A 144,179-nucleotide genomic window follows, 5' to 3' on the forward strand; every position below is an offset into this window, starting at 1 on the left:
AAAGAATTGTCGCCTGGCATGGTAGAAGACACGGAGGAGTTTGCACCGGAGTTGTTGTGCAAGTTAGAGAAGATATTTCCACCGGGCTTCTTTAATCCAACGCAGCATTTGATTTTACATCTACCGACCGAGGCAAGATTGGGTGGGCCCGTGCAAGATCGTTGGTGCTATGCAACTGAGAGGATGCAGAAGACCCTTCGAGCTAAATGTAAAAGTAAGCGTAGAATTGAATCATCGATGGCTGAGGCATTCATTACTGAGGAGGTGGCAAACTTTGTGAGAGCACACTACGAAGCCAACAATCATCATTTACATAATCCGAAGCCTCGGCACAATGATGCAGACCCTAAAAAAGGTGGGTCCAACCTCAGCCTATTCAAAGGGAAGCTCGCACCAACCGGTGCTTCGAAACCAATAATGTTGGATGTCGAAGAATGGCGGAACATTTCGTTGTATATCTTCAACAACCTAACAGAAGTGCGGCCGTACATCGAGTGAGTTCTCGGCACATTTTCCCGTAACTTCTAATTCATTTGAACTTCTCTTATTCTCGGATATTTCAAACAGCCGTTACGTCGCCAAATTCTCGGATCGAGCGGTGATCGAAAATGATTCCGTTGAAGAGTATGAGCTTCTGTCAAAGACAGGAGGCGGCTATCCCGGTTTCATCTCTTGGTTCAAACAAACGGTAATTATCAATAATGGACCATTTCATTCTTGGTCTAACTTGCGGCTAATGCAACAACCGTTTCGTATTAAACTTGTAGGCTAATTCAGTGTCTATGGACGCCGAATTGAGACAAGTCGCTAATGGTTTTGACTATAAGGTCCGTTCATTTGAGAAATACAACATCAACGGGTATCTCTTTCGTACCTTTGGCATAGAGCTATCTATGCCCGACCGGAAATCTACAAATTGTGGTGTCTCTGCTATCGGCAAAGGTGTTATCGAGTATTATGGAGGAGTTGAAGCAATTTATGAACTTCAATTCTATGGTGAAAAACCACCGAACGTCGTAGTCTTCAAATGTTATTAGTTATAGTCGAAAAAGACTAGAAGGACTCATGAACATATAGGACTAGTCAAAATCAATCCAAACACCCATTTAGATGTTCCCGATGTCTATATTACGGCTTAACAGGCGACCCAAGTTTTCTATCTACCATGGGCATGCCAAACGGATAAGAATCTGGAAGGTTGGTATGTTGTTTATGAAGTGCCGCCACATGTCAGACCACCTCTCCCAAATGAATAGGATTATGAACCTCACGTTAACCCAGAAACATATGATGGAGAATTCTTCCAAGAAACATGTCTTTCCAAGAAACGTTTCAAGAACCGCCGTGTTTCACCCAAGAACATGGAAGTAGACAGCGACAATGAATCCGACTCCAGCCCTGAGCCAGAACCAGAAGACCTGGAACTCGTAGAGGTTACTGATGCGGATGACCTGTCAATGCTTCAACGATTAAAGGTAGGCCTTTCACAACTTCACACCGTTGAACCCGACGAGCATGTCATTCATGAAGACATGCATGATAGTGATGATGATGATGCATTTATTGATGATGATTATTAGTTTGTAAGATTCACAACTTAAATTATATATATTTTCATCTTTATTATTCATGTACATATTATTATTCATGTCAGTTATTCAATTTTTTATGTTGTACTAATTTCTTTTAATCTTTATCATGGCTGGTCACCAGGTGTGGAAAGATGGTGGGCGCTGGTCTAGATCGCTCGACGGGTTCTTCCCAGGCGCCCCGCACAAGGGGTGGTACTTCCCTTCCACCCCTATCTCTCCGTAGAGCCTTGGCAGACAGTCTGTCGACACCACCCGTGGGTTCTTCTTCGTCGGTGGCATTGCCCACTGGGAGAGGTGCTGGTCGGGTAGGGAAGAAGGGGAAGGGTACAGGGAGAGGTGGTGGCCGCGGAAGATCCAGGAGGACTGTTGAGCCGTCCTCGCCACCACCACCAGCTCATTCACCCGAGCATAGGACTAATATGGTCGACCCGTTTGCAGAGGAGGCTACGGGGACTCTGTTCCAGGAGCCTGTTGTTGACGGGCATTCGTCCCATGAGACTCCGGTCCAGGAGCAGCCTCGGGTCGAGGTGCATTCGGCCCAGGAGCATCCGGAGGAGACTACGGTTCCGGAGGCTTCACCCGACGTGGAGAGGCCCGGATGGGAGACCTGGCCGGATCGTACCGAGTTGCCGGATTGGACTGAGGGTCCGGGTGGCTCAGGGGGCGGGGATGGCGGGGATGAGCTTACGGATAGTGAGGGCGATGTGCAGGTCGACGGGGCCACCGTGTACAAGCGTGGTAGTACACGTCTCCCGGTCGCACCGGCTACCCCCGAGCAGAAGTCGTTGATTAAACCTGAAGGAGATAGGTAAGTACATTTACTCTTTTTTAGCTTTTGCCTTCAATTTTGTTCAAATATCTAATGCGTTGACCTTATCATACTGCAGGGGATGGGTACACCCTCTTGGTGTCCGCAGGCCGAACTCCGTCCTTGGTGTGCTTTGCCGGACAAATTTTCCAGGGTTTGTCACGTTGCCTGCTGAGGGTCAGGTTCCTACACTAGGATTTTCCTGGGAGCACTACCAGGCTGCGCAGGCCCTGCCGGAGGAGATTATAGATGGTGTCTTGTGCCACACGAGGGCCGAGACGGTGATCAAGAACTTTGGGTAAATTATCCTTTTACAGAATCTAAAATTACCAATATAGCTAATTATTGTACTAATCGGTGTTTTCACGTTTGATTGCACACCTTCTATAGGTGTGAGGATGGATATGAGGAGGAGGCGGCCAGGGTTATCGAGGCCGAGTGTAGGCGGTTACTACAGAACTTGCGCCACGAGGCTCGGCCGCAGGCTATTCAAGATTACTACGCCACGCGTGGTATTAAGAAGCAGAAGAAGGATTGCCGCGGAAAGTTTCTGAAGAAAGAGCAATACATGAAGGTAATTACCTATTCTTAAGTCCTTCTACGTAGTTTTCTTGATTTCATTCATAGGCGTAGCGCTGAAAATTCTTTCTAATAACTTACAGGTGCCCCCGAGATGGTGTGCGGATAAGATGGATTGTTGGGATCGTTGGTTCATGTGTGGTGCACAGGCAGCTGGCGAGCCGTCCACGAGAATGCGAAGGATCGGCGTAGCCAAATGGTTGGTGTGCCACACCATCAAGGCAGCACCAACTTACTTCAGTTTGGACGAAACTGGGTATGTGATTTGCTTCATGATTCATGCAATTCATTCTTGATGCTAATATTTTGTTCCTCTCTTTTAGGCGCATCACAATAAGACGGAGATGACACACTTGTACGACCTTTATGGCATGGCCCATACTGCCTCATACAAGAAGGCGAAGGCATTCTCTGACTCTGACCTGGATGATCCCAGTAACTTCACCAACATATCATCCAACCAGAAGCTCGTGGCATACAGGGACGCGGGGAAGGCTATGAAAGGGCATGACTTTAACCCTAGCCAGGAACCTTTGGATCCAGAGCTGGTGATGATATCTGGTGGCGGGAGGCCCCACGGCTCGATAGCCATTGGAGATGGGATAGTACGTTCTCCACTCACTCTTCCGGAGATCAAGGCGCGCCAGTCGAGCAGCTGTCCTGAGATAATGCGTCGTCCACGACAGTCGAACTTGCCATCGAGGTTAGTTGTACGGACTAAGAACACTTTCATCCATTTCATTATGTGTGTCACCATAGATCATTACTGTGGTAACGAGGAATGGTGTTTTAGGCTGCTCTTCAGAAAGAGAGATTGGCAAACCAGGCTGCTCTTGAGAAAGAGAGATTGGCAAGCCAGGCTGCTCTTGAGGCTGCTCTTGAGAAAGAAAGATTGGCAAGTCAGGCTGCTCTTGATGAGAGGGACCAGACCACGGCACGATTGATTGAGGAGGAGAGGTCCCGGAATGAGGCAGGTCAACGGGCCCTTTACGATCTTTTTGTGGTAAGTTTTTTTTCACATTAGCCAAATCATGTGTGTAATGTCTGTTTCATTACTAACTAATACGACCCACTCTTCAGGGTTTGTGCGAGAAGAGCGGTCAAGTCCCTCCGCCGATGCCCGTCTTCTCTTCTATTGGCACGGTGAGTTTCATTATAAACTAGTATTAATAATTGAGTGTCATCATGCTAACTGAGATATTGCAAAATATCTATTCTCCAGAATAACTCCCGAGTAGCATCGCACGACCCTACTCCAGGTGTTTCTCCTCCTTGATGACCACTACGGTAAGTTTCTCTTCTCCTCTTTCATATTCTCCTTGCCTTAATTTCCCCAACAATGACATAGTTAGCCCATTTAGCTCCAAAAAGACATAATTAGCCCATTCAGCCCCAAAATGCCATAATAAACTCAAAATGTCATAAGAACCTTGGTTAGCTCATTAATATTATATACTTAGCTTGTTTTCCTCTAAAATGAGATAATTAGCCCTTTTAGCTCCAAAAAGACATAGTTAGCTAATTTAGCTCCAAGAAGAGGAGAAGAGGAGAAGAAATAGGAAAAACGAAAAGAAAGAAGAAGAAGAAGAAGAAGAGAGGAAGGAGGAGGAGGAGGAGGAGGAGGAGGAGGAGAAGGAGGAGGAGAAGGCCAAGGACCTTCTAGTCCTTCTACTCCTCCTCCTTCTCCTCCTTCTTCTTGATTTCTTCTTATTCTCCTCCTCCTCCTATTTCTTCTCCTCTTTTGTATTATCCTTTCTTTAATTTACCCAAAAAGACATAATTAGCCCATTTAGCTCCAAAATGCCATCATAACCTCAAAATGGCATAAGAACCTTGGTTAGCTCATGAATATTACATACTTAGCTTATTTTCCTCTAAAATGAGATAATTAGCCCATTTAGCTCCAAAAATACATAGTTAGCTAATTTAGCTCCAAGAAGAGAAGAATAAATAGGAAAAATGAAAAGAAAGAAGAAGAAGAAGAAAAGAAGAAGGAGAGTGAGGAGCAGGAGGAGGAGAAGGAGGAGAAGGACAAAGACCTTCTAGTCCTTCTCCTCCTCCTCCTTCCGCTCCTTCTCCTCCTTCTTATTGATTTCTTCTTCTTCTCCTCCTCCTCCTCTTTCTTATTATCTTTCATATTATCCTTGCTTTAATTTACCCAAAAAACATAATTAGCCCATTTAGCTCCAAAATGCCATAATAACCTCAAAATGGCATAAGAACCTTGGTTAGCTCACGAATATTATATACTTAGCTTGTTTTCCTCTAAAATGAGATAATTAGCCCATTTAGCTCCAAAAAGACATAGTTAGATAATATAGCTCCAAGAAGAGGAGAAGAAATAGGAAAAATGAAAAGAAAGAAGAAGAAGAAGAAGAGAAGAAGGAGAAGGAGGAGGAGGAGGAGAAGGAGGAGAAGGCCAAGGACCTTCTAATCCTTCTCCTCCTCCTCCTTCTCCTCCTTCTCCTCCTTCTTATTGATTTATTCTTCTTCTCCTCCTCCTCCTCTTTCTTCTCCCCTTTCATATTATCCTTTCTTTAATTGCCCCAACAACGACATAATTAGCCCATTTAGCTCCAAAATGCTATAATAACCTCAAAATGGCATAAGAACCTTGGTTAGCTCATGAATATTATATACTTAGCTTGTTTTCCTCTAAAATGGGATAATTAGCCAATTTACCTACGAAAATACATAATTAGGTAATTTAGCTCCAACAAAAGGAGAAGAAATAGGAAAAATGAAAATAAAGAAGAAGAAGAAGAAGAGAAGAATGAGAAGGAGGAGGAGGAGAAGGAGGAGAAGGCCAAGGACCTTCTAGTCCTTCTCCTCCTCCTCCTTCTCCTCCTTCTCCTCCTTCTTGATTTCTTAATATTCTCCTCATCCTCCTCTTTCTTCTCCTCTTTCATATTATCCTTGTTTTAATTTCCCCAACAAGGACATAATTAGCCAATTTAGCTCCAAAATGCCATAATAACCTCAAAATGGCATAAGAACCTTGGTTAGCTCATGAATATTACATACTTAGCTTGTTTTCCTCTAAAATGGGATAATTAGCCCATTTAGCTCTAAAAAGACATAATTAGGTAATTTAGCTCCAACAGAAGGAGAAGAAATAGGAAAAATGAAAATAAATAAGAAGAAGAAGAAGAGAAGAAGCAGAAGGAGAAGGAGGAGGAGGAGGAGGAGGAGAAGGCCAAGGACCTTCTAGTCCTTCTCCTCCTCCTCCTTATCCTCCTTCTTCTTGATTTCTTGTTCTTCTCATCCTCCTCCTCTTTCTTCTCCTATTTCATATTATCCTTCCTTTAATTTCCCCAAGAATGACATAATTATCCCATATAGCTCCAAAATGCCATAATAACCTCAAAATGGCATAAGAACCTTGGTTAGCTCATGAATATTATATACTTAGCTTGTTTTCCTCTAAAATGGGATAATTAGCCCATTTAGGTCCAAAAAGATATAATTAGGTAATTTAGCTCGAACAAAAGGAGAAGAAATAGGAAAAATGAAAAGAAAGACCAAGAAGAAGAAGAGAAGAAGGACAAGGAGGAGGAGGAGGAGGAGGAGGAGAAGGAGGCGAAGGCCAAGGACCTTCTAGTCATTCTCCTCCTCCTCCTTCTCCTCCTTCTCCTCCTTCTTTTTGATTTCTTCTTCTCCTCCTCCTCCTCCTCTTTTTTCTCCTCTTTAATATTATCCTTGCTTTAATTTCCCCAACAATGACATAATTAGCTCATTTAGCTCCAAAATGCCATAATAACCTGAAAATGGCATAAGAACCTTGGTTAGCTCATGAATATTATACACTTAGCTTGTTTTCCTCTAAAATGGGATAATTAGCCCATTTAGCTCCAAAAAGACATAATTAGGTAATTTAGCTCCAACAAAAGGAGAAGAGGAGAAGAAATAGGAAAAGTGAAAAGAAAGTAGAAGAAGAAGAAGAAGAAGAGAAGAAGGAGAAGGAGGAGGAGGAGGTGGAGAAGGCCAAGGACCTTCTAGTCCTTCTCCTCCTCCTCCTTCTCCTCCTTCTCATCCTTCTTATTGATTTCTTCTTCTTCTCCTCCTCCTCCTCTTTCTTCTCCTCTTTCATATTATCCTTGCTTTAATTTCCCCAACAATGACATAATTAGCCCATTTAGCTCCAAAATGCCATAATAAGCTCAAAATGGCATAAGAACCTTCGTTAGCTCATGAATATTATATTCTTAGCTTGTTTTCCTCTAAAATGGGATAATTAGCCCATATATCTCCAAAAAGACATAATTAGGTAATTTAGCTCCAACAAGAGGAGAAGAGGAGAATAAATAGGAAAAATGAAAAGAAAGAAAGAAGAAGAAGAAGCGAAGAAGGCCAAGGACCTTTTAGGCCTTCTCCTCCTCCTCCTCCTTCTCCTCCTTCTTCTTGATTTCTTATTCTCCTCCTCCTCCTCCTCTTTCTTATCCTCTTTCATATTATCCTTGCTTTAATTTCCCCAACAATTACATAATTAACCCATTTAGCTCGAAAATGCCATAATAAGCTAAAAATGGCATAAGAACCTTGGTTAGCTCATGAATATTATATTCTTAGCTTGTTTTCTGCTAAAAATGACATAATTAGCTCAAAAACATCATATTTTGTTCTTCTTCTAACTTTCTTATTCACATTTTTGCAGATTGGATATACTACATGCATGGAAGCTGGCATTCATGGAGTTGAACAATGTCGATGGATGAACTTTATATGTACATCATCTAGTTTTCATCTGAGTTGATGAACAATGTCGAACTATATGTATATGTATATATGGATAAACAGTGCAATAATTTGTATGTTGGTTCTTTCGATATATGGGGATGTACATTGATTTATATGTATATCATATATGTGTGGTAAATTATATATATGTGTTGGCAAGTATATGTGTGGTGAACTATATATCATATATGTGTGGTGAATTATATAAATGTGCTGTCAGATATATATATATATATATGTGTGTGTGTGTGTGTGTGTGTGTGTGTGTGTGTGTGTGCTGTGAAATAATATAAAACAAAAAAAAAACAGGTAGTATATGGGCTCTTTGCCGTCTGCCAGGTGATGGCAAAGACCTGTGCCATCAGCTGGCAGATGGCAAAGGTGCCACATGGCACCCAGCTGTGCATCCTGGTGTGTCTATGTAGGCTCTTTGTCGTCTGCCTCCAGGGTGGGCAGACGGCAAAGAAGAGGGCACAGAGGAGTGGGGAGGAGGAGGCAGACGGCAAAGAGTGGAGGGGGGGAGGAGGAGGAGGCACACGGGAAAGAATAAGGGGGAGGCAGACGGCAAAGAATAAGGGGGAGGCAAATGGCAAAGAATAATGGGGAGGCAGACGGCAACGCCTCCGTTAACCCCTAACGGAGGCAATGCCTGTCGGCTGTCGTCTCGAGCACTTTGCCGACTGCTCCTATGGAAAGCTAACGACAAAGAGCTTTGCTGTCCGCTTTGTGGGGACAGACGGCAAAGAAGGTATGATGCCGTCGTAGGCTGACGCGGAAATTTTGCCGGCCTTGAGATTCTTTGTCATCTGTGGTATTCTCTTTGCTGTCCGGGATTTAGTCTTTGCCGTCTGTGATGGCAGACGGCAAAGAAGCTGATTGCTGTAGTGTTGCCCGACATTCGATCGTTGGTATCTCCATACCAAGTTCAATCCCATTACCGAAAAGTCTCTTTACTCGTTCTGTAATACAAGATCCCATGACTAACTTCTTAGTCACATTGCTTGCAAGGCTTATTGTGATGTTGTATTACCGAGTGGTCCCCAACATACCTCTCCATCAAACGGAGTGACAAATCCCAGTCATGATCCATGCCAACCCAACAGACACCTTCGAAGATACTTGTAGAGCACCTTTATAGTCACCCAGTTACGTTGCGACATTTGATACACACAAGGTATTCCTCCGGTGTCCTGAGTTGCATGATCTCATGGTCATAGGAACAGATACATTAACATGCAGGAAACAGTAGGAATAAACTGACACGATCATATGCTACGTTTATAGTTTGGCTCTTGTCCATCACATCATTCTCCTAATGATTTGATCCCGTTATCAAGTGACAACACTTGTCCATGGCCAAGAAACCTTGACCATGTTTGATCAACGAGCTAGTCAACTAGAGGCTCACTAGGGACAGTGTGTTGTCTATGTATCCACACATGTATTTGAGTTTCCAATCAATACAATTCCAGCATGGATAATAAACGATTATGATGAATAAGGAAATATAATAATAACAAATTTATTATTGCCACTAGGGCACATTTCCAACATGAGCACCAACGACCTGCTGGATTGGTACAGCCCCTCCAAGTGCCCGAATGGAAGTGGGACAAAGTCGGCATGGACTTCATCACCGGTCCGCCCTAGTCAAGCAAAGGGCACAACTCCATATGGGTCATTGTCGACCACCTAACCAAGGTGGCCAATTTTATTCCGGTCAACACCACTTACGATGGTAGCCAATTGGCCAGTGATGGGGTCATATTCCTAGGGTAGGGTCATAGGCCTGCCCTACATGTCTTACACAAGGACTACCCCACACAAGGGACAAGACCTTAAGTCTGCCCCGACTGAATTAAGGTGTCCCCATCATCCAGTCGGTAACAAGCCCAGAATCATCCAGTCGGAGACTAACATTCGGAGAGCACCAGGCCAACCGACTGGATACAGTCGGTACGTCGTAACCTCTCCGGAGGTAAACTGCCGTACGTTTCCGGGTGAGTTTATTAGCATTTAGAGCATACGTTACCTGTAACGTATGCATTCAATCGCCAATACTCCACCCCGGCCTGAGTCAGAACCGTTGTGGAGGGCAGCGCACTCTATATAAGCCGCCCTCCCCCACTGGTCAAGGGGTTAGCAAAACATTGTACTCCATATTACACTCGGTAACAAGCTCCGAGAGCACTGAGACGTCGGGTTGTTACCTCCACCGCAGAGGGGCCTGAACTCATACAACCTCGCCGTAGCTAGGACTCTGCCCATCTCATTCGTACCCTACACATCTATTGTCAGGCCTATACCCACGAGAGTTGGCGCCCACTGTGGGGCAGCCGTCTAAGCGACTTCCGGCGAGTTTGCGACTACTTCCTTTCGTCATGTCGTCTAGTGGAGATTCGAGCATGGGTCGCCAGATCCTCTTCAGCGTTCTCTCCTTCACCATCGATGACTCGGCGTGGCTTCGGGAGGGGCCTCTCGGCGTCGAGACGCTTCCCCGTCGCGGGGCCACGCACTTCCGTGATGGCGCTCGAGGCGTTCTCCTTGTCCAACAATCGACTCCATTATCGACTTGCACCTCCGTCATGCGCCGCAGCAAGCAGTCTCGCAGTCCACGTCTCCAACGATGGGTACAGCATGCCCGAGCGCGTCAGTTCGCGTCCTCCCAGGTGGCAGTTCTGGAGTCTCTTGTGGTTGCCCGCGTTCCCAGTGCTCGGGCTCGGTTCCGACTGAGCTCCCTTCCGAGTACGCGGGTCGTGGGCCTGCAGCAGAAGTACACATGGCCAACTCCCACGAAGATTCCCGTCAAGCCGGCCGGGACGAAATCGGCGAAGCATCCGGTGCACGCCGTCCACCTCGCGTTCCGCCAGTCGGCACACTCGGCGGAGCAACGTGGAGTTGTTCCGCACACCTCTCCTCAACTTGGCTGCGGCTGCCCAGATTGCCGATTCCCTCCAGCAGACTGATTAAGAGACAGGAAGGGGAATCGAGCAGCTCCGAGCCCTATTGCGCATGGCGCAGCAGCAGAATTCGGCAGTCTCCCAGTCACACAATCGGATCCACAATAGTTCCGTCCATACAAATACGCATCGGTCGGTTCACAGCCCTGGTTCTCATCAGCATCGCCGCCTCTCACGCACTCCTCCGCGGGGTGGGTCATATGGGTCCCGACATCATGATGATCGGCGTTCGGTCGATGAAACTTACGACCCGAGACCCGACGCGAGAGGGCGAATCGCCTAGCGAAGAGTCGACAGGGGTCGAGCCGCGATGGTCGCGATATGGATCGTCCGAGTGGAAGCAGGACCATCGTGTCCGGCCCCGAGTGTTTTAGTCGAGCCATCCGCTCGACTGACATCCCGCCCAACTTCCGATTGGCAGCGGGAATCGGTAAATTTACGGGGGAGTCCAAGCCTGAAACATGGCTAGACGATTACCGAGTGGCAGTCCAGATCAGAGGAGGGGACGACCATGTCGCTATGAAGCACCTCCCGCTGATGCTCGACGGCTCGGCACGAGCCTGGTTGAACCAGTTGGCTCTCTCCAGCATTTACAGTTAGGCAGATCTGTCCCGAGTGTTCATCAGGACCTTCGAAGGGACGTGCAAACGCCCTGCAGGCCTTGTGGAGCTTCAGCACTGCGTCCAGAAGCCGAATGAACCCCTGCGCGACTTCATCCAGCGATGGACAACTCTTTACCACACGGTAGAGAACGTCACCGAGCATCAAGTTGTCTGCGCATTCAAGGCAGGCGTACGGTACAGGGAGCTGTACCTAAAGTTCGGCCGGACAGGCGACATCTCCATGAGCAAGATGATGGAGATAGCAACTCGCTATGCAAATGGCGAGTAAAAAGACCGCATTCGGAGTGGCAAACACAAGACAGTCGGCGATGCCGACGGAGGTAACACTCGGAAGCAGAAACAGAAAGTTCCGCCCACACCGCAGGCAGAAGCTGCAGCTGTGACCATCGCCAAGTTCAAGGGCAAAGGGAAAGCGCAGTCTGCCCCCAAGAAGAAGCCATTCAACAATCCCATCCTAGACCAGCCTTGTCCGGTTCATACGAAGATGGACGAAGAAGGCAACCCTATATACGCGAAACACACCACTCGGCAGTGTCGCCTCCTGATCCAGGGATTCAGCGAAGGACGACCGAGTGAGAAGAATCCCGAGCAGAACGAGGAGGACAAGGAGGATCCGTTCCCCCAAGTCCATGCAACCCTCATGATTTTTGCTGACGTCGAAAGCAAGAGTCGTCTGAAGTTGGTGAACAGAGAGGTCAACATGGCCGTTCCGACTGCTCCCAAGTTTCTGAAATGGTCTCAGACTGCGATCACCTTTGATCAGTCGGATCATCCAACGCATGTCCCCACCCCAGGAAGACAGGCTCTGGTCGTTGACCCGGTGGTGGAAGGAGTCCCACTGCGCAAAGTCCTCATGGACGGCGGTAGCGGACTGAACATCATGTACGCTGACACTCTCAAGGGAATGGGCATTCCGATGTCCCGACTCAGCGAGAGCAGTATGCAGTTTCACGGAGTCGTCCCTGGACGGAAGGCCAGGTCCCTCGGCCAGATCGCGTTGGACGTCACCTTCGGCTCCGACAAAAACTTTCGCAAGGAGAAGCTCATGTTTGAGGTGGTAGATTTCCAGAGCGCTTACCATGCAATTCTGGGTCACCCGGCATATGTGAGCTTCATGGCACGTCCATGCTATGTATACTTGAAGTTGAAGGTGCCGGGCCCAAAAGGTGTTATCACCATCACTGGCAACCGCTAGCGAGCCGAGGAGTGTCTGCAAGTGGGATCAAGAATCGCCGACCATCAGATGGCGTTACTCGAGCTCGACGAATACAAGAAGGCAGTCGACCCTGCCGACCTCATGCGCTCGAGGAAACCAGCTTCTGAGTCCGCGTTCCAGTCGGCGGGAGAGACGAAGAAAGTCAGCATCCACCCGACGGATCACTAAGCCGCCCCGCCGAACATCTCCACCACCCTTGATCCTAAATAGGAAGCCGAGCTCACCCAATTCCTCCATGAGAACTGGGACATCTTCGCATGGAAACCATCTGACATGCCGGGTGTACCCAGGGAGTTGGCTGAGCACCGACTGCATGTGGATCCCGCCGCTCGGCCTGTCCGAGAGCGCCTGCGCCGGTCCGCCGCGCACAAGAGGAAAGCAATCGGAGAAGAGGTGGCCAAGCTACTGGCGGCCAATTTCATTCGCGAGGTTCACCACTCCAAGTGGCTCGCAAATGTCGTCATGGTGCCCAAGAAGGACAAGTCACTCCGAATGTGCATTGACTTCAAGCACCTCAATAAGGTCTGCCCGAAAGACCATTTTCTGCTCCCCCGCGTAGATCAAATTGTCGACTCGACTGCGGGATGCGAGCGTTTGTCATTTCTTGATGCCTATTCGGGCTATCATCAGATCCGTCTGTATGGTCCCGATGAGTTGAAAACAGCCTTCATCACCCCGTTTGGGTGCTTCTGCTACATCACTATGCCTTTCGGTCTGAAGAATGCAGGAGCTACCTTTATGCGCATGATTCAAAAATGTCTCCTTGACCAAATCGGTCGCAATGTGGAGGCATGCATGGATGATATCGTAGTCAAGTCACGCAAAGGTTCCGACCTGCTGACTGACTTGGCAGAAACATTCGCCAACCTCCATAGGTACGATATCAAGCTCAACCCAGCCAAATGTTCATTCGGGGTTCCCAACGGAAAGATACTCGGTTTCTTCGTTTCCGAACGAGGAATCGACGTTAACCCCGAAAAGATCGGGACCATCGTTCGAATGGAGAGGCCGGTCAGAATACACGATGTTCAACGGCTCACAGGTTGCCTAGCGGCTTTGAGCAGGTTCATCAGTCGACTCAGTGAAAAAGCACTTCCTCTGTACCGACTCATGAAGAAGTCAGATACCTTCGAGTGGATAGACGAAGCCCAAGTCGCATTCGACGACCTCAAAGTCCTACTTTCCACCCAGCCGGTTCTTACTGCTCCGCTCAGTAAAGAGCCCCTTCTTCTGTACATCGCGGCTACAAATCAAGTCGTCAGTACTGTTCTTACAGTCGAGCGAGAAGAAGAAGGCAAAGCGTATAAAGTTCAGCGGCCAGTGTACTACGTCTCCGAAGTCCTGACCCCTTCTAAGCAGAGGTATCCCCATTATCAGAAACTTATCTATGGGATTTATATGACTGCGAAGAAGGTGGCTCATTATTTCCAAGACCAGTCGGTATTTGTCGTGTCGGATGCTCCGTTGTTGGAAATTCTCCACAATCGTGATGCATCAGGCCGAGTGGCGAAGTGGGCAATGGAGATGCTGTACTGAGACATCAAGTTCGAGGCCAAGAAAGCTATTAAGTCTCAAGCCTTGGCTGACTTCATAGCAGAATGGATAGAACAACAGCAACCGACCCACATCTACTCGGCTCATTGGACAATGTTCTTTGATGGGTCTAAGATGTTGAATGGCTCCGGCGCTGGCGTTGTGATCATATCACCCAAAGGCGACAAGCTCAAATACGTGCTTCAGATACACTTCGATTCCTCCAACAACGAGGCGGAGTATGAAGCTCTTCTCTACGGACTTCGCATGGCCATCTCACTCGGCGTCCGTCGCCTGATGGTCTACGGCGATTCAGATTTGGTAGTCAACCAAGTGATGAAAGAGTGGGACGTAAGGAACCCCACCATGACAATGTACTGCAATGCAGTGAGGAAGCTGGAGAAGAAGTTTGAAGGTCTGGAGCTCCATCACGTTCCGAGACTGAAGAACCAAGCGGCTGATGAGTTGGCGAAACTCGGATCCACTCGGAGACCAGTCCCGAGTGATGTCTGCCTCGAGCACCTCCATCTTCCCTCAATCAAAGAAGATCCCTTCATAGAAGAACCGATACAACCCAAGAGCGCAACAGATCCGACTGAAGTCGATATACCTGCTGTGGTTGATTTGGTCACGGAGATTCTGGTTGTCACTCCCGATTGGACTGTGCCGATTATCGCATATATCCTAAGGCAAGAACTTCCAGAAGATGAAGTCCAAGCCAAACAAATAGTTCGCAGGTCGAAGGCATTCACTGTCATTGACGGTCAATTATACAAGGAGAGTGTTTCGGGCGTTCTTCAACGCTGCATTTCCCCTGAGGAAGGGTAGTTGATCTTAGAAGATATTCACTCGGGAACCTGCGGCCATCACGCTTCTTCAAGACCGATTGTCGCCAAGGCATTCAGAGCCGGTTTCTTTTGGCTGCAGGCCAACGAGATAGCTAAAATTATGGTTGACCGATGTGGAGGCTGTCAGTTCTACTCCAACAAATCCCACAAGCCAACATCTGCGTTAAAGACAATCCCACTTGTATGGCCATTTGCAGTTTGGGGTTTAGACACGGTCAGACCATTCAAGACAGGCCAAGGAGGCTACACACATCTGTTGGTGGCAGTCGACAAGTTTACAAAATGGATAGAAGCTAAGCCCATCAAGAAACTCGATGCCTCAACAGCTGTCAAGTTTGTCACGGACATCATTTCCAAATTCGGGGTGCCACACAGCATAATCACAGACAATGGGACAAACTTCGACTCGGATAGATTCAAAGGCTTCTGTGCGAGTCAGGGTATCCGAGTGGATTTTGCTTCCGTAGCACATCCTGAATCCAATGGGCAAGCTGAGAGGGCGAATGGGCTTATTCTTCAAGGTTTGAAGCCCCGACTCCTGCGAGAGGTAGGACACGCTGCTGGCGCTTGGGTTACCGAGTTACCTTCGGTGCTTTGGGGCCTCCGCACCACTCCGAATAGATCAACGGGGCGATCACCGTTCTTCCTCGTTTATGGAGCAGAAGCAGTCCTTCCGAGTGACCTGCTTCACAACGTCCCGAGAGTTGAACTCTTCTCCGAAGCCGAAGCAGAACAAGCAAGGCAAGATGGAGTCGATCTTCTAGAGGAGGAGCGCAAGATGGCACTCACTCGCTCAACAATTTACCAGCAAGATCTGCGACGCTTTCACGCACGTCACATCAGGAGTCGCACATTCCAAACTGGCGATTTGGTGCTCCGAGTGGATCAGCAAAGACCACACAAGTTGCCTCCGGCCTGGGAAGGGCCTTTCATCATTTCCAAGGTGCTGAACAACGGAGCATACATACTCTACAATATTCAGAGGGAGACATACGAGCCGCGCGCATGGAACGGAGATCTCCTCAAGCGTTTTTATACGTGATCGTCGACTGAAGCAGTGTAACGAACAAGTTTGAAGAGATAATATGTTCAGCAGATTCAGTTTTGTGCAGATTCAGAGTTCTCCCCCCCCCCCCACACACACAAAAAAAACTTAGCGGCGATCCTGAATCGCCTAAGTACGCACTTCCTTCGAGTGTGCACTATACATCACACTCAGGGACTTAGCTTTGATCAAGAATCACCTAAGTACGCACTTCCTCCGAGTGTGCACTATACGTCACACTCGGGGACTTAGCTGCGATCCTGAATCGCCTAAGTATTAACCTCCTTCGAGTGTGCACTATACGTCGCACTCGGGGACTTAGTTGCGATCCTGAATCGCCTAAGTATTAACCTCCTTCGGGTGTGCACTATACGTCGCACTCGGGGACTTAGATGTGATCAAGAATCACCTAAGTACGCACTTCCTTCGAGTGTGCACTATACGTCGCACTCGGGGACTTAGCTGCGATCCTGAATCGCCTAAGTATTAACCTCCTTCGAGTGTGCACTATACGTCGCACTCGGAGACTTAGCTGCGATCCTGAATCGCCTAAGTATTAACCTCCTTCGAGTGTGCACTATACGTCGCACTCGGGGACTTAGCTGCGATCCTGAATCGCCTAAGTATAAACCTCCTTCGAGTGTGCACTATACGTCGCACTCGGGGACTTAGCTGCGATCCTGAATCGCCTAAGAATTAACCTCCTTCGAGTGTGCACTATAAGTCGCACTCGGGGACTTAGATGTGATCAAGAATCACCTAAGTATTAACCTCCTTCGAGTGTGCACTATACGTCACACTCGGAGACTTAGCTGCGATCCTGAATCGCCTAAGTATTAACCTCCTTCGAGTGTGCACTATACGTCTCACTCGGGGACTTAGCTGCGATCCTGAATCGCCTAAGTATTAACCTCCTTCGAGTGTGCACTATACGTCGCACTCGGGGACTTAGCTGTGATCAAGAATCACCTAAGTTTTGACCTCCTTCGAGTGTGCACTATACGTCGCACTCGGGGACTTAGCCGCGATCCTGGATCGCCTAAGTACTAACTTCCTCCGAGTGTGCACTATACGTCGCACTCGGGGACTTAGTTGTGATCATGAATCACCTAGGTAACAACCTCCTCCGAGTGTGCACTATACGTCGCACTCGGGGACTTAGCTGTGATCAAGAATCACCTAAGTAATAACTTCCTCCGAGTGTGAACTATACGTCACACTCAGGGACTTAGCTGCGATCCTGAATCGCCTAAGTCTTAATCGCCTCCGAGTGTGCAGTACAAGTCGCACTCGGGGACTTAGACGTGACCAAGAATCACCTAAGTCTTAATCTTCTCCGAGTACGCAGTAAGTGCTGCACTCGAAACAGCATTCAAACAAAAGACTAAATTTTTCATTCCGACAACATAAGTCAAAAAACGATAGCTGACTCAGTGCGGATCAAGATTACCCGCACCGATTTAAAAGTATGACGGCCAACAGAAGTGGCCAGAGTATCTTATAGGTAAACACTCGGCATACCGAGGATAAAGTTTGATCACGCGTCAGCTGGGCCGGCGTCAGGACTGGAGGGCTCCACAAAAGTGTCCAAGTCGATTCCATCAGCGATGCGGGTAGCAGTCTCAAGGAACGTCTCCATGAAGTCTTCGAATCGAAGCTTCTTCGTGTTGGCGACCTTCAATGCTTTCAGCTTATCTTCCCGCACCTCCTTGCAATGGACTCGGACCAAGGACAGCGCAACATCAGCACCGCAACGCGCTGCCGATTTCTTCCAGGATTGCACTCGGCTCGAAACCTCCTCCAGTCGCCCCGTCAGGGTCTCCATCTCCTGCCGCGACTCGTCTTCCGACCAAAGTTCCTTGTTAATTCGGCCGACTATTTCTCTCAGTCGACCGATGAAAGGACTTACTTTGCCTACGCGGATATGTGCTCGGAGCAGATCCCGGTTGGCGTCATCGCCGAGTGGCACCGTGTCTTTCATGGACCGCTCCACAGCTGCTGCTTCAGCTTCAGCGTCTCCGCAAAAGTCTACACCAAACGAGCAAGCAGACAGTAAAAACCGAGTGTTCGTCACACGGTCCAACCACTCGACAAAGCATAAGACTTACCAGCCAGACGAGTCATCATCTGCGCAGCCCAGTCGGCGACATACTTCTCTTGGGCTATGCATTGTTTGTTCAAGATGCCCATCTGTTTGTGCAGCTCAGTCCTCTGTTTCCCCGTCCTCTCCACCTCCGCCGTCAACACCCTGTTTGCCTCCAGCGCCTCCCCCAAGGACTTCTCTCAAACTTCCAGTGCTTCCTTCATGCCGGCCATGGTGAGCATTGCAGCTTCCAGTTCACCAGCATACTGGTTCCTCTCCGCTCTCAAGGCTTCATAAGTCGTTCCCATTTCACAAGTTTTCTGCACCAACAAAGAAAGGGTAAACGGCAAGTTTATCAGTTCACAGACTAAGTTCTTCAGACCCCTGCCGACGCAAGCAGTCGACAGCGGTCTCGGGGACTACACCCAGTGGGTTCACTAAGAGTGACCCCACTGGAATGCACCTCAAACAGGCCCGCCCTATTGAGGTGCACTCGGAAATACTACTCCTCCGAGACCAATACTACTCGACCCGCGTGCAACTTACTCTCGGAGATTCTTACCGCAAGAGCGCTCCGACTGCAATAAGTACTCGCACTCGGAAATCCTGTCTACGGACACAACCAAACTAGAGAAAAAATGTATAAAGACAACTGTCGGTGCAAGCACTCGACACAAGTCTCGGGGACTATACCCACTGGGTTCACTCGGAGTGAACCCATTGCAAAAACAATACCACTCAGTGGGTTACAGGAGAAAAAGTAAATACTTACTAGACTACTTACTCGGATGTCATCGCGCAGCACCAAGCTCCGCTGGTACAAGGCCGCGACGGAGTCATAAGCCCTCTTAGCTTCTCCAGCCATGAGCTCCGCCTGCACCATGGCCCCCTTGGCCGCTCCCACCTGCTCCTCTGGGACACGCCGGATGCTGAATTCAGCATTCGACGAACTGGGAATCGTGGGAAGTTCCTGGGGCATCCCAAGGTTCACCCCAGTCGGTTCCTCCCTCACTGGCACCGGTTCAGTCGGTGGTGGCACTTCGGTCGATGGAGCGTCGGCGACGAGGGCAGCAGCAGGAGGAGCAGCCTCAGGAACTGGCTCCAGGACGGGCTCCACAGCCGGGTCAGCTCTCCCCTGGTCGTCCTCGTCCAGGTGAATCGCCCCTGACAATGACAAGCCGCATGACATGACGTCTCAGAAAAAGAAAGAATGGCGCAGTCCGTAGTAATAAAATACCCAACACTCCTACAACATACCTGGCTGGGACGAAACGACGTTGTCCGTGTCCATGGGGTCGTCCCCTTGGCGGGCCGGAGAGGTTGCAGAAGTGGCAACCCTGTCGAGTGAAGTCCATTCGACTTATAAAGTAGGAGTTCACTCGGTCAACAGAAAGAGCCGAAAGTTAGATTCACTTACGTAGAGGTGACGGGGATGGCAATCCTCATCCACGGCAGAGCCTTCCGAGGTTTGGGCCCACTCGTCTTGGGAGCCCTGGAGGACTGGCCTGCGGGCTCAGCGGCTGCGTCCCTGGCCCTCTTAGTGCCTTGAACACTCGGTACCACCGGGGCAGCAGGCGGAGCACTCGACGACGCAGGAGGAGCTAAAGGGACGGCGGGCTCATGCTGACGCTTACTCCGATGCTCTAGCCGCGGAGGTGGCGAGTCTGGCTCTTCATCCTCTTCCTCTTCCTCGCTGTCCTCCTCCTCCGACTCCCCGCTGTCGGAGACGTATTCGGCGCTCTCCACGCTCCCCTCCTGGCTGCCTTCTTCCTCCTCCTCCTCTGGATTGCCGTTCGAGACGGGGGAGAACCAGTTGGTCCACGCATACATGAATTTCAGTCGGAAACATTAAGCATCCCACGGGGATATAAGTAAACGACTAGAATAAAGATGATTCAATGCACTCGGCTGATGCCACTCACCTGATTCGGTGGAGGGTTGTTCGCGCTGTAAGGCGTCACTCGGCGGGCTCCTTTAGGGTTCTCACAAGGACCCGTGATTTGGAGCACCAACGAGGTCACCTTCTCCTCGAGTATGCCCACCACATTGGTCCGAGTGGAATCCTCAGGCCCTGTGTAGTGCCACATAGCATGGTCCCGAGCCTGCAGAGGCGGGATCCGCCGACCGAGGAAGACTTCCAGCAAGTCTATACCGGTGACCCCTCTCCTGACAACATCCACGAGTGCCTCAACCAAAGGCTGGATATCGTTCTTCTCGGCCTTAGAGAGCGCGAGTTGTTTGGGCGGAGCGGGACGGTCTAGACTAAACGGAGGCAGCCCAATCGACGCATTCGGACAGGCTACGTCCTGGCAGTAGAACCATGTCGAATGCCAGTTCCTGACCGACTTGCTCAACTGGAGAGCGGGATAGCTGCTCCGACTCTTCTTCTGGAACCCTAAACCCCCGCAGAGCTGGAGGAGAAGCGTCTTGTCGTCCGCCTGACTAAGACGTTTGATGGTTTGAGAGCGGGTAGAGAAGATATTTTTGAATAAACCCCAATGGGGGGGGGCAACCGATAAAGCACTCTCACAAAACAATGAAGGCAGAAAGATGGGCGATGGCATTCGGAGGGAAGTGATGGAGTTGAGCACCAAAGTGATTCACGATGCCTTTGAAGAAGGGATGCGGGGGTAGAGAAAAACCTCTGTGAACATGGCTCAGGAGCAAGACACGCTCCCCCTCCCGTGGCGCCGGCTCGACCTCGTCGTCCGCCGGCAGCCTCCAGGACTTATGCACGAGCAGGCCGTGCTCCACCAGGTCCAGCAGGTCCCCGTCCGTCACCGTGGAGGGGAGGAAATCTCCTTGGATCCACCCCGCCGGTAGCGGCCGCTGCCGCCGTTGAGCAGCCGCCGCCTTTCTCTTCTTCTTCCTCGCCTCCATCTTGCTGGTCTAACCCTTGGTCATGGAGGTGACCGTGAGTCCTCGAGGAGGAGGAGGAAGAAGATGGGTAGGTGCACAGGGGGTGGCGTGGAAGACGGAGCAGGCGGGAGCGAAAGATTCGGCGAGCGTAACCGAGGAGTCTCGCCGCCCAGAGTTAAATAGAGCACCGACTGGGTCGCTGACGGGCGGGCCCGAAATCTTATCCGCCCAACCGGCCACAGCGATATCAGTGGAGGAGTTGAAGGCGCGGGGATCGAGGAGTCAGGCACTACTCGAGCGCGCTGACGTCGTCCCCGCTGAGTGTGCGGAACCCGAAATTTGAGATCCCGGAAAATCCGCCGGTGTCAGTTGACTAGTCGCGTCAAAAGATGCCGCGAAAGCACTCGGTTTTCGACAGTCCGTTTCGCAAGCACTTCCACTCGGAACGCTGGTCAGGAGAGATAAAATGGATAGGGGCAAGCAACGCCCAAGCCGAACCTAGTCCAGTCGGATACCTCAAGAACCGCTTCGACGTTTCAACCCCAATCCATTCGGGGACTAATGATGGGGTCATAGTCCTAGGGTAGGGGCATAGGCGTGCCCTACATGTCTTACCCAAGGACTACCCCACACAAGGGACAGGACCTTAAGTCTGCCCCGACGGAATTAAGGTGTCCCCATCATCCAGTCGGTAACAAGCCCAGAATCATCCAGTCGGAGACTAATATTTGGAGAGCACCAGGCCAACCGACTGGATACACTCCGTACGTCGTAACCTCTCCGGAGGTAAACTGCCGTACGTTTCCGGGTGCGTTATTAGCATTTAGAGCATACGTTACGTGTAACGTATGCATTCAATCGCCACTACTCCACCCCTGAGTCGGAACCGTTGTGGAGGGCAGCGCACTCTATATAAGCCGCCCTCCCCCACTGGTCAAGGGGTTAGCAAAACATTGTACTCCATATTACACTCGGTAACAAGCTCCGAGAGCACTGAGACGTAGGGTTGTTACCTCCACCGCAGAGGGGCCTGAACTCATACAACCTCGTCGTAGCTAGGACTCTGCCCATCTCATTCGTACCCTACACATCTATTGTCAGGCTTATACCCACAACAGCCAGCCTGTATATCCATCGTATTGTGAGTCTCCATGGAGTTCCCTGGGAAATCGTATCTGACCAAGGCACGTAGTTCACCGCAAGATTCTGGAAGAAGTTCCAAGAAGCTCTTGGAACCAAGCTCTCTTTCATCACCGCCTTCCACCCACAGATGGGCGGACAGATGGAGAGAGTGAATCAGATACTTGAGGATATGCTCCACGCTTGTGTCTTAGCATATGGGACCAAACGGGACGATTCTCTATCGTTCGCTAAGTTCTCATGCAACAACAGCTACCAGTCCAGTCTCCAGATGGCCCCATTTGAAGTGCTATACGGACCGAAATGCGGCATCCCGCTGAAGGATTGATTTTCAGGCTAGAAGTTCTTCGTGAAGCATAAGACAAGGTGCAACTTGTGTGGGAAAATCTGAAGGCAGCCAAGTCGTGACAAAAGAGCTATGCGGATTCTCACCGCACATAAGTGGATTTCAAGCCCGGAGACCAGGTGTAGCTCCGTGTCACACCTCTCTAGGGAACCAAACGTTTCCACGTCAAGGGAAACTTGCTCCAAGGTTCATTGGACCTTTTAAGATCACGGCAAGGCATGGAGAAGTTTCTTACCAACTGGAGCTACCTCCAGAACTTTCAGGTGTGCACAATGTCTTCCACGTGTCACAGCTTCGGAAGTGCGTGCAAGCAACAAACCGTCCAGATCTTTATAAGGACATTGACCATCAAGCCATCGACCTTCAACCATACCTCACTTATCGTGAGAGGCCGATCCGCATCCTGGATGAAATAGAGTGTTGCACCACAAGACGCAATATCAAGCATTTTAAGGTTCAGTGGAGCAACCACACCGAAGCATAAGCAACGTAGGAGCGTGAAGACTATCTCCGATCCGAATTTCCATACCTTTTTAGCACCTAGCTTAGGAATCTTAGGGAATAGGTCTGTCACACCCTATTTTTACCTCACTTCAATTGTAGTTTCAAAATCTGAAATTATTAAAACTTCTTAAACAAATTCCATGAGTGCCACTCTGTGTCCAGAATCAAGTTGAAGCAACTAATCCAAAAACCCTGTGTGTCTAGAGTCAAGTTGAAGCAACTCTACGTAGCAAAGTTTGTTCAAATGGCTTGAAACTTTTTAGGAGTGCTCACCAACCCAAATGAGGAGTCTTTGCCAAAAATGGAATTTGTAGGGATTACTTTGCCTACAGTCCCCTTGGAATGGACAAAACTATCCATTTGGGGGTGATTTCAAGTTTGCATTGCCAAACTTGTCCAATGAAGCTCAATTTTGGTGGAGCATCATATTTTTGCATCAAACTTAATCTTGTTAACTTGCATCACTAGTGGTAAAGTGTAGCTACCCCAAACAACTGTCGAACACCTTCTGCTAGCTTCGTAAAACAACACTTACCCCACTCTACACCCATGCACTTTCCTCCAAACCCATATCCCAAGCAGCCAGCACCACTCCTCAACTGCACATGAGTGGCCCCTCTCTAGTTCCAAGCAGAAGAGCCAAAATATCCATTTTAGCTTCTGGCTCAAGTATGGAATCATCTCTTTAGTCACTCCCTTTGACCAACAGTGAGTCTGTCGGCTCTCAAACGGCTACGGATAATCTAAACTAACCTGAGGACACACGAGACACGACCAACTCACCCCAAAGCGCGCCAACATGCCGTGGCATGCCAAAATTGCACTCTGGGCATAATACAGGGTGCACTCGAGACAAAGGTGGCTAGCCCCGGTGGGTTCAAGCCTCCCCTCGATGACTCTCCACGTCCCCGACAATCCTTATCTATGAGGGCAGCCTCAGGGCCCCTCCTCCCCTGCTCTATTGACCGGAGTGACGTGTGCCCGCGCGCGCCAGTTTTGGCCAGAAGAACGCGGCCATGCATGCACGCACGCTGCTCGCTCTCTCCCCCTCTTAGTGAGTAATAGGGGTCCTAAACCACGTCCGCAATACCATGGTTTCGACCCCGAGCTCTCCCTACCTCTCGTGCGAGCCACGGTGAAACCACCGGCGCTTCCTGCTTGGTGCACCATCGAGGGCCTATAAATAGGCCTTCCCCTCGCTCCAGCACCCTCACGCCACTCCTCCAAAGCATTAATCGAGCCACTAGCCACCGCATTCAAGCACAATGAGCTACAGTGCTCGAGATCAAGAGAGGCCCCTCCGCTTCGAAGCTCCGTCGATCTCGAGCTACGGGCCAGCTCCCGCGCTCCTCTCACCTCCTGTGTAACCGTAGTGAGCTGAGGGAGCTTCCCCACTTCTTCCCCGAGCTAATCCTTGCCCGTAGCACCCTCTTCATCCACCTACCGAATCGGCTCCGCCGCTGCCACCTCGTCGCCGTTGACCCAGGGTCTTCCCGTCGTCCCTTTGACCATCAGCACGTAGGCGGCGACGTGCTGGTTCCATTCCTGCCGTCGTTGGGGCACGATGGCATCGGTGTCGCCGTAGGAGTGCCTCCCCTCCCCTCTATCCATAGGAGGAAGACTACTCCGATAGGTGTGCTTCACGTGTCGGTGGCTCATCTCTCTCCCTCTCTCCTCTCTGAGTCGTTGACCGCAAGGGCTCGCGCGTCAGGTTTGAACGGGACGGCGAGCCCACCTGAGCTGGCTGGCTGGTTGGCCGGCTGGCCGGCCTAGCCACAGGTCGAGATAGGCCATGGCTGAGCCCTTTTTCATTTTTGCTTCATTTTTGTTTTAAATAATTTTTGTAGAGTTTGTTGTTTAATTAAATTTAATTATTTTTCCACCACAATTCTTCTAAAAAATAGTAGAATTTAATAGAGCTATTTAACAAATTTTTATGACAACTTTTCTTTATAGTTATAATTAAAAGGCTTGTTTTTAATACTTTAGCTCATATTAAATTGATTTCAAAAATAATATTTTCGCGAAAACGAGAGACAAATACTTTTAAAACAATAAAAGACATTTATCATAATAGGTTAAGATTTTTAAAGTGAGTTTGTGTTCTGTTTTTTAGTGAGCTACTTATTTTATTATTATTACAACGATAGATTCCACATTTGACGAAGGAATTGGAATCGAAGACCCCGAAGACCCCGGATACTTAGATGATCAAGGAAATGAGCCCTTTGACCATGTTTGAGAAAAATATTATTTGCATGCCAAGTAGAGCAATTATTCCCGTTGCATACGATCATAAGTATTCGCTAAATCATCGATATGATGTTTCCGATGGCTCGTGTGGAGCACTTGCATTTGAGCATGATCCTACAACCTATGAGGGTCACGCTAATATTATGTTGTAATGTAGACAGTAGTGCTACACATAGTAGAAGCATGATCATGATGATGGTAAATATCAAAGGTTTTATGAAAACCCCGTCGGGTGCAACTAATGCCCGAGGGTGATGATGAGTTAGGTGGCCACTTGTGAAGAAGTGATGCACGAGTTATATTTTGGTGTGAGTGGTTTCGGAAACAGGATTTGATTTATAATGTGTCGACCGTCCCAACCTTACATGTGCGACCATGATACCTCTTTATGGGACGGGCCTTTGGTGATTACTTTGGTCGGTGCTAGCAAAGAGACACATTACTACTGGCGGGAGTGATATGTGGTCACTCTCGTGACGGGGTCGTACCAGGTAGATCGACTATGCCGTTGGTCCCCGCATGGATGATATTGTCCAGAGTTGGTGCTCGTAAGACGTACATCATGTGGGTTGGGTACCAAACGAGTGGAACTCTTTGTCTTGTATCGTCAGGGGAAAGGCATTAGTCAGGTACTTACCTCGGGTATGATATTCACAGCGAGTGGATGACACGAAAGTTTCCCGGATCTCGTGGGTACAGAGTACAACCTCTGTAGAGTGTAAAACTATTCAAATAGTCGTGTCCACGGTCAAGGACAGTTGGATGGTGCTACTTAAACAACATCTAGTCGTTTCTGCAGTAACCAAGTGTGTGTGTTTTCAAGGAGTCATCTGAGTAAGAGATGATATGACCAAGTTTGGAGACTTGGCATACTGGGTGAACCACAAGTGTTCAGCCCATATCAGATATGTTGATATTTGTAACATAATCTTCTAAATACCATCTAGCTTATGTTGCACATCCATCTATGATCATGTTTATTACAATCAAGTTGCTTTCCACCAATGTTCAATATTACTTTTACTATACCAACTGTGTTATCCATATCATGGGTTGTTTGCGAGTACATTCAAAGTAGTCACTAGCTTGCCCCCCATTATGTCATGGACCAGACATGGAAGGACCGGAGGATGGAGAATAATACGTCATCGGAGACGGACTTGCGAACTAGGATGCTTCTTAGTTAGAATGCCTATTGGTGTAGGCTGATGCCTTGGGCACCCGCTTAGCCCCAAGATTTCCACTAGTAGATGTATCGGTGTGATTTGGCCTTATAGGCCCTACCTATGTGAACTTGACCATGATGTTCATTTGATGTATTAATCGGTATGTTGGATGTAAGACTCTTAATATTCCGTATTTGTGTGTTCGGTGAGCATTGATCTTTGGTATCACTAAGGATGTTCATTCAGCAATCTGGACTAGTAAGTCGGGGTCCCCACATTTCAACATTTATGGGAGTACCTGAGATATAATGTTTGATTCTATGCCCATTTACCACCTTCAGATTTGTGCCTTCGGCGTTGTTGATCTTGATGGCACCAGAATGATATACTTCCTTGATAATGTAAGGACCTTCCCATTTAGAAAGAAGTTTTCTTCCAAAAAATCTTAAATGAGAGTTCTATAGCAAGACATGATCACCTACATTGAATTCACGCTTTTGTATCCTTCTGTAATGCCATCTCTTAACCTTTTCTTTGAACAACTTGGCATTCTCATAGGCCTCGGTTCTCCATTCATCAAGTGAGGTAATGTTAAATAACCTCTTTTCACCAGCAAGTTTGAAATCATAGTTAAGCTCTTTAATTGCCCAATAAGCTTTATGTTCTAGCTCTAGAGGTAAGTGACATGCTTTACCATTGACCATTTTATATGGAGACATACCCATAGGGTTTTGTAAGCGGTTCTATAAGCCCATAATGCATCATCAAGTTTCTTAGACCAATTCTTTCTAGATCTATTAATGGTCTTTTGCAAGATCAATTTAATTTCTCTCTTGCTCAATTTGAGTTGCCCACTAGACTAAGGATGATAAGGAGATGCAATTATATGATTAACATCATACCTAGCAAGCAATTTACGGAAAGCACCATGAATAAAGTTTGAACCACCATCAGTCGTTAAATATCAAGTGACTCCAAATCTAGGGAAAATAACTTCTTTCAGCATTTTAGTAGAAGTGTTATGATTAGCACTACTAGTTGGAATAGCGTCTACCCACTTAGTGACATAATAAACAACAACTAGAATATGAGTATACCCGTTGGACTTTGGAACAGGTCCCATATAATCAAAACCCCAAACCTCAAATGGTTCAATAACTAGAGAGTAATTCATAGGCACTTCCTGACGTCGAGTAATATTACCAATTCTTTGACATTCATAACAAGTCAAGACAAACTTACGATTGTCCTTGAAGAAAGTAGGCCAATAAAAATGAGATTGTAATACCTTCTGTGCAGTTCTATCTCCAGCGTGGTGTCCTCCGTAGGCCTCAGAGTGACACTTCTGAAGGATATGTCCCTGTTCACGCTCAGGTACACAACATCTAATAAAACCGTCTACTCCTTCTTTATGAAGTTTTGGATGGTCCCAAAAGTAATGTCTTAAATCATAGAAGAACTTTTTCTTTTGTTCGGATGTGAAACTAAGTGGTATAAATTTAGCAACGATGTACTTAGCATAATCAGCATACCAAATAGCATTGTGTGAAGCATTTATGACAACTAATTGTTCATCACGAAAGTTCTCATCAATATTTAGTGGGTCATCAGAAACATTCTCTAATCTAGACAAGTTATCTGCTACGGGGTTATCATCACCCTTTCTATCAATAATATGCAAATCAAATTCTTCTAGCAGAAGAACCCATCTAATAAGTCTAGGTTTAGCATCTTTATTTTCCTTAAGGTACTTAATAGCAGCGTGATCAGTGTGAATAGTTACTTTGTAATGAACAATATAAAGTATAAACTTATCGCAAGCAAACACAACTGCAAAAAAATCCTTTTCATTGGTAGTGTAGTTTCTTTGAGAACTGTCTAGAGTTTTACTAGTGTAATGGATAACATTTAATTTATTATCATCTCTTTGTCCTAGAACAGCACCAAGAACATAATCACTAGCATCATACATAATTTCAAAGGGTAGGTTCCAATCAGGTGGTTGAACAACAGGTGCGGTGATCAAGGCTTTCTTAAGAATTCCAAATGCTTCTACACAATCATTGTCAAAAACGAATGGAGCATCCTTTTGCAAAAAAATACTGAGAGGCATAATAATTTTAGAGAAGTCTTTAATAAATCTCCTATAGAAACCAGCATGACCAAGGAAACTTCTTATACCATTAATATTTGTTGGACACGACATTTTTTCTATTGCATCAAGTTTAGCTTTATCAACTTCAATACCTCTTTCGGAGATTTTGTATCCCATGAGAATGCCTTCATTAACCATAAAGTGGCACTTCTCCCAATTCAAGACAAGATTAGTTTCTTCACATCTCTGCAAAACTCGATCAAGGTTGCTCAAGCAATCATCAAAAAAAGTTCCGTAAACGGAAAAATCATCCATGAAAACCTGAACAATCTTTTCACAAAAGTCAGAGAATATAGCCATCATGCATATTTGAAAGGTAGCTGGTGCATTGCATAAACCAAAAGGCATGCATCTATAAGCAAAGGTACCGAAAGGGCAAGTAAAAGTGGTCTTCTCTTGATATTCTTTTGATACATGTATTTGAGAGAAGCCAGAATAACCATCTAGAAAGCAAAAATTTGTATGTTTGGATAGCCTTTCTAGCATTTGATCAATAAAAGGTAGCGGGTAATTATCTTTCCTAGTAGCCTTATTTAATTTCCTGAAATAAATTAACATTCTATATCCTCTAACAATTCTTTGCGGGATCAATTCATCTTTATCATTAGGAACAACGGTAATACCTCCCTTTTTAGGGACACAATGGACGGGACTAACCCATCTACTATCAGCAATAGGATAAATTATACCTTCCTCCAGAAGCTTTAATATTTGATTTCTAACCACCTCCTTCATTTTATGATTAATCGTCATTGGTGATCAACAATTGGTTTAGCATCAAGCTCCATATTGATTTTGTGCTGACATAGAGTGGGACTAATTCCCTTAAGATCTCAAGAGTATATGCAATAGCAGCACGATGCTTCCTCAGAGTTTTCAATAATCTCTTTTCTTCATGCTCTGAAAGGTTAGCACTAATAATAACAGGATATACCTCCTTTTCGTCAAGATAAGCATACTCGAGAGTATGAGGTAATTGTTTAAGCTCAAACATGGGATCACCCTTAGGTGGAGGGGAATCCCCAAGTATTTCAACAGGCAGGTTGTGTTTCAAAATAGGTTGCTGATCAAAGAAAATCTTACCTATTTTGTTCCTTACATTCATATGCATATCATTTTCATGGTCTAGCAAATATTGTTCTAAGGGATCGATAGGAGGCACGGCGATAGAAGCGAGACCAATAATTTCATATTTACTAGGCAATTCTTTTTCATTGGGTTGTCTACAAAATTTAGAGAAATTGAACTCATAAGATGCATCCCCAAAACTTAGAGTAAGCGTTTATTTTTCACAATCAGTCTTAGCATTAACAGTATTCACGAAGTGTCTACCGAATATAATGGGGAAAAATCATCTTGTGGGGAACCAAGAACAAGAAAATCTATAGGATACTTTATTTTACCACACGAGACTTCAACATCTCTAACAGTCCCAAGTGGTGAAATAGTATCTCTATTAGCAGGCTTGATGGTAACATCAATTTCCCCTAATTCGGCTGGTGCAATGTCATTCATAATTTCTTGGTATACGGTAAAAGGAATTGCACTCACACTAGCACCCACATCACATAAGCCCTCATAACAATGATCTCCTATTTTAACAGAAACAACAGGCACGACAACAATAGGTCTATGGTTACCCTTAGTATCGGGTCTAGCAATTCTAGCGGGTTCATCACAGAAGTGAATGACATACCCATCAATATTATCAACCCAGAGATCTTTAACCATAGCAATACTAGGTTCAACTTCAATTTGTTCAGGAGGTATAGAGTTGAAGCTTTAGCATGTTCCTTTATCCTAACAGGAAAGGGTGGTTTCTCAATATAAGCAGTAGGAATAACAGGATCGGCATTATAAATAATAGTTTCTTCTTCAACTTTAATAGGTTCTGCCACTTTAACTTCAATGGGAGGATGATATTTAAACCACTTCTCCTTGGGGAGATCAACATGAGTAGCAAAAGATTGACAGAATGAAGCTACTACGTCAGAGTCAAGTCCATATTTAGTGCTAAAATCACGAAAATCATTGGTTTCTATAAAAGATTTAACACAATAAAAGTTAAGGCTTATACCTGACTCATTACCTTCATCGAGTTCCCAATATTTAGAGTTGTGTTTAATTATTTCCAATAAGTTCCATTTGAATTCATTATCTTTCTTCATAAAGGAACCAACACAAGAAGTGTCGAGCATGGATTGATAATTGCGAGAGAGCCGAGCATAAAAATTCTGAATAATAATTTCCCTCGGGACCTCATGATTCGGGCATGAATATAGCATTGACTTAAGCCTCCCCCAATCTTGAGCAATTTTTTCTCCTTCACGATGCCAAAAAATTTAAATATAATTCCGATCACGATGAACCAGATGCATAGGATAAAACTGTTGATGAAATTGCAATTTCAATCGGTTGTAGTTCCATGATCCAATATCATCACATAGCCTATACCATGTCAACGCCTTTTCCTTCAAATATAAATGAAAGATCTTCTTCTTGACATCATCCTCAGGCACACCTGCCACCTTAAATAATCTACAAACTTCATCCACATAGATTAGGTGCAAATCAGGATGTAGTGTTCCATCTCCTGCATAAGGATTAGCTAGCAGTTTTTCTATCATACCCGAAGGAATTTCATAATAAATATTTTCAGTGGGTGTAAAAGGTTGAGGAGCATCTGTTTGTGCTTCCATTCTGGGTGAAGATACCCCGAACAAGCCCCTCAAAGGATTATTTTCCATAGTGACAAGTGATAGTAAATTTCAACACAGTATAAAAAATTGTCCTTACCAAGTTCCAGTTACCGAAGGCGCTTCACTCCTCGGCAACGGCGCCAGAAAAGAGTCCTAATGATCCACAAGTATTGGGGATCTATCGTAGTCCTTTCGATAAGCAAGAGTGTCGAACCCAACGAGGCGCAGAAGGAAATGACAAGCGGTTTTCAGTAAGGTATTCTCTTCAAGCGCTGAAATTATCGGTAATAGATAGTTTGGTGATAAGGTATTTCGTAACGGGTAGCAAGTAAAAACGTAACAATGGTACAGCAAGGTGTCCTAATCCTTTTTGTAGCAAAGGACAAGCCTGGACAAACTCTTATATAAGGAAAAGCGCTCCCGAGGACACATGGGAATTTATGTCAAGCTAGTTTTCATCATGCTCATATGATTCGCGTTCGTTACTTCGATAATTTTATATGTGGGTGGACCGGGGCTTGGGTTCTGCCCTTACTTAGAAAAACATCCCACTTATGATTAACCTCTCTCGCAATCATCCGCAACTATGGAAGAAGAATTATGATAAATCTAAGCATAGCATGAAACAAATGGATCCAAATCAGCCCGTTACGAAGCAACACATAAACTAGGGTTTAAGCTTCTGTCACTCTAGCAACCCGGCATCTACTTATTACTTCCCAATGCCTTCCCTAGGACCGACTAATGGTGACGTGTCATGTGTCAGCCCGAGACCGAAGTTCCAGAAGACTGCCCTTATATTCCGTTTCCGTCGTCTGTTTATTTTTATTTGTCGCATCATCATCGCATCATGTGCATCATCTGCATTGCATCGGCATCCCATTGCCGCCGGTTTTTGAAACTTGCAACCGCTATTAGTTGTCGGGTCTCTCCGTTCTCGTCGTTGTCCGTTCTGAGCCCGACCACACTCGCACGCGCCCGCGACATCGTAAAAACCTTGTTTTTAAAAGTGTGTATAAAACATGCTCTGATTCGGTTGAGACATGACGTGTGGCCTTATTTAGATATAGTAGGCCGCCTGCCAATTTTCGTCGCAATCGGAGTCCGTCTGGTACCCGAACGATCGACGGTAGTGGAACCGTATTCGGTCTACCGTCAAACTTTTTCAGTATTTTAAAATTACGTTGTCGGGTGCCGTTTTCCCTCTCAATCCCCGGCTAACCTAATCTACACGGCCACTTAGCCCGTGCCGCATTCGAAACCGTCCAATTTAGATCGAGCGGTTGAAACCGGGGCGAAATTCTGCTAAACCTAGCCCCCCCCCCATTGTTATAAATAGACCCCATGCCATTTTGGACAGCCAGTCTCTCCCTTTCCTCAAAATCCGTGCCCCCTAACCCTAGCCTCCCACCTCTCTCTCCTTCTCAGCCGCCTGGCCTGCCGGAGCCAATCCGGGACCCGCCCAGGCATGGATCTTGCCGCCCCAAGCCAGGACCGATGCCCTCGTCGCGCCGCCTGCCTCCCGCGCCCCTAGCACCGCGACCCGCTCCTCGCGGGCCAGCCTCTGGACACCGTAGGAACTTGCTGCCCCGGCGAACCGTCGCCCCCATCCGGCCATGGCCTCGTGAGCCCTGCCGTTGCCCAAGCTCGCCGCCACCCGCGCTACCTCTCCACCGCCGCATCCCTCTGGATCCCGGTGTCCCGTCGCAGGCCGAAAGTCGCCGTCGCCGCCCCACACCGGATCCCGCCGCCCCTCGGCCTCCCTCGTCGCCGGTCGTGCCGTCGTCGGCCCGTCACCCTCCTCCCGCGATCTGGATCGCCAGATCCGATCGGGATCCTGGCGGCGTTGACCGTTCGCGCAGGTGCGCTGCCACCAGCGCCGCACCGGCCCAGCTCGCCCTCATCCTCCCCCAAGCCGCGGCCCAGGTCCCGCGTCGGCCCAGAGCTCCAGGCCGCCTCCTCCTCTCCAACCTGGTCCACGGCCCACCAAAGTGAGGCCCCCGCAGCCCTATCCCCCGTCTAGGCGCTTCCTAGCTAACCCGCGATCATGCCCTATTCGGGCCAGACTTTAGTTTCGACCCGTATAGGTTTTTTTTAGATTTTCACGAATTTAGTTATTTCAGAAATATTTGCTAGATATTTCAAAAGCCCGTGGAATTTAACCGAGCATCGGATTGAGATGATTTATATATCAAACTAGTGTAGTTTTACACGTAGATTCATAATTTGCAACTTGCATGCATGTTTGAAATAGTTTGACCCACTGAATGCCTAGTCTTGCGTGTTGTCCTAATATGTTAATTACCCCGTATTTATTTTCGCGCGTGTCCGGATTGCTCAAACTCCCTAGATGAAATCCTCATGTTTTTAGGGACCTGTTGCCATGTATTGTAGAGTAGTTGTTTGCATTTTTGCATGTAGGATCCCGTCGCTAGTTTATTATATCGTGTTTAGGACATATTCTCGCATATTCGTTAGGCGATATTATTATTTTGCAACCCGACATGTTATATATGTTTTCGGGGTAGAAAAATCCATAGAATTTAACTGTGCATTTGGTTTTAGCTTTTTAGCAAATTAGTGCGCATGATATTTTGCCATGATGCCCTCTTGTCTATTTTGTGTGATTTAATCCGTGCAAGATATGAAGGAGTTGTCAACTAGAGTTATGCCCTTGGATGTGTAGGCTAGCCTCCGGTAATTTTGGTTGCAATAGAAATCCATGTTTAGGTGTGGTTTGCTTGCTCTCAACATGCTAGGAAATAGTGTTGTTTTTGGAGATGCTGAAATATTTGTAAGTCGGAAATTTGTTATATTTTGTTGCTGTCTTTCCATGATTTTATCTGATGATCTATAGTTCTTTTGACGTTGGTTCAATGGAGTGAGTTGTAGACCTCAAGATTCTCTAGCATGCTGTAAATGGTCATGCCATTTGGAGTCTTGTAGAATATAGTTTTCCTACTGTCAATATGCCTTCAGATCGAAAACTGCACTATCTAAAACAGATATTTTCACTAAGTCTGAAACTGTGTGTGAGATGCTATTTTGTGAGTTCTTTTCCTAGTAATCCATGCTTCCAAGCTAGTTGTTATTAGTAGTATGTTGTAGTGCACATTTCCCTCTACTGTATCATGCCTTGGTTGAGCATATTGGATTTGTGTAGCTAGTTGTTCGAGGGCGTAGAAAATGCTATGTGGGTGATTATGGCAGATTGTAGTGATTTCCTGTATAGCTCGTAGTTGTTGAACCGTTGCTCCGTTTTGATCATGTCCTATATGAAACTTGCTTAGAATCTTGTGTAGTTTCATAATACGTTGTTGCCTTCTTGGTTTGGGATGCTTGTGACCGTCGTTGCACATATATTGTATTCATGCCATCATATCTTGCGGTGTTCGTATATTTCGAACCGTAACTCCGTTGGAGATGTTCCTTAGGTGTAAAGTAATTGGAACGATGCATAGAATCACGCGAACCTATTTATTTTGCTGTTTAACAAACATTTAAACGTGTTAGTTCAGATCTGGACAAAATTGTAAATTAACATGTGAGGTCGTCTCGGAGATGCTATATATCATTTCCGACCTCATTTAAAATTCCTAGATAGATAGTTTAATTACGCTTCATCTCTTGCCATTATTTAACAACATTTAATATTGTTGTGTACCTAATCGGGATAGAACTAAATAATCCGTATGTGGAGTTTCGTCAATATGCAACTAGTTGCATATTGAGCTTCACTTAATGTGTAGTGTTCTGTGATGTGAAAATTCCATGCCATGTCTTGCATATATTCAACTGATCATGCATCATATGTGGATTGCATCTTGTCATGCATGTGCCGTGGAGAACATCTGTGTTGATGCCTGTTTCCGTTTTCCTTCGTCTTGATAGAGTTCCGCAAGCGTGTCGGATTGTGAGGACCGTTCGACTACATCGGTTCGTCTGCTTCACGGAGTCATTCTTCTTCCAACCGGGATCTCATGCAAGATGAACATTTCCCTAGATACCATTACTATCATTGCCATGCTAGTTTTACGGTTTCTATCGTTATGTCTCGCTGCCTACCACCTGTTAAATACCAGCCTCTCAACATTGCTATGAAAACCTTCAACATGTTCACAACCTAGCAAACCACTGATTGGCTATGTTACTGCTTGGTTAACCATGTGTTAGTGTTGCTAGTTGCAGGTGCAGTTGCTTCCATGTGATAACAAGGGTTCCTATTTATATCACCATATTAAATGCTATTTAAATTAATGCACCTATATACTTGGTAAAAGGTGGAAGGCTCGGCCTTTCTAGCCTTGTGTTTTGTTCCACCTTTGCCCCTTAGTTTCGGCTACCGGTGTTATGTTCCATAATTGAGCGCTCCTAACACGATCGGGGTTGTTATGGGGACCCCCTTGATAATTTGTCTTAGATTAAAGCTGGTCTGGCAAGGACCAACATTGGTACTACATTTTCCCAACATAATAATACTTTTAATACTGAAAAGCATAGAGCGTCATAAACCCGAGGAGTAAATCTACATAATACAAGGAGGGCCAGTGCTGATGGTGTTGGTCCAAAAGAGAGCACTGTGCGGGGCCAACCTAGGGCAACTAGGGGTGATTTCTATCAGGCCACCGTATGCGTAGCTTATCCATCATATCCTGAGAATGAGATACACAACTCCTATCGGGATCGTCGACACGTCGGGCGGCCTTGCTGGATTTGTTTTACCTTTGACGAATGTCTTGTGCATCGGGATTCCGGTGATGCTTTGGGTAATCTCAGAGTTGAGGTTTTCCACTAAGGAGTCCGATGAGATCACAAGCTTTGTGATCGAGGATTTCTATGCGGCTTGTGGTAATTTGTGATGGATTAGTTGGAGAACCCCTATAGGGTTAAATCTTTCGGAAAGCCGTGCCCACGGTAATGTGGCAACGTGGAAACTTTGTTTAACACTAGTTCTAGTTAACTTGAAGTTAACTTAATTAAAATATGCCAACTGAGCGTGTAACTGTGAGTGTCTCTTTCGTGAGCTCCTTCTCCGATCAAGGGCACGGTGGGGTTATGTCTGACGTAAGTAGGTGTTCAGGATCATTTATTTTCTGACCAGTAGTTCACGTGCGTTATGCGTAGATCTTCCCCCTCTTATTTCTTGTACTCGTAAGTTAGCCGCCTCATATAATGCTTAGTCGCTTGTTGCAGCCTCACCACTTAACCATACCTCACCAATTAAGCTTTTCTAGTCCTGATACCTTCGGAAATGAGATTGTTGAGTCCCGTGTGGCTAACAGATTACTACAACACCAGTTGTAGGTACAGGTACAGGTTACTTGATGCGAGCGCGCTGATTGTTCATTTGGAGTTTCTTCTTCTTCATCATCATCGATCTAGGATGGGTTCTAGGCCGACAGCCTGGGATAGCAAGGATGGACGTCGTTTTTTGTTCTCGTTTGTTTTCGTCCATAGTCGGACCCTGCTCTTCATCATGATGTTTATGTATTATACTGATGTGACTCTGATGTAGCTTGTGGCAAGCGTAAGCCAATTCCATATATCTCACCTTTTCAGTACATGTACTTGTAACGATATCCATTCATGCGAAATGACGAGATGTGCTTCTATCCCTGTCGAGGCCCTCGTGCCAAATTAAGGATAGGGTCGCATCTTGGGCGTTACAAGTTGGTATCAGAGCAGTACCGACCTAGGAGCCCCCTTGATTGATTGAACTTGGCCGAGTAGAGTCTAGTGAAAAACTGCTTTGAGTCTAGTTATATATCGGAGAGTAGGATTATTTTCTGTCCTCTTCTATGCTCTGGTGAGGATTCTAGACGTAATAATTGTAATTCTACTCCTCTTCTCACTCAAAAAAATTTAGGATCATGCGGATATTTCTGGAATCTATATGATGTCGATGTGACGGAGTTCAGTCTTGGTGCCTCCTGTCTGACTTGATTTCTTCCTGGGAGTTGAGCTCGAGGGGATTCTCGAGCACATCGTTATCATTCATATTTCTTAGTATCTCAGGACAAAGGATGTTCGAAATTGCTTCAATACTAGTAGTGGCGAGAGGAGTCCGGCTTCCCTAGTACTGGTGTAGAGAGTTCCCGATGTATCGCCATACTTAGTATCGTTGTGATTGCGAGTGTCTCAGATAGATGAGTTCCGAGATTTTGGTTATGTGTTGACGGATGTGATACAATGGACGGGTTAGTATAGGAGTGGAGTGACACATTACTCCATGTATCCGTGGCCCAAATTGCATGACCATAAATTTCGGGAGTTCTTAGGTGGGAAATCAAGTAGTTACTTATAGGAAATCTTCCAACAAGTGCATGATGTTAGGTTGGGGTTCGACATCTAGTGGATTCATTTGTTCACGGTCGTCTTACAGGGGTTCTCGTTGTGTATTAAAGAGTCCTTGTAGCTCGCTATGACTCGGGGACGCTTCGTATGCCGTGTGCACTGCCTTGCACAGGATGGTTACTGTAAGGATCGAGCCCGTGCGATCCTGTCCCCGAAAATATCGAACGAAATCTCTCTCATGAATTTGTTCTGGCTTGTTTCATAAGCCTCATCCCTTTGTTTTTGTTGGAGTATGGTAATTCAAGTTGCTTCGATGCCAAGTGGGGAATTCATATCTTTCCAAGAGGTGTTCTCATATTCTTATGAGAGTGCATATTCTTTTGCTCAATCAAGTTGTCATATCAATTCCTTTTCAACCGGAGTCATCATGTCAATTCTTTTAAACCGGTGTGCTTCCTTCAAGCGAATTCAATCTTCTCCAATATTTGCAAGATCAATCTCTCATTTCTTTCTGGAGTTTCTCTCATCTGTCCCAAGCTGTCTTTGTTTTTCCCGCCCTCCCACCCTTTTCTTCAGTGATTTACTTTTCATCCAACAATTTTCTTTTCATTGTTGCTTCCGCTATCTTTTTTGTTCTTTTGTTCCCGGTGGATTCAATTCAAGCTCTCAGTGTTCATCGTATCCTTTTTCATCCTCTAATGCTTTCTCATGTGGGAAAGTCTGTCAAATCCTTGTTTTTCATATCTCTTTGTTCTATCCGGAGTGCTGAATTTATCTCAAAAGTTTCTTGTTTTCAATTCTTTCAATTATTTCGAGGTGCTAACCTCATCTAGTTTTTATTTGTACCGGTGCAATATCTCTCTTCTAAGCAATCTTTTCAACGGTGGTTTCTTTTTATTGGGCCCATAACCCACAGGTTATTCCTAGGATCTTATTTGGCTCTTGTAATCTTTCCGGTGCTCTCTAATTCTTTTCAACTATGACGTAAGTATGAATTTCATCAGTCATATTCCTTCTTCAAGATCAATTTGAATTAAATCTCATATTTGGCTCAACGTTTCATTCTAGTTTATTCCGGAGTGTTTTAATTATTCTTGGTGGTGTTATACTCATCATTTCGGCTTGAAAGACCGAAGGAGTGTTTTTCTTATATCTTGCTCCTTCTTGTGAAGATTGTTATATCAGCTTTGTGTTATCTTCTTAATTGTTGACAATCATGAGTATTCCTTCCATATCTATCCGGTGCATTTCAATGTGGTGTTCATTTCTCGATCCTCCGAAGGCCATCATTTCAGAAGATTTCTTCGTTCTCAGCTTTCAGCTTTCATCCTCATTTCTTCTAAATTGTTGTCTCTTCGTTCGTCTCTCAATTATTCCGGTGCCTTGTTCAGTTTTCTGTTAGGTGGCTCATGATCTTTTCGTTCTCATGTATCTCCATTCATTCTTCTTACCCCCATTCAATCCAATTCTTACCCGTGTCTCCTTCAAGACTTCTTCAAGTTTGTGGTCATATATCTCCTCAATCATTTCTAGAAGAATAAGTGGTATGCTAAATCAGTTGTTTGTCATCAATTCAATTTGATGAAGGATAAGTGTAACATAATACTTATTCTTGTTCATAGTGATCTGAATTCTTCTTCCGGAGTGGCTCATGATATCAATTCTTTGTCTCAAGATGTTCTTCAAGATTCTTGTGGTAGTAGTTCTCATTTTTCTTCTTCGTTCTTTCTTGCCAACAGCTAATTTCTATTCTTTCTAACGGAGGCTTTGTGATGTTGCTCTCTTTGATCTATCATCGTGTCCTATCAAGATCATGTTGTTCACTTGTTCAATTTAGTTTTTTGTTGTGAATCATGTCTAGTTCCACTATCTTATCGAAATTTTGTCCCCTTTTCCTACCGAAGTGTTGCCAAAATTTTCCATGAATTCTTTCTTGTTTCTCTTATCATTCTTCATCTCTTTGCAACCTTCATGGATCGTTGGTTTCAGTCATTTGTTAAAGAGGCAACTAAGTTTTACCTCTTGCTTTCTCATCCTCTTCCCGTTTCATTCTTGGATCTCGGGTCAAGATCCTCTTGTAGTGTAGGAAAGTTGTGACAGCCCGAGACCGACATTCGATAAGATTCCCCTTTTATTCCATTTTCGTCGTGTGTTTATTTTTATTTGTCGAATCATCATTGCATCATGCACATCATCTGCATTGCATCAACATCCCGTTGCCGCCGGTTTGTGAAACTTGCATCCGCTATTAGTTGTCGGGTCTCTCGGTTCTCATCGTTGTCCGTTCTGAGCCCAACCACACTCGCACGCTCCCGCAGCATCGTAAAAACCTTGTTTTTGAAAGTGTGTATAAAATTTTCTCTGATTCGATTAAGACTTGACGTGCGGCCTTATTTAGATATAGGTAGGCCGCCTGCCAATTTTCGTCGCAAACGTAGTCCGTCTGGTACCCGAACGGTCGACCGTAGCGGCACCGTATTCGGTCTATCGTCGGACATTTTTCGCTGTTTTAAAATTACGTTGTCGGGTGCCGTTTTCCCTCTCATCTTCGGCTAACCTAATCGACACCGCCACTTAGCCCGTCCCGAGTTCGAAATCGTCCGATTTAGATCTTGCGGTTGAAACCGGGGCGAAATTGTGCTAAACCTAGCCCCCCATTGTTATAAATAGACCCCATGCCATTTTATGCACCCACTCTCTCCCTTCCCTCGAAATTCGTGCCCCCCTAACCCTAGCCTCGCACCTCTCTCTCCTCCCCAGCCGTCGGGCCCGCCGGAGCCCATCTGGGGCCTCCCCAGGCTCGGATCGTGCCGCCCCAGCCGGCTCCCTCCTCCTCCCATTACAGCTCGCCGCCCCCAAGCCAGGCCCGAAGCCCTCATCACGCCGCCTGCCTCCCGCGCCCGTAGCGCTGCGCCCGCTCCTCGCCGGCCAGCCTTCGGCCGCTGCAGGTACTTGCTGCCCTGGCGAGCTGTCGCCCCCAGCCGGCCATGGCCTCGTGAGCCCCGCCGTTGGCCCAAGCTCGCCACCACCCGCGCTGCCTCTCCACCGCTGTGTCCTGTCGGATCCCGGTGTCCCGCCGCCGGTCGCAAGTCGCCGTCGCCGCCCCACGTCGGATCCCGCCGCCCCTTAGCTTCCCTCGCTGCCAGTCGTGCCATCGTCGGCCCGTCACCCTCCTCCCGCAATCTGGATTGCCAGATCCGATCGGGATCCTCGCAGCGTTGACCGCTGGCGCAGGTGGGCCGCCACCAGCACCGCATCGGCCGAGCTCGCCCCCGTCCTCCCCCAGGCCGCGTCCTAGGTCCCACGTCTGCCCAGGGCTCCAGGCGTCCTCCTCCTCTCCAACGTGGGCCACGGCCCACCAAGGTGAGGCCCCAACAGCCCTATCCCCCGCCTAGGCGCTTCCTAGCTAACCCTCGCTCATGCCCTATAGGTTTTTTTTTAGATTTTCGTGAATTTAGTTATTTCAGAAATATTTGCTAGATATTTCAACAGCCCATAGATATTTAAGCGAGCGTCTGATCGAGATAATTTATACATGAAACTTGTGTAGTTTTACGCGTAGATTCATAATTTGCAACTTGCATGTTTGTTTGAAATACTTTGACCCGCCAAATGCCTAGTTTGCGTGATGTCCTAATATGTTAATTACCCCGTATATATTTTCATGCGTGTCGGGATTGCTCAAACTCCGTAGATGAAATGCTCATGTTTTTAGGGACATGTTGCCATGTATTTTCGAGTAGTTGTTTCCATTTTTGCAAGTAAGATCCCGTCGCTAGTTTATTATATCTTGTTTAGGACATATTTTGCATATTCGTGTGGCGATATTATTATTTTGCAACCCCACATGTTATATATGTTTTCGGGGTAGAAAAATCCATATAATTTAATTGTGCATTTAGTTTTAGCTTTTGAGTAAGTTAGTGCCCGTGATATTTTGCCATGTTGCCCTCTTGTCTATTTTGTGTGATTTAATCCGTGCATGATATGGAGTTGTCAACTAGAGTTATGCCCTTGGATGTGTAGGCTAGCCTGTGGTAATTTTGGTTGCAATAGAAATCCATGTTTAGGTGTGGTTTGCTTGCCCTCAACATGCTAGGAAATAGTGTTGTTGTCTTTCCATGATTTTATCTGGTGATCTATAGTTCTTTTGAGGTTGGTTCAATGGAGTTAGTTGTAGACCTCAAGATTCTCTAGCATGCTGTCCATTTTCATGCCATTTGGAGTCCTGTAGAATATAGTTTTGTTGTTGTCAATATGCCTTCAGATCGAAAACTGCACTATCTAAAACAGATATTTTCACGAAGTCTGAAACTGTGTGTGAGATGCTATTTTGTGAGTTATTTTCCTAGTGATCCATGCTTCCATGCTAGGTGTTATTAGTAGTATGTTGTAGTGCATATTTCTCTATATTGTATCATGCCTTGGTTGAGCATATTGGATGTGTGTAGCTAGTTGTTCGAGGGCGTAGAAAATGCTATGTGGCTGATTATGGCAGATTGTAGTGATTTCTTGTTTAGCTCGTAGTTGTTGAACCGTTGCTCCGTTTTGATCGAGTCCTATATTAAACTTGCTTAGAATCTTGTGTAGTTTCATAATATTTTGCTGCCTACTTGGTTTGAGATGCATGTGACCGTCGTTGCACACATATTGCATTCATGCCATCATATCTTGCGGTGTTCGTATCTTTTGAACCGTAACTCCGTTGGAGATGTTCCTTAGGTGTAAAGTAATTGGAACGATGCATAGAATCACGCGAACCTATTTATTTTTCTGTTTAACAAACATTTAAACGTGTTAGTTCAGATCTAGACAGAATGGTAAATTAACATGTGAGGTAGTCTCGGAGATGCTATATGTCATTTCCGACCTCATTTAAAATGCCTAGATCGACAGTTTAATTACACTTCACCTCTTGCCATGTTTAACAACATTTTATATTGTCGTGTACTTAATCGGGATAGAACTAAATAATCCGTATGTGGACTTTTGTCAATATGCAACTAGTTGCATATTGAGATTCACTTAATGTGTAGTGTTGCGTGATGTGAAATGCCATGGCATGTCTTGCATATATTCAACTGATCATGCATCATATGTGGATTGCATCTTGTCGTGCATGTGCCATGGAGAATATCTGTGTTGATGCCTATTTCCGGTTTCCTTCGTCTCGATAGAGTTCCGCAAGCGTGTCGGATTGTGAGGACCCGTTCGACTACATCGGTTCGTCTGCTTCACGGAGTCATTCTTCTTCCAAGCGGGATCTCAGTCAAGATTACCATTTCCCTAGATACCATTACTATCATTGCCATGCTAGTTTTACCGTTTCTATCATTATGTCTCGCTGCCTACCACATGTTAAATATCAGCCTCTCAACATTGCCATGAAAACCTTCAACCTGTTCACAACCTAGCAAACCACATGTGTTTCTTGTTATATCACCACATTAAATGCTATCACCATGTGTTCTTTATTGGCTATGTTACTGCTTGGTTAACCATGTGTTAGCGTTGCTAGTTGCAGTTGCAGTCGCTTCCATGTGATAGCATGGGTTCCTTGTTATATCACCATATTAAATGCTATTTTAATTAATGCACCTATATACTTGTTAAAAGGTGGAAGGCTCGGCCTTTCTAGCCTGTTGGTTTGTTCCACCTTTGCTCCCTTTGTTTCGGCTACCGGTGTTATGTTCCATAATTGAGCGCTCCTAATACGATCAGGGTTGTTATATGGACCCCCTTGATAATTTGTCTTAGATTAAAGCTGGTCTGGCAAGGCCCAACATTGGTACTACATTTGCCCAACATAATAATACCGTTAATACTGAAAAGCATAGGGCATCATCAACCCGAGGAGTAATTCTACATAATACAGGGAGGGCCAACCAGGGCAACTTGGGGTGATTTCTATCAGGCCACCATACGCGTAGCTTATCCGTCTTGTCCTAAGAACGAGATACGCGACTCCTATCGGGATCGTCACATGTCGGGCGGCCTTGCTGGATTAGTTTTACCTTTGACGAATGTCTTGTGCATCGGGATTCCGGTGATTCTTTGGGTAGTCTCAGAGTTGAGGTTTTCCACTAAGGAGTCCGACGAGATCGCGAGCTTCGTGATCAAGGATTTCTATGCGGCTTGTCGTAATTTGTGATGGATTAGTTGGAGCACCCCTGCAGGGTTAAATCTTTGGGAAAACCATGCCCACGGTTATGTGGCAACGTGGAAACTGTGTTTAACACTGGTTCTAGATAACTTGAAGGTAACTTAATTAAAATATGCCAACTGAGTGCGTAACCGTGACTGTCTCTTTTGTGAGCTCCTTCTCCGATCGAGGACACGGTGGGGTTATGTCTGACGTAAGAGGTGTTCACGATCATTCATTTGATCACCAGTAGTTCACGCCCGTTATGCGTAGATCTACCCCCTCTTATTTCTTGTACTCGTAAGTTAGCCACCTCATATAATGCCTAGTCGCTTGCTACAACCTCTCCACTTAACCATACCTCACCCATTAAGCTTTGCTAGTCTTGATACCTTTGGAAATGAGATTGCTGAGTCCCCTGTGGCTCACAGATTACTACAACACCAGTTGCAGGTACACGTACACGTTACTTGACACGAGCGCGTTGATTGTTCATTTGGAGTTTCTTTTGCTTCTTCTTCATCGATCTAGGATGGGTTCCAGGCTGGTAGCCTGGGATAGCAAGGATGGACGTCGTTTTCTTTTCTCGTTTGTTTTTCTCCATAGTCGGACCCTACTCTTCATCATGATGTTTATGCAGTGTACTGATGTGACTCTGATGTAGCTTGTGGCGAGTGTAAGCCAATTCCATATATCTCACCTTTTGAGTACATGTACTTATAACGATATCCATTCTTGCAAAACGACAATATGCGCTTCTATCCCTGACGAGGCCCTCGTGCCAAATTAAGGATAGGGTCGCATCTTGGGCGTTACATGTCATATGACACCACTAGAGGAGAGACAACATATATCTTATCAAAAAATCGAGGGAATACCAAATTCACATGATTACTTATAATAACACTTATCCCATGTCCTTAGGAACAAACATAACTACTTACAAAGCATATTCATGTTCATAATCATTGGAGTAACAATAATCATTAAGGATATGAACATATAATCTCCCACCAAATAAACCAACTAGCATCAACTACAAGGAGTAATCATCACTACTAGCAACCCATAGGTACCAATGTGAGGTTTTGAGACAAAGATCAGATACAAGAGATGAACTAAGGTTTGGAGAGGAGATGGTGCTGATGAAGATGCTGATGGAGATTGACCTCCTCTCGATGAGAGGATCATTGGTGATGACGATGGCTTCGATTTCCCCGTCCGGGAGGGAAGTTTCCCCGGCGAAATAGCTCCGCCGGAGCTCTAGATTGGTTATGTCGAAGTTTCTCCTCGAGACGGCGACGCCTCGTCACGAAAGGTCTGATATGATTTTTTCCAGGTCAAAACCCTTCATATAGCAGAAGATGGGCACCAGAGGCCTGCCAGGGGGCCTACAAGCCTGTAGGGCGCGACCAGGGGGGTAGGTTGCGCCCCTTGGCTTGTGACCTCCTGGTGGGTCCCCTCCAGTATTTCTTTCACCCATTATTTTTTATATATTCCAAAACAATTCTCCATAACTTTTCAGGACTTTTGGATCTGTGCGTAATAGGTCTCTCATATTTGCTTCTTTTCTAGTCCAGAATTCCAACTGCCGGCATTCTCCCTCTTCATGTAAATCTTGTAAAATAAGAGAGAAAATGCATGATGTCTATTAACAGCCCATAATGAAATAAATATTCATATAAAAGCATGATTCAAAAGGGAGGTATCATTGCCTTACGGTAATCAAAGTCAGTTCCCGTTACTGTGGGAACATAAGAAGATTTCTAGACACCAAGAAGAAAAGGTTCAGCGGGATGAAGTGTAACATCTAAGATGCGGCTCTTTCCTTATTTGGGGGAGAGGCCTCTAAAGGGGAAAGGGGAGCATCTAAACGTTTCGCAACAACGGTAAACATTGCTATACATACAAGAGGGATGAGTATAAGATTTGGCTTACACTCGCCACAAATTAAGTTACAAGATCCACACGACATTTATTCAAATCATTCAGAAACGAGGGTCCTAATACGGACAAGATAAATAACAAAATCAATGTGCCCACCTCACTAGGCCGCCCGGCGTGCCGACAGACCCGATAGGAGCACGATCGGATGGGTAGGACGTCGGGTTGGCTGAAACCCCAGGTGACAAGGGGGCGCTGGACATCGCCCGGTTTGGACCAACACTCATGAGGAGCACTGGCCCTGGTTGTTGATTAATCTCCTCGGGGTAGCTATTCCCTATGATTTTTATTAAGTTGATAGAAAATTTAACACCAAAATATTTACACTAAAACAAATTATCAAGGGGGTCCCCATAACAACCCCAAACGTGTTAGGAGCGAACAATTATGGAATAAAACACCGGTAGCCGAAACTAAGGCGGCAAAAGAGGATCAAATCACCTAGAAAAGGCCAGGCCTTCCACCCTTTATCAAGTATATATATACGTGCATTAATTCAATATCATTTAAATTAGATGGTAATCAAATTTCCCATCTTATCACATGGACAAGCTTGCACCTGCAACTAGCAAGGTTGTAAGATGGTTGAGCAAGCACTAACTTAGCCAAACACTATTTGCTAGGAGGGGAAGGGTCACAGGTTTCATGGCAATGTTGGTAGGGTTAATTATCAGGTGGTAGGCAGCTGTGAATAAAGATGGAAACGATTCAGCTAGGCATAACAAAGCTAGAAATAGTGTGAAGGTCACGATCATCTTGCCTATGGGATCTTCACACTTGAACTGCTCTTGATCTTCCTGAACGTACTCAACAGAATCCTCAAACTCGTTCTCTGCACCCGGTGCTACCTAAAAGTAATAAACATCAAATAAAGACAAGCAAGTGACAATGCTACAAGCAATACGATCCATGTGTGGCATGAATGGAAGCATGGCATTTCTATACTAGTCATATTTCATGCATTTCTTGAGTTATTACTATTCTATACAGAACCTCAAGTTAAATTATTTAGACATGCATGATCATGGCAAGAATGGATTCATCACGAGAAGATGGTGCAAAAACATACAAAGAACGTCCCGAACCGAGTTACGTAGCTCTTGGAAACTATAGAACAAGATACGAGGGCTACAAAGACATAACAGCAAAATACCAGTAGCTCTGTGCACCCACTTGGCAGTCCAAGATTTCCACTTGAACAAGCATAAAATTCCAGGTGGAATAAAGCTAAAGATCACGCAAATCCATCAAGCATAGCTCACACAAAGCCCAAAACAAGATAGCACGCAATCTGCCCACTAACAACATCTTACCACTTTACTCAAAAGAATTAAAGTAGCTAGAACCCACCTTAAGGAAAGAAATTTAATAGAGTTGTAGCGGAACACAAACCCAAACAATCACTAATTCATTTCTTGGGCTAAAACCCCACAGAAAACTTACTAGCACCAAATAACACGGCATGAAAATACTAGCAGAATCTCAGACTTAGTGAAAATTTACAGATTTTCACTTGGTGCCATTTTCAAGAGAATAACAATTTTTGACAAAGAATATAACTATGATGTAAATCCAATGAACAATCTTGTGGCCCCAATTTTTAGAGGGTTTCAACCACTACAATTCATGCCATTGATGCAACCACCAAAGATCAACACATTCATGGAAACCATGCTCACAACAGGGGAAGAAAACAATGGTTCCAACACATAGAAATATTTCTAGCTACCTAAAGAACAACATTTCATCCCTTGAAAACAGCAAAGGATACACCTATTCACAAGAGTACCATGCTAAACAAAAACACCAGGCACTAGTAAACATACAAAACTAGAACTTTCATGTCGGCACAAATTCATATCATGCATAGAATTAATCCTCAAAAGATGACAAAATGCCACCTCATCACAAAATGACATTTTTTTTTCAAACTTTCTCAAAAGTGAAATCTAATATCACCATTGGATTCCTTGGGGTTTTCTACCCCAAAAACATATATCACACTTATACATTCCTATGGAGAAAACAGCCACAAAACTGAAAAGAAAAAATGCCCTACAATCCCATTTGTCTTATTTGTCACACCAGCCCCTATTTAGCTAATACAAAATATGGCCATGCCCAAATATGGACATTTTCCTTAAATGGAAATAATACAAAACAGAGAATAAATAATACAAATAATGGGGGGGCACTTGGCATACAGACCAGGGGACCCTAGGAGGGCGACATTTGGGCCTTGGACCCACTGTCATAGGCTAGGAATTAAATGGGAAAAGGTGCTTCGGGAGATTTGAACCTGGCATATCACGGTTGGACCACGTGGGGCTAACCATTGGGCTACAGCGCGGCTTTTGTTCAAGGAGGGGCTCGGTTGGTTTTGACCCTAGCGCGAGGCGGGGCTGGCTTTCTCCTACCTTGCTCAAGGAACAACACGACGACGTCGGCGGCTGCAGCAGCGACCATCGGAGGAGCTAACCTACGGCAAGGGTGCGAGATCCTTGAGGGACTCCATTCCTAGGGCTACCAACTCCTAAGTGCACGGGAGACGAGCAGCTCGAGATCTTGCTTGAGCTCGGGTATGGCGATGTGCGGTGTGAGCGTAGCTAGGCGAGGTGCGGCGGGGCGAGTTGCGGGGCTGCGGTACAGGGCGTGGGCGCGAGCATGGTGGGGGCACGGCTAGCTGCGAATGCTGCCCACTGCACCGTGCATCTACGCAACCGGTAGAAGAGAAAAAAACTGCACCTTGCCGGAGCATGGAGAGCACGAGCTAGACAACGACGGATCTACGAGCACACGCGACTAACAACGAGCGGGAGCGCGGAAAGGGATGGAGGGGTCGTACCTCCTTACCTTGGACGCGAAGATGACGGCTGGGACGTGACAAAGACGACGCTACGAGACCACAAACTTGACGCGCTTCTGATTGGATCTGCGGGAAGAAGACGGCGACGGGGACGAGGCTCCGGTAATGCTGGCGTCGCGTGCGCACTCGCACCACACGGTGGGGCGACCAGGGCTTCGATCCTGAACCGCGGGAGACGCCGAAGGGGGTGACGGCGGCTAACCCGAGTTGGAGCTGCTTATCGCTTGGGTCACGACGGGCATGGCGATGTCGAGGGCGAGGCTACCTTACCTGGCGGTGGCAGGGCGGAGTGAGGGGAGGAATGGAGCGAGGGGAGACCGGGCATGCCAACGTGGAGCTGCTGGATTCGCAGTCGTACACAGGTGCACGATGCCTCTATGGCTGGAGGGCTGCCGAGGCTGCTGGGCTGCTCGCTAGCTGCTACTCCACTCCTGGGCCAGGAGAGGAAGGAGACCCAAGACCAGCCACTCTCTTTGTTAAAACAAAAGCTTTGCTTTTTTTTAAATAGCAGATAAGAAAAAAAAAGTAAAACCCCACTGCTTTGAAAGAGATGAAGGGAAGGGAAAATATTTTTGCACTCACAAAAACGCCCCCTATTTAGAAAACATAGAAGTAGGATTTTTAGGGAAAATAAAGATAAACAACTATAAATACCATAAGGCATTGGTTTTGCAAAACCACCAAAAGAAAAAAAACCCACAAAACACTAAGTGATACACCCAATTCCTATCGGAACATAAGGGGAAAATCCAACATTTTTGTTTGGCCAAAACAGAAACTTCTATGACAGCTCCCTATAAAACAAGAAGAGGGTTTCTCCCTTCGAAAGGGAAGGTTTTTTTAAAAGGAGAAGGAAGAAGGTGATGCCACTCACACAAGCAACCACATAGCACAACAAACCCACATAGCACTTACAAAATAAGATGCAACACATAGATGAGATGATGATGATGCCATGATGCCATGATGCAACAAGATGAAACCAAAGTTTAACTCTTTATTTAAAGTCAACATGCAAAATTGGAAGATGTCATACATGGGAAGGGTACATAAAAGGGAAGGGGTGCACTGGGGCTGTTACGACTCTCCCACACTACAAGAGGATCTCGACCCGTGTTCTAGGACTGGAAAAACTCTGAAATCGGAACGGAGAAGGTCCTCACATTCCCAAGTGGTTTCTTTGTTGGAATGATGTGACCATCGAACTTTGAGGAACTTGATAGACTTATTGCGGGTCTTGCACTCAGTATCTTCAAGAATTGCTACAGGATGCTCATGGTAGGAGAGGTCTAGCTGGAGATCAATATCTTGGAGGTCAACTGTGCGCTCGGGAGTCTTGAAGCATCTCTGGAGCTGAGAGACGTGAAACACATCATGCACATTGGAGAAATTTGATGGAAGCTGTAACTCATAAGCAAGATCACCTCACTTGCCAACAACTTTGAAAGGACCATCAAAGTGAGGAACAAGCTTTGCTTTGATGTCGAACCGGTGAGTGCTCTTCATGGGAGAAACTTTGAGATACACAAAATCATCGAGGTGAAAAGTCAGGACACGATGCTTGCTATCGTAGTAGCTCTTTTGACCGGACTGAGCTGCTTTGAGAGTATCCCGAATGACACAAGACATTTCTCTGCTTCAGCGATCATATCATTCCCAAGAATCCGACGCTCACCAGTCTCAGACCAGTTGAGCGGGGTACAACTCTTCCAGCCATAAAATATCTCGAATGGGCTTGCCTGAGATTGCTTGAGAGTTGGTCTTGTATGAGAACTCGGCAAACGGTAGGCAGTCTTATCACTTCATGCCAAAAGAAATCACACAAGCTCTGAACATATCTTCATGGATCTGATTGCCTCTCTCAACTTGACCACTTGTGTGAGGATGGATTGTTGTACTGAAACGGATCTTAGTACTCATCGCAGTCTGAAAGGAATCCTCGAACTTGGAACTAAAGAGGCTCCCACAATATGAAGAAATGACCATAGGAACACCATGCAAAGAGACTATCCTTGAAGTGTACAACTCTACAAGCTGAGCTGTAGAGATAGATTCTTTCACCGGAAGGAAATGAGCAACTTTGGTCAACTTGTCGACGACGACGAAGACGACATCGTTGCCTCTCTTGGACTTCGGAAACTCAGTCATAAAATCCATCTCCACATGATGGAATTTCCACTCGTGTATGGGCAACGGATGAAGCAGGCCTGCTGGACGTCGATGCTCTGCCATCACTCTCCGACAAACATCACACTCGTTCGCGAACTTTGCAATTTCACGTTTCATGCGAGTCCACCAGAAGGTTTGCTTCAGATCTTGATACATTTTGGAGCTACCTAGATGTATCGAGAGGAGGGAATTATGGCCTTCATCCTGATAACTTTCCTGGGCTCTCCTTTTGTAACGACAAGACGGTCCTCAAAGAACAAGGTATCTCTATCATCAACACGGAAGCACTTATATTTTGGAATGCTCTTTGCCAAGCCAACCTTCATTTTCTTCAACATACCATGAAGAAGTTGAGCTTGGCGGATTTGTTCTTCCAAGGTAGGAGAAATCTGGAGATTAGCAAGAAATCCCTGAGGTACTATCTGATGGTTGAGCTTCCTGAAAGATTCACAAAGATTAGGCTGGCGAGGCTTCAGAATGAGACTGTTGAAGTAAGCCTTTCTTCTCAAAGCATCTGCAACGACATTTGCTTTGCATGGAGTAAAGTCAACACTTGGATTATAATCTTGGATCATTTCTACCCAACGAGTTTTTTGAAGATAGAGATTAGGTTGAATGAAGATGTATTTTAGACTCTTGTGATCGGTGTAGACTTCAACTCGTCTTCCCAACAAGAGGTGTCTGTAAGTCATCAAATCATGGACTACTGCTGCCAAATCAAGATCATGAGTGGGGTAGTTTTTAGCACTTGGCTTAAGCTGCCTCGAGGTATAAGCTATCACTTTTTTCTCTTGTATCAGAACTGCACCAAGACCTTGAAGAGAGGAATCAAAGAACACTTGGAAAGGCTTGGAATCATCATCAGCAGTCAAGACTAGAGTTGAGGTGAGCTTCCCATTGAGTGTATCGAACGCCAATTGACACTCTAGAGACTAGACATACTTCGCACTCTTCTCGAGAAGGTTGGATAGAGGCTTCACAATTTTGGAGAAGTTCTCAACGAACCTTCTGCAATAGCTTGAAAGCTAGAGAAAGCTTTGAAGATGCTTCACATTTTGAGGAGGTTCCCACTGAACAATGGCCTGAACCTTAACGAGATTCACCTTGATGCCCTCGATAGAGATGATGTGCCCAAGGTACACAACTTCCTTTAACCAGAATTGACATTTGGAAAACTTAGCATAGACCTTATGCTCTCTTAGCTTATCAAGCACAGGCCGGAGATGTTCTTCATGCTCTTCCTCAATTTCAGAAAAGATCAGAATGTCATCCGAGGAAGAGCATTTTCATACTCAATTCATAGACAACCGGAACTTGAGAATTGGGTGAGATTTCACGAAGACGGAGGAAGATGGAGGAAGACGGAGGACAAATTGGGTGAGCTCTTTCTCTCGGATGATGAATTGGGTGACATTTTCATACTCATAGACAACCGGAACTTGAGAATTGGGTGAGATTTCACCCTTCTCATTGAGGGAAAAGAGGCGGATCGTGTCATCGCTAGCAGCGAAAATGATCACGTCCTCTGAAGGATGAGTCAACTTGACTTCTTTGGCTTCACAATCAACAAATGCCGTGAGAAAATACATGCCAAGGATCACATCAATATCCGACTTGCCAAGGACAATTGAAGAAATCAGAAAATAATAGCTGCCATCTTGACAGAGAGATCACGAACCACCATGTGTTGCATGCATAAATAAACCTGGAGAAACAACTCACAAAGGTCTAAGCAACTGCTCATGATGGAAATGATGCTTGGATGCAAAAGGCTTGGAAATGAACGCATGCGATGCACCCGTGTCAAATAGAACCTTTGCAGGAATAGAATTAACCAAGAGATTACCCATGATCACATATGAGGAGTTCTTTGCTTCAGCTCCATTGCTGACCTGGGGTTAAATTTCACCATTGCATTGCTTGGAGTCCTGATTGGAGGAGGAGGCGGAAGACATTGCTGGCTGGTACACTTGTTAGAGTAGTGACCCTTTGTTGGGGAAACCGACACCTATGGGAAACTCGAGGAGTCCCTTGATCGTTTGGCGGGGAGAGAGAGGTACGGCGTCAAGAGCGAAACTAGTGATCAACACCGGCAAGGTGTTTTTACCCAGGTTCAGGCCGCTTGGCGCGTAAAACCCTACTCTTGCTTGGTTTGTATTGTGCGATCACTTTAGGGTGGTTTTGCTACAACAACCTAGTACGTGATTAGCGAGTCTATGATCACCAAAAGGTCCAACCCCTAAGAATGAGCTTTGGGCCTCCTTTGATAGGCAAAGGGGTCACCACGATGTGCTCATGGGGTGCACAGTGAACAGTGTTCACCGCTCTACTTCTTCGGTGGTGTAAGTGGAGTTAATGCCTAGTCGGGCCCCTGACCTGCCGCAAGATGGTTGCGACACGTACCTAGGTGAATCGACACCTGTGCCTTGTTCTGACACACGAGGGATGTGCTGTAGCGGTTAGATTGCGGTAGAAACTGGAGGGGACACCAGGCGAGCGAACAGGGTCTTGCTAGCCTGGAGTCCCTGTCGGATGACTTGGTCATCTTCCCGGCAAGGAGGGCTTTCCGGGGGCTTGAATACTTTCCCGGCAAGGAGGGCTTGCCGGGGTCCTCGTCAGTCTTGTGCGAGACTTCCCGGCAAAGGAGACTTGCCGGGGACTTCCTATTTTCTGGGTAGTCTTCCCGGCGAAGTAGGCTTGCCGGGGCCTTGGGAATCTTCCGAGCAAGGAGGGCGTGCCAGGGCCTTGCGTCTGGATCCTTTGTACTTCACGCCCCTGGAGAGGGGGAAGGGCGTGTCCTTGGTCGGTCTTGGACTACCTTCCTGCTGCTTTTCCTGCTACACTGCTGTCGGGGGCATCGCCTATGCCCGTGCACAAGTTTGGGTATCGAGGGACCCGAGTCTCTAGTGCACCAAAAGGAGCCCCGGCCTGGGCCATGCACGTGCGCGGGGCGTTGCTGGGCTAGGTCCAAAGTAGTGCACGGGCTTCCTTAGCAGGGGACTCTGCACCTTCGGAGCCGTTGTAGATGGCCCTTCCCCACGTCACTCATTGAACGCACGAAGTAGGGAGGCGTGCGCACAGTGGCCAAGGAAGCCACGCGAGCGCTGAGCCGTTGGTTGGGTACGCAAGGGTCGTCCGGTGTGCCCACCCTTCTTCTCATAAGAGAGGAAGACGCAGGTGCACATGCCAGTCGTTCCTTCCCAGTTCTTTTGAATCTCGAAAACTCCAACGCCTCCCTCCTCTAGCTGAAGTTCCCTCCCTTTCTCCATCTCTGCTCCCGAGGTCGCGCTCCGGACAGCCGCAACTCCTGTCGTTGCCATGGCGCCTAAGGGAGCAAAAGGCAAGAAGGAAAAAACATGTCGTCGCGGAGAGGGAGTTTATGAAGGTGCAGAAGGAGCTCGCATATTTTCTACCGGGACCCGACGCGCTCTTCCTGAAGGAGCGCTATCATCATATGTGGGCGGCCAAGACGAAGGCGCATCCGGCCACCCTAGTGGCCCTGGGAGAAGCTGGCGGTGCTCCAGACAAGTATCCTTTCTTCGTCGATTACTTTTATTGCGGGCTATGTCCGCCCTTCTCCGAGTTCTTCATCAACATCATTTACACATACGGTTTCTACCTTCTGGATTTCACACCGAATGCAGTGACATGCATGTCTATATTCGCGCATCTCTACAAGAATTTTGTCAGAATTGCCCCCAAGACCGACCTCTTCCACCAATATTTCAATCCCCGCATCCAGGGAGGGTATGCTCTTTCGGGCTCCATCACTTGGATTCCGAGGACCCGATGCAAGGAGATGTAACTGGATGGTGCCCTTCAGGAGAAGTGCGAAGAATGGCGGGGGAGGAAGTGCTTGATCCGTGAAGAGAGGTATCTGCCCTTCTGCGAGCCTAGGACTGCCAAGATCGACTCTCGCGACAAGCATTGGAGCAACCTCGACCCTGACGATAAGAAACTGAATATCGTTGTCAACAATATCAGGCGTCTTAGGGTCATAGGGCTGACGATAGAGATGGTGGGTGCTGACTTCATCCGTAGGCACATCGCCCCCCTCCATAATAGGGGAAGAAGGCCAGCCTCAACCTTTGTAAACGCCTCGGACATCATGCGACTGTGGACCGGCTACAACAACAATCTGACGGTGATGGGGCATGCCTTCATCTGCTAGAAGCTGTTCAAGTCGGATATGAGGCCTCGGCTGCCGTGTGGCGTCGTACCCTTGTGCAACAATTCTTCCTTGAGTTCTCTCGTGGCAATGATACCAGAGTGTAATGCTCATGTCGTGGTTGCAACTTGGATTGAGCCCACAGAGGAGGATGTTTTGTCATTCTTTGACCGCTTGTCAAAGAAGCCCATCACAGAAGAGACCGGCCTCGTCTGTGAGACCACCGACAAGGAGGTGGTGTACATCGCTAGCCGGGCCGAGGAGCGGGCCCTTGCTGAGGCAGCGGGGAGCGCCGGCTTCTATGATGAGGGAGCGCTTGACGAGGAGGTGCTGCAGGAGGAGGATGTCGCCGGAGAGCCCAGCAGCTCGGCGACCGGGGGCCGTTTGGAGGGACGGGCGCCGAAGCAAGAGGAGGAGGACGAAGAGGAGGAGACTCTAGCTCGTCGGAGGTCCAGGTGAGTACTTTGACATGCAAGTCCCAACATCCCCATCAGGCAAACTCCACCTGCCACGCCCGCCAAGCGTCCCAGATCCGCGTCTCCCCCGGAAGGTGCCGAGGAGGACATGGACTTTGATTTCTCGGCCTTCAGCTCGGGAGGGGAGGAGGAGTAACTGTTTGACTTTTACACCCTTCGAACCCCTCACCTTGGTCTCTTACTCATCAGGTGCCGGTTCTTCATCTCACGGACACGGAGATGTTGGCCCAGAGGATGGCGAAGAGGGCCAGGGTGTCGGCAGGTGGCGGTCCTTCGACGAGCGCCTCGGAGGTGCCGTCGGTAGCTTCCACCTCTCCGGTGTCCAGCCCCCGGCAGAGCCCCCAGCAACCGATGTTGTCGGAGAGGGGACAACTGCCTCTCACCAGCTTGACGAGGGTGAGTGGTCAAGTAGACGATGTCTGAAAGATTCTCCACCTGTATTCTTGGATGTCCGCCTCGTTCTAATCCTCTTTTTCTTCATCTTGTACCCCAGGCTTCTCATTGGCGAAGGAGATGAATGTCGACTTCGTCATCGAGGAGACCGTGCGAGACGCGACCTCTCAGGCCTATGAGGTTGTCGTGAGTGAGTCTGCCGCGGAGACGCGGGACAGGGCTACCCAGGAACCAACAGAGGATTTCGCCGAGGGCCCCGGGGCATGCACCGGTGATCCTGCCACCATTGAAGGTTTGGGGGCACCGCTGGATGAGGATCCCCCTCTTGCCGGCGAGGATGCTGGTTGTGACCAGCCTCCCACACCAGGTCCTTTGCCAGCCAGTGAGGATGCTAGCGGCGACCAACCTCGCACATCTGGGCCCCCTCCAGCCAACTAGTATGTTCGCGCCGGCGAGGGTCGGTACATCAATCCGCGGGGGGTGTGCCGTACTAGGATAGCCGTGGAGGGGGAGACCTTTGAGGCCGAAGTCTCCACCAGTGCAGGGCTTGAGATCATGGACGGATCGAGTGAAAGCGGCTGGAAGCTCAGCGAAGAGCGGGTTTTCCAGTCCATGAGGGACAACGTCAGCCAGCTCCAGGCCCTTTACCACGCCCAAAAGGAGAAACTGGACTCCCGGATGGCGTTCGTCGAGGCAGCAGAGGATGCCTTCTAGAAGTGCTTCGAGGAGGCGCGGGTCCACTTCGCCGGGGCTCACCAGGGGTTGAAGGCGGATCACGAAAAGCTAAGGGTCGATCAAGATGAGATCCTCCTGAAGTCGTTTGACATCCAGAAGGAGGAGGAAGAGGACCGGTGCCATATCTCCAACGAAGACGCTCGCCTCAACGTGCTTCGAATCAGCCTCGAGTCCCATGAGGAGGAACTTGCCGATTGCGAGAAAGAGCTCTATGACAGGCTCCACGCCAAGAACGAAGAAGTTGAGAAGCTCGTGGCGCGGCGCACCCAAGAGCTCGTGGACCAACATAAGGGCGCCCTTGCTGCCCAAGCCTTGGAGCATGCCGGCGAGTTGCAGGAGGTTGCCGGCAAGGCTGCCAGTGTCGAGGCTACGACGGAGGATGTTGCCGGCAAATTGAAGAAATTGGAACAGGATCTTGAAGGCCTCGGAAAGAAGTTCTCCGCCCTCATAGTAGAGAGAGAACATGCTCTCTCTAACTTGGTGGGGACCCAAGCTGCCGTTTCCGACAAGAGTGCTCAACTCAGCTCCGCAAACGCCTCCCTTGCCGCCTTGCAAGATAAACTGGCTCCTCTGGAGCGGGCTCTTAAAGAAAGCAAGGCCAGCGAGGAGGTCTTGGATCAAAAGCTCCTCAACATGACGAAGCAGCTCGAGGCCGCCCCTGCCCCCCGCAAGGGTTATATGCACAACGTGGAGCTATGGACTGAGCGTATTGTCATCGACGCGGAAGGAATGACTTTGCAGCAGTCTTCTATGGATCTCCAGGGTTTCGGTTATTCCCTGGACCAGGAGGTGTCTCCAAGGGCCAAGCTGACCTTGTTCTTCTAAAGCGTGATCAACTCTTTGAGGCAGTTTCGGGCTAGCGAGACGGCGCGCCTAGCAAACCAGTCCCGAAGGTTGTGCCGGGGCGTCCTCCTCAAGGTCCTCACCAAGTTGGCGTACAAGAACCACAGCATCGACCTCTCACTGGGGCATCTGCCAAAAGAGGCGAACCTCAAGGAACTCGAGAATCTGGTCATGCCTATTCTCGACAAGGTTGACCAGATCAAGAGGGTGCAGGGCCCGCGCCGAGATTAGTTCTTCTGCTGCTGTGATCTTCAATCGAGAGCCGTCGTACCTTGTTTTATTCTGTTAGTATTGTAATATACATTTTTCAATGAGTGCTACTTTCCTCCCTTACTCTTTTTGCATGGTTCGTTCTTGTGTTCCGCCGAGGGTTCGCCAGCTTAATTTGGCTTTGCCACAAGCGACACCGAGGGGTGGCTTTTGTCGGGGTCGTCACAGCCGGCAATGTGCCTTGCTTCCCTCTGGATGTACCCATAGGTTGTCGAGCACGCTCACTAAGCGGAAAGGGCATGCAAGGTGGGCCGGTCAAGTTATCAGGCGCGCTTCGAGACAATGTTAGGAGGCTTGCGGTGGAGGTCCCTCACGCACAGGTTTTCCATACAAAAATGTGTTGGTAATATGTAAAGGGGCGGGTCGTGTCTGCCCGAAGACTTACTTGAAGTTTTCGCAACTTATCTTTAGGCCATTGTTCTTCTTTCTGTCTTTAGTAGACCATCCTTGTTCTTTCTGTTGCCGTGGGCGTCCCCACTATCTTCCCCCCTCCGGAAAATTTGTGCGCGGGGTTGCATCTAAAACCCTAATCCATGTATATGATCTAACCTGGAAATCTAAATGATGGTGCGGAACGCTATGCTTTATTCAACTGTGCTCAGGTTCTTCACCTGGCTTTGTACAAAGGATCACGTGTAACTTCGGCAACACTTGTACAAAAAGTGGTCGCCGGGAGGCCCGGCAACCTCTCCATACGGGTAGAACTTCCGAAGATGTTCAATGTTCTAGGAGTTGCTCACCGCTGTGCCATCTTCGATCTCCAGGTGGACAGCTCCGGGCCTGGTGACTCGTACTACCCGATATGGGCCTTCCCACTTCAGCGTCAACTTGTTTGAATTCTTGGCCGACTAAACGTGCCGAAGAACAAGGTCGCCTTCCTCAAGACTTGTGGCTCGGACCTTGCGGCTATGATAGCGTCGCAAGGCTTGCTGATAAGAAGTAGCTCGCACAACAGCATGAATCCTGGTTTCCTCGAGGAGCAATGCGTCATCTTTGCGCCATTTCTCTTGCTCAATATCATCATAAGAGTGCACTCGAGGTGACCCATAGATGGGTTATGTGCCAAGAACTGCCTCCGCCCTGCAGACCAGGGAGAAGGGTGTCTGGCAGGTGGCTCAATTTGGCGTCGTTCTAATCGACCAAAGAACCACCGGCGGTTCATCAATTCAGTGCTTTCCATGCCTCCTCAGCTTTTTAAAATTTCTTGTCTTGAGCCCCCGGAGTACCTCGGCATTTGCTCTTTCAGCTTGGCCATTGCTCCTTGGGTGGGCAACAGAAGCGAAGCACATCTTGCTGCCGAGGTCTTGGGCGTAGTTCATGAAAGCGTGACTCGTGAACTAGGTGTCATTGTCCATGATGATCTTGTTCGGGACTCCAAAACAGCACAAAATTCCTTTGAAGAACTTGATGGCTGACTGGGCGGTCACCTTTCTCACTGGCTCCACCCTCTGGCCACTTTGTGAACTTGTCAATTGCGACATACAAGTACTCAAAGCCCCCGACAATGCAGGGAAAGGGGACAAGAATATCGAGCCCCCAGACCGAGAATGGCCAGGAGAGAGGGATTTTCTAGAGAACTTGGGCTAGTTGATGAAGCTTCCTTGAATGAAACTGGCATCCTTCGCACTTCGTTACTAGTGCATTCGCATCCTGGAGGGTTGTGGGCCACAAGAAGCCTTGCCGGAATGCCTTGCCGACAAGGGCTCTCGAACCTACGTGGGAGCCACATATTCCCCCATGTATCTCGGCCAACAGCTCCATCCCTTCCTCTAGGGGAATGCACTTCAGTGTCATGTCGTTCAATCGTCTTCTGTATAGGGCATCATCCACTAATTGGTACATGCTGGACTGACGGGCTACTCCTGCTGATTCTTCCTGTCCTTCGGGCAGGTCCCTAGTCTGGAGGTACTGGACTATGTGTTGCACCCACGCCGGAGCCTGAGGTTCGATGGCAAGGACTAAAGGCATCTCCTCTGTCGGGATGGTGTCTTTCTCGGCAGGCTCTGTATCTCCCCCGGCTGCTTCCTTTCCGGCAAGGTGCTTACCGGGGTCCCTTGGCAGGTCTGCCGGAAAGTACTTGTCAGACTTTAGCCTTCACCTCTTTTCCGGCTTGGTGGATGGTGATACGGAAGGTTGAGTTAGTCGTAGCACGAAAGTTCCTGGTCCCAAGGGTAACTTAAGTGATGCGTGCTTCGAGAGGCCGTCGGCGATGGTGTTTTCGACAAGGGGGATGTGCTGCGCGTGTAGACCATCAAAGCGCTTTTCCAACTTCCTGAGGTCTTTGACGTAAGCTTCCATCAACGGGCTCTGGTAGTCCTTGTTGACCTACCGAACCACTAGTTGAGAGTCTCCCCTGATGATGAGCTTCCTGATCCCCAGGTCTGCTGAGATCCTGAGGCCGGCAAGCAGCGTACTCAGTGGTGTTGTTGGTGGACTTATCTCAGGCAAAGTACATCTGGATTACTTACTTGAGGTGTTCTCGAGAAGGTGCAACTAGTAGCACACCGGCTACAGCTCCTTGAAGTGAGGATGCTCCATGAAAGTACATGATCCATTATTGGTTGGATTCCTTGCCGAGGAGGGTTGATTCTGGTTTTTCCTCGTCTGGCGTCGAGGTCCATTCGGCAATGAACTCTGCCAAAGCCCTGCTTTGGATGGTTGACATGCTTTCGAATTTGAGGCCGAAACTGGACAACTCCAAAGCCCACTCCACGATCCTCCCAGTTGCATCGGGGTTCCGCAAAACCATTTGCAGCGGAGAGCGGGTGACGACGGTGATCTCGTGCGCTTGGAAGTAGTGGCGCAACTTCCTCGAGGCCATGAGAAGGCCGAAAAGTTTTTTTTGCACCCCAGGAGTATCTCGATTTGGCCCCCTCCAGGAGGGAACTGACGAAATAGATTGGGCACTGCACCATCTTCTTCTTCTGGACTAGGTCGCTGGTTGGCAGGGGTTCCTTTTGATTACCCCTGGATTCTGCCAGGGCTCCTTGGTTGCCGTTGTGCGCTTCCTCATCTGTTGGCGTCACCTTAGCTGGAGTACCTTTGTTGTCTTCCCTCTGCGCCACCATGGCGGCGCTAACCACCTTATTGGTTGCCGCTAAGTACAAGAGCAGCGGTTCTTGTCGTTTGGGTGCCACCAAGATTGGCACAGAGGAAAGGTATTGCTTCAGGTCTTGTAGTATTGTTTCTGTCTCTCCGGTCCACTCCATTGGTCCCGCATTCTTCAAGATTTTGAAGAAAGGCAGGGTGCGTTTGGCGGACTTGGAGATGAACCTCCTAAAGGCGGCTACATAGCCGGCAAGGTGTCGCACATCCTTGACGTGCTTCGGTTCCTCAATTTGTTCGATGGCCTTGATTTTGTCGGTTTAGCTTCGATCCCGCCTTGAGACACGTAGAACCCGAGAAGCTTGCCGGACGGCACACCAAAGATGCACTTTTCGGGGTTGAGCTTGACGTTAATCTTGTGCAGGTTGGCAAATACCTCTTCCGGATCTTGCACGAGCGTTGACCTCTCTTTGGTTTTGACCACTATATCATCCATGTAGGCTTCCAGATTCCTATGGAGTTGGGGCTCAAAACAAATCTAGATCACTCTTGCAAAGCTGGAGCCGGCATTCTTCAGCCCGAAGGGCATATGTACAAGCAGTACGTGCCACATGGAGTGATGAAAGGGGCTTTCTCTTCATATTCCTCGGCCATGTAAATCTGTGATACCCTGAATAGGCAACGAGGAACGATAGCAGGTCGCATTCAATGGTGGAGTCGACAATCTGGTCGATGCGCGGCAAGGGAAAAGGTTCTTTTGGGCAATCTTTATTGACATCAGTGAAATCGATACAGAGCTGCCACTTCCCGTTCGCCTTGCCCACTACAACCGGATTGGCCAACCAGGTGGGATGGATTACTCCCGTGACGAGTCTTGCTGCTTCTAACTTCGTGATTTCCTCGGTGATGAACTCTTGCCACACCAAGGCTTGCTTCCTCACTTTCTAATATGTTGATGGATGCGGCTCTTGCCAAGCCTTAGCGGCCGCGCATGGGGGCAGAGACCGAGGTGGTGCTCAATCACCTTCCTGGGAACACCGGGGATATGTGATGGTTGCCATGCAAAAGCATCGAGATTCGCCCGCAGGAAGGCGATGAGCGCGCTTTCCTATTTCCTGTCAAGGGCCAAACTTATGATGAAAGTTCCACCCGTGCCGTCCTCTCGTGTGGGTACCTTCTTGGTCTCTAGTGGGGCGGACTTGGACTTCTTGTTTCGGGCAGTAGAGCTTTCCGGCGCGTCTTCAGCGGCAACAAGGTGCTCTGGAGAAGCGTCCTTGCCGGGATCATCGCTGGAAGCCCTCTTGCCGGGATTCTTCTCTCCGGGGGGCAGTGCCTTGGCGGCAGGCGTTGTCACTGCCTCCCGATAGAGGCGGTTGGTGCACACGAGCGCGTCCTTTATGTCGGTGTTGATGACGATGACGCCGACCGGCCCGGGCATCTTCAGGGTGATGTAGGCGTAGTGGGAGGCCGCCATGAACTTAGCGAATGCAGGGCGCCCGAGGATCCCATTGTATGTGAATGGATTGTGAGCAACGTCAAAGACGATCTTCTCCGTTCGGTAATTCTGGTAGCTGCAGAAAGTTATCGACAACGCCATCTTCCCCTTAGGTTGGATTTTCCCTGGGTTAATCCCTTGGAACGCTCTCATTTCCCCGAAATCTTCATCGGGGACCTGCAACCTTCGGATTACGCCGGGCGAGATGAGATTTAGACCCGACCCACCATCTATCAACATCTTCGTCACTTTGAGGTTGTGCATCGTTGGGGAGACCAGCAACGGCAAATATCCGACCACTGTAACGCTATCTTGGTGATCCTATGAATCGAAGATGATCGGTGTGTGTGACGATGGAGAGCTCCGCCGCGCTTACCTGACGCTCCCACTTCTTGAGTTGGCAGTGGGAAGAGTGAAGTGATACCCCTCCATCGAGGCACATCATGTATGTGGCCTTCTGGAACTCATGGTCACTGGAGTCGTTGTCTGGGCAGTCTTCATCCTCATCTTCCTCCTTTCATTCCCTGGCTCGCGCGGGATTCGCCTTCTTGTTCTTGAAATTGTTTGGGGGGCCTTGGACCCCCTTCTTCCTACCTGATCCTTCGCCACCATCTCAGGCCTTTTCTTTGTCGCGCCTCTGGTACTCCGCCCTCTACTTCTCAGCAAGTTGTTTGACTTGCCGGCGGTTTTGGAGGTCGGGACCCTTGGTACGGTGGATCTTACAGTACTCGGAGTTGGAGCCCTCCGGTTTGCGAGCGGCCGCTAAGGCTTCGCAAGAGCCGCATCCATCAACATATTTGCTAGAAGCCTCGACCTTCGTCTTCTTGGAGGCGGCGCCGCTGCCGGATGTTTCGACGGTGAACACGGCTTTCCCCTTCTGCTTCTTGTTGCGCCGCTTCCCCCTCTTCGTGGGGGCGTCGGCGTCTTCATCTTCAGAGTCGGCCTCTGCGCCGGTGTCTTCGCTGGGAAGCCTTCTCCCCTCTTCCACTCGAGCACACTTGTCCGCCAGGGCTTAAAGCTCGATGACATCGCGGACCTTGTTCATCAGAAGGTCCTCGCGCATCTTCTAGTTCCGCACGTTTTGATGGAACACGCTGATGTCTGTGGCTGGGTGAACGTCAGGGATGTTGTGTTGTATGCGACTGAATCACTGGATGTACTTGCGCAGATTCTCTCCTGGCCCGGGGCCCGATGGTCGCCCCTGAAGGCGCCAAAGAAGTCGTGACACAGCTCCTTCCAGTAGGAAATGGAGTTCTTGGTTAGGTGCATCAACCACGACATGATGTTGGGCTTGAGCACCAACGGGAAGTAGTTGGCCAGTATCTTGTCGTCCCGACCACCAGCAGCATGCACCGCGATGGTGTAGATGCTTAGGTACTGGGACGGATGGGTCTTGCCATCGTACTTCTCCGGGATTTCCGGCTTGAAGGTACGGCAGCTGGGCCACTGGACCTACCGCAACTTGCGGGTGAATGTCGAGAAGCCCACCTTGTAAGGTAGGTCGCCAGGGTATGCTGACGTGGGGGCGTCCGCTACGGCTCCTGCTTGTGTGTGTGACTGACGGTGCATTTCTCGCCGTCGCTTGATGAGAGTGCGCGCGTTTTCCTTGCGCCGCTCGTCAAGGACATCACGTTGATCACGGCGGGCCCGCGGGTCGGAAGACCTGGTCGACTCGTCAGAAATGATGACCCTTTGCTGCCGCCGTAGCAGCTCCGGTCTTCTCGTTGCGGTTGTGCGCGCCTTTGCTGGAGGGTCGTTTCGACGTCCCGTCCTGCTGGGGCCCGTCCTCCATGGCGAGGGCGACGAGACTCTCGATCATAGGCCTTCACTCCTCGAGTCCGTCCGCTGTTGGTGAGAAGTCTAGGAGTAGTTGGGCTCTATTCAGGTCTTCCGCCGGCGTGGCCGGCGACAATATGTGCAAAGACCGCGAGGGGATCTTACTTCTAACCACGTTAAAAGGAGCACCCCCTTGGTCCTGCGGTGGCGCGCCGCCCTGGCCGGTCGCGGAGCGTGCGTGTCGGCCCTACAAATCCTAGGAGCGCGGTCCCGGAGTCCGTCGCAGAGGTGGCGACCCGTCGCCGCTCTAGCGTGGTTCGCCGCGTGTGCCCTGGGAAGGGTGTGGCGGGTCCGTCCGTGTCGTTGTCCTCAAGGATGTCCTCACATCCTTCGGGGTAGCGGCACCACCCGTGGGCTGCACAGCTGCATCCTTCGACGTTCCAGCGCGTGGATGGTCGTCATAGTCACGGACGATACCACTCGCCCGGGTCTGTTCTCCAGAGTGTTGCGGAAGTTCGGGACATCCGCCTCCTTGTCCTCCGCCCGTGACCTCGCCTGCCTGCGCCGGGGCAAGAATGTTGGGCGTGGGTGTGTCCATAGCCGGAGCACCCCTCCTTTTGGGGGCCATGGCGGTGAAGTGGAACTAGTGTGCTGATGGCTAGGTCGGATCAGCGCAACCTTCCTCCCCTACCTGGCGCGCCAAAGATGTCGGGGAAACCGACACCTATGGGAAACTTGAGGAGTCCCTTGATCGTTCAGCATGGAGAGAGAGGTACGGCGTCGAGAGTGGAACTAGCGATCAACACCGGCAAGGTCTTTTTATCCAGGTTCGGGCCGCTTGGCGCGTAAAACCCTACTCCTGCTTGGTTTGTATTATGTGATCACTTTAGGGTGGTTTTATATAGTAACTTAGTAGGTGATTAGGGAGTCCCTGGTCACCAAAAGGTCCAACCCCTAAGAATGAGCTTTGGGCCTCCTTTTATAGGCAAAGGGGGTCACCACAGTGTGCTCACGGGGCTGGAACAGTGTTCACCGCTCTACTTCTTTGGTGGTGTTAGGGGCAGTAAATGCCTGGTCGAGCCCTTGACCTGCGGCAAGATGGTTGTGACACTTACCCAGGTGAATCGACACCTGGGCCGTGTGCTGGCACACGAGGGATGTGCTGGAGTGGTTGGATTGTGGTAGAAACTGGAGGAGACACCTGGCGAGCGAACAGGGGCTTGCTGGCCTGGTGTCCCGGTCGGATGACTTGGACATCTTCCTGGCAAGGAGGGCTTGTCGGGGGCTTGAATACTTTCCCGGCAAGGAGGGCTTGCTAGGGGCCTCGTCAGTCTTGTGTGAGCCTTCCCGGCAAAGGAGACTTGTCGGGGTCTTCCTATTCTCTGGGTAGTCCTCCCGGCGAAGCGGGCTTGCCGGGGCCTTGGGAATCTTCCACGCAAGGAGGGCTTGACGAGGCCTTGCGTTTGTAACCTTTGTACTCCACTCCCGTGGAGAGGGGGATGGGCGTGTCCTTGGTGGGTCTTGGACTACCTTCCTGCTACTTTTCCGGTACACTGCTATAGGGGGCGTCGCCGATGCACGGGCACAAGTCTGGGCCAAGAGGGACCCCAGAGTCTAGTGCACCCACACCCTTTAGACCACACTTCTGACAAGTCACCTATAACAGCGGACGGGTGGGTGGGAAGAACCTCGACCACCAGACTGCTTGAACTTTTGTTGCTTGAGAACCACCTGAGTTGAGGTAGAGGAACTTGATTCTTTGAAACTCTTACTTGAGTTCTCAACTTTGTGCAAGGCTGACTCAGCCCTGAGAGCCAAGTTGTAGAACTGGTCGTACTCCGTGGGATCGTGGAAGGCAACGGCCAGCTGCACGTGTTCCTTCGGACCTCCATGAAACTGATAAATCTTGCTCTTATGATCTAGAATGTCTTCCTTAGCATAACGAGCCAGATCCTAGAACTCCACATTGTAGTTGTACACAGATAAACTCCCTTGCTTCAAGCGCCTAGATTTTTCACGCATCTCTTGCACAAAACTTGCTTTCTTATAGTGAGCCCTGAAATCCCTACATAAATCATCCCAGCTGATCACTCTGTCAGCTCTGAAATCCTTCACTTGTTGCCACCATTCTGCTTCCTGCCCCTTGAGCTGGAAAGTCGCAAACTTGACAAAGTCCTTTGGTCTGACATTACTACACTCAAAGTGCTTGTTGATGTCACGGAGCCAGTCATCCACATCAAATGGCCGATCACAGGAGGCGAAGTACTCGATTTAGAGAAGCAAACGACTCGAATTCTGGTGAGTTGGTGGAGCCATCCTCGAGACGGACAACAACATTAGACCAGAGATGAAAATTCAAAGAAGAAGTTGAATCAATGGACATAAACATCTAAACAAGAATTCTTAGCAACTCCACTCGAACTAAAATTAGTAAGAATGCTTCCACAAAATTATTGTCAACAACATCTGATTCAAGCCACATGGAAATGCCAAGTATGAGCTAGGATTCCATGGAACAAATGTATATTCCCAACATACATATGATGAAAGAGTTGCTAAGTTACTAATGGAATTCCCACCTAAGAACTTCCGAAGTTTCTGGTCATGCAATCGGGTCCACGGATACAAGGACAAAATTCATCACTCAACTCCTAGCAATAACACTAACCCGTCCAGTGTATCACATCCGTCAGCACATAACCAGAATCTCGGAAACTCATCTATCTCAGACCCTCGTAATCACAATGATACTAAGTATGGCAGTACATCCGAAATCTCTACACCAGTACTGGGGATGCTGGACTCCTCTCGCCACTACCAGTATAGAAGCAATTTCGAACATCCTCCGTCTTGAGATGCTAAGAAATCTGAACAATAACGATGTGCTCAAGAATCCCTTGGAGCTCAACTCCCCAGAAGAAATCAAGTCAGACAGGAGGTACCAAGACAGACCTCTGTCACATCGGTCTCATATAGATTCCCATATATCCGCATGATCCAAAAAAAATGAGCGAGAAGGGGAGTAGAATCAAAATTTCCTAAGTCGTGAACCTCACTAGAGCATAGAACAGGAGAAAAAAGAAACCTACTCTCCGATATAACTAAGACTCAAAATTGTTTTTCACTAGACTCGACTCGGCTAAGTTCGATCAACCAAAGGCTCCTATGGTCGTCTGATTACCAACTTGTAACGTCTAAGATGCAACTCTTTCCTTATTTGGGGGAGAGGCCTCAAAGGGGGAAATTGGCGCATTTAAGTGTTTTGCAAGAACCGTGAACACTACAATACATACAAGAGGGATGAGTATAAGATTTGTCTTACACTCTCCACAAATTAATTGTCACACCCTCTGTTTGACTCTACTCACTAAATTAACTTATCTCAAAAATTAGGACCAATTAAAAAATTTATGAATCATTGTGATGTTTGATGTGATTATTGCTTGCTTGCTTGTTTGCTTGTGTTTGAATCCCAATGTTCCTGCTACTCTCTAGACTCACCTCCTTTACCCAAACCCTTGCCTAATGATCATGCCATGTGTTTAGGACCAGAAACTATTTTTACCAAACTTTATTTACACCGAAAAAGCATCTCCTTGATTTAAGCTTTCAAAAACCCATGAGTTGGGATTTGTACTACAAGTCTCAAATTAGGGAAGTTATTTTGCACCAAATATTTTATTTAAATCCCATTATCAAAATGGCTTCCCAAAACCACAATATTATTATTTTAAAAGTTATTTTTATTATTTATTTAATTACCTTTCTCCAAAGCCAAAAATGGTCCCTTATGAAGGAAAGTTATTTCTATTTCTTTCAAAATATTGGAGAAAATATAGGGAAACTCGGTAGATATATATATCCCATATATAAGAGTTTCAACACATGGTCATGTTCAAAATATTAGGCAGAACCCTTCAAATCCCTTCATGTCTATTTCATGCTTTTGGAATATTTCTATAAGGAATATTCTCAATTAATTCCAGTAAAATTCTAGAATATCACACATGACTTATGTGATGATCTTACCAAGTTTCATCTAAATCCAAGTTGAGTTCGTTCAACCAAATATTCCAAAACCATATCTGTCCAAATCGAAATTTGAGCAACTCTACATTGACAAATGTCTCCAATTGTGCTCAAATTTGGTGGACATGTTTTGATACTCCAATAATGCATCCACACCAAGTGGTGCATAAAGGATAATAGGATGACTTGTCCCGAACAACCTCAAAACCTTCTTTGTTGATTTCTAACTTTGGGAAACTTTACATTATAAAGTTTCTCCAATTTATGAAAAAATTTATGGGCATGCTCTAATGCTCAAATAATGCCGCAAAACCAAGTTGTGGATTTGTGGGAATTAATTTTCATGGTTTTATATGCAGGAAGCCATTTTTGCCCATTTCATGGGTTTTTCAAGACTACATTGGAAACTTTTCCAGCAAATCCCAAATTTAGTGTGCAAGCCTATTTTCACCTATTACGTGATCCTATTAAGTTTCATAGCAAATGGAGTCCATTTGATAGCCCTAGCATCCATCAAACACCTTCTGTCCACAAACCAAAATTGCTGATTTGGCCCCTTCCACTAATCTCCTTGAGCTTAAATTTTTACCACAACTTTACCTAGTCCCCCTTTACCTCAAGTAACCTTGCCATGGCCTCTCGTCAATTATTGGAAGATGACTTCACCTCTCCACCTCTCATTTTACCTTGGCAACACTATTTTACCCCTCTTGTTATACTTCTGCTTAAGAAAAAACCCCCACCTCTTTACAAAGTGACCCTACCATGATAATGCATCATTCCAAACCAAAGTATGGCATGCTGATGTGGGAAATATGAGCAACCCTTCTAAAACTTATTTTTGGCAGAAATATGGATTTGAACTACAAGTACTAGCTAAACACCTCCTCTTGATGTGAAACTTTGAAGTAGTGTAGTCCTTCCATACCAAATATTGCTAGATAAGGTTTTGCTTCACAAGCCCTCGAGTAAGTGCCCTCATTACTAGCCATAAGTTTGCTGCTGCAAACTAAACTGTAGTCAAAACCTAGTCTAACCATATTCATATGCTTCCAAACTCCACCATCAGCCTCCTGCATGCATGCCCTAGGTTAAAGACATCTTGGAATGATCGTAAGGCCACTGTAGGCATGGGTGGCCGTGGTGACCACACCACTTGCATGCAGAAACAGTGCTCTGCACCTTGGCCTGTTGTTGCAGCTCGGGTCTAGCAAGGATAGCGTGTCCGAGAGCGCCACAGAGCATCATTTGACCGGTCTTGCCCCTACCCGACGCCAAGAAGCGGCCAAGATGGCTCTGGCATGCGTGGCCACCGTGTCCAGAGCGCACCCGAGAGCATCCGAGGTCTTCTTCGGTGCCCTCTCGTTTCTCCTTTCCCCATCAAGCCCCAGAGCGCCTAGTCCATTCCGCCCCCTGTGAATCTCCTGAGCCTCCCCTCTCCTTCTCCCGAGCTCTATCCTCTTCCCATGGCCGCTGCAACCTCGCCTCGACCACGCTCGCGTCCGAGCTCCCCCGACCCTATTCTCTCCCTCTAGCACCTCCCGTAGCTCCCCAGACCCTCCACGGACTCCTCCCTCTCCTTCCACCCTCCTCCCAATGGTCAGAGTGCCCCAACCGCGATCAACCCCTACAACCTCTGCCACAGCCGTGGCCCCCTTCTCCGGCGTTTCCCAAGCGAAGCTAGCGTCCCAGGGGAGTGTGGCCATTCGCCCCGCGGTCGCTGGTGGTCGGGTGATTAACGGAAGTGGCCAGAGCCCCGGAGGCAGGAGCCGGCCGTGCTGGATCAAACTCCCCTCCCTCTCTCGTGTGCTGGCCATAGGTAGAGGTGAACCCCATGGGTGGGACCCCCATGTAAGCCCCCATTGATCGGGCCTGCCCTGTTAAGTGAAGGCGGCTTCCGGAGGGCGCGGCTTCCGCAGGGCGCGCCTACCCACACAGGAAGCGTACTCTGAAGAGTATGCCTGCGCCATGGCCAGCCTCCTGTGTGCTAGGCCGAGCCACTGGGCCGGCCCAGTTCCTCCCCAGTGCCCTGGGCGTGTTATAACCAATATGGTATAACCCCTTTTCTTCTTCCTATTTCTCGAGACACTATAAATTTTATAAACAATTCATTAAAGCCCCAAATCTAATGATTGAATTTTCCGGTGACTCTTAAAATCCTTGCCTATCCAAATATGTGCTTTTCAAAATTTTCCCATAATATTTTCTGTAGGGATTTAATGCAAGTTTGAATCTGAGTTATTCAAACCCCACCTTGCAAAATTTGTGCAAAGCTCAAATCAACTCCAAATGGAGATATTCCAATTTCCAGAGGCTTGTAAAATCATGATCTAAGTTTATAGCCTTAGTCAAAATTTTATCTGCTATATATCGGTTGCATAAAATAAATAGCCCCTTTTTTCTATTTGTTCCATGTTAGAAAATCCATAGGAAATTCATACCAACTCCAAATCCTGTGAAACCACTTCCTAAATGTTTCAAAATTCATGCTCTACTAAATGAGTGCCTCCACTCATTTTTATCAGAATGTTTTCTGTAGATTTCTTATAGGATCACCTATTCCTCCTTTTCTCCATTCAAATATCTCTAATGATCGAAATCTCCTAGAGCAAGCTTCAGGTATTTTTCTTATGACGAGAGAGGGCAAAGAAACTCATATTTATAGAGCATTTTTGTTTCTACTTGATGTATGTCTTACTTTGATTTTTTCCGATGATAGTTCACAGAATAGATGGAGTACTCGGAGTTGGACCGGAAGACCTCGATGACCTCGAAGGATTACGTGAGCAAGGCAAGTAGCCCTTTGACCATGTGTGAGAAATATTTATGCATTCCGTGTTGATACTTTATTCCGATGCATATGATCATTATAAATCAGTACACCCTCGATATGGTGTTACCGATGGCTCCTCTAGAGCACTTGCATTTTAGCATGACCTTACAATCTATGAGGGTCACGTTGATGATAAATTGACAAGTATACATTAGTGCTAGGCATAGGATGTACATATGCCTGGTGATGGTAAAGAAAAGGTGGTATCAAAGGTTTTTCGAAAACTCCGTCGGTTGCCAGTAATGCCTGGGGGTGATGGTGTTGAGTCGGATGACCACTTGAGAAAGAAGTGGTGTACCGGAAAGGTTTTGTGTGAGTGGTTTCGGACATGGTATTAGATTTAAGATTTGTCGAATGTCCCAACCTTACATGTGCGAGCATGATACCCTTTTATGGGACAGGGATTTGTTGATTACTCTAGTCGTGCTAGCAAAGATCCCGCATTACTAGTGGCGGGAGTTATAAGGTCACTGTCGTGATGGGGTCGTGCCACGTAGGGCGGCTATGTCGTTTTTATGTGTTCCGGGCACACCGTTGGTCCCTACATGGATGATACGATCTAGAGTTGGTGCTCGTAAGACGTACATCATGTGGGTTTGGTACTAATCAAGTGGACTCTTTGTATACCGTCGTCAGGGGAAAAGGCATTGATCGGGTACTTACCTCGAATATGTTATATACCGCGAGTCATGGATGAAAAGGAAGTTTCCCGGATCTTGTGGGTACAACGTTCAACCTCTGCAGAGTGGAAAACTATTCGAATAGTCGTGTCCATGGTCAAGGACAGTTGGGTGGTGCTACTTAAGCTACATCTAGTGTTTTTTGCATAAATCAAGTGTGCGTGTGTATAAAGGTGCCACATGAGAAAGTGATTACTTGGTCAAGTTTGGTGACTTGACATGGAGATTGAACATGAGGTGTTTAGCCCTCGGAATATTTATGTTGATATTTGTAACCTGTTCTTACGGTTACTATTTACCTAGTGATGCATGACCATCTAAACACTTGACCATTTTTATGCATTAATTCAAACTTGCTTTCCGCAAAGGCTGTATACTTGTGATATATCATGTTTCATTACTGCCTTGTTCCACATCATGGCTTGCTTGCTAGTACATTCAAAGTAATCATTGGCTTGCCACTGGTTATTTCATTGACCAGGTAAGAGAGAACAGGTGACGATGAGGAGTATCTGGTGAAGTTCATGCGAACTATGAAGCTTCCCAGTAGGAATGCCCGTAGGTTAAGGCTGATCGCATGGGTTCACGCTTTAGACCAATATTTCTGCAATTAGTTGAGTTTGATGTGTTGTCCTTCAAGGTCCTATATATGGAAGACTTGACCGAAATGGTCATATTTGTATCAAAAGATATGTATGGATGTAAGACTCTCGTTATTCAGTTTATGTGTGTCTAGTGAGAATTGATCTCTCGGATCACTGAGTACATTCATTCGGTGATCACGAGTCACAAGTGGGGGTCCCAACATTAAGTTACAAAATCTACACAACATTTATTCAAATCGTTTAGAAGGCAGGGTCCAACTATGGACAAGATAAAGGACAGAAGCAATGTTCCCACCTCACTGGGCCTATGATCTCAACCAAGGACATCTAGTCATCAGGATACATCACGTACAGTCAGTCGGTGTCCTCGTCAAACTCCCACTTAAGCTGGGTATCCTCGGAACGATCTGTATCTGGGGTACGTGTACCTGTGGGTGGTTGTAGTAATTTGTGAGCCACAAGGACACAACAATCTCATGACCTTGGTGTCGAATCTATCTAAGTCATAGGCAAGGACGGGGTATGTGTTTGAGTTTGCAGCAACGTAAACATTTATGGTGGATCACCTACGTTGAACAAGAATAAAAAATATAGTGGTATGCGCATGACGGTCGAGAACTAAGAATAATCACTAAGTTATCCTGAACACCTACTTATGTAATTCATAACCCCACCGTGTTCTCGATCAGAGAAGGAACTATGAAGGAAACAGTCATGGTTACGCACACAGTTGGCAGGTTTTAATTAACTTACTTCAAGTTATCTAGAACCGGATGATAACAAATTTTCCATGTTTGCCACATAACCGCGGGCACGGCTTTGCGAAAGATTTAACCCTGCACGGGTGCTCCATCTAATCCATCATAAATTACCACAGGCCGCATAGAAATCCTCGATCACGAAACTCGCGATCTCGTTGGAATCCTTAGTGGAAAACCTCAACTTTGAGAAAACCCAAAGTTTCACCAAAATCCCAATGCACAAGATATTTCGTAAAAGGTAATACTAATCAAGCAAGGCCGCCCGACAAGCCGACAGACCAGATAGGATCCACATATCTTGTTCTCCCGGCACGACCGGATGGGCAAGACGTCGGGTTGGCTGAAACCCTGGGTGACCAGGGGGCGTCGGACATCGCCCAGTTTGGACCAACACTCATGAGGAGCACTGGACCGGGTTTTTGATTAATTTCCTCGGGGTAGCTATTCCCTATGCTTTTTGTTAAGTTGTTAGCAAATTTAACACCAAAGTTGGGCCTTGCCAAAAAAGCTTTACACTAAAATGAATTATCAAGGGTGTCACGATAACAACCCCGAACGTGTTAGGAGCGCTAAATTATGGAATAGAACACCGATGGCCGAAACTAAGGCGGCAAAAGCGGAACAAATCACCTAGCAAAAGCCCAGGCCTTCTGCCCTTTACCATGTATATAGGTGCATTAATTAAATATCATTTAAATTAGATGATAATCAAATTACCCATGTTATCACATGGACGAGCTCGCACCTACAACTAGCAATGCTATAAGATGGTTGAGCCAACACTAACTTAGCCAAAGAGTATTTGCTAGGAGGGGAAGGGTAAGAGGTTTCATGGCAATGTTGGGAGGTTTAATTATAAGGTGGTAGGCAGCGGTAAATAACGATGAAAACGATTCAACTAGGCGTAACAAAGCTAGAAATGGTGTCAAGGTCACGATCATCTTGCTTGCGAGATCTTCAGACTGGAACTGGTCTTGATATTCCTGAACGTACTCAACAGAATCCCCGAACTCATTTTCCACACTTGATGCTACACAAAAGAAATAAGCAGCAAATAAACGCCAACAATTGACAATGCTACAAGCAATATGATGCATGTGTGGCATGAAAGGAAGCATGGTATTTCTATACTAGTCATCTTTCATGCATTACTTGAGTTATTACTATTCTGGACAAAACCCCAAGTTAACATATTTCGATATGCATGATCATGGCAGTAATAAATGCATCACGAGAAAATGGTGCAAAAATATCTAAAGAACATCGCGAACCGAGTTACGTAGCTCTCGAAAACTACAAAACAAGATACGAGGGCTACGGAGACGTAAGAGCAATATAAAAGTAGATATTAGCACCCACTTGGCATTCCAAGGTTGCCAATGGAACAATCCTAAACTTCCAGGTGGAATAGATATAAAGAAGACACAAATATATCAAGCATAGCTCACACAAAGAAGGAAATGATATAGCACGCAATCAGCCCACTAACATCATCTTACCACTTTGCTCAAAAGAATTAAAGTACCTACAACCAACCTTAAGGCATGAAATTAAACAGAATTGTATAGGAAAACAAATGCAAACAATCACTAGTTCATTGTTTGGGCTAAAACCCCACAAAAAACTTACTAGCGCCAAATCAACCGGGCATGAATATAATGGTTCCAACACTTGAAAATAGAAAAGGATCGACCTATTCACAAGAGTATCATGCTAAACAAAAACCCCAATCCCTAGTAAACATAAAAATCCAGAACTTTTATGTTGGAAAAAACTTCATAGCATGCATATAATTAATCCCACAAAAATGACAAAATGTCACCTCATCACAAAATGACATTTTTGCAAACTTTCTCAAAAGTGCAACCCAATGTCACCATTATATTCCTTGGGTTTTTCTACCCAAAAAAAATATATCATACTTATACATTCCTATGGAAAAAACCGCCACAAAACTGAAAAGAAAAAATGCCCTACAAACCCATTTGACTTATAAGTCACATCAACCCCTTTTGGCTACTCCCAAATATGGCCATGCCCATATCTGGACATTTTCCTAAAATGGAAATATTAAAAAATAGAGAATAAAACAATACAAAAAAAGAAAAAGGGGGCCACTTGGCATACACACCAGGGGATCATACTTATACATTCCTATGGAAAAAACCGCCACAAAAAACTTACTAGCGCCAAATCAACCGGGCATGAATATAATGGTTCCAACACTTGAAAATAGAAAAGGATCGACCTATTCACAAGAGTATCATGCTAAACAAAAACCCCAATCCCTAGTAAACATAAAAATCCAGAACTTTTATGTTGGCAAAAACTTCATAGCATGCATATAATTAATCCCACAAAAATGACAAAATGTCACCTCATCACAAAATGACATTTTTGCAAACTTTCTCAAAAGTGCAACCCAATGTCACCATTATATTCCTTGGGTTTTTCTACCCAAAAAAAAATATATCATACTTATACATTCCTATGGAAAAAACCGCCACAAAACTGAAAAGAAAAAATGCCCTACAAACCCATTTGACTTATAAGTCACATCAACCCCTTTTGGCTACTGCCAAATATGGCCATGCCCATATCTGGACATTTTCCTAAAATGGAAATATTAGAAAACAGAGAATAAAACAATACAAAAAAAGAAAAAGGGGGCCACTTGGCATACACACCAGGGGATCATACTTATACATTCCTATGGAAAAAACCGCCACAAAAAACTTACTAGCGCCAAATCAACCGGGCATGAATATAATGGTTCCAACACTTGAAAATAGAAAAGGATCGACCTATTCACAAGAGTATCATGCTAAACGAAAACCCCAATCCCTAGTAAACATAAAAATCCAGAACTTTTATGTTGGCAAAAACTTCATAGAATGCATATAATTAATCCCACAAAAATGAAAAAATGTCACCTCATCACAAAATGACATTTTTGCAAACTTTCTCAAAAGTGCAACCCAATGTCACCATTATATTCCTTGGGTTTTTCTACCCAAAAAATATATATCATACTTATACATTCCTATGAAAAAAAACCGCCACAAAACTGAAAAGAAAAAATGCCCTACAATCCCATTTGACTTATAAGTCACATCAACCCCTTTTGGCTACTGCCAAATATGGCCATGCCTATATCTGGACATTTTCCTAAAATGGAAATATTAAAAAACTGAGAATAAAACAATACAAAAAATGAAAAAGGGGGCCACTTGGCATACACACCAGGGGATCATACTTATACATTCCTATGGAAAAAACCGCCACAAAACTGAAAAGAAAAAATGCCCTACAATCCCATTTGACTTATAAGTCACATCAACCCCTTTTGGCTACTGCCAAATATGGCCATGCCCATATCTGGACATTTTCCTAAAATGGAAATATTAAAAAACAGAGAATAAAACAATACAAAAAAAGAAAAAGGGGGCCACTTGGCATACACACCAGGGGATCATACTTATACATTCCTATGGAAAAAACCGCCACAAAAAACTTACTAGCGCCAAATCAACCGGGCATTAATATAATGGTTCCAACACTTGAAAATAGAAAAGGGTCGACCTATTCACAAGAGTATCATGCTAAACAAAAACCCCAATCCCTAGTAAACATAAAAATCCAGAACTTTTATGTTGGCAAAAACTTCATAGCATGCATATAATTAATCCCACAAAAATGACAAAATGTCACCTCATCACAAAATGACATTTTTGCAAACTTTCTCAAAAGTGCAACCCAATGTCACCATTATATTCCTTGGGTTTTTCTACCCAAAAAAATATATATCATACTTATACATTCCTATGGAAAAAACCGCCACAAAACTGAAAAGAAAAAATGCCCTACAAACCCATTTGACTTATAAGTCACATCAACCCCTTTTGGCTACTGCCAAATATGGCCATGCCCATATCTGGACATTTTCCTAAAATGGAAATATTAAAAACAGAGAATAAAACAATACAAAAAAAGAAAAAGGGGGCCACTTGGCATACACACCAGGGGATCATACTTATACATTCCTATGGAAAAAACCGCCACAAAAAACTTACTAGCGCCAAATCAACCGGGCATGAATATAATGGTTCCAACACTTGAAAATAGAAAAGGATCGACCTATTCACAAGAGTATCATGCTAAACAAAAACCCCAATCCCTAGTAAACATAAAAATCCAGAACTTTTATGTTGGCAAAAACTTCATAGCATGCATATAATTAATCCCACAAAAATGACAAAATGTCACCTCATCACAAAATGACATTTTTGCAAACTTTCTCAAAAGTGCAACCCAATGTCACCATTATATTCCTTGGGTTTTTCTACCCAAAAAATATATATCATACTTATACATTCCTATGAAAAAAACCGCCACAAAACTGAAAAGAAAAAATGCCCTACAATCCCATTTGACTTATAAGTCACATCAACCCCTTTTGGCTACTGCCAAATATGGCCATGCCCATATCTGGACATTTTCCTAAAATGGAAATATTAAAAAACTGAGAATAAAACAATACAAAAAAATGAAAAAGGGGGCCACTTGGCATACACACCAGGGGATCATACTTATACATTCCTATGGAAAAAACCGCCACAAAACTGAAAAGAAAAAATGCCCTACAATCCCATTTGACTTATAAGTCACATCAACCCCTTTTGGCTACTGCCAAATATGGCCATGCCCATATCTGGACATTTTCCTAAAATGAAAATATTAAAAAACAGAGAATAAAACAATACAAAAAAATGAAAAAGGGGGCCACTTGGCATACACACCAGGGGACCCTAGGAGGGTGACATGTGGGGCTTGGACCCACCGTCAGGAATTAAATGGGGAAAAGGTGCTTGGCGGATTGGAGCCCGGTATCTGACGGTTGGGGCACGGCTTACCATTGGGCTAGAGCGCGGCTTGTGATCAAGGAGGGGCTCAGTAGGATTTGACCATTGGGTGAAGTGGTCAAGGAACAACATGGCGTTACCAGCAGTTGCAGGAGCGACCACCGGCAGAGCTGACCTCCGGCGAGGGTGTGAGATCCTCGAGGGGTACTATACGCGACGCTACCAACACCTAAGCGCGCTCGAGACGAGCGGCTCGTCCTCTCGCTTGAGCTCGGGTATGGTGATGCGGTGCGAGCGCGGCTAGGAGAGGCGAGCTGCGGGCTGCGGTACAGGGCGCGGGCACGAGCATGCTAGGGGCACGGCTAGATGCACATGCTGCCTACTGAACCATGCATCTATGCAATCCGACGAAGAGAAAAAAAATTGCACCTTGCCGGAGCATGGAGAGCACGAGCTAGGCAGCGTCGGATCTACAAGCATACACGACTAACACCGAGCGGGGGAGAGGGAAGCGAAGGAGCCGTCGTACCTCCTTACATTGGACACGAAGACAATGGTTGGGATGCGCAAAGAGGGTGCTGCGAGACCACAAACTTGGCGGGCTTCTGACCAGATCTGCAGGAAGGAGACGACAACGGGGACGAGGCTCCAGGCAAGCTCGCATCACGTGCGCATTCGCAGTAGAAGACAGTGAGACCGGGGCCTTGATCCCGAGCCGCAGGACACGCGAAAGGGGGCGACGGCCGCTAGCCCGAGCTGGAGCTGCTGCTCGCTTGGGTCATGATGGGCATGGCAATGTCGAGGGAAAGGCTACCTTACCTGGTGGTACCAGGGCGGAGTGAGGGGAGGAATGGACCGAGGGGAGACCGGGGTAGGTCTAGGGCATGCTTTAAAGGGCTTGGGGATGGTCTCCGTCCGTCAAATCGTCAGGCATGACGACGTGGAGCTGCTGGATGCGCAGCCGTACAGAGGTGCCCGATGCGTGTGTGGCTGGAGGGCCAGCGAGGCTGCTGGGCTGCTCGCTAGTTTCTGCTACACAGCTGGGCTAGGAGAGGGAGGAGGCCCAAGAGCGGCCTCTCTCTTTGTTAAAACAAAAGCAAAGCTTTTGTTTTTTAAACAACAGCTAAGAGAAAAATAAAACCCCACTCCTTTGAATGAGATGAAGGGAAAGGAAAATATTTTTGCACTCACAAAAATGCCCCTTGTTTTATAAAAAATAGAAGTAGGATTTTAGAGCAAATAAAAATAAACAACTATAAATAGCATAAGGCATTGGTTTTACAAAACCACCAAAAGAAAAACCCCCACAAAACACTAAGTGATACACCCACCATTCCTATTAGAACATAAGGGGAAGATCCAACATTTTTATTTGGCCCAAACAGAAACTTCTATCACAGCTCCCTATAAAATAAGAAGAGGGGTTTTCCCTTTGAAAGGCAATGTTTTTTTAAAAGGACAAGGAAGAAGGTGAAGCCACTCACACAAGCAACCACATAGCACAACAAACCCACATAGCACTCACCAAATAAGATGCAACACATACATGAGATGATGATGATGCCAAGATGCCATGACACAACAAGATGATGGCAAAGCTTAACTCTTTATTTCAAACTCAACATGCCAAATTGGAAGGTGTCATACATGGGAAGGTTACATAAAAGGGAAGTTGCACACTGGGGCTGTTACATGAAGTCCCATGACTGTCATGTTATGATGACACACATACTCCCGATTGCCATTAGAGGAATAATGTACAAGCACGTCCGTGAGACGCTTACTAGTGTGTGCAACTTCTGCGAAGTTATCTCTTGAAAGTCCATCATGTGAAGTAGCTCTGAAGGTTACAGGAAGAGATTGTTGTCATACTATGTGAGCTTGAGATGTACTTCCTGCGTGCGTTCTTTTACTTCATCGTGCATCTATGTGTCCACATCGTGGACGACATCATCGACCTCAGGCTGACATTCCTTCACAACATGATGTCGTTCGAGAAGATGAATAGGGTCATCAAAGGATTCGTTCGTAACATGTCCCATCCCGAGAGGAGCATCGTCTAGGGGTATCGGACCCAAGAGTGCATCTCCTTTCCTGAGAATTATATAGGAAAATAAGACCATGTTGTTGGTTTGCCCGTCAACAAGCACCATGGGAGGCTCCTAGGAGAAGGTCACAACAACGACCGGAGGGAATTACACATGGACTACTCTAATCAACGAGACAACTTTGACACGGCTAACTTAGTAGTGCTACAACACCTAGATGTGGTAGATGATTACCTGACACTGCACAAAGAAATCATAGAAATCATCGCAAAAGAAGTACCTTGATCAGGGAATGCACAAGACAAACGACGAAGTTAGTGTAGAGCACAACGCCACTTTCATGCGTTGGTTCAAAGAGCAGGTTCGTGCTAATCCCTCAGAAGAGGGGGTGCAGACGAGTTTCTCATACAGGTCTTAGCACATGGCCGCGCCCCCAAACTTGTGTCCTACGAGGCATACGATATCAATGGTTATTTGATGTATCTCAACTACATCATCATGCGCGAGAACATAGAATATATCTATGTTGCAGACCCATACTATACGCATTAGAGCTTCTTGACAGTCTGCAAAGAGCACTGTAAATATGAGAGCAAGTACATGTGCGATTTCATGATCGCTAATAAGGACAAGGAAACGATTCTCATTCCTTCTCATCCCACGTAAGTCATCCACGGATATCCTTTCGTAAGTTTTGATCATTCATTTGCAAGCATTGAGGCTAATTTGAGGTGTACCTGTTTTACGCAGTGGGGCGGGGCCGGGCGTCCTCATGTGTCTGTACCCACAATACTCCCATGCTCTGTACTTGGACTCATCGAAGAACATCAAGAAAAAGGATTACACGCGCATAAAGAGTGTTCTCAATAGTGCCATTTTAACCTTGAACCTTACTAGTGGATATATCCAACTGAAAAAGTACAGGAATCAAGCGCCAGCCTTCGACCATAAGACCGACTTCTCATGCATCCAGCTGCCGAACAGTAGTAAGGCTGATGGATTCTACCTCATGCATCACATGATCGAGTACAGAAGGGATATACAAAGCCTTCGCATGTCAGCTAATTCCGGTGATGCCGAGATTGTCAACTGGGGCACGAGCATAGGAAGGACATCGGATCATCAAATCCGAGCTGAGTTTTTCACATATGGTGTGAACTTGCCCAAGTGATCATGAAGCAGGACGTAGAACAAGGAGGTATGATCTTCCATGGGCCAATGAGGCAGGAGAATGTCCGAGAACTGCTACGCGCTCAACGTCTAGACCTAAAGCCTTTCAACAAGCCTGAGTCATTCATTCGTGACTATGAAGATTGGGGAGCCGGCATGGAGGAGTGATTGACGATGACAATGGGTGTTTATAATTAGTACCACCGGCTTTCTATGAACTAGCGTATACATCTCTGTAGTTAATTAGTTTGTCTATGAGGAACTATGTTATTTATGTTTACTGCTTGTATTCAGCTAACTAAGCCTCTTTGTGTTTCTCAAGTACATTATATTGCATATTATATATTGTTGTTAATCAACTTATGATGAAGGTACATAGATCGGAGATGGCGATGGGCTGCTACGCCGTATTCATTGGGAGGGTTCAAGGTGTGTACGACCATTGGCCAGACGCTCAAACCCAGGTGGACAAGTACCAGGGCGCTAGCCACACAGGGTTCGACAGGAGAGCCGAAGGGGAAAAGAGTTACTTGAGGTGGATGCTACGGCAAGAGACGGAGCAAAACCGATGCCCCAAGAAGTACTACATAGTTGCGCTCTTGCTCATATTGATCTCTCTTCTCTTCTACATGATGGTTTAGATAGTGATGATGAAACTTGTGGGTGTGCCATGACTTGAGTGTATCGCTATTTTCGAGATTTGATGATATTTTTGATGGATAATGATATTTGTCTTGGATAATGATGATGATGGTATAAATGAAGAGACTAGTTTATGTGTATGATATGATGAGAATAATGCATCTTTATTATGATATGAGGAAACTATTGGTTGGAGCATGCACAAATACATAGAGGGGGCATACTTACTATGGGAATTAAATATTGCAAGCAGGAATATTAGGAGTAGCGCTGGAATATTAGCAGTAGTAATGGCTTAGCAGTAGCACTTTATTTATCCCAGCGCTACTGCTAACGTAGGTACGAGTAGCGCTTCAATTCCAGCGCTAGTGCCAACATGTTAGTTGTAGCGCATTAGTAGTAGTGCTCTGCCTACCTCTAATGCTATTGGTAAAACCAGCGCTACTACTAAGCTTTCTCCTAGTAGTGCGTCCTAGTTCGCATGTTCATCACCAATGTAATCTTCACCATAATCCTGCTCTTCCATGCCTGGCCAATTAAATAACCAGTGGCAAGGCAAAGAGTACTTTGAATATAGTCGGAAGCAACCCATATTTGGAACAAGGTACAACAATGCAGGATATAACACTAAGTCGGTAAGTCATAGAAAGCTAACTTTGAGTGCAATGATGTCACACCCTGTTTTCACTTCACTTTGTCTTTCTTTGAAAATATGGTATAAGTTGAAAAAAATTAAGTGAATGCCATGAGTGTATTGATCATTATTGTTGAATGTGTTCTTGTGAGTAGATATCTAAAAACAGTTTTTATAAATATTATTTCCATAAAAATCCTTTTGGTAAACTAAAACCATGCTTTGGGGTTTGTACTACAAGTCCCTTAATTTAAGGGTGTGTCTTCACCCAAAGATTTTATTTTGATTCTAATATTATTATAACTCTTCAAAACCCTAAAATGATTAATTTTTAACTCATTTTATTTTTTTATATGACCTTTCCTAAGGCCAGAAACGGTATTTCTAGGTCAAAAATTAATTTTCTACCTTAGAAAAATATGAGAAAATTTGGGAATACTCAGAGGACATGTATTTTCCATCCATAAGATTTTAAATCCCTAGTCCTGATCAAAATATTTGAGCAAACCTTTGAAAACAAATTTTGTCTGTTTTGATCTTTTGAAATATTTCCAAAGAAAATATTCTCAACAAATTCCGAGAAAATTCTAGCATGTGCCACATGCCATATTTGGTGATCATGCCAAGTTTCACCTCCATCCAAGGTGATTTGATTCACCCAATGATTCAGAAACAATTTCTCTCCACAACCAAGTTGGAGAAACTCTACATTGCCAAGTTTGTCCATTTGGTCTCAAACTTTGCACGGGTGCTCAATATCTCAAATAAGGAGATCATGCCAAGAATTGGATTTGTGGGAATTGATTTGCTCACATCTTCTCACATGAATGCAGATCATCCCATTTGTGGGTATTTTCAAATTTACATTGTCAAACTTATCCAATGGTGCTCAAATTTGGTAGAGCCTACTAATTATAGCTACAACCAAATCATGTTGACTTTCAACGCATTTGGAGGAGGTTAACTTTTCCAAACGGGCATCAAACACCTTGTGCCAGATTTGAAAAACAGCATCTAGCAACCAAGACACTTACTCCCTTCGCTCCAAACTCTTCCCAAAGATGGTCTGTGTCCCTCCTCAACTGCAGATGAGTGTCCCAGCACTGGTTCAATGAGAGAGAGCCAAAATCTCTATTCTAGCTCCTGAATCAAGGCTGCCAACACCACTTTAACTCTCTCCCCTTGTAGAGCTTGATTCTCCTCGGTCCCTAGCATCCAAGGAGCATCTACCCCGTCTCCCAAACACCTAAGGCACGACCAAGATGCGCCAGAGCGCGCCAGCATGCTGTGGCATGCCAAAGCTGCGCTCGGGACACGCTACCGGGTGCACCCGATTCCTAGGGGACCAGCACCGATCGGTTCTCGCCTCCAACCGTTGCCCCCCTTTGACCTCATCGACGACCGAGTCCAGGGCAGCATCGGGCCCTCTTCTTCCCCTCTCCTCTGCCCCTGGCGACGCGTGCCCGCGCGTGGCCGAAGGGGCCACAAGGAACCTGCCACCAAGACGTGCTAAGAGGCTGCCCCCACTCCTCCTAAAGATGTCGCGCAGTCCTAAACTGTGTCCGCAATACCACAGTTTCGTGCTTGATCTCTCTCTCCCTCTCTTGCCGCCTCAGCAATACCACCAGCGCATCACCATTCGGTGACTCGTCGTGCACCTATATAAATGCTCCCATGCACCCTTCCGCACCACCAGAACCTCCCTCTCCACTCCAATCGACCACCCGAGCACCCCTTGAGCTAAGAGAGCCCTGATACTCGAGATCGACCGAGGCGCCGCCGCGTTGGGACTCCGTCGATCTCGAGCTAGAGGCATGCTCTCGAGCTATTTCCACTTCCCCTATGACCGCAAAGACCTCCTTCCTACTCCACCACTTCCCCGTCCTTCGCCCCGCTCGGTGCACCGTTCCCAGGAACTTCTCGAAATGTCTCCGCCGCGGCCTCGTCGTCACCGACGGCTCTGGCCATCTCCATCGACACCTCGACCCCCATCAGTTTGGCGGAGGTGCCACAAGCCCGTTCCCGTGCTCACCTGGCCTCGAGGACCCCGGAGCTGTTGCCCGTGAGCCGTCCTCTCCTCAGTCTGGAGGAAGAAGGCGACCCCCACAGGAGGACCCACTACTGGAATTCATATATTTGTCGTCTGCCACATCTTTGTCGTTAGCCAGCGGACGGCAAAGAACCTAGTTGCCATCAGCTTTGGGAAAATAGACAGTAAAGATATGGCCGATGGCAAAAAACCTATTTGCCATCAGCCACCTCTTTGCCGTCCGTCAACACACGGCAAAGGTAGTGAAGGCAGACGGCAAACCTATCCCACCCCACCTCTCCTCTCTCCCCACCCCACCCCGCCCCACCTGACCCCTTTGCCATCTGCCTACCTAACTTTGCCGTCTACGGTAGACGGCAAAGGGGATGGACCCCTAACGTTAACGGTTGTCCTACACACCCGGTCCCCCACTCTCTCTCACTATCTCTCCCCTCAACCTCCACCCCCAGCGTCGCCGACGCCACCCCACCCCAGCGCCGCCGCCCCACCCCATCCCCGCCGCCCCACCCCATCCCAGCGCCACCGCCCCACCCCATCCCAGCGCCGCCACCCCACCCCAGCGCCGCCGCCGCCACGCCACCCCACGCCCTCCCCACGCCCTCCTCGCACCCCTCACCCTGCGGCCCTCCTCCCCGCGCCTCTCCTACTCGCGCCCGTCCCCCCTGCGGCCCTCCTCCCCACGCCCTCCTCGCGCCCCTCCCCCCAGTGGCCCGCCTCCCCATGCCTCTCCTCCCTGCGCCACCAGATCGAGGTGAGTTTTTTAGCTTTTTTTGTAATAGTTTTGTTTAATTAGTTATAGGTTTTAGGTTTGTTTTGGCTTAGGTTAAGTTTTAGTTTAGGTTTAGTTTTAGTTTAGTTTAGGTTTATGTTTAGTCTTAGGTTAGTTTCCTCTTTAGTAGAAGAATATAAAAAAAGTAGTAGAATAAGAATAAGTAGAAGAAGAAAAAAGGAGAAGAAGAATAAGAAGAGCTAGAGGAGGAGGAGGAGAAGAAGAAGAAAAGAAGAAGCAGGAGAAGAAGAATAAGAGGAAAAAAGAAAATAAGAAGAAGAAGAAGAAGAAGAAGAAGAAGAAAAATAGGAGAGGAAGAGAAGAATAAAAGGAAAAAGAAAAAAGAAAATAAGAAGAAGAAGAAGAAGAAGAAGAAGAATAAATAGGAGAGGAAGAGAAGAAGAAGAAAAGAAGAAGAAGGAGAAGAAGAATTAGAAGGAGGAGGAGAAGAAGAAGAAGAGGAAGTGCCCGAAGAGGAAGAGGAAGAAAATAAGAAGAGAAGAAGGAGAAAAGAAGGAGAACAAGAAGAATAAGAGTTAGGTCACATATTTTCTGATTATCTTATAAAAACATCATATTTGTGTTGATCAGGTGAATTTCAATGTGCAGTTGTTCAACGACCTCCACGTGCGTTGGACGAGCTCCGCCCCTACGTTTGTTGGTGGGCACAAATGACTTCTCGTCCTACCCCCTTAATTTGCTCTGTCCCGGTCTTCGTGCCGATGAAATTTGCTAGCTATATATAGGTTTCTTCAATCATGAGTATGCGTGACCAGCATGCGTCTCCCGTTCGAAAGGGCGACATCTATAAATATGCATGTCTTTGCATCTTTATAACCGCCATCCTTTCGAATTGTCCAACATTATCCACGGACAGCCCGAGTATGTGTAGATTGGGTTCGTTTCCCCGTATGTTGTGCTCTAGATCTTATGCGGAATTTCGTCAGTGCCGCCCTGTTGTTCTCCAGATACACATCCTCTCTATTTATTGCGGAGACGTGTATGAGGAGAACAGCGGGGAGGTGCTGCCGAAATTTTGCGTTGGATCCGGAGCACAGCATGGGAAAACGAACCCAATCTACACATACTCGGGTGGGATTAGGACCTATCTTTACCTATTAGCGTGTAGGTTGCTTGGACGTAATAAAAAGGCGAACCTGATTAACCGATGAATATAAATGCTAAATTATATATAAATATATTTCTGATGTCTTTAGTAGCCAGGCAAGATGAGTTATTGTGCGTGGATGTATACCGGTCACCCTAGTCAGAAAGAGATGACGAAAGAATGGTTTGTAAAAACAAAGGAATTTGTGAAAGCCGCATTCGCAAATGGTCAGGAAAGAAACTATTGCCCCTGTCCTGGATGCGACAACTATAAAAAGACGATAGAGGCTGTAATGATTAAACACCTGCAGAGGAGGGGTTTTAAGACTAGTTATACGGTGTGGACATTTTATGGTGAGTCTATACAACGCAGAAGAGCTGAGGTGGTCCGTCGTCGCACCGACGAGCATGGTACCGGCATCGAAGACATGGTGCAAGACTTTGATGATGCTCGGGATTCGGAAGATGAGATGGAGGAATCTGCAAAGGCCTTTTATGAAATGTTGGAGTCTTCAAAACGTCCTCTCCATGAGCACACTGAGCTCTGTCAGCTGGATGCAATTGCACAAGTAACGGCTGTGAAGGCTCAGTTCAACTTGGGAAGAGAATGCTACGAAGCGATGATGACACTATTTGGACGCTTCCTACCCAAAGGCCATGTCATGCCTGCAAACCTGTATTAGTCGGACAAAATACTTTGTGTACTTAAGATGCCCTATGAGAAGATAGATGCATGTGAGAAAGGATGTGTCTTATTTAGGAAGGAGTATGCACACTTGGACTATTGTCCCAATTGCGAGTCTTGCCGGTATCTTGTGGTAGACAACAGTATGGGTGAGAAGAGGCAGACCAAAATCGCAGTTAGTGTTCTTCGGTATATGCCAATCGTACCAAGACTTCAACGTCATTTCATGGTCGAAGAGACAGCCAGACAGATGACATGGCACAAATTGGGCAAAAGAACCGAACTAGATGCGGATGGGAATAAGATGATGGTACACACATCGGATGGGGAAGCGTGGAAACATTTCGATGGATTGCATTAGGATAAAGCGACAGATCCAAGGAATCCTCGAGTCTGCGCAGCGGATGGGAATAAGATGATGGTACACACATCGGATGGGGAAGCGTGGAAACATTTCGATGGATTGCATTAGGATAAAGCGACAGATCCAAGGAATCCTCGAGTCTGCGCCGCCACGGATGGTTTTAATCCCTTCGGCATGACGGCAACCCAATAGAGTTGTTGTCCTGTATTTGTCATTCCACTCAATCTCCCCCCCCCCCGGGCAGATTATGCAAAGAAAGAACATATTTTTGACGTTGATAATTCCAGGGCCCAATTATCCGGGGAAGAATATGAATGTGTACCTGCAACCGCTTAAGGATGAATTGGAAGAAGCTTGGGATAATGGGGTCAAGACATACGATGCCGCTAGAAAAGAAAACTTGAAAATGCATGTGTGGTACATGTACTCTATGCATGACTTGCCAGCGTATGCGCTATTCTCTGGATGGTGTGTGCATGGAAGGTTCCCGTGCCCCCAATGCAAGTCAGCTCTTCAGTTTCATTGGTTGCAGGAGGGTCGGAAGTATTCTTGCTTTGACTTTCATAGACAGTTCCTAGATCCTGACCATTAGTTCAGAAAAGACAAGAAGAACTTTACCAAAGGTAAAGTTGTCAAAAACTTGGCACCACCTGCGTTCACAGGCCAACAGATCCTGGATGAGTTAAACGCCCTTGAGCCTGATCCAGAGCGTCCAGGGTATTTCAAGGGGTATAAGTCAAAACACGCCTGGACTCACAAGCCATGCTTCTGGGATCTGCCTTACTTCAAAGACCTCCTTCTTCCACACAATATTGACATGATGCACACTGAAAAGAATATCGAAGAGGCTATTTTTGGTACATTGTTCGACATAGATGGGAAGACAAATGATAATACTAAGGCTAGAGTCGATCAAGAGACACTACGTCATAGACCGTTACAAAACATGCGGGAAGGCAAAGGAAAGCATGAGTGGTCGAAGCCAAAGGCCTGGTTCAGTCTTGGAAGACCAGCTATGAGGGAAATTATCTTGTGGGTCAAAATGCACCTGATGTTCCCCGATGGGTATGCAGCAAATCTAAAGAGGGGAGCGAGTCTTGAAAAATTAAAAATCTTTGGTCTCAAGAGTCATGATTGGCACATATGGTTTGCGGAGGAGGCTACGGGGACTCCGGTCCAGGAGCCTGGTGTTGACGGGCATTCGTCCCATGAGACTCCGGTCCAGGATCAGCCTCGGGTCGAGGTACATTCGACCCACGAGACTACGGTTCCGGAGGCTTCACCCGACGTGGAGAGGTCCGGATGGGATGCCTGGCTGGATCAGACCGAGTTGCCGGATTGGACCGAGGGTCCGGGTGGCTCAGGGGGCGGGGATGGCGGGGATGGCGGGGATGAGTTTACGGATAGTGAGGGCGATGTGCAGGTGGATGGGGCCAGCATGTACAAGCGTGGTAGTAAACATCTCCCGGTCGTGCCGGCTACCTGCGAGCAGAGGCCGGTGATTAAACCTGAAGGAGATAGGTAAGTACATTTACTCTTTTTTTAGCTTTTGACTTCAAGTTTGTTCTAATATATAATGCGTTGACCTTATCATACTGCAGGGGATGGGCACACCCTCGTGGAGTCCGCAAGCTGAAATCCGTCCTTGGTGTGCTTTGCCGGACAAATTTCCCGGGGTTTGTCACGTTGCCTGGTGATGATCAGGTTCCTACACTAGGATTTTCCTGGGAGCACTACCAGGCTGCGCAGGCCCCGCCGGAGGAGATTATAGATGGTGTCTTGTGCCACACGAGGGCCGAGACGGTGATCAAGAGCTTTTGGGTAAATTGTCCTTTTACACAATCTAAAATTAACAATATAGCTAATTATTGTACTAATCGGTGTTTTCACGTTTGATTGCAGACCTTCTATAGGTGTGAGGATGGATATGAGGAGGAGGCGGCCAAGGTTCTCGAGGCCGGGTGTAGGCGGTTACTACTGAACTTATGCCACGACGCTCGGCCGTAGGCTATTCGAGACTACTACGCCACGCGTGGTATTAAGAAGCAGAAGAAGGATTGTCGCAGGCCAAGGTTCTCTTGAGAAAGAGAGATTGGCAAGCCAGGCTGCTCTTCAGGCTGCTCTTGGTGAGAGGGACCAGACCACGGCACAATTGTTTGAGGAGGAGAGGGCCCGGAATGAGGCGGGTCAACGGGCCCTGTACGAGCATTTTATGGTAAGTTTTTTTTTCACATTAGCCAAATCATGTGTGTAATGTGTGTTCATTACTAACTAATACGACCCACTCTTCAAGGTCTGTGTGAGAAGAGCGGTCAAGTCCCTCCGCTCATGCCCGTCTTCTCTTCGATTGGCACGGTGAGTTTCATTATAAACTAGTATTAATAATTGAGTGTCATCATGCTAACTGAGACATTGCAAAATATCTTTTCTGCAGAAAAACTCCCGAGCGGCATCGCACGACCCTTCTCCAGGGCAACCGTCTCCAAAAGAAGCCGCCGCGACCAACCGTGGTGTTTCTCCTGCTTGATGACCACTACGGTAAGTTTCTCTTCTCCTCTTTCATATTCTCCTTGCCTTAATTTCCCCAACAATGACATAATTAGCCCATTTAGCTCCAAAATTCCATAATAACCTCAAAATGGCATACGAACCTTGGTTAGCTCAAGAATATTATATTTTTAGCTTGTTTTCCTCTAAAATGGCATAATTAGCCCATATAGCTCCCAAAAGACATAGTTAGCTAATTGAGCTCCAACAAGAGGAGAAGAGGAGAAGAAATAGGAAAAATGAACAGAAAGAAGAAGAAGAAGAAGAAGAAGAAGAAGAGAAGAAGGAGAAGGAGGAGGAGAAGGCCAAGGACCTTCTAGTCCTTCTCCTCCTTCTCCACCTCCTTCTCTTCCTTCTTCTTCTCTTCCTCCTCTTTCTTCTCCTCTTTCATATTCTCCTTGCCTGAATTTCCCCAACAATGACATAATTAGCCCATTTAGCTCCAAAAAGACATTATAAGCTCAAAATGGCATAAAACCTTGGTTAGCTCATGAATATTATATTCTTAGCTTGTTTTCCTCTAAAATGGCATAATTAGCCCATATAGCTCCAAAAAGACATAGTTAGCTAACTGAGCTCCAAGAAGAGGAGAAGATGAGAAGAAATAGGAAAGATGAAAAGAAATAAGAAGAAGAAGAAGAGAAGTAGGAGAAGGAGAAGGAGAAGGAGGAGAAGGCCAAGGACCTTCTAGTCCTTCTCCTCCTCCTCCTCCTTCTCCTCCTTCTTTATTTCTTCTTCTTCTCCTCCTCCTCCTCTTTCTTCTCCTCTTTCATATTCTCCTTGCCTTAATTTCCCCAACAATGAAATAATTAATCCATTAGTTCCAAAAAGACATTATAAGCTCAAAATGTCATAAGAACCTTGGTTAGCTCATTAATATTATATACTTAGCTTGTTTTCCTCTAAAATGGGATAATTAGCCCATATAGCTCCAAAAAGACATAGTTAGCTAATTGAGCTCCAAGAAGAGGAGAAGAAATAGGAAAAATGAAAAGGAAGAAGAAGAAGAAGAAAAGAAGAAGGAGAAGGAGGAGGAGGAGAAGAAGGCCAAGGACCTTCTAGTCCTTCTCCTCCTCCTCCTTCTCCTCCTTCTTTATTTCTTCTTCTTCTTGTTCTCCTCCTCCTCTTTCTTTTCCTCTTTCATATTATTGTTGCCTTAATTTCCCCAACAATGACATAATTAGCCCATTTAGCTCCAAAAAGACATTATAAGCTCAAAATGGCATAAGAACCTTGGTTAGCTCATTAATATTATATACTTAGCTTGTTTTCCTCTAAAATGGGATAGTTATCCCATATAGCTCCAAAAAGACATAGTTAGATAATTGAGCTCCAAGAAGAGGAGAAGAGGAGAAGAAATAGGAAAAATGAAAAGAAAGAAGAAGAAGAAGAAGAAGAGAAGAAGGAGAAGGAGGAGGAGGAGGAGAAGGCCAAGGACCTTCTAGTCCTTCTCCTCCTCCTCCTTCTCCTCCTTCTTCTTTATTTATTCTTCTTCTCCTCCTCCTCCTCTTTCTTCTCCTCTTTCATATTCTCCTTGCCATAATTTCCCCAACAATGACATAATTAGCCCATTTAGCTCCAAAAATACATTATAAGCTCAAAATGGCATAAGAACCTTGGTTAGCTCATTAATATTATACACTTAGCTTGTTTTCCTCTATAATGACATAATTAGCCCATTTAGCTCCAAAAAGACATAGTTAGCTAATTTAGCTCCAAGAAGAGGAGAAGAGGAGAAATGAAAAGGAAGAACAAAAAGAAGAAGAGAAAGAGAAGAGAAGGAGAAGGAGAAGGAGGAGAAGAAGAAGAAGAGAAGAAGGAGAAGGAGGAGAAGGAGCCCTCCTTATTCTCCTTCTTCTTCCCTCCTTCTTCTCCTCTTCTTCTCCTTCTTCTTCTCCTATTCTCCTGCTCCTTCTCCTTCTCCTTCTCCTCATCCTCCTCCTCCTCCTTATTCTTGTTTTTTCTTCTCCTTCTTCTCTTCTTGCTTCTTCTATTTTTTCTTCAATTTAGCTTATTTGTCATATATATGTTGTTGTTCTTCTTCTTCTGACTTTCTTATTCCCATTTTGCAGATTGGATGTACTATATGCATGGAAGCTGGCATTGGAGTGCTTTAGTTCCTGTTTTTATTTGAGTTGATGAACAATGTGGAACTATATGTATATGTATATCTAGATGAACAATATATGTGCAACTATATGTATGTATATATGGATGAAACTTTGTATGTGTTGGTTCGTTTGATATATGGGATGTACGTTGATGAACAAATGGCATGGATGAGCTTTATATGTATATCACATATGTGTTGTGACCTATTTATCATATATGTGCTATGAATTATATATATATGTGTTGTGAAATAGAAAAAATAAACAAAATGTGACAATATAGGCTCTTTGTCGTCTGCGAGCTGATGGCAAAGGCCTTTGCCATCAGCTGACCAACGGCGAACGTGACATATGGCACCCAGCTGTGCTCGCTGGGTGTCCATATAGTCTCTTTGCCGTCTGCTTCCTGGGGGGCAGACGGCAAAGAAGAGGGCACAGAGGAGGGGGAGGAGGGGTAGGTAGATGACAAAGAGTGGAGGGGGGGAGGAGGTGGAGGCAGACGACAAAGAGTGGAGGTGGAGGCAGACGGCAAAGAAGAGGGCGAGGCAGACAACAAAGAGTGGAGGGGTGGAGGAGGTGGAGGCAGACGACAAAGAAGAGGGCGAGGCAGACGACAAAGCCTCCGTTAGCCCCTAACGGAGGCAACGCTTGTCGGCTGTCGTCTCGACCTTTTTGCCAACTGCTCTTATGAAAAGATGACGGCAAAGCTCTTTGCCGTCTGCTTCGGTGAGGCTGACGGCAAAGAAGCTACAATGTCGTCGACAGGTGGCAGACGGCAAAGACCTTTGCCGTCGGTGGAGTCCTCTTTGTCATCTGTGATGGCAGACGGCAAAGAAGCTGATTCCTGTAGTGATCCCACCTGTCGACGGGCTCTCTCCCCCCTCTATCTCCTTTGTGTCGCTAGCTGCACGCGCCGACACGTCAGGTTGAAACGTGACGGCTGGCTCACTGGCTGGATGGCCGGTTGGCCAACTGGGCCAGCCAAGCTGCTAGCCGAGCCAGGCTAGTGAGATGGACTTTTTACATTATTTTATATTTTGGTTTTTAAAAATAAATCCACATGATTAACTACTTATCCAAACTTAAATATTTTCCCACCATAATGCTTGTAAAATTGCATTGTATTTAGTAGCGCTGTTTGTGGAATTTTTACAAAAACTTTTATGCATAGGTTTATTTTAAAACCTAGTTGAAGTATTTTTAACTTTTGTTAAAAAGACTTTAAAAATACATTTTCATTCCAAAACCAGAAACAAATATTTTTATAAATGACAATAGGATTTTACGGAATAGGGTAGCATTTTTGATGTAACTTTGTACTCTCCTTTCGGATGCGGTCCTTATTATTATTATTGATATTATGATGATAGATCACGCGTTTGACGAAGTACTTGGACCCGAAGACCTCGAAGACCATGGATACCTACCTGGTCAAAGCAAGCAGCCCTTTGACCATGTCTGAGAAAATATTTATCCATGCCATGCTGAAAACTTTATCCCGATGCATATGATCATGATTAATCGGTACTTTGCATTTAAGAATGACCTTACCATCTATAAGGGTCATGCACATGAAGTTGACAAGTAGACAGTAGTGCTACTCATAGGATGAGAATATGCATGGTGATGGCAACACAAGGGTGATATCAAAGACTTTTCGAAAACCCTGTCGGGTGCCACTAATGCCCGAGGGTGATTGTGTTGAGCTGGATGACCACTTGAGAAAGAAGTGGTGTACCAGAAAGGTTTTGTGTGAGTGATTTCGGAAATGATATTAGATTTAGGATTTGTTGACTGTCGCAACCTTACATGTGCGATCACGATAGCCTTTTATAGGATGGGGTTGTGTTGATTACTCTCGTCGAGTTAGCAAGGAGCCCACATTATTAGTGGTGGGAGTGATATGGTCACTCTCGTGAAGGGGTCGTGCCAGGTAGGATGACTATGCCATTTTTACGTGTTGTGAGCACACCATTGTTTCCTGCATGGATGATACGGTCTAGAGTTGGTGCTCGTAAGACATACATCTTGTTGGATGGGTACCAATCGAATGGATTATTGTCTAGTGTAGTCAGGGGAAAGGCATTGATCGGGTACTTACCTTTGGTATGTTATATACCACGAGTAGTGGATGACACAGAAGCTTCCCAGATGTCGTAGGTACAACCCACAACCTCTGGAGAGTGTAAAACTATTCGAATAGCCGTGTCCATGACCAAGGGCAGATGGGTGGTGCTGCCTAAACTACTTCCAATTGTTTTCGCATAAACCATGTATGTGTGTCTATAAAGGTGTTGCATGAGAAAGTGATTACTCATGGAGGGTGAACATGAGGTGTTCAACCCTCAAAATATTTATGTTGATATCTGAAACATGTTCTTACAGTTACTATTTTCCCAGTAATGCATGACCATCTAAGTACTTGACCATGTTTATGCATTAATAAAACCTGCTTTCCGCAAAGGTTGCATTATACTTCATATTTCATTTAATTGCATAATGTGTATCATGGGATGTTTGCGAGTACAATCAAAAGTACTCATTGGCTTGCCACTCGTTATTTTATGTACCAAACATGGAGGAACCACAATATGGTGAAGAATTCGTCGCCGGAGACGGACACGCGAACTAGGACGCTACCGAGTCAGAATGCTTGTTGGTAAAGGCTCACGACACGGGTTCATCTATGTATGACTTGACCATAATGGTCATTATTCGTATGACTTGACCATAATGGTCATTATTTTTATCAGACATTAATTATGGATGTAATACTCTTGTTATTCAGTATTTGTGTGTTCAGTGAGCATTGATCTCTGCGATCATTGTACACGACCATTCGGTGATCTTGACTCGTAAGTCGGGGTCCCCATAGAGCTGGTATCAGGGCAATCCTCACTGTAGGAAGCCTTATGTAGCATGGACGTTAGCCAAGACGAATAGCAAACTCAATCCTTACAATTGGGGTCATATACACCCTTACGGCCTTTATATACCATTCACCATGCTCTCACCTCTCCCTAAAACCTTGTAGATGGCCTTCGTACCTAAAACACTCTTGGAAACTGGCTTTCCCCTACTTCTAGGGGACAGATTGGAGAAGCATCAAGTATGTTGAACGCCCGTTTACCTCTACCACGAGCATTGGGTCAATGCCAACACAAAGGAATATCACGTGGACGTGATTGTGAAGGCAAATGGCTTTCCAACGAGTTGGTTCTTTGAAGTCCCATAGATGGAGACTCTGGTATTAGAAGTTGAGACGGCAGCATGAGAGGCACTCGTGCACATCCACGACTTCCTTCCAATGATGGCTGATGAGCCGGCTACTTGCCACCTGCCTTTTGTTCAGGATGAGGCTGATGGGACTTGCACGCAAAACCCATCCCCGGAAGGACGGACGCCACTCAGGTTTCAGACCTACATTATCCTTTGTGCCGAAAGCCTGCTTCACATTCTGATCAAGGAATTAGTGAGGCTTCACCAAGAACTCCATTGCATAAGGAACTACTCCGCCAAGACCAGATGAAAGCAACCATGATCTAGAAAGAAGGAGCACTTGGAGAACAACCTATTGTCGCATTCAAAGGAGGAATACCACCACATAAGATCACCCTATTCAGAGTCGCCGCATCACCGCCGAGGAGTATACCGAGCTCCTCACCGCTTCTGCGACGAAGCTCCGTCGTGATGGACTACTTTCTTCCCCCACACCCTTGATAAGACAAGATGCCCACACAGATGATGACGAGGAGGAAGACCCCGAGGAGCGCAAATAGGAGACCGAGCAATTTTCTACTTAGGGTGGACGTCTTAAGGAAAACTAGGAGTCCGCATGCGAAGCCGAGTCTGTGTAATGGTTCAAATGAAACCATGTATGCTTGTAGTGTGTGCTTTATGTTGTGTCTCGATGCAAGCCGTGCTTTTCCCTAGGCAACATGTAAGCGGCTACATCGCTTATCTTAATTAAATGTATTTGCATAGGGTTCTCCGACCCTTCTTCTTTGACACAGTTGCACCATACCAAAACCCCCTTATGTAGGCGCGTTTCCCCATTATGCTATCTCTCGACCATTTTGGGATATTGACCGGACTACTCCGAACAGGATGGTGATTTCCACTCGCACTAGTACCTTCGGCCACCCCATCACGGGCGAATCTAGCCTGCGGTCAGGAGCCAATGGGTGTGTCCAAGCTGGAGTTCACCAGGAGCAGCCGCAAGGCGACATTCCCCCACCATAGCCTCCTTCAAAGAACCTAATTGTGGCTCAGTTCCTCCAGGCTCTCCGAGAGGAACGCGAGACGAACAACACCACTATCGAGTAGATAGCTCAGGCCTTAGTGAACAACCTGCCGCAGGGTGGCAATGGCAATGGTCGCTCCACTATGTCGGAGTTCATGGGGACTACGCCTCCAATATTCATTGAGACAACTGAGCCCCTGGATGCCGATGACTGGATCGGCACCATTGAAGACCTTCTCGCACTGGTTAAATGCACCGACAACCGTGAAAAGGTTCTCTATGCCTCTGGTTAAATGCACCAACAACTTCTTGGTGGGACAGATTCCAAAACATGCAAGACACGCAGGTTATCACTTGGTCTGTCTTCATGGATGGATTCCGCGCTGCTCACATTCCCCCAGGGATGATGACTATCAAGAAGCGGTAGTTCCGTGCACTGAAGCAAGGCAGAGACACAGTCAAGGAGTACCTGCGAAAGTTTAACCTCCTGTCGAGGTATGCGCCTCATGATGTCAGCACTGAAGCCGCTAAGGTGGAACGCTTCATCGAAGGGCTTTAGGAGTTGCTGCAATATCAGCTTGTTGTCTATGACTGCTCGACCTTCTATGATCTTGTGAATAAGGCTCTCATGCTTGAAGACAAGAGTCGTTCTATGGATGATACTCGCAAACGCAAGCTGATGGGCAAGGGTGGTTCCAGCAATTAAAAGGCTCGTTCGTGGCAGACAGCCCCGCCAAGGCCTAACTATCAACAACAGAAGTACAAGTCTCTTGCACCTTGCCCAGGCTTTCAGCCTCCACAGTATGCCAACCCCAAACCGGCGTTCAACCCAACCAACAAAGTGGGGGCAATTCCAACACCCCCGGGGCAGGTCACTTCCTTTGGATGTGGGCAGCCTGGACACTATTCCACGAAATACCCTAACAAGAAGAACGACGCAGTGCGCCCCAATGCCCAGAATCAAGGACAAGGTCATGGAGCACCCAATAAAAATCTGGCTTCACACAACCAGCAATACCATAGCAGGGGACGTGTGAACCACATCTCCGCAAAGTAATCCTAGGAAGACACAGACTATATATTGGGTACGTTTCTCGTGAACTCCACTCCAGCAGAAGTATTGTTTGATTGTGGTACTTCATATTCATTTGTCACCCAAATTTTTGCTAAACCGATTGGCTTGAAACCTACATTCCTAAAGGGTCGAATGGCGGTATAGACCACGGGTGCAGTATTGAGGACCAACATAGGAGGTAGGGGAGTTGGGATCAACATTAACAGAGTGGACTTCGTAGCTGATCTCAACGCCATCAAGTCGCAAGGTTTGGACGTGATCCTTGGTATGGACTGGTTGGCCGAGCACCAGAGCATAATTGCGCCAATAGGGCTATCACCATGACTAGTGACCAAGGTGTCGAAGTCAAATATGTTCCTGAGCCTACCTCCGTTCAAGTCCCTCGGGCTAACTACTTTTCGGGAAATGAGATGGATCAAGTGCCAGTGGTGTGTGAATATCGATATGTCTTTCCCAATGAAATGTCTGGGATGCCTACTGATCGAGACATCAATTTCATCATTGAGATCATGCCCGGATCAAGGCCTATCTATAAGAAGCCCTATAGGATTGAATCAGAGGAATTGGCAGAACTAAAGAAGCAGCTAGCCGAGCATCTCAGGAAGGGATTTAGTCGTCCTAGTGCCTCACCATGGGGATCACATGTTCTATTCGTGTCCAAGAATGATGAGACTATCAGGCTCTGCGTAGATTACCGTTCCCTCAATGAAGTCACAATAAAGAACAAGTATACACTCCCCAAGATTGAAGACCTATTCGACCAGTTAAATGGTGCCAAGGTATTCTCCAAGATCGATCTCAGATCAGGGTAGTACCAACTAAAGATTCGGCCCAAAGACATACGACAGACAACATTCGTGACCAGGTATGGCCTATACGAGTGCACAGTCATGTCATTTGGGTTGACCAATGCCCCATCCTACTTCATGTATTTGATGAACAAAGTCTTCAAGAAATACCTAGACAAGTTTGTTGTCGTGTTCATCGACGACATACTCATGTTCTCCAAGTCCGAAGAAGAGCATGAGCAACACTTGAGGATGGTGTTGGAAAAAAATCGAGAGCATCAACATTATGCAAAATTCTGCAAGTGCAAATTTTGGCTACGCGAAGTTGGATTCTTAGGTCATACCATGACGGCGGATGGACTGGTCGTCGATCATGCCAAGATTACTATGGTACCAAACTAGGACTTGCCAATCGATTTGAAGGAAGTCATAAGCTTCCTCAGACTCGCGGGATATTACCGCAAGTTTGTGGAAGGATTCTCTAGCATCGCCCGACCAATGACTCAGCCCCTGAATAAAGGAAAGAAGTTTGAATAGAGGCCGTATTGCGAAGAAGGCTTCCAAGAACTGAAGAAGAGGTTAACAACCGCCCTAGTACTAGCCACTTAAGATTTCAACAAGGAGTTTTTGATATACTGTGACACATCAAGAATCGGGCTCGGTGGCATTTTAATGCAAGACGACAGGGTCATAGCTTATCTGCCACGACAACTGCGCCCTCAGGAAGAGAATTACGCCACTCATGACCTCGAGTTGGCGGCCGTAGTTCATGCCTTGAATACATGGCGACATTACCTTTTGGGGAAGGGATGTGAAGTATACACCGACCACAAGAGTCTGAAGTATATTTTTACCCAAAAGGAATTAAGTGGGAGGCAGCGTAGATGGTTGGAGTTGATTAACCACTACAACCTCAGCATTCAATACCATCCCGGTTAGTCCAACGTGGTAGCCAACGCCTTGAGACGAAAGGCTTGCACCTTGAATGCTATGATTAAAGAAAGGCTACCCGCTCTATATGAGGAGCTGGAAAGCTTCGGGTTGGAGCTAGTTGAACAAGGATTCCTAGCAAACCTCGAAGCCAAACCCACCCTATTGGACGACATTAAAGGGGCCTAGATGGGACTTGGGTGCATTGAAGGCTAGAGGAAGACCAAGGAAGACAAGGCTCTATGATTCTCAGTGGATGGACAGGGAGTTGTGAGTTTGGAAACAACATCTATGTACCCAATAAGGCTGAACTCAAGAACCTAATATTGCAAGAAGCCCATGATACTCGATACTCAATTCACCCTGGTGGGACCAAGATGTATCAAGACCTCAAAGAACGATTCTGGTGGCACAACATGAAGAGAGAAATAGCTTCATATGTCGCCAAGTGCAACGTATGATAGCGAGTGAAGACCGAGCACCAACGACCTGCTGGGCTACTACTATTGGAATTATGCCCTAGAGGCAATAATAAATATAGTTATTATTATAATTACTTTATCAAGATAATCGTTTATTATCCATGCTATAATTGTATTGAATGAAGACTCATTTACATGTGTGGATACATAGACAAAACACTGTCCCTAGCAAGCCTCTAGTTGGCTAGGCAGTTGATCAAAGATAGTCAGTGTCTTCTGATTATGAACAGGGTGTTGTTGGTTGATAACTGGATCACGTCATTAGGAGAATCACGTGATGGACTAGACCCAAACTAATAGACGTAGCATGTTGATCGTGTCATTTTGTTGCTACTGTTTTCTGCGTGTCAAGTATTTGTTCCTATGACCATGAGATCATATAACTCACTAACACCGGAGGAATACTTTGTGTGTATCAAACGTCGCAACGTAACTGGGTGACTATAAATATGATCTACAGGTATCTCCGAAGGTGTTCGTTGAGTTAGTATGGATCAAGACTGGGATTTGTCACTCCGTGTGACGGAGAGGTATCTCGGGGCCCACTCGGTAATACAACATCACACACAAGCCTTGCAAGCAATGTAACTTAGTGTAAGTTGCGGGATCTTGTATTACGGAACGAGTAAAGAGACTTGCTTGTAAACTAGATTGAAATAGGTATGCGGATACTGACGATCGAATCTCGGGCAAGTAACATACCGAAGGACAAAGGGAATGACATACGGGATTATATGAATCCTTGGCACTGAGGTTCAAACGATAAGATCTTCGTAGAATATGTAGGATCCAATATAGGCATCCAGGTCCCGCAAGTGGATATTGACCGAGGAGTCTCTCGGCTCATGTCTACATAGTTCTCGAACCCGCAGGGTCTGCACACTTAAGGTTCGACGTTGTTTTATGCGTATTTGAGTTATATGGTTGGTTACCCAATGTTGTTCGCAGTCCCGGATGAGATCACGGACGTCACGAGGGTTTCCGGATGGTCCGGAAACGAAGATCGATATATAGGATGACCTCATTTGATTACCGGAAGGTTTTCGGAGTTACCGGGAATGTACCGGGAATGACGAATGGGTTGTGGGAGTTCACCGGGGGGGGCAACCCACCCCGGGGAAGCCCATAGGCCTTGAGGGTGGCGCACCAGCCCTTAGTGGGCTGGTGGGACAGTCCAAAAGGGCCCTATGCGCATTGGAAGAAAAATCAAAGAGAAAAGAAAAAAAAGGAGGAGGTGGGAAAGGAAAGAAGGACTCCACCCACCAAACCAAGTAGGACTCGGTTTGGGGGGAGTCCTTCCCCCCTTTGGCTCGGCCGACCCCCTTGGGGCTCCTTGAGCCCCAAGGCAAGGTCCCCCCTCTCCCACCTATATATGCGGAGGTTTTAGGGCTGATTTGAGACGACTTTTCCACGGCAGCCCGACCACATACCTCCACGGTTTTTCCTCTAGATCGCGTTTCTGCGGAGCTCGGGCGGAGCCCTGCTGAGACAAGATCATCACCAACCTCCGGAGCACCGTCACGCTGCCGGAGAACTCTTCTACCTCTCCGTCTCTCTTGCTGGATCAAGAAGGCCGAGATCATCGTCGAGCTGTACGTGTGCTGAACGCGGAGGTGCCGTCCGTTCGGCACTAGATCGTGGGACTGATCGCGGGATAGTTCGCGGGGCGGATCGAGGGACGTGAGGACGTTCCACTACATCAACCGCGTTCACTAACGCTTCTGCTGTACGGTCTACAAGGGTATGTAGATCACTCATCCCCTCTCGTAGATGGACATCACCATGATAGGTCTTCGTGCGCGTAGGAAATTTTTTGTTTCCCATGCGACGTTCCCCAACAGCTACAACCTCTCCAAGTGGTAGAATGAAATTGGATAAAGTCGGTATGGACTTCATCACCGGTCTTCCTAAGTCAGGAAAGGGACATGACTCCATACGGGTCATTGTGAATCATCTGAACAAAGTGGCCCACTTCATCCCGGTTAGCACCACGTACGATGGTAGCCAACTAGCCAATTTGTACATCCATCATATCGTGAGTCTTCACGGGGTTCCCAAAGAGATTGTGTCCTACCGAGGCACGCAGTTCACTTAAAGATCATGGAAGAAGTTCCAAGAAGATTTGGAAACCAAACTCTCCTTCAGCACCACCTTCTACCCGCAGATCGGCGGGTAGATGGAACAAGTAAGTCAGATACTTGAAGATATGCTCCACGCTTGTGTCTTGCACATGGAACCAAATGGGAAGACTGTCTGCCTTTCGCTGAGTTCTCTTACAACAACAACTACCAGTCCAGTATCTAGATGGTCCCATTTGAGGTCCTGTACGGAAGTAAGTGCCGCACTCCCTTCAACTGGTCCGAGACTGGTTAAGGATTGATTTTCAGGCCAAACGTGCTCCATGAAACCGAGGAGAAGGTGCAACTCGTCAGGGAGCACCTAAAGGCTGCCAAGCCATGACTAAAGAGCTACGCGGATTCACACCACCGAGAAGGGGAGCTCAACCCTGGAGATCATATGTAGCTCACTGTTGGACCTCTCAAGGGGAGAAAACATTTCCACGTCAAGGGAAAGCTTGCACCAAGGTACATTGGTCCTTTTAAGGTCACTGCTAGGGGTGGAGAAGTTACTTACCAGTTGGAGCTACCTCCAGAACATTCGGGTGTGCACAATGTCTTCCACGTGTCACAACTCAGTAAGGGACTTCAATTGCCAGGCCGTCCAGATCTTTATAAGGACATCGATCATCAAGCGATTGACCTTCAGTCAGACCTCACATATCGCGAGAGACCGATCCTCATTCTGGACGAAGCCGAGCGATGTACCCGAAGCCATACCATCAAGTACTTCAAGGTCCCGTGGAGTGACCACACCGAGGTGGAAGCAACATGGGAGCGTGAAGACTACATTATATCAGAGTTTCGTACCTTTTTAGCACCAAGCTTAGGAAGGGGGATAGGTTTGTCACACCATGTTTTCACTTCACTTTGTCTTTATTTCAAAATTTCCTATAAGTTAAAACTTTTTAAGTGAATGCCATGAGTTATTTGATTATCATTGTTGAATGTGTGCTTGTGAGTAGATCTCTAAAAACAGTTTTTATAAAATATTATTTCCATAAAAATCTTTTCTAATTATTTTCGTAAACTAAAACCTTGCTTTGGGATTTCTACTACGAGTCCCTTGATTTAAGGAAGTGGCTTCACCCAAAGATTGTATTTCGATTCTAATATTATTATAACTCTTCAAAACCCTAAAATAATTAATTTTAAAGTGATTTTATTATTTTATTTATATGTCCTTTTCTAAGGCCAGAAATGTTATTTCTGGGTCAAAAACTTTTTTTCTACCATATAAAAATCTGAGAAAATTTGGGAATACTTAGAGGACATATATTTTCCATCCATAAGATTTTCAATCCCTAGTCATGTTCAAAATATTGGAGCAAACTTTGAAAAAAAAATTTGTTGGTTTTGATATTTTGAAATATTTCCAAAGGAAATATTCTCAACAAATTCCCAAAAAAATTTAGCATGTCCCACATGCCATATTTGGTGATCATGCCAAGTTTCACCTCCATCGAAGGTGATTTGATTCACCTAATGATTCAGAAACAATTTCTCTCGAGAGCCAAGTTGGAGCAACTCTACATTGCCAAGTTTATCCATTTGGTCTCAAACTTTGCATGGGTGCTCAATACCTGAAATAAGAAGATCATGCCAAGAATTGGATTTGTGGGAATTGATTTTCTCACATCTTCTCACAAGAATGCAAATCTGCCCATTTGTGGGTATTTTCATGTTTACATTGTCGAACTTGTCCAATGGAGCTCAAATTTTGTAAAGCCTCCTAATTATACCTAAAACCAAATCATGTTAACTTTCAATGGATTTGGAGGAGGTTAACTTTCCTAAACAGGCATCAAACTACTTCCGCCAAGTTTGAAAAACAACATCTAGCAACCACCACACTTACTCCCTTCGCTCCAAACTCTTGTCATAGATGACCTGTGCCCTTCCTCAACTGCAGACCAGTGTCCTAGTACTGGTTCAATGAGAGGGAGCCAAATTCTCCATTTTAGCTCCTGGATCAAAGTTGGCAGCACCACTTTAACTCTCTCCCCTTGGCCAGCTTGATTCTCCTCGGTCCCTAGCATCCAAGGACCATCTACCCCATCTCCCAAACACCTCAGGCATGACCTAGACGCGCCAAACGTGCCAGTGTGCTGTGGCATGCCAAAGCTGCGCTCTGGATGCGCTACATGGCGCATCCGAGCCCCAAGGGACTAGAACCGGTCATTTCTCGCCTCCACCCGGTGCCCCACTTTGACCTCATCGACCACTTAGTCCAGGAAATCGTCGGGCCCTCTTTTTCACCTCTCCTCTGCCCCTGGTTACACCTGCCCGTGCGCGGCCGAAGCGGCTAGAAGTACCCCGCCACCTCAACGCACCAAGAAGCTTCCCCCGCTCCTCGTGAAGATGTCGTGCAGTCCTAAACCGTGTCTGCAATACCACAGTTTCGCGCTCGAGCTCTCTCTCCCTCTCCTGCCACCACATTAATACCACCGGCGGATCACCATTTGGTGACTCATCACCCGCCTATATAAAGGCTCCGCCGCACCAACAGAACCTCCCTCTCCCCTCCAATCGACCACCCCGAGCTCCCCTTGACCTAAGAGAGCCCGGGTACTCAAGATCGACCAAGACGTCGCCGCGTCGGGGCTCCATCAATCTCGGGCTACAAGAACGCTCCCGAGATCTTTCCACTTCCACTGTGACCGCAAAGACCTCCCGAGCCTTTTCCACCACTTCCCCATCCTTCTCCCCGCTCGGAGCACCGTTCCCAGCACCTTCTCGAAAGGTCTCCGTCGCGGTCTCATCGTCGTCGGTGACTCAGGCCATCTTCGTTTACCCCTCGACCCCCATTAGGTGGCGGAGGTGTCACGAGCCCATTCCTGTGCTCACCTCACCTCGAGGATCTAGGAGCTATTGCTGGTGAGGAGCCCTCTCCTTTGTCTAGAGGAAGAAGACGACCCCGATAGGAGGACCCCACCTGTTGACAGCCTCTATCCCCCTCTCTCCTTTGTGTTGCTGGCCACCGGAGCCCGCTCGTTAGGTTTAAACCTGACGGCTCGTGAGCGCCTCGGCTGGCTGGCTGGCTGGCCGGCCGGCCGGTTGGCCAGCTGGGCCAGCCCAGCTTCTGGCCGAGCCAAGAGAGTGAGATGGACTTTTTACTTTATTTTATTTTTGGGTTTTTAAAACTAAATCCACAGGATTAACTACTTATCCAAACTTAAAATATTTTTCCACCATAATTCTTGCAAAATTGTGTAGTATTTAGTAGTGCTGCTTATAGAATTTTTACAAAAACTTTTATCCACAGATTTATTTTAAAACCCAGTTCAAGTATTTATAACTTCTGATAAAAAGGCTTTAAAAATACTTTTTCATTCCAAAACCAGAAACAAATATTTTTATAAGTGAGAATAGGATTTTACAGAATAGGGTAACATTTTTGATCTAAGTTTGTACTCTGTTTTTGGTTGAGGTCCTTATTATTATTGTTATTATGATGATAGATCACACGCTTGCTGAAGGATTTGGACCCGGAGACCTCGAAGACCCGAAGACCATGTCTGAGAAAATATTAATGCATGCCATGTTGAATATTTTATCCCGATGCATATGATCATGATTAATTGGGACACCCTCGGTATGGTGTTATCGATGGCTCCTCTGGAGCACATGCATTGAAGCATGACCTTGCCATCAATGAGGGTCGTGCAGATTAAGTTGACAAGTAGACAGTAGTGCTACGCAAAGGATGAGCATATAAATGGTGATGGTAACACAAGGGCGATATGAAAGTCTTTTGAAAACCCCATCGGGAGCCACTAATGCCGGAGGGTGATGGTGTTGAGATGGATTACCACTTGAGAAAGAAGTGGTGTACCGGAAAGGTTTTGTGTGAGTGGGGTCGTTCTAGGTAGGACGGCTATGCCGTTTTTACGTGTTCCGGGCACACCGTTGGTCCCTGCATGGATGATACGGTCTAGAGTTGGTGCTCGTAAGACGTACATCTAGAGTGGACTCTTTGTCTAGTGTCGTCAGGGGAAAGGCATTGATCGGGTACTTACCTCGGTTGTGTTATGTACCGCGAGTCGTCGATGACACAGAAGTTTCCTAGATCTATGGGTATACCGCGCAACCTCTGCAGAGTGTAAAATTATTCGAATAGACGTGTCCACGGTCAAGGACAGTTGGGTGGTGCTGGTTATACTACGTCCAGTTGTTTTCGCATAAACCAAGTGTGCGTGTGTGTAAAGGTGTTGCATGAGAAAGTGATTAGTTGGTCAAGTCTCGTGCCTTGACATGGAGGGTGAATATGAGATGTTCAGCTCTCAGAATATGTATGTTGATATCTGTAACCTGTTCTTACGGTTACTATTTTCCTAGTGATGCAGGACCATCTAACTACTTGACCATGTTTATGCATTAATAAAACTTGCTTTCTGCAAAGGCTGCATGATACTTTATATTTCATTTAATTGCACAATCCATATCATGGGCTGTTTGTGAGTACAATCAAATGTACTCATTGGATTGCCACTCGTTATTTTATTGACCAGACATGGAGGAACCAGAATATGGAGAAGAATTCATCGTCCGAGACAGACATGCGAACTAGGACGCTTCCTAGTAAGAATGCGTGTTGGTGAAGGCTGATGGCACGGGTTCACGTTTACTACCAAGATTTCCGCTAGTAGTTGAGTTGGTGTGATTGGCCCTCATGGCCCTATCTATGTAAGACTTGACCATAATGGTCATTAATTGTATCACACGTTAATCGTGGATGTAAGACACTTGTTATTCAGTATCTGTGTGTTTAGTGAGCATTGATCTCTGGGATCACTGTACACGTTCATTCGGTGATCTCGACTTGTATGTCGGGGTCCCCACAAATGACATGTTCAGTCAAATTGTAAAACTAATTTTGAGTGCAATGACTTGTCAAAGAAAGTCTCCGGGGTCTTCAAATCCTTCTTGAACAACTTCTTCATCAACCACATCATCTAACATCACAATATAATGGGCAGAAATAAGACCACGGCAAAAACAGGAAAAATACTTCACTCCCAAAAATGTGAAATCAATTTTGTAATGTATTAGGGTGAAATCTAACATTGCCCAACTTATTAGGTTTTGGTTTTGAAGTGTCAAAATAGTGAAAAACCATTTTATCAAAGGCTTAAGATGCTTTAAAAGGGTACATAAAGCATTTTCCAAATGGTGCACAAGTGGCACCATTTACTAGGTTGTATTCTTACAAGATTTTAGGAGGTGGGATATTTGGATTCAGATAAATATTTGGACTTGAGGAATTTTTGCGAAATCAGACAGAAAAGAAGAAAAGGAAAGACCCCTGTTAGCCACAGGCCAGAATGACACGTTGCTGGGCCGGTCGAGAGTCTAACGAGACCGGGATGAGCTGAGGCACGCACCCGCCTGGGTTTAAACCTGACAAGTGGGGCCCAGCGGTGATGTGGGGACCCCGACTCATAAGTCGTGATCACCAAATACAAGTGTACAGTGATCCCAGAGATCAATGCTCATTGAACACATGGAAGCTGGATAATCAATAGTCTTACATCCATAAATATCGTCTTACACAAATATAGAGCTTCAAGGTCAAGTCTTACATAGATAGGGTCGTGAAGGCCAAACACCAAACATAACTAGCAGCAGAAATACTGAGCGAAAACATGATCCCATATCATCTTCCTTAACCCTACAGGCAATCTGACTGGGAAACCTCCTAGTTCGCATGTTCGTTACCAACAAACTCTTTATGTATTCCTGTTCTTCCGTGCCTGGCCAATTCAATAACCAGTAGCCAGCCAATGAGTACTTTGAATGTACTCGCCAGCAACCCCTTTCGTGCAACATGGTATAACAATCCATGATATAGCACTAAGTAGGTAAGAGTCAGAAAGCTAATTTTTAATTGCAATGACATGCTCAAACATCTTATGAAGGCGTTCATCATGAGGTAGCATATAACCATATGAACAAGATACTGATATGAATATAAAAAGTGGTTGAACATCTCATGTTTCTTCAGAATGTTAAGTCAACTAACTTAGATCAAGTATCATCTTTCTCACACAGAGACCAAGGTTGCGAAAAAGTCGGACGTAGTTTAAGCAGCACCACCCAACTATCCTTCATCAAGGACATGACTATTCGAGTAGTTCTACACATTGCAGAAGTTGCGTGCTTTACCCACAAGACTCGGGGAAGTTCTGTGTCATCCATGAATCGTGGTATATTACATACCTGAGGTAAGAACCCAAACAATGCCTTTCCCCTGGCGACACTAAACAAATCTTTCTCCCGTTGGCGATGTCCTCACAAATTACATCATACAAGACTCGCTCAAGATCGTACCATTCATGAGGGGACACAATGGTGTGACCGGTGTCTGTAAAAACAGCCCATGGTCGCCCTACCTTGCAAGATCCCGTAACGAGAGAGTGACTCGACGCTCCCTCCACTAGTAATGCGGGCTGTTTGCTAGCATCGACCAAGGTAATCAACAAAGCCCCGTCCCAGAGGGGTATCGTGGTCACACATGTAAGGTTGCGATGATCGACAAATCTGAAATATCTCCATTTTCGAGAATAGACAAACAACTTGTCTTGCTACACTACTTCTTTCTCAAGTGGTTACTTAACTCAATACCATCTCCCTCGGGAATTAAAGGCACCTGAAGGGGTTTTCAAAATGTCTTTGAAATCATTTCTTTTCTGACGCCATGCATTTTGACATCCCATTAGCATAGCCACTATTAGCATCCTAACTACTTCCCACCTGCACAGCCCTCATAAGGAGGTAGGGTCGTGCTTAGTGCAAGTATAAATAGGAAAGTATCAAAGGTAACCCACCATGGTGGTCATGAATTCTTCTTGATTCAATGCAACGGATTAAAGTTCTACATGACGTGCATAAAAATGGTTTCATAGTCATGGTCAAAGGGCTTCTTGCCTGGCTCAACAAAGTCTCAGGGGGTCTTCAAAGTCTTCTCGTCCAACTCCTTCGTCAAAAGTGCAATCTATCATCATGACAATATGGGGTAAAAATAACACCACGACAAAAATATGGAAAATATAACACTGAGAGAAATGTCAAACAAATTTTGGAAAATACTAGGGTGAATATTAGGTTTGTAAAAATTATTAGGTTTTGGTTTTGAAGTGCTAAAAGTAAAAAAACATTTTAACACAGGCTACTAATGCTTATATAGTGTTTTAAATAAAAGCATCATATAAATCAATTTCAAAAAAGGCACAAGTGGCGTCAATAAATTGTGTGGAATGTTACAATTTTTTAGAAATTGGAAACATCAAATTTGGAAAAGTTTTGCAACTTGGGGAATTTTTGCAAGTCTACTCGAACAAGCAAAAGGGAACAAACCATGGTGTGGCTGGGCTAGAACAGACCCAAACTCAGCCGACCCTGGCCAAAGCGGCCCACGCAAGCTAGGAGCGTGCGCCAACTGGGTTCTCAATCAGACTAGTGGGGCCCTTGCTTAGACACACAGGGGGGAGGAGAGAGAGGAGAGGATGGCAGGTGGAGCCCACATGTCATATTCTTCCTCGCAACAGGGAGGCCGCGGTGCTCACCAACGGAGCTACACGACATGTCAGGGCTAGTGGAGGGCACTTGCGTGCTTAGGGTTAAGCTGTTCTTCGACAAGGTGCGGAGAGGGGGCCAGAGTGCAGCGATTCACCGACAACGAGGAACCGCGATGGAGGGAGCTTTGGGCGAGGTTGCTGGGGATGTTTCCGGTAGCGAACTACACGAGAGACGGACATTTCCACCTCAAAGACGCAAGGGAGGACCCGAGGAATGGAAAGGGGGCCAGCGGAGCTTCCTACCTCGAGATCCCCGGCGACCTGAGGTAGTGGCATAGAGCTTGATCCCTAGCACAGTGCACCTCTAGGGGTGGAAAGAGTGCTGAAGGGGGGGGGGGTGATTGGGACTGTAAGGGGACTTACAGAGGGGATAGATAGCCTCGGGGTGTCTAAAATATCCCTAGGTGGGAGAACGATGGACATAGCCCCTCAGAGCTGGCTTGCGAGGCGATTAAGGCTACGGGGGAGCTCGGGTTCGTGTCTTGGGAGTTCGTGGGCATGGTTCTAGCTGATCAAAAGAGAGAGGGATAGCGGGGCGAGGCCAGGGGCCCATGCGTGTGGAGCTCTCGAGTGGCCGAGGAAGGAGCGCTCGACATGCGCAGGAGGGAGAGGAGAGATGAAGACAGAGGAGGGGGTCCGACAGTTGTTGTGTCATGGATGCCGAGCACGTCTCGGGGGACACAAGGGGGAGACCCTAGGTGGTCAGGGCCAGGGATGGGCAGTGAATACAGTGCGGGAGAGAACTTTAGTGCGCTCTGGACTGCCCAAATGGCCGGCATGGCCGTTTGCCCGCGTGCTCTAGGGTGCCCCCTCCTTGAACAGTAGCCTTTGGACTACTTGGAGATGCTCTTTGGTAACCACGAAGAGAAGGGATGGGGAAGATGCAAAATGGAGGGTGAAAAGAGCCTCTGCTTAGACTGTCCAGGTAAGAAATGTGGGGTTTTACCCCACCAATTAGTGACCAATGGCCATGCAAGTTTTACTCGAGGTAGAATACAGATGAGAGTGACTGAGGTAAAAAGGAGGGGTCAATGAAAGGGGTGAAAATAACAGTTTTACCAAATCACCAGAAGGTGTGTGATGGTTGTTTGGGCTAGATAAGTTTGCCCACTTGCTGTAAAATTTAACAAGGTCAAATAATGAGTAGAAATAGGCATGATCACACGAGTTGAGACTATTTGAAGAAACTTGGCAATGTAGACATGGAAAACCTTCAAATGGGCAGAATCTGGTTTCTTAGATCTAGCTTGGCAAAGCTATTCCTCCTAATGCACTACTTGGTGTGGTAGCATTATTTGGGGATTAAAGCATACCCAATATGTTTGGGGCCAACTGGAGAAATTTGACAATGTATAGTGCCCAAATTTGGATATGAATAGAGAAGGTTTTAGAATATTTTTGGTGAATCAAATCAATTTCGATTGAGATGGAACTTGGCAAGAACATCACATGTATCAGGTGTGACCAGATAGAATTTTCCTAGAATTATTCAAGAATATTTCTTATAGATATATTTCAAATAGCTGAAATAGGCAGCAAAGATTTTGGATGGTTTTGTCCAATATTTTGAACATGACCATGTGTTGAAACTCTTATATATGGGAAGTATATGTCTAGTGAGTTTCCATCAATGTTCTCAAATATTTTTGAAGGAAGAAAATAATTTATCTTTAAAATAGACCATTTCTGGCCTTAGAAAAGGTATTTCAATAAAATTAGAAAATAAATTTAAAAAAATAATATTTTGTGGTTTAGGGAACTCTTTTTCATAATAGGATCTGAATAAAATATTTGGGGAAAACATATTCCTTAATTTGAGGACTTGTAGTACAAACCACTACATAGGGGGTTTTAAAAGATTAAATTAAATAAATGTTTTTTGGACAAAATAATACTTAACAAAAATAGTTTTAGGTCGAATATAGAGGGTATGGTCATTGGTCAATGATTTGGAGCAAGAAGATGAGTCGTGGGAGAAGAGGATTTTTTGTGAACTAAAACACAATCAAGCACTCAAGGAAGTAGCAATCATTTCAAACATCACATTCACACAAAAAGTTTTAGTTGGTATACATTTAAAAACCCATGCCATATCAAAGTGCTAAAAACACTAGGTGTGACAAGTCAGCAACATAAGTAGGGGGAGAGAGATGAGAGGCTGACGAGTGGGTCCATGGGCAGGCGGTCGTCAACCTTCGGTTAGAGGGGCGGCGAGCACATCAGTGTCCACTCCGTCCACGACGAGGGGGGCTAGGGGAAGGAATGGAGTTATCATGCTCCCACCGTTTGGTAGGTGGTGGAGGGGCTCGCCGGGATGGCCTGAGTTGGTGTCCACGAAGAACCGCGGTGGAGCTTCTCTGGGAGAGTTCGCCTCCATCGATACCTTCCTCGAATCGACCGGGAGAGAGAGTGAATCACGTCAGCAAAGCGAGGGGAGATCAGAGGAAGAGAGATGAGCATCATAGGGGCTTCCTACTTTTAATTCGACGGAGTCTCGACGCGGTGGACCTCCGGTTGATCTAGAGCACAAAGGCTCCGTTAGGTTGAATAGATGGTGCAGGACTGCGGTTGGGGTTGGGAGAGAGGAGCGAGAGGGGAGAGAGAGAGTCTCGGTGTGGGTTTTACAAGAGGGGCTAGGTGCATCGTGCACCTGTGCACCGGCGAGGTCGTAGTCGTTGCTCGAGGGCATGACGTCTTGCAGGGGGTGTCTAGGGTGTTAGAGGAAGTGGTCTATGACTAGGGGAGAAGAGACAGAAAGCGGGGGAGCGCTCGCGCATGCGAGGCCATGGGTTCGTCGAGCGGGGTGGCCATGGCGCGCTGATACTTGTGATCCGCGTTGGGTTTTCCATGAAGAGGAACAGGTGATGCATCACAATATAGGTAATTATTTCCCTTGGTAGAGGACCAAGGTTTATGAAACCAATAGGAGTAAATATCCAACCCCATTTTCAGCAAATCCACACAAAAAACAAACACTTCCACTCAACGCGGGCAAGAGGGTTGTTAATCCGCTTGTCTCATTATTTTCATACAAGTAAGTAGTGTGGTTTAAAGTTGCAAAGTGAATGTAAATAACAATTACTCCCTCCGTTCCTAAATGTAAGTCTTTTAAGAGATTTCACTAGGTGACTACATACGAAGCAAAATAAATGAATCTACACTCTAAAGTATGTCTATATACATCCATATGTAGTCCTCTAGTAGAATCCCTAAAAAGACTTATATTTAGGAACGGAGGGAGTATAAGGCAGCAACGAAATTGTAGGGTTTATAAATTTATAAGTGAATAGACCCGAGGGCCATAGTGTTTCCTAGTGGCATCTCTAATGAAAGAAGCATACGGTGGGTAGACAAATTACTGTTGGGCAATTGATAGAAAAGAGGATAGTTCCGTGATACTCGCAACAATGATCATGTGTATATAGGCATCACATACAGACAAAAATAGGCTGACTCCTGCGTGCACCTATTACTATTACTCCACCCATCGACCGCTATCCATCATGCATCTAGAGTATTAAGTAAAACAGAGTAATGCTTGGAGAATGATGCCATGATGTATACAAAGAGAACTCAACTAATATGAATTAACCCCATCATTTTACCCTTACTGGAAAAAAACAAAGAAGTATATTGTCCCCTACTATGCCAATAGGATATAGAAATTTGTTAGATTGAACCCACTACAAAGCACATCTCTCACCGAACAAAGATCAATCTACTTGGCCAAATGGATCAATAGATCGGAGAGATTTACGAAGCTATAATGATCATGCACATACGAATCATATTTACAATTCAGAGGAGACTCAAATATTTAATAATGAAAACATAAACCGACAATTCATCGGTTCACAACAAATGCATCGCACAAAGTAGTTACATTGGATAGATCAAAGCAAAGATGTGATGATCATTGTATTGAAGATCAAGAGAGAGAGATAGCCATCTAGGTACTAATTATGGCCCTTAGATCTGTGATGTATTACTCACACATCATTATGGGAGCAGCCAAAATGATGTAGAGGTCCTCCGTGATTGATTCCCCCTCCGACAGGGCATCGAAAAAGGGCTCCAAATGGCCTCACGGTAGAACACAGTCTTGCGGCGGCAAAAAACTGTTTTGGGGTGCTCCCTAGGGTTTTTGGGATTAATGAGAATTTATAGGGCAAAGATGTACGCCAGGAGGCAACCGAAGGGAACGCGGCAATGGGGCACGGGCACCCTCCTTAGGCACGCCTTGTTGTGTGGTGCTCCCATTGTGAAGCCTCCGGCCTCCTACCGAAGCTATCACGTCTACTTTTGGTCCAGGAAAAGTCACCAAAAGTTTCATGGTAATTGGACTTCGTTTGATACTGTAAACCAGAAAAACTAAAAACACGCAAAAAATAGCAACTGGCACTGGGAACTTGGTTAATAGGTTAGTGCTCAAAAATAATATAAATTGGTGTACAAATACTAAAAAAGTATCCTAGAAGGATGATATAATAGCATGGAACAATCAAAATTAAAGATACGTTGGAGATGTATGAGCATCCCCAAGCTTAATTCGTGCTCGTCCTTTAGTAGGTAAATGATAAAAACAGGAATTTTTATGTGACATGCTACCCAACATGTAATCTATTGCAGGTTTGAAAATTAAGAAGCGATGAATTAACAAATATCAACATGGCAATGCTTCTAAAGACACAGAACATAGTCATTAAGTTTCAAAGCATACGATCCTTACAGAATGTTCACCCCCAATTAATTTTATCATATAAATATAGAATGGCTCCGTCCTCACCACACAAATACAAACGTTAGGCATGACGGTATCAAGTCAGGCAATTGGATCATACTTTTTAACAAGCTCCAGCTTTTTATTACTTACGCAATATATGAGCGTGAACCATGGATATAGCATAAGGGTGGAATATAATATGGTGGTAGGTTTCAAAGGGTGGAATAGAATATGGTGCTAGGTTTCAAAGGGGTGAAAGTGGAGATGGAAGTCTCGCATCAACTAGGTGTACCAACGAGCTATGGAGATGCCCGTCGATAGATATCAATGCAAGGAGTAAGGATTGCCATGCAATGGATGCACTAGAGCTATAAGTGTATGAAAGCTCAACTGAAACTAAGGACCACGCTATCCAACTTGCTTGCTCATGAAGACCTCGGGCATTGAGGAAGCCTGTAATCGGAATGTACAAGACAAGTTTTATAATGAAAAATTCCCACTAGAATATGGAACTAACAAATCAATAGACTCTCTACATGAAGAAAATGGTGCCACTTTGAGGCACAAGTGTGGAATAAGAGGTAGTAGCACTACCCCTTCTCTATTTTCTATCATTTTTTATTCATTTTTTCTATTTCTCTCTTTTTTCTCTTTTTCTCTTTTTTATTTTTTGTCTGGAGTCTCATCCTGAGTTGTGGGGGATTCATTGTCTCCATCATCCTTTCCACACTCGGACAGTGGCCTAATAATGATAATCATCACACTATTTACTTACAACTCAACATGAACACCGATATGATATGACTCTAGATGAACGCCTCATGGGGTGTACCAAGATGTGCAATGATCAAGTGTAACATGTATAACAATGAAGGACGATGGCTTTGCCACAAATACTAGCTTATGTGATCATGTAAAGTGACATGACAATGGAAGTAGAAGTCATGTGAAGTGGTGGTCGAAGTTTCATGACAATATACCTTGGAATGGCTATGGAAATGCCATGATAGGTAGGTATTGTGGCTGTTTTGAGGAAGATATAATGTGGCTTATGTCCAACAGTGGGTATCATGTCATGGGGATTGGATGCACCGGCGGAAGTTGCACCGATTCTCAAGGTCAGAATGGGCAATGCAAGGTACCAAAGAGGCTAGCAAATATGTAGAGGTGAAAGTGTGAGTATCCATGGATTCACATTAGTAATAAAGAACTCACATACTTATTGCAAGATTTTATTAGCTTTCTTGAAGCAAAGCACTAATTGCGTGCCCCAAGAGAGGAGGTTGGTAGGAGTTAAGCATCGTGCGTCGCTGACTAAAATAACACTAGGATTTCAATAAGGAATAAGTATTCTCACATATCATCACCATGCCATGAAAGTATTTGGATGAATAGCAAGGTAACAACTATAATTCACAATACTCTGATCAACCAACAATCATGCACTCAAGATTTTTCATGTTACCACATTAATATCATTAACCATGATTTCTCTTTTATGTTCTACATGTGGTTTTGATTATGCACTCATTGAATACTATTATTTTTAACTAATATTACAACCCATGAAAATTAAATTAGTTGTTTATTAAATCTCAAAACGAATATAACTGAAGAATGAGAGTGCAATTATATCTATAAAACATGTACGCCACCATGCTCTAAAACATATAAGTGAAGTACTAGAATAACTCCTAAGCTGAGAAGATATAAGTGAAGCACAGAGAGTATTCGAATAATCATGGTAATCGTGTGTCTCTATCAAGTGGGTGTATTCATAAAATGACGATTGTGGAAAACTAAAACAAAAATTAAAACTAAAGCAAACGACGCTCCAAGCAAAACTCATATCATGTGATGAATAAAAATATAGCTCCAAGTGACATACCGATGGATTGAGACGAAAGAGGGGATGCCTTCCGGGGCATAACTAATTTTAAACGCTGGAGTCTTCCTTATTATATTACCTTGGGGTTCCTTGGGATTACCCAATCTTAGGCTCTTTCCGCTCCTTATTCCTTCGTTCATCACGATAACACCCAAAACTTGAAAAGTTAGCACACAAAACTCAACAGAAACTTCGTGGGATCCGTTAGTATAATACACATATCAAATACTTTAGGTATTGTTATAAATTGATTCATATATTATTATTGCATATGGTAATATATTCTAACTTCTCAATGACTTATACCACCCCCCTATATAATCCATAGCATCATCAAAACAAGCAAACTATGTATGAAAAAAAAGAATCTGTCAAAACCAGAATAGTTTGTCATGATATAGTAAAGTACCATATTTCTAGAACTCAAAAAATTCAAAACATGGTACGGCCTGATGAATTTTATGACAATACTATGTAAATAATTCAGAAAAATGTGTGCTAGTGAAATCAGAGAAATTCTGCACTGGACACTGAAATTTCTATTTTTGCATTGCATCAATTCTATTATTAGCCAAATCATCCTAAAGGCTTTAGTTGGCACAAACACTAATTTAAACACAAAAACATATTTAATACATAGGGAAAAAATCATGTCATGACACACGAATAGAAGGTAGAAACAAAAATATAAAGATAACTATCGGGTTCCCTCCCAACTAGCTCGATTGTTTTATGTCCCTAACTAGGCATAATGCAAACGGTTGAAGTGTTGTCATCTTTATGAAGATGACTTGCCACGATATAATCATATTCCATCCTTCCAGCAGCAAGTTTTCTAATTGGTAAGCAAAAATAATTTAAAGGACTGAATGGCACAACACAAGGATCCATGAGGTCTACCTCGGGAGGAATATGAGGCTTTTCTTTAGGTTTTTCATAAGTGATAGTCAACTCCTCATTGTATAGGTTTCGATAGAGGTATTTTGTTATTTTTTTCTCAAGATCATAACCCATTCCAAGTTTTGGTATTGCAAATTGGTCATTATGTTCAAACATCATAGCAACTAGGTCATTAGGTGGAACCTTCTTTCAAAGTTTTCAGCATAAGTAACATAGTCCGTGGATCTTAGTTTTCCTATTTCTTCCAAATCATAAAGAATCCCTTCTATGGGCAGGCACTCACTATTAACCTGATAATGAGCAAAAATATATGTAGCTTCTTGCATGATATTACTAAATTCTTGAACAAGAAATATGGTGGCTAGATGTTTGGTAGAAGTTTCATGAATAATAGAGAATTCTAGAAACAACTATTGTCTAAAAGGATGCACATGCGCAAATTGCCTTTCCAATTGTACTATAAGTAAAGATATAGCATCCACATAACATGTAGTTCCAGCAATAATAGAGCCTCTTATCAAGGACAACGATCCCGCACAAGTGAAAAAATCTTGGATCACACTTTTCCCAATAATATTACCACTACCAATGCGGAGTTTGTTTGTTTGCATAATAGTTTCTCCCTTAGCTGGATCATCATCCACAACGTTGTCATGTTTTTACTTAGCAACTTCATCAAATTTTCTTTGAGCATTCTCATCCCAAGCTGAAGGTGTATATTCAAGGGCTTCCGCGCTAGAGGCGGAAGCACCACTAACTTCAAACTCACACATGATAGCAACTTTCAAGAAAGCGAACAAGTAAAGTAGCAACAAGAAAGGATAAATATTTTTGATTTTAAGATTTTTAGGAGAAAACAAAATATAATAACAAATAAAAAGAATAACAAGTGAATGATACTTTCTGTGAAGTGGCTTGATAGTAGGTTCATGATACTCCCGAGCAACGGCGCTAGAAATTCTTCGTGATACTTGGGATCTGCACTGGGTCTTTTGTGAAGAGGAATGGGTGATGCAGCATAACATAGGTAAGTATTTACCTCAGTAGAGGACCAAGGTTTATCGAAGCAATAGGAGTAACAAGAAACCCCCATGTTCAGAACTGCACACAAAAGAAACAAACACTTGCACCCAACGCGGGCAAGAGGGTTGTCAATCCCCTTGTATCGTTATTTGCAAGGAAGTAAATAGTGCGTTTGAAAGTTGCAAAGTGAAAAGTAAATTAGAAGTAATCAAAGGCAGCGAGGAAATTGTAATGTTTGTAAATTTATAAGTGAATAGACCCGGGGAGTGTTCCATAGTGGCATCTCTCATGAAAGCAAGCATATGGTGGGTAGAGAAATTACTGTTCGGCAATTGCTCGAAAAGTCGATAGTTATGCAATATTCATGGCAATGATCACGAGTATATAGGCATCACATCCATAAGCCAATAGGTCGACTCCTTTCTGCACCTATTAATATTACTCCACCCATCGACCCCTATCCAGCATGTATCTAGAGTATTAAGTAAAACAGAGTAATGCTTAGAGAACGATGAAATGATGTATACAAATAGAGCTCAACTAATCTTAATTGACCGCATCATTTTACCCTTAGTGGAAACAAGACAAAGACGTATATTGTCAGACTGAACCCGCTACAACATACCTATCTCCGCGACGAACGATCAGTCTACTTGGCCAAAGGAAATCAATAGATCAGAGAGATTTACAAAGCTATAATGGTCATGCACATAAGAATCATATTTACAATTCAGAGAAGACTCAGATATTTATGATGAATAATGTGCACAGAAACCCACAATTCATCGGATCCCAACGAACCACCACACAAAAGTGTTACATCGAATAGATCAAAGAAAAGATGCGAGGATCATTGTATTGAGGATCAAGAGAGAGAGAGATAGCCATTTAGGTACTAACTATGGACCCATAGATCTATGGTGAACTACTCACACATAACCATTGGAACAACGATGTTGATGTATAGGTCCTCAGTGATCGGTCCCCCCTCCAGCACGGTGGAACAGAGACTTGCAGCGGCTGATAAAGCATTTCAGGGTGCTCCCTAGGGTCTTTGTTATTGACGATAATTTATAGGGTGAACAGGTATGCAAGGAGGCAACCAAGGGGGCACGACGCAAGAGGGCACGGCCACCCCCCTGGGGGCACCCTACTGTGTGGTGATGCCCTAGTGACGCCTCGGGACTCCTCTTCAAGCTTCCAAGTCTTCATTTGGTCCAGCAAAATTCACCAAAAAGTTTCATGGCAATTGGACTTAATTTGGTACGGTAAACCCGAAAAGCTAAAAACACGCAGAAAACAGCTATTTTACTAGGAATTCGGCAATAGGTTAGTGATCAAAAATAATATAAACTAGTGTATAAATACCCAAAAAGTATCCTAGAATGATAATATCATAGCATTGAATGATAAAAATTATAGATACATTGGAGACGTATCACGCGTGTGTGAGAAGCCATCATAGGGAGAAAGAGCAGGGGGCGGCAGTACAGCGTGTCGCACACGCAAAGCTGGTCATGCAGGCTCTCGGCGGAGGATCGAGGTCGCCAAGGCATGAGCACGACGCGAAGTCAAACCTGTGGAGAACGGTTGCGTGCTCGAGGGCGTGACTTTGGGCGGCATGGCGCAGCTTTTGCATGCTCTAGCATGCCCACTTGCATCCAGGCTGTGTAGGGGGGATAAACAAGGTGTGGAGAGGCCTGGGTGTTGTCCAGGAGAGAGGGCATGCTAAGAGAGAGAGAAGGAAAGTGGTTGTATAGAGAGGAAAAGTTGGATTTTCAACCTCTCAATCATGGATTTGGCCGTTGGAAAGCTGGCTGGAGGTGGGGAGGGACTTGTTGGTGCTGTTATTAAAAGTGGAGCTCAATGAGAACAAGTTATGGGGTGAAAACAGTAACTTTTAGAAATGACCAGAAGGTATTTGATGCTGGTTTTGGCAGGCAAAACTAATTCTACTTCCCATGAGATTTAACATGATCAAAAGATGTGTCGAAATGAGCTTGATCGCCAAGTTTGAGATCATGTGAAGAAAGTTGGCAATGTTATATTTGTAAACCCTAGAAATCAATAGAAATGTATTTCATGAGATCTAGTAATGCAAATGTATTCTCTTTAATGCACCAATTGGTGCGGTGGCATTATTTCGGGATTAGATCATGTCACTACAAGAAATATGTCAACTAACGACCTTCAATATTGGTCACTGAATGGTCATTGATTTCCATTTGTGACCTTTTTTCTGGATTGGTCGTAGGATTTCATTGACCAAAGACAGAAGGTCTAAAGCTGAGGGTCGTTAATGAACTATAACAACCTTTTTTCTGTATTGGTTGTAGGATTTTATGACGAAACAAAAGGTCGTAGGTTTAACGACCAAATGATTTGGTCACTAGCAATCTGCCCGCACCACGTCAGATCCACCATGGCAGAATTATGACTAAATGAAAAGGTCGTAAATAAGATTCAGCCCGGTCCATTCCGGTCGTCTACATGGGCCGAGCCCAATAATTTGGCCTTTTATTTTCTGGGATAGAATCTTTTACTGAGGATGTTTTTTATTAGTCCACTTTTCTTTTGGGCCTTGGCCTACTCTGTTTTAGGCCTAAGCCTTCTTAGTCTATTTCTTGTTTGGGTCTCGGCCTTTTTGCTGTCCAAACTAACTATAGTGCCTAAACATAGTGGTCCAAACAAAACTTCAATAATTGACAACTTCACACGTGCACAGCTTAACAAAATACTTCATCAGGTTCACAGGTTCAAATAGAGCAAGACATTGTTTCCTCACCAGAATGACCAATCACGTGGGCTAACTTCATCAGGTTCTTGAGAAGTTAGCCCACTTCACTGTTTCTAGGACAGGTTCTACGACAGGTTCAACTTCTACAATGCTTTAGCGCCGAAGAGAGCCATCAAGTGGGCTAACTTCTCTTTCGGTTCCTGAGACTTCTTGCACAGCAGCTCAAGTTCCTTGTCACGTGCAGCTTCATATTCTTCCTCCTTTAGCTTGATTGCTGCCATTTCTTCTTGCATCACTTCAGCTTGAAGCTCCGACCTCTCCAGCTTCTGCTGAAGATCACGAACATGAGCAGCCACAACAGCAGTTCCTTTGCCAGAGTTGTTACTAGATAACTTGAGCCCAACATTCCTGACGAATGTGCTTTGGTTGACTTCGGTCTTGAGAACTTCTTCAACAATCTCAGCATCAGACTTTGGTTCTTCACCTTCTGGTACCGGCGCGTCCTTCATTTTTTCCATCTCAAGCTAGCATATGGAGGAAAATGATAGACATTAGTGGAAGATCTATTTCACATTCTGCAAGAGAAACCAAACAAGAATGCCACCAAACCAGACCAAGAAATGGATTATTTGAAGTAAACAAACCAGCACACAAAATCTATATGTAGATATTTTACTCAAACTAAAACAGAAGTAGATGATAACTACTAAACTGAAAGCATTATTTGAATCTGGCTATAGCAAGTGTACACACTTATGTGATCTAGAGACATGCAATCAGAACAATATGGTGGTTCTATATAATATGGCTTCTTTGGTGAGAACTAACATTCAGATCAATTTTCATCATATCATAAAAATGCAACAAATAGCTACAGCAAATTCTAATATCTTTGTTGAGAACTATACAACAAATTCCGATATCTTTGTTGAGATACCAAACCTATCTTAAGCTCTAGGAAATAGCATCAAATCATGGAACATAGTGTCTGTTCTTGCTGGCTGTGGATCAAACAGGGCTAAGTTCTATAGACAAAAGTTTGAACTAGCTGGACAAAAGCATGGAGTGACTTACTATATCAATCTTGACTGGCTCCGAAAACCTGTGCTTCTTGCTGTTGTGAGTGGCCTTGAACAAGTCAATCGCAGACAGCTCCTCACACTTACGCTCTTCTTTCTGAAATGTATTTCAACAAAAATCGAAATGTTATTCAGCAAGAATAAGAAATGATATTCAACGAGGATCAAACGGTAAGGTCTTTAGAAAAAGGTACTCAAAGTGGCAAAAATGTGTGCGGTGTAGTGCCTGGAACCAGTTCTCTGTTGGTACACGACCCTTTCTCGATTAATCTTGTTCGACAAACAGGTTTCCTACAAAAACGCATAATGTTATTTGCCAAGTTGAAAGAAAGTGGAATAGGCAGTAGTATAGTAGGACAATACGAGTCTGAGCATATTTGATTTGGAAATATTTCAGTTATCCCGCACTAGCACAAGTACATGAACAACTAGTACTATATAAGAGTCAGTGTATTACATATGGTGTTGATTTTGAAAGTTGATGCTCTCTATTGTTCCTACTCTGATCAGAAACATGGAAGAGGAAGAAGGGGACCATGGCCCATTCCCATCCTGATGTGAAGAACATAAATCAGCAAACAGAGCATATACATACATTGTGTCTTGGGGTAGACCACATCTGCACCAGAGCTTGACATTCACCATCCGTCAGATCTGGCACCGGAGACTTGGTGCTCAGTTTGTTTGCTGCTACGGTATCAAAATACTTCTTCTTGATATTATGGCGCCGATTCTTTGAACTTCTCTACAGAACATCTTTGCACGCATACTTGATGGTCTCCGATTCTGTGTTTATCTCAAACTTTGCCTACCAAGACAACAAACAAGGAAGGAACAACATTAGTGATCATTAACTACATAACAGAAAATAGAGTAGCACATTAACTATAAAACAAGTAGCTTACAACAAATTTCCCAATGTAGTCCTCCACTAGAGTAGCATTATTTTTGTATTCCTTGAAGTGAGGAAGAACCGGCAGATGGCTTCTTGCAACGAGTCCACTCTCAAAAGCAAACTTTGCTGCCTGTAGAGGCTTCTCTGGACGCTTCATCCCTTGGGCAATTTGGATAGGCACCTTTGTGCCAAGCGACTTGGTGATTCTCTCTAGCCCTTTGCCCTTTCTAAGTCTATGCTTGTTAGTCATTGTATCTGAAAATGAAGTTGAACTCGTAAATTAGAAGAGAAATCGACAAATGCAGGAATGGTTCTGCTAAATAGGTAAGCATACATGATCACTTCCATTTGCAAAATGCACTAGTAAAAGAGAAGGTGAACTTGCCTGGTGGAAGTACAAGCTGTTGTTCTTCTTCACTAACGACATCATTCCTGTGTATAGAAGGTGCACCACGCCTGAGGCGTACGCAGACAGTGTCGCTTTCATCCATGCAGAGAGTGGTTTCTTCGTCCATCGGCGAAAACTCATCACGCATTTCCACCGAGCTCTCAAAGTCCATGCCCAGCGGACTTTCCTGATGGTCCGTCGCAGCCGCTATAGTTGCTTTCTGCCTTGTGACTCTATTAGGTTCATCAGGTTCCAGGATCCTCTTTGTTTGTCCTGGAGGTTGGGCCATCACCATTCCTGGAGGCATTGCAGCAGATGCTTCTGAGCTCTTCCTATTCTTGCTGGATGTCTTCTTAACACCAGGCCTCTTCGTTCTAGATTCCTTCAGTGCCTTGTATAAATAGCACAGAAAAAATTAGATCACAAGATAAATATGTGAGCACAAGGAAACACAGAGCATACAAGAACCCGAACCCTCCAAGCAAGACAGAGTTTGCACCTTAATAGTCTTCTACACTACAACTTCATCCTCCTTAGGATTGTACTCTGGATCATCACTGATAACTCCACTACCTTCTTGAACCCCATTAGTTGTACCTTGTTGTACATCATTTGTTTTCCTAATCGTTGACGCTATTGCATCAATGCCAAGGGACTGGAATATGCGATTGTTCCTCATCATATTTCTAGCCCTAACCTTCTCGTACTCAGTCAGAGGATGCTCATCTTTGCAAGGCAAAGTAAACATAATTATTAGGTTAATTGTTGGAATGCATGGACAGACAGCCAAACATATCTTATGATATTTTATGATCATTTAATCCTACTTATTCAGCTAAGGAAGAGTAACAGCACACATGCACAGCTAAGCCAGCTAATTCATATTACAACAATACATTTGCATAATAAAATCTGACAGTATTTTACATCACCAGCCTCCAAGATATTTTACATACAAGTGTAGCAATGCACTTGGACTAGCATGCACATACAAGTGTAGCAATGCATGGAAACTCTAATTAACCATGTATGCTAGCAAGGAAGCAAGCCATAGTAGTCAAGCAACATGAACACTAACCCTATGAACCATGTCAGCGGACATATTTACCCCATGAACCCTAACCCTAATCCCATGAATGTACCGAACCATCCCCATTGATCCAACCCCATGAACCCTAGAAGAACACATGAGGGGGATCTATCAAACCCTAGAAGATCTACTAGAAGAACACGTGAGGGGATCTATCAACGGGAGATGGGTCGAGGGGAGAGGTATTGTCGTCGTTGATGTAGTCGTAGCCGTCGACATCGATGTAGATGTAGCCGTCGTCGTCGACGTAGATGTAGCCGTCGATGTAGTCGTCGTCGATGTAAATGTAGCCGTCGACGTCGTCGATGTAGTCGTCGTCGGGGAGAGGGGAGAGGGGCGGAGGGGCGGTGCGGAGCACGGGAGGGGCGGCGCGGAGCAGGGGAGGGGCGGCGGAGTGGGGAGTGGGGAGTGGGGAGTGGAATGGAGAGGGGAGTGGGAGATGGAGTGGTGGGTCCCGCGTGGTAGTGGGAGAGGGAGTGGAGGGAAATTTTGGAGGTTTGAGAGGGAAAATTGGGTGGGGTGGGAGGGAAAATTTTCACTAGTTTTTTGGGGTTTGGAGGCAGACTTTTTCTTTTTCTTTTTTATAAACATTGTAGAAATAATGGTTAAAATCATACCGAATAGTTCAAGAAGACATCGATACTCAAATTTATATATCTTTTCTAGTTGGCAGGTCACACGTGATGATGCGACAAGAAGGTTTCCCATTTTTTTGATTTTTTTTTAAATTTTTCATGGCCATTTTAAAATGCGATCGAAACGGCGGGCATGACCGTTCCTACCTAGTGGTTGAATCTTGGAAACCTTTTGGTGTTTCTATGATTAAATAGATACTTGTGTACCTAGAAATGATTTTTGGAAAAAATAAAGAGCAAACTATAAGGTAGCCGCAGTTCAAATTTGACCCGCTTCCAACTGATTCGACATAGATTTGTCTTTTTCATGAGAGATGGATAAAATATTTTGACACCCAACCATTTTGTCAATTGTACATTAAATATGGCCTAGTATGTTATAAAAATGATTTGGACCAATTTTGAAACAAATATATGGTAGGTCCTTCACAAAAAAACTCATTTCGGGCAATTGAAAAATGAAAAATGAATTTTTCATACAAGGAAGATGAAAACTTCCTTCATCAACATTGTTTGTCATTCCAACATGCACCACTATGCAAAATATGATACCATTTCAACAAACTATGCCATGAATATGGCCATGAGATTGATCATGTGGCTTGAAAGGCATGAATCTTCAGACATGATAGCTCATTTGTGTGAACACTTTTTAAAAATAATTATCGTATTACAAGTTTATTATTTTACATGGTAATTTTATCACATATGATGACATAATGGAAAGGTTTCCCATTTTTTTGATTTATTTTGAATTTTTCATGGCCGTTTCAAAATGCGATTGAAACGGCGGGCATGACCGTTCCTACCTAGTGGTTGAATCTTGGATACCTTTTGGTGTTTCTATGATTAAATAGATACTTGTATACCTCGAAATGATTTTTGGAAAAAATAAAGAGCAAACTATAAGGCAGCCGCGGTTTAAATTTGATCCGCTTCCACGTGATTCGACATAGATTTGTCTTTTTCACGAGAGATGGATAAAAGCTTTTGACATCCAACCATTTTGTCAATTGTACATTAAATATGGCCTAGTATGTTAGAAAAATGATTTTAACCAATTTTGAAACAAATATATGATAGGTCCTTCACAAAAAAACTCATTTCGGGCACTTGAAAAATGTAAAATGATTTTTTCATACAAGGAAGATGAAAACTTCCTTAATCAACATTGTTTCTCATTCCAACATGCACCATGATGCAAAATATGAGACCATTTCAACAAACTATGCCATGAATATGGCCATGAGATCGATCATGTGGCTTGAAACTATGAATCTTCACACATGATAGCTCATTTGTGTGAACACTTTTTAAAAATAATTGTCGTATTACAAGTTTATTATTTTACATGGTAAATTTATCACATATGATGACATAATGCAAAGGTTTCCCATTTTTTTGATTTGTTTTAAATTTTTCATGGCCGTTTCAAAATGCGCTCGAAACGGCATGCATGACCGTTCCTACCTAGTGCTTGAATCTTGGAAACCTTTTGGTGTTTCTATGATTAAATAGATACTTGTGTACCTAGAAATGATTTTTGGAAAAAATAAAGAGCAAACAATAAGGCAGACGCGGTTCAAATTTGACCCGCTTCCACCTGATTCGACATAGATTTGTCTTTTTCACGAGAGATCGATATAAGCTTTTGACACCCAACCATTTTGTCAATTGTACATTAAATATGGCCTAGTATGTTACAAAAATGATTTGGACCAATTTCGAAACAAATATATGGTAGATCCTTCACAAAAAAACTCATTTCGGGCACTTGAAAAATGAAAAATGAATTTTTCATACAAGGAAGATGAAAACTTCCTTAATCAACATTGTTTGTCATTCCAACATGCACCATTATGCAAAATATGAGACCGTTTCAACAAATTATGCCATGAATATGGCCATGAGATTGATCATGTGGCTTGAAAGTCATTAATCTTCACACATGATAGCTCATTTGTGTGAACACTTTTTAAAAATAATTGTCGTATTACAAGTTTATTATTTTATATGGTAACTTTATCACGTATGATGACATAATGCAAAGGTTTCCCATTTTTTTGATTTTTTTTTAATTTTTCATGGCCGTTTCAAAATGCGGTCGAAACGGCGGGCATGACCGTTCCTACCTAGTGGTTGAATCTTGGAAACCTTTTGGTGTTTCTGTGATTAAATAGATACTTGTGTACGTACAAATGATTTTTGGAAAAAATAAAGAGCAAACTATAAGGCAGCCTGGTTCAAATTTGACCCGCTTCCAACTGATTCGACAGAGATTTGTCTTTTTCACGAGAGATGAATAAAAGTTTTTCACACCCAACAATTTTGTCAATTGTACATTAAATATGGCCTAATATGTTAGAAAAATGATTTTAACCAATTTTGAAACATATATATGGTAGGTCCTTCACAAAAAAACTCATTTCAAGCACTTGAAAAATGAAAAATGAATTTTTCATAGAAGGAAGATGAAAACTTCATTAATCAACATTGTTTGTCATTCCAACATGCACCATTATGCAAAATATGAGACCATTTCTACAAACTATGGCGATGAATATGGCCATGAGATTGATCATGTGGCTTGAAAGCCATGAATCTTCACACATGATAGCTCATTTGTGTGAACACTTTTTAAAAATAATTGTCGCATTACAAGTTTATTATTTTACATGGTAACTTTATCACATATGATGACATAATGCAAAGGTTTCCCATTTTTTTTGATTTTTTTTTTTGAATTTTTCATGGTCGTTTCAAAATGCGGTTCAAACGGCGGGCATGACCGTTCCTACCTGGTGGTTGAAGCTTGGAAACCTTTTTGTATTTCTATGATTAAATAGATACTTGTGTACCTCGAAATGATTTTTGGAAAAAATAAAGAGCAAACTATAAGGCAGCCGCGATTTAAATTTGACGAGCTTCCACCTAATTCGACATAGATTTGTCTTTTTCACGAGAGATGGATAAAAGCTTTTGACACCCAACCATTTCGTCAATTATACATTAAATATGGCCTAGTATGTTAGACAAATGATTTCAACCAATTTGGAAACAAATATATGGTAGGTCTTTCACCAAAAAACTCATTTCGGGCACTTGAAAAAATGAAAAATGAATTTTTCATACAAGGAAGATGAAAACTTCCTTAATCAACATTGTTTGTCATTCCAACATGCACCATTATGCAAAATATGAGACCATTTCAACAAACTAAGCCATGAATATGGCCATGAGATTGATCATGTGGCTTGAAATCCATGAATCTTCACACATGATAGCTTATTTGTGTGAACACTTTTTCAAAATAATTGTCGTATTACAAGTTTATTATTTTACATGGTAACTTTATCACATATGATGACATAATGCAAAGGTTTCCCATTTTTTTTGATTTTGTTTTGAAGTTTTCATGGCCGTTTCAAAATGCGGTCGAAACGGCGGGCATGACCGTTCCTACCTAGTGGTTGATTCTTGGAAACCTCTTGGTGTTTCTATGATTAAATAGATTCTTGTGTACCTCGAAATGATTTTTGGAAAAAATAAAGAGCAAACTTTAAGGCAGCCGCGGTTTAAATTTGACCCGTTTCCACCTGATTCGACATAGATTTGTCTTTTTCACGAGAGATGGATAAAAGCTTTTGACACCCAACCATTTTGTCAATTGTACATTAAATATGGCCTAGTATGTTAGAAAAATGATTTCAACCAATTTTGAAACAAATATATGGTAGGTCATTCACAAAAAATCTCATTTCAGGCACTTGAAAATGAAAAATGAATTTTTCATACAAGGAAGATGAGAACTTTCTTAATCAACATTGTTTGTCATTCCAACATGCACCATTATGCAAAATATGAGACCATTTCAACAAACTATGCCATGAATATGGCCATGAGATTGATCATGTGTCTTGAAACCCATGAATCTTCACACATGATAGCTCATTTGTGTGAACACTTTTTAAAAATAATTGTCGTATTACAAGTTTATTATTTTACATGGTAACTTTATCACATATGATGACATAATGCAAAGGTTTCCCATTTTTTTGATTTTATTTTTATTTTTCATGTCCGTTTCAAAATGCGTTCGAAACGGCGGTCATGACCGTTCCTACCTAGTGGTTGAATCTAGGAAACCTTTTGGTTTTTCTATGATTAAATAGATACTTGTGTACCTACAACTGATTTTTGGAAAAAATAAAGAGCAAACTATAAGGCAGCCGAGGTTCAAATTTGACCCGCTTCTAGCTGATTCGACATAGATTTGTCTTTTTCATGAGAGATGGATAAAAGCTTTTGACACCCAACCATTTTTTCAATTGTACATTAAATATGGTCTAGTATGTTACAAAAATGATTTGGACCAATTTTGAAACAAATATATGGTAGGTCCTTCACAAAAAAACTCATTTCGGGCACTTGAAAAATGAAAAATGAATTTTTCATATAAGGAAGATGAAAACTTCCTTAATCAACACTATTTGTCATTCCAACATGCACCATTATGCAAAATATGAGAACGTTTCAACAAACTATGCCATGAATATGGTCATGAGATTGATCATGTGGCTTGAAAGCCATGAATCTTCACACATGATAGCTCATTTGTGTGAACACTTTTTAAAAATAATTGTAGTATTACAAGTTTATTGTTTTACATGGTAACTTTATCACATATGATGACATAATGCAAAGGTTTCCCGTTTTTTTGATTTTTTTTTATTTTTCATGACCGTTTCGAAATGCAGTCGAAACGGCGGGCATGACCGTTCCTACCTAGTGGTTGAATCTTGGAAACCTTTTGGTTTTTCTATTATTAAATAGATATTTGTGTACCTACAAATGATTTTTGGAAAAATAAACAGCAAACTATAAGGCATCCGCGGTTTAAATTTGACCCGCTTCTAGCTGATTCGACATAGATTTGTCTTTTTCACGAGAGATGGATAAGAGATTTTGACACCCAACCATTTTGTCAATTGTATATTAAATATGGCCTAGTATGTTAGAAAAATGGTTTGGACCAATTTTGAAACAAATATATCGTAGGTCCTTCACAAAAAAACTCATTTCGGGCACTTGAAAAATAAAAATGAATTTTTCATACAAGGCAGATGAAAACTTCTTAATCAACATTATCTGTCATTCCAACATGCACCATTATGCAAAATATGAGACCGTTTCAACAAACTATGTCATGAATATGGCAATGAGATTGATCATGTAGCTTGAAAGCCATGAATCTTCACACATGATATCTCATTTGTGTGAATACTTTTTAAAAATAATTGTCGTATTACAAATTTATTATTTTACATGGTAACTTTATCACATATGATGACATAATGCAAAGGTTTCCCGTTTTTTTGATTTTTTTTGATTTTTCATGGCCGTTTCGAAATGCGTTTGAAACGGCGGGCATGACCGTTCCTACCTAGTGGTTGAATCTTGGAAACCTTTTGGTTTTTCTATTATTAAATTGATACCTGTGTACCTACAAATGATTTTTGGAAAAAATAAAGAGCAAACTATAAGGCAGGCGTAGTTCAAATTTGACCCGCTTCTAGCTGATTCGACATAGATTTGTCTTTTTCACGAGAGATGGATAAAATATTTTGACACCCAACTATTTCGTCAATTGTACATTAAATATGGCCTAGTATGTTAGAAAAATGACTTGGACCAATTTTGAAACAAATATATGGTAGGTCCTTCACAAAAAAACTCATTTCGGGCACTTGAAAAATGAAAAATGAATTTTTCATACAAGGAAGATGAAAACTTCCTTAATCAACATTGTTTGTCATTCCAACATGCACCATTATGCAAAATATGAGACCGTTTCAACAAACTATGCCATGAATATGGCCATGAGATTGATCATGTGGCTTGAAAGCCATGAATCTTCACACATGATAGCTCATTTGTGTGAACACTTTTTAAAAATAATTATCGTATTACAAGTTTATTATTTTACATGGTAAATTTATCATAGATGATGGCATAATGCAAAGGTTTCCCATTTTTTTGATTTATTTTGAATTTTTCATGGCCGTTTAAAAATGCGGTTGAAACGGCGAGCATGACCGTTCCTACCTAGTGGTTGAATCTTGGAAACCTTTTGGTTTTTCTATGATTAAATAGATACTTGTGTACCTCAAAATAATTTTTGGAAAAAATAAAGAGCAAACTATAAGGCAGCCGCGGTTTAAATTTGACCCGCTTCCACCTGATTCGACCTAGATTTGTTTGTTACACGAGAGATGGATAAAAGCTTTTGACACCCAATAATTTCGTCCATTGTACACTAAATGTGGCCTAGTATGTTAGAAAAATGATTTCAACCAAATTTGAAAGAAATATATGGTAGGTCCTTCACAAAAAATTTATCTCGGGCACTTGAAAAATGAAAAATGAATTTTTCATACAAGGAATATGAAAACTTGCTTAATCAACATTGTTTGTCATTCCAACATGCACCATTATGCAAAATATGAGACCGTTTCAACAAACTATGCCATGAATATGGCCATGAGATAGATCATGTGTCTTGAAAGCCAGGAATCGTCACACATGATAGCTCATTTGTGTGAACACTTTTAAAAAATAATTATCGTATTACAAGTTTATTATTTTACCTGGTAAGTTGATCACAGATGATGACATAATGCAAAGGTTTCCCATTTTTTGATTTATATTGAATTTTTCATGGCCGTTTAAAAATGCGGTTGAAATGGCGAGCATGACCGTTCCTACCTAGTGGTTGATTCTTGGAAACCTTTTGGTTTTTCTAAGATTAAATAGATACTTGTGTACCTCGAAATAATTTTTGGAAAAAATAAAGAGCAAACTATAAGGCAGCCGCGGTTTAAATTTGACCCGCTTCCACCTGATTCGACCTAGATTTGTCTGTTTCACGAGAGATGGATAAAAACTTTTGACACCCAATAATTTTTCCATTGTACATTAAATATGGCCTAGTATGTTAGAAAAATTATTTCAACCAATTTTAAAAGAAATATATGGTAGGTCCTTCACAAAAAACTCATTTCGGGCACTTGAAAAATGAAAAATGAATTTTTCATACAAGGAATATGAAAACTTGCTTAATCAACATTGTTTGTAATTCCAACATGCACCATTATGCAAAATATGAGACCGTTTCAACAAACTATGCCATGAATATGGCCATGAGATAGATCATGTGGCTTGAAAGCCATGAATCGTCACACATGATAGCTCATTTGTGTGAACACTTTTTCAAAATAATTATCGTATTACAAGTTTATTGTTTTACATGGTAATTTTATCACATATGATGACATAATGGAAAGGTTTCCCATTTTTTATTTATTTTGAATTTCTCATGGCCGTTTAAAAATGCGGTTGAAACGGCGGGCATGACTGTTCGTACCTAGTGGTTGAATCTTGGAAACCTTTTGGTGTTTCTATGATTAAATAGATACTTGTGTACCTCGAAATAATTTTTGGAAAAAATAAAGAGCAAACTATAAGGCAGCCGCGGTTGAAATTTGACCCGCTTCCACCTGATTCGACCTAGATTTGTCTGTTTCACGAGAGATGGATAAAAGCTTTTGACACCCAATAATTTTGTCCATCGTACATTAAATATGGCCTAGTATGTTAGAAAAATTATTTCAACCAATTTTGAAAGAAATATATGGTAGGTCCTTCACAAAAAACTCATTTCGGGCACTTGAAAAATGAAAAATGAACTTTTCATACAAGGAATATGAAAAACTTGCTTAATCAACATTGTTTGTCATTCCAACATGCACCATTATGCAAAATATGAGACTGTTTCAACAAACTATGCCATGAATATGGCCATGAGATAGATCAAGTGACTTGAAAGCCATGAATCGTCTACATGATAGCTCATTTGTGTGAACACTTTTGAAAAATAATTATCGTATTACAAGTTTAACATTTTACATCGTAGTTTTATCACATATGATGACATAATGCAAAGGTTTCCCATTTTTTTGATTTATTTTGAATTTTTCATGGCCGTTTCAAAATGCGGTTGAAACGGCGGGCATGACCGTTCCTACCTAGTGGTTGAATCTTGGAAACCTTTTTGTGTTTCTATGATTAAATAGATACTTGTGTACTTCGAAATGATTTTTGGAAAAAATAAAGAGCAAACTATAAGGCAGCCGCGGTTTAAATTTGACCCGCTTCCACCTAATTCGACATAGATTTGTCTTTTTCACGAGAGATGGATAAAAGATTTTGACACCCAACAGTTTTTTCAATTGTACATTAAATATGGCCTAGTACGTTAGAAAAATGATTTTAACCAATTTTGAAACAAATATATGGTAGGTCCTTCACGAAAAAACTCATTTCGGGCACTTGAAAAATGAAAAATGAATTTTTCATATAAGAAATATGAAAACTTTCTTAATCAGCATTGTTTGTCATTCCAACATGCACCATTAGGAAAAATATGAGACCGTTTCAACAAACTATGCCATGAATATGGCCATGAGATTGATCATGTGGCTTGAAAGCCATGAATCTTCACACATGATAGCTCATTTGTGTGAACACTTTTTAAAAATAATTATCGTATTACAAGTTTATTATTTTACATGGTAACTTTATTATATATGATGACATAATGCAAAGGTTTCCCATTTTTTTTATTTTTGTTTTTGAATTTTTCATGATCGTTTCAAAATGCGGTTGAAACGGCGGGCATGACCGTTCCTACCTAGTGGTTGAATCTTGGAAACGTTTTGGTGTTTCTATGATTAAGTAGATACTTCTGTACCTCAAAATGTTTTTTGGAAAAAATAAAGAGCAAACTATAAGGCAGCCGCGGTTTAAATTTGACCCGCTTCCACCTGATTCGACATAGATTTGTCTTTTTCACGAGAGATGGATAAAACCTTTTTACACCCAACAATTTTGTCAATTGTACATTAAATATGGCTTAGTATATTAGAAAAATGATTTGGACCAATTTTGAAACAAATATATGGTAGGTCCTTCACAAAAAAACTCATTTCGGGCACTTGAAAAATGAAAAACGAATTTTTCATACAAGGAATATGAAAACTTTCTTAATCAACATTGTTTGTCATTCCAACATGCACCATTATGCAAAATATGAGATCGTTTCAACAAACTATGCCCTGAATATGGCCATGAGATTGATCATATGGCTTGAAAGCCATGAATCTTCTACATGATAGCTCATTTGTGTGAACACTTTTAAAAAATAATTATCGTATTACAAGTTTATCATTTTACATGGTAGTTTTATCACATATGATGACATAATGCAAAGGTTTCCCATTTTTTTGATTTATTTTGAATTTTTCATGGCCGTTTCAAAATACGGTTCAAACAGCGGGCATGACCGTTCCTACCTAGTGGTTGAATCTTGGAAACTTTTTTGTGTTTCTATGATGAAATAGATACTTGTGTACCTCGAAATGATTTTTGGAAAAAATAAAGAGCAAACTATAAGGCAGTCGCGGTTTAAATTTGACCCGCTTCCACCTAATTCGACATAGATTTGTCTTTTTCACGAGAGATGGATAAAAGATTTTGACACCCAACCATTTTGTCAATTGTACATTAAATACGGCCTAGTATGTTACAAAAATGATTTGGACCAATTTTGAAACAAATATATGGTAGGTCCTTCACAAAAAACTCATTTCAGGCACTTGAAAATGAAAAATGAATTTTTCATACAAGGAAGATGAGAACTTTCATAATCAACATTGTTTGTCATTCCAACATGCACCATTATGCAAAATATGAGACCATTTCAACAAACTATGCCATGAATATGGCCATGAGATTGATCATGTGGCTTGAAAGACATGAATCTTCACACATGATAGCTCATTTGTGTGAACACTTTTTAAAAATAATTGTCGTATTACAAGTTTAGTATTTTACATGGTAACTTTATTACATATGATGACATAATGCAAAGGTTTCCCATTTTTTTTCTTTTATTTTTATTTTTCATGGCCGTTTTCAAAATGCGTTCGAAACAGCGGGCATGACCGTTCCTACCTAGTTGTTGAATCTTGGAAACCTTTTGATTTTTCTATCATTAAATTGATACTTGTGTACCTACAAATGATTTTTGGAAAAAATAAAGAGCAAACTATAAGGCAGTCGCGGTTCAAATTTGACCCGCTTCTAGCTGATTCGACACAGATTTGTCTTTTTCACGAGAGATGGATAAAAGCTTTTGACACTTAACCATTTTGTCAATTGTACATTAAATATGGCCTAGTATGTTACAAAAATGATTTGGACCAATTTTGAAACAAATATATGGTAGGTCCTTCACAAAAAAACTCATTTCGGGCACTTGACAAATGAAAAATGAATTTTTCATACAAGGAAGATGAAAACTTCCTTTATCAACATTGTTTGTCATTCCAGCACGCACCATTATGCAAAATATGAGACCGTTTCAACAAACTATGCCATGAATATGGTCATTAGATTGATCATGTGGCTTGAAAGCCATGAATCTTCACACATGATAGCTCAGTTGTGTAAACACTTTTTAAAAATAATTGTAGTATTACAAAATTATTATTTTACATGGTAACTTTATCACATATGATGACATAATGCAAAGGTTTCCCGTTTTTTTGATTTTTTTTTATTTTTCATGGCCGTTTCGAAATGCAGTCGAAACGGCGGGCATGACCGTTCCTACCTAGTGGTTGAATCTTGGAAACCTTTTGGTTTTTATATTATTAAATAGATATTTGTATACCTACAAATTATTTTTGGAAAAAATAAAAAGCAAACTATAAGGCAGCAGCGGTTGAAATTTGACCCGCTTCTAGCTGATTTGACTTATATTTGTCTTTTTCACGAGAGATGGATAAAAACTTTTGACACCCAACCATTTTGTCAATTGTACATTAAATATGGCCTAGTATGGTAGAAAAATTATTTGGACCAATTTTGAAACAAATATATGGTAGGTGCTTCACAAAAAAACTCATTTCGGGCACTTCAAAAATGAAAAATTAATTTTTCATACAAGGCAGATGAAAACTTCCTTAATCAACATTATTTGTCATTCCAACATGCACCATTATGCAAAATATGTGACCGTTTTAACAAACTATGTCATGAATATGGCCATGAGATTGATCATGTAGCTTGAAAGCCATGAATCTTCACACATGATATCTCATTTGTGTGAACACTTTTTAAAAATAATTGTTGTATTACAAGTTTATTATTTTACATGGTAACTTTATCACATATGATGACATAATGCAAAGGTTTCCCATTTTTTTATTTTATTTTTATTTTTCATGGCCGTTTCAAAATGCGTTCAAAACGGCGGGCATGACCGTTCCTACCTAGTGGTTGAATCTTGAAAACCTTTTGGTGTTTCTATGATTAAATAGATACTTGTGTATCTACAACTGATTTTTGGAAAAAATAAAGAGCAAACTATAAGGCAGCCGAGGTTCAAATTTGACCCGCTTCTAGCTGATTCGACATAGATTCGTCTTTTTCACGAGAGATGGATAAAAGCTTTTGACACCCAACCATTTTATCAATTGTACATTAAATATCGCCTAGTATGGTAGAAAAATTATTTGGACCAGTTTTGAAAAAAATATATGGTAGGTCCTTCACAAAAAAACTCATTTCGGGCACTTCAAAAATGAAAAATTAATTTTTCATACAAGGCAGATGAAAACTTCCTTAATCAACATTATTTGTCATTCCAACATGCACCATTATGCAAAATATGTGACCGTTTCAACAAACTATGTCATGAATATGCCCATGAGATTGATCATGTAGCTTGAAAGCCATGAATCTTCACACATGATATCTCATTTGTGTGAACACTTTTTAAAAATAATTGTTGTATTACAAGTTTATTATTTTACATGGTAACTTTATCACATATGATGACATAATGCAAAGGTTTCCCATTTTTTTATTTTATTTTTGTTTTTCATGGCCGTTTCAAAATGCGTTCAAAACGGCGGGCATGACCGTTCCTACCTAGTGGTTGAATCTTGAAAACCTTTTGGTGTTTCTATGATTAAATAGATACTTGTGTACCTACAACTGATTTTTGGAAAAAATAAAGAGCAAACTATAAGGCAACCGCAGTTCAAATTTGACCCACTTCGAGCTCATTCGACATAGATTTGTCTTTTTCATGAGAGATGGATAAAAGCTTTTGACACCCAACCATTTTATCAATTGTACATTAAATATCGCCTAGTATGTTAGAAAAATGATTTGCACCAGTTTTGAAAAAAATATATGGTAGGTCCTTCAGAAAAAAACTCATTTCGGGCACTTAAAAAATGAAAAATGAATTTTTCATACAAGGAAGATGAAAACTTCCTTAATCAACATTGTTTGTCATTCCAACATGCACCATTATGCAAAATATGAGACCGTTTCAACAAATTATGCCATGAATATGGCCATGAGATTGATCATGTGGCTTGAAAGCCAAGAATCTTCACATATGATAGCTCATTTGTGTGAACACTTTTTAAAAATAATTGTCGTATTACAAGTTTATTATTTTACATGGTAACTTTATCACATATGTTGACATAATGCAAAGGTTTCCCATTTTTTTATTATTTTTTATTATTGATGGACGTTTCGAAATGCAGTCGAAACGGCGGGCATGACCGTTCCTACCTAGTGGTTGAATCTTGGAAACCTTTTGGTTTTTCTATTATTAAATAGATACTTGTGTACCTACAAATGATTTTTGGAAAAAATAAAGAGCAAATTATAAGGCAGGCGCAGTTCAAATTTGACCCGCTTCTAGCTGATTCGACATAGATTTGTTTTTTTCACGAGAGATGGAATAAAGATTTTGACACCCAACCATTTCGTCAATTGTACATTAAATATGGTTAGTATGTTAGAAAAATGATTCGGACCAATTTCGAAACAAATATATGGTAGGTCCTTCACAAAAAACTGATTTCGGGCACTAGAAAAATGAAAAATGAATTTTTCATACAAGGAAGATGAAACATTTCCTTAATCAACATTGTTTGTCATTCCAACATGCACCATTATGCAAAATATTAGACCGTTTCAACAAACTATGCCATGAATATGGCCATGAGATTGATCATGTGGCTTGAAAGCCATGAATCTTCACACATGATAGCTCATTTGTGTGAACACTCTTTAAAAATAATTATCGTATTACAAGTTTATTATTTTACATGGTAAGTTTATCACAGATAATGACATAATGCAAAGTTTATTATTTTTTTCATTTATTTTGAATTTTTCATGGCCGTTTCCAAATGCGGTTGAAACTGCGGGCATGGCCGTTTCCAAATGCGGTTGAAACTGCGGGCATGACCGTTCCTACCTAGTGGTTGAATTTTGGAAACCTTTTGGTGTTTCTATGATTAAATAGATACTTGTGTACCTCGAAATGATTTTTCGAAAAAATAAAGAGCAAACTATAAGGCAGCCGCGGTTTAAATTTGACCCGCTTTCACCTGATTCGACATAGATTTGTCTTTTTCACGAGAGATGGAAAAAAGCTTTTGACACCCAATAATTTTGTCAACTGTACATTAAATATGGCCTAGTATGTCAAAAAATGATTTGAAGTAATTTTGAAACAAATATATGGTAGGTCCTTCACAAAAAAACTCATTTCGGGCACTTGAAAAATGAAAAATAAATTTTTCATACAAGGAATATGAAAACTTTCTTTATCACGAGAAATGGATAAAAGATTTTGACACCCAACCATTTGGTCAATTACACATTAAATATGGCCTAGTATGTTAGAAAAATGATTTGGACCAATTTTGAAACAAATATATGGTAGGTCCTTCATAAAAAAACTCATTTCGGGCACTTGAAAAATGAAAAATGAATTTTTCATACAAGAAAGATGAAAACTTTCTTAATCAACATTGTTTATCATTACAACATGCAACATTATGCAAAATATGAGACCATTTCAACAAATTATGCCATGAATGTGTACATGAGATTGATCATGTGGCTTGAAAGCCATGAATCTTCACACATGATAGCTCATTTGTGTGAACACTTTTTTAAAAATAATTGTCGTATTACAAGTTTATTATTTTACATGCTAACTTTATCACATATGATGACATAATGCAAAGGTTTCCCATTTTTTTATTTTATTTTTATTTTTCATGGCCGTTTCCAAATGCGTTCGAAACGGCGGGCATGACCGTTCCTACCTAGTGGTTGAATCTTGGAAACCTTTCGGTTTTTCTATGATTAACTAGATACTTGTGTACCTACAACTGATTTTTGGAAAAAATAAAGTGCAAACTATAAGGCAGCCGAGGTTCAAATTTGACTCGCTTCCAGCTGATTCGACATAGATTTGTCTTTTTCTCGAGAGATGGATACAAGTTTTTGACACCCAACCATTTTCTCAATTGTACATTAAATATCGCTTAGTATGTTAGAAAAATGATTTGCACCAGTTTTGAAACAAATATATGGTAGGTCCTTCACAAAAAAACTCATTTCGGGCACTTGAAAAATGAAAAATGAATTTTTCACACAAGGAAGATGAAAACTTCCTTAATCAACATTGTTTGTCATTCCAACATGCACTATTATGCAAAATATGAGACCGTTTCAACAAATTATGCCATGAATATGGCCATAAGATTGATCATGTGGCTTGAAAGCCATGAATCTTCACATATGATAGCTCATTTGTGTGAACACTTTTTAAAAATAATTGTCGTATTACAAGTTTATTATTTTACATGGTAACTTTATCACATATGTTGACATAATGCAAAGGTTTCCCATTTTTTCTTTTATTTTTATTATTCATGGCCGTTTCGAAATGCTGTTGAAACGGCGGGCATGACCGTTCCTACCTAGTGGTTGAATCTTGGAAACCTTTTGATTTTTCTATGATTAAATTGATACTTGTGTACCTACAAATGATTTTTGGAAAAAATAAAGAGCAAACTATAAGGCAGTCGCGGTTCAAATTTATCCCGCTTCTAGCTGATTCGACATAGATTTGTCTTTTTCACGAGAGATGGATAAAAACTTTTGACACCCAACCATTTTGTCAATTGTACATTAAATATAGCCTAGTATGTTAGAAAAATGATTTGGACCAATTTTGAAACAAATATATGGTAGGTCCTTCACAAAAAAACTCATTTCGGGCACTTGAAAAATGAAAAAAGAATTTTCCATACAAGGAATATGAAAACTTTCTTAATCAACATTGTTTGTCATTCCAACATGCACCATTATGCAAAATATGAGACCGTTTCAACAAACTATGTCATGAATATGGTCATGAGATAGATCATGTGGCTGGAAAGCCTTGAATCTTCACACATGATAGCTCATTTGTGTGAACACTTTTTAAAAATAATTGTAGTATTACAAGTTTATTATTTTACATAGTAACTTTATCACATATAATGACATAATGCAAAGGTTTTCCGTTTTTTTGATTTTTTTTTATTTTTCATGGCCGTTTCGAAATGCAGTCGAAACGGCGGGCATGACCGTTTCTACCTAGTGGTTGAATCTTGGAAAACTTTTGGTTTTTCTATTATTAAATAGATAGTTGTGTACCTATAAATGATTTTTGGAAAAAATAAAGAGCAAACTATAAGGCAGCCGCGGTTCAAATTTGACCCGCTTTTAGCTGATTCGACATAGATTTGTCTTTTTCACGAGAGATGGATAAGAACTTTTAACACCCAACCATTTTGTCAATTGTACATTAAATATGGCCTAGTATGTTAGAAAAATGATTTGGACCAATTTTGAAACAAATATATGGTAGGTCCTTCACAAAAAAACTCATTTCGTGCACTTGAAAAATGAAAAATGAATTTTTCATACAAGGCAGATGAAAACTTCCTTAATCAACATTATTTGTCATTCCAACATGCACCATTATGCAAAATATGAGACCGTTTCAACAAACTATGTCATGAATATGGCCATGAGATTGATCATGTAGCTTGAAAGGCATGAATCTTCACACATGATATCTCATTTGTGTGAACACTTTTTAAAAATAATTGTCGTATTACTAGTTTATTATTTTACATGGTAACTTTATCACATATGATGACATAATGCAAAGGTTTCCCATTTTTTTATTTTATTTTTATTTTTCATGGCCGTTTCAAAATGCGTTCGAAACGACGGGCATGACCGTTCCTACCTAGTGGTTGAATCTTGGAAACCTTTTGGTTTTTCTATGATTAAATAGATCTTTGTGTACCTACAACTGATTTTTGGAAAAAATAAAGAACAAACTATACGGCAGCCGAGGTTCAAATTTGACCCGCTTCTAGCTGATTCGACATGGATTTGTCTTTTTCACGATAGATGGATAAAAGGTTTTGACACCCAACCATTTCGTCAGTTGTACATTAAATATGGGCTAGTAGGTTAGAAAAATGATTTGGACCAATTTTGAAACAAATATATGGTAGGTCCTTCACAAAAAAACTCATTTCGGGCACTTGAAAAATGAAAAATGAATTTTTCATACAAGGCAGATGAAAACTTCCTTAATCAACATTGTTTGTCATTCCAACATGCACCATTATGCAAAATATGAGACCGTTTCAACAAATTATCCCATGAATATGGCCATGAGATTGATCATGTAGCTTGAAAGCCATGAATCTTCACACATGATATCTCATTTGTGTGAACACTTTTTAAAAATAATTGTCGTATTACAAATTTATTATTTTACATGGTAACTTTATCACATATGATGACATAATGCAAAGGTTTCCCGTTTTTTTGATTTTTTTTTCATGGCCGTTTCGAAATGCAGTCGAAACGGCGAGCATGACCGTTCCTACCTAGTGGTTGAAACTTGGAAACCTTTTTGTGTTTATATGATTAAATAGATACTTGTGTACCTCGAAATGATTTTTGGAAAAAATAGAGAGAAAACTATAAGGCAGCCGCGGTTTAAATTTGACCCGCTTCCACCTGATTCGACATAGATTTGTCTTTTTCACGAGACATGGATAAAAGCTTTTGACACCCAAGAATTTTGTCTATTGTACATTAAATATGGCCTAGTATGTTAGAAAAATAATTTCAACCAATTTTGAAACAAATATATGGTAGGTCCTTCACAAAAAAACTCATTTCGGGCAATTGAAAAATGAAAAATGAATTTTTCATACAAGGATGATGAAAAAACTTACTTAATCAACATTGTTTGTCATTCCAACATGCACCATTATGGAAAATATGAGACCATTTCAACAAACTATGCCATGAATATGGCCATGAGATTGATCATGTGGCTTGAAAGCCATGAATCTTCACACATGATAGCTCATTTGTGTGAACACTTTTTAAAAATAATTGTCGTATTACAAGTTTATTATTTTACATGGTAATTTTATCACATATGATGACATAATGCAAAGGTGTCCCATTATTTTGATTTTTTGAAATTTTTCATGGTCGTTTCAAAATGCGGTCGAAACGGCGTGCATGACCGTTCCTACCTAGTGGTTTAATCTTGGAAACCTTTTGGCATTCTATGATTAAATAGATACTTGTGTACCTACAAATGATTTTTGGAAAAAATAAAGAGCAAACTAGAAGACAGGCGCAGTTCAAATTTGACCCGCTTCTAGCTGATTCGACATACATTTGTCTTTTTCACGAGAGATGGATAAAAGCTTTTGACACCCAACCATTTTGTCAATTGTACATTAAATATGGCCTAGTATGTTAGAAAAATTATTTGGACCAATTTTGAAACAAATATATGGTAGATCCTTTACAAAAAAACTCATTTCGGGCACTTGAAAAATGAAAAATCAATTTTTCATACAAGGAATATGAGAACTTCCTTAATCAACATTGTTTTTCATTCCAACATGCATCATTATGAAAACTATGAGACCATTTCAACAAACTATGCCATTAATATGGCCATGAGATTGATCATATGGCTTGAAAGCCATGAATCTTCACACATGATAGCTCATTTGTGTGAACTCTTTTTAAAAATAATTGTTGTATTACAAGTTTATTATTTTACATGGTAACTTTATCACATATGATGACATAATGCAAAGGTTTCCCATTTTTTTATTTTATTTTTATTTTTCATGGCCGTTTCAAAATGCGTTCGAAACGGCGGGCATGACCGTTCCTACCTAGTGGTTGAATCTTGGAAACCTTTTGGTGTTGCTATGATTAACTAGATACTTGTGTACCTACAACTGATTTTTGGAAAAAATAAAGAGCAAACTATAAGGCAGCCGAGGTTCAAATTTGACCCGCTTCGAGCTGATTCGACATAGATTTGTCTTTTTCTCGAGAGATGGATAAAAGCTTTTGACACCCAACCGTTTTCTCAATTGTACATTAAATATCGCTTAGTATGTTAGAAAAATGATTTGGACCAGTTTTGAAACAAATATATGGTAGGTCCTTCACAAAAAAACTCATTTCGGGCACTTGAAAAATTAAAAATGAATTTTTCATACAAGGAAGATGAAAACTTCCTTAATCAACATTGTTTGTCATTCCAACATGCACCATTATGCAAAATATGAGACCGTTTCAACAAACTATGCCATGAATATGGCCATGAGATTGATCATGTGTCTTGAAACCCATGAATCTTCACACATGATAGCTCATTTGTGTAAACACTTTTTAAAAATAATTACCGTATTACAAGTTTATTATTTTACATGGTAACTTTATCATGATGACATAATGCAAAGGTTTCCCATTTTTTTTGATTTGTTTTTAATTTTTCATGGCCGTTTCAATATGCGGTCCAAACGGCAGGCATGACCGTTGCAACCTAGTGGTTGAATCTTGGAAACCTTTTGATGTTTCTATTATTAAATAGATACTTGTTTACCTACAAATGATTTTTGGAAAAATAAAGAGTAAACTATAAGGCAGTCGTGGTTCAAATTTGACCCGCTTCGAGCTGATTCGACATAGATTTGTCTTTTTCACGAGACATGGATAAAAGCTTTTGACACCCAAGAATTTTGTCAATTGTACATTAAATATGGCCTAGTATGTTAGAAAAATAATTTCAACCAATTTTGAAACAAATATATGGTAGGTCCTTCACAAAAAAACTCATTTCAGGCAATTGAAAAATGAAAAATGAATTTTTCATACAAGGAAGATGAAAAAACTTCCTTAATCAACATTGTTTGTCATTCCAACATGCACCATTATGGAAAATATGAGACCATTTCAACAAACTATGCCATGAATATGGCCATGAGATTGATCATGTGGCTTGAAAGCCATGAATCTTCACACATGATAGCTCATTTGTGTGAACACTTTTTAAAAATAATTGTCGTATTACAAGTTTATTATTTTACATGGTAATTTTATCACATATGATGACATAATGCAAAGGTGTCCCATTTTTTTGATTTTTTTTTAAATTTTTCATGGCCATTTTAAAATGCGATCGAAACGGCGGGCATGACCGTTCCTACCTAGTGGTTGAATCTTGGAAACCTTTTGGTGTTTCTATGATTAAATAGATACTTGTGTACCTAGAAATGATTTTTGGAAAAAATAAAGAGCAAACTAAAAGACAGGCGCAGTTCAAATTTGACCCGCTTCCACCTGATTCGACATAGATTTGTCTTTTTCATGAGAGATGGATAAAATATTTTGACACCCAACCATTTTGTCAATTGTACATTAAATATGGCCTAGTATGTTATAAAAATGATTTGGACCAATTTTGAAACAAATATATGGTAGGTCCTTCACAAAAAAACTCATTTCGGGCAATTGAAAAATGAAAAATGAATTTTTCATACAAGGAAGATGAAAACTTCCTTCATCAACATTGTTTGTCATTCCAACATGCACCATTATGCAAAATAT

This window comes from Hordeum vulgare, chromosome 3H (genome assembly GCF_904849725.1).
Source record: "Hordeum vulgare subsp. vulgare chromosome 3H, MorexV3_pseudomolecules_assembly, whole genome shotgun sequence".
NCBI classification, from domain to species: domain Eukaryota; kingdom Viridiplantae; phylum Streptophyta; class Magnoliopsida; order Poales; family Poaceae; genus Hordeum; species Hordeum vulgare.